Here is a 144,179-nt window from a genome sequence, read left to right as displayed (position 1 = left end):
AAATTCTGTTTCCTCTTCCTCCTCAGTTCTCACCGAGCCACATTTTGTCTCCAGGCAGCGAAAAACCTGAATAATTCCGTCTGCACCTCTTCTTTGGCCTCGACAGGCTGTGACATGGACCCTGCAGTCGCTCAGCCCTGTTGAGTCTGTGCCTCTGTGGTACACAACATGTCACTCTCCCAGCTGGGCTCGGCACTATTTGTCAGGTCCTCTGTGTTCACTTAACACCACCAGGCTACACTTGTTTTTTTTTTAGCTTGGCCAGTCGCCGCAGACGAGACGCCGTGTTGTGTGTGGGTTCTTTCTAACGCTCACTACAGGTGTATTGTGACTTAGCCAGACGCCGCTAACAGCCTCGGAGTCGTTCACCTTCATGTGCTTCTTCTCACGTCCCTTCACATTCACCCTCTAAGTGTTGTTCGGCCTTCAGGTGGCCGAGGGAAGGACGAGTGCAGAGGAGAAAACGGTTTGGCCTGAGGCATTGTCTCCAGCTCCCTCTGCCTGTTCCGACTTCACTCGGCACATCCCAATCGCAGACCCGGAAAACGGCACGAGTGCTCGCAGACCCGCGGCTTGTCCCCGCGGCGGAGGCATGAGCAGGAGAGAGAAAGAAATGCTGCAGATTTCAAGAGAGGAAACACAGAGAGAGATGTTGGTTTCTTCTTCTGGGATCTTAAAATACAATTCACAGACACACTGATAATGGCTCTTAGCAGAAAAGCTATTTCATTCATTGCAGAACAATCATTTCAAAAGTAAATTTTGTCTACATTACGAGCTCTTACATAGTAAAAAGTCAAGTTTTAGTGACATAAAACGACATTAGCATGAGGACGAGACGTTTAAACATAGAGGAAAGAGTTTGTTATGCAAAAAATCCACATTAGTGTGAACAGTGTGAGTTTAGTAAGAGATAATGTGGAGGAAATAAAGCAGAGAAACACCATAAATACTTATAATTTTCAGTACCTTATATAAACCTGTATTGTCTCAGGATTGGACGACCGGTGGCTGACGTCATTCAGATTTTCGAGTCTTTCCAGCGCTTGGTGCTGAGACTCACCCTCCGCAGGCTGGTGCCGCCAGGGAGCCCGTGGAGAACACGCTTCCCGACGACGTGTCCTGCCCCAGAGCGAGTGATGTCCTCCGCCCAACCGCATGACATCCACACCTGCAGAGCGCGAGCCGGAGATGTACTGCTCCGTGGACACGTGTGCTGAGGACAGAGTATCGTTCACGTGCCGCTGCCTGCGGTTTGAACGTACAAGCCGCCGACAAGGTGTCAAAGGCACCAAACCGGAAAATAATGGGACACAGAGGGAAAAGAGAGAGAATGGGACGGAACATGCAGACACACGACCGTGGGAGGCGAGATCAAGGATGGAGTGGTGAGAAAGAGGGATGAGAGAGAGGGGGGGGGGGGGGAGCAGAGAGGCAACCAACATGGAGTTAGGCCCCGACAGATAAAAAAGAGGCAGAGGAGTCTAAGGAGAGAGGAAGGATAGAAGATGAAGAGTAGGTTTAGACAGAGACCGGGACCGGGGGAGAAACATGATGAAGAAAAAGAGGAGCAGAGGAAAGAGGAGCAGAGGAAAGAGGAGCAGAGGAAAGAGGAGCAGAGGAAAGACAGGAGGGAAAGTGGCAGCAGAGTAATAACACAGAGTATAAAAACATGAAACACTGCAAAACCCACACACGCACTATTAAAGCCTGGACAGGTATACAGCGTTTGTTTAGTATCGAACCACATGCACATAAAACCCACGTCAGTGCATTTGATACAAGCATAAAATGAAAGGATTTCTATTCTGCAAGCGCACACAACAGTTTTCATACGAGCATTTCTTCTCCGAGTGCACGGCTGAGGCTCGGGAAAGAGACGAGCAGGAACTTTTACCTGTGAGCTCGCTACTGCTCAACGCCGGCCGGCAGTCAGTTGAATTTCTTCTTGGCATCAGAATCATCGAGAAAAAACGTAGGAACATGTCGGAGTTGCAGGAATAAAGAGGAACATTGAGCCAGTTCTTCTCTAATGCTCTCAACACAAGTAAATGATGTATAAACAACATGTAACAGTGGTAAACATGATGCACACAAAGTTTACAACTGCTCCAAAAACATGTAGAATAGAATCCCTTTTCATTGTCATGCACAGTGTACAACCAGATTTAGCAGCAATCCTCAAGGTGCAGAATATGAGTACAAACAGCATAAGGAGTAGAAAAAGGTGAAATATACATACATGTTTTGAAAGTGCACAGATTTCCAGATGGAATCAAAATAATAAGATGTTGGAAGATGATGCTGATGGAAACAAAACTGTAAAAGATTGAGTCAAATAAACCTGAACACCGGGCGGAGAGATGCTAAAAGTTGAGCTGTGAAATCAGGCGATGATCGTCTGTCGGTTTATCACCATCAGCGACACTTTGTGCATATTGAACATTAATATACCATCAAATATGAAGGTCTGTGTGTTGCAGTCACCATCAACAATATCAATAAGTTATATGACGTTAACAAGTAACATTTATTTATACAGCACTTTTAAAAACAACAGGATTTCAGCCAAAGAACTTTCACAGAAGGAAAAGGAAATAAAACACAGATAGAAGAATAAATAGAGAGAGACAATAAAACAAGAGTGGACTACATGAGGATAATGAAATCTCAAATGTGTGGGAGCAAGTCGCTGCAGCTGTTTCAGAGCCAACGCACACTCGGGTATAAAAATGATAATTATATCGTGTCACCTCTTGAAACTGTTCCCACAGTCGACTTCTTCAAAATCCAGGATCCATGTTAGAAAATCCTCAACATTTATCCCCTGTCACGCCTCCTGCTGCTCGAGAACAAGGTGCAAGACACTCACTACGTTTCCCTTCAGCAGGATTTACAACGTCAGATAGAGACGGATTCCGACTTCCAGACGTCCTAACTTTCTGAAGTCTTCTCTCTTTTAGCTCGTTGTGTTTTCAGTTGTTTCTCCATCGGAGGCTCAAACAGATTTGTTTTCCAGGAACCGGCCCTTTGCCTCCACGCAGACGTCTATTGATGAAACATGCTACAAACCACTGTAGCTCTAAAAGGTCACTGTGTTATAGAATCGGTTTGTTGCGTTAGTGCAAACTGGAGAAATATAAAATGGGACTCTTGTTTTCCAGCTGCCAATCGATGTGCTGCCACTTTACTGTGAAACACTTTCCTGCTTTAGTCCAGTGAGTTGGACAGAAAACACCAAACTGCTGGTGATATTCAAACTAAACATAAATAATGATTATGATTATATATTCTCATCCTGTAACTCAGTGATTGTCAGACTGAGGATCCCGACTCCCACAGGGGTCACAAGATCACATGAGGGTCACCGGATGGAGGTGAAGAAAATATAATATAATATTTATAATCAGAGTACAAGTACGTATTTAAGACTGGGAATTGTTTTTACATTAAATCGTCTGTACTATTAATAAGATCTCAGACAGAATTGAAGTCTGTAATATTTTGGTTATATTTTGTGAATCTGGCTCCACGCTCCACACAGAGCTTTCATATGTCCTTTTTCATACTTAATTTTTAAATCAGGTGTTGTTTGTGCACCGGCCTGGAAAAACTTGAAAACCACAGTTCTAACTGATTCGAAAATACCCAAAACATAATTTAAACTTAATGTTGCAAGAATATTTTCAGAGACAGACGACGCCTTCGAAGAAAAACTGCTGCTACACAGCCACATTATTATTATTATATATTCAGAGACATTACATATTAGTAGAATACTCTTAATACAGTATACATACATATACAGTAAAGTAAGTAATGAGTATTTTTGGTTTAAACTCGAAGGTTATTTGTCAAATCATTTGTTCTCGTTGTAATATTATGGTGTTGTAAGTATATGAATATAATAATTAGTACACACAATTTGCCTAAATGTGTAACATCCTCTATTACTGTTCACCGCCCTCCGTCTAAATGTTGCACCATCAGCTGTTCAAAGTTCCTGATTTTTCTTCTTCTTAGAAATAATTCAGGTTTTGCAGGTATTTGATTAATAAGCATATTTAGGTCTGAGTCTATTCAGAGCAGCGTGTGTCCTCAGCCTCTTCTCCAGGATGCACAGGAATCAGAGGAGGGATGAATAATGAACGTGAAAAGGAAAAGACAAAGAGGCTTTTAACAAAAGAGGATTAGAATAAAGCGGTGGGTGTTGGGGCGGGCAGCTGAAAAGCAAAACTAAGACGTGGAGCATACGGAGCGAGCGATAACGGGACGGAGAGGCAGAGGTACTCGCTCAAGCTCGATTTGGCTGTGCAGGGTCCCTTGATATGTAAATGTGTTCTGCAGTATGAATGTTTGATGGCTGCCGAGGCTCGACGTGCAGCGAGGGCCAACAAAGCATGAAATATACATTACAACTGGAGGCATTGTGTCAAGGAGGAAGGTGTGAGTCACACACACACACACACACACACACACACACACACTCACACAGTCAAGGACAACGTTTCAGCGGACGACTCGTTGTTGACGCGTTTGATCAAATGTCTTTGAGAGAACGTGACTGTGGGTTTTCAGGAGGCTGCGTTGTGTTGACAAGCTGAACGTGTGTAGTTTTCCGTTATGTCACACAATGTTCCTGACAAAGTCGATTGTGTGTGTACGTGTCAGTGTCTGTTTGTTTTTTGCCACGTCTCTGAATACAAATTAGTTTTCTTGAAACTTTAAATACGTGAACAGGGCTTCGTTTAATTATAAGCGGAGCACTTTCAACTTGTTTGTATTTTTAGGAAGAAAATATAATTGTGATGTTTCTACCTCCACTTAAAGAGACAATTTGCTCCACGTCCGTGGTGCTTTCTTCAGAATACACACAGTCTCTCTGACAGTCTTTTAAAATTGACGATAAGCTGAGTTCACACCAAACGTGATTTGAATTTCTGCGTCACATTCCTTGTGTGAGTTAAGCCAGAGGATCATCTGCTTGTACTCCAGTTAACTCTACCCAGGTCCTTGCATGAGCAGCGTGAGTAAACTCAACCTGTAAATATTAGCATTTTCCTGCAGAAAACAGGAGATGAGCTCAAATATTTCAACACGAGTGGGTGAAGTTATTAATGCTTCATTTGCACTATTTGCGTAATCTGACACGAGTGATGTGCTGTTCGCGTCTTTGCATTGACTGTGACTGTAATGAAATCGTGCACCATTAGATTATGTGATGCTGACGAGACGAAAGATAACGTATTTCATTACACTGTAAAACTTATACGACAGTGTAATTTAACAAGATGCTCCAGACTCCTCATTCTAACACAGCTTCTGAAATCCTTCCTGTAAAAGGACACATACCCTAAAACGATTATCCTCATAACATCATGACGTAGTGAGTGAACAAAATCATTTTCCAATTCCGTTTGAAACCTTTTTTATTTCAGCTGTGTGACCTTCCCTGTGAGAACCTGTTGGATTCCCTCTCTTCTCTGTTCCCACTAAGATGAAATCAAACACCTCGGCCGTCCACGTCGAGCCCAACAGCCGACTGCACCTGGGGACTCGGAGCTGCATCCCAACTTTGAGGAGCCGTGTAACTCTTAGCCTCGTGTCAAAACATTTAAATTATGACAGAATAGAAACTCGAGCATGTCAGGGGGGGGGGGGGGGTAGTGCTCCAGGCACACAGCAGCGGGTTTGACACATCTCAGTGTTATCTTCCCCCAGGGCGGATACTCTGGTGGATTTAGGAGGAAGCTTTACAAAGTTAAAGTTGAGTTCCCTGAAGACCAGGTGGGTTCATTTTGGTTCTCAAGGAAAAGATCTAGAAAGTAAATTCAACCACGTTGGCCTCCAATAATGAGTTAGCCTCCTGCAGATACAAGCGTATTGATAAAAAGTACTTTCTCACCTGAAAGCTCCGTTGTTCCCGCTGCGGTTTCTCGCTGTTGCTGCAGCTGCCGGTGGTTTTACATCACTTCATGAGCTTCACCTCCACCCTGATATCCACCTGTGAGCTGTGAACCCAAGTTCAACCCCTCAGGGAACTAATTACCACCACTCCGTATTCTCCCGAGCGCGGAGGTTGGCGTATGTTTCCAGTGAGAGAAGAGGTCAGAGCCCAGATGTCAAACAGTAACTCTGTGTATCTAAACTGTTTGATAATCATTTGAAACCTAGTTCTATACACCTAGTTGAATTGTATAAATGAGAAAAATGGAAGTCTGCTGAACGCTGAGATATACGGAAGAAACGGGAAACCATGGGGTGGGGGGGGGGGGGGGGGGGGGGGCAGTGCCAGAGCCACTAGTTCAAGTGATGCGACCACAGGACACGAGGAAGAAAGTTTGCTCGAGGTGGTAAGTTGCCTCTTTCTTAAAATGTACGTTATCACAACCTCCTCCAGCGTCGCGAAGTCTGCTGTTGAATTCACGTTGTTTGAAACTCGTCTGTTTTTGGTCGTAAAGGCAACGTTTTAAAAATAAACTTCTGCAGACCTAAGAGGATTTTAAAGTCAACAGAATATCTGCGTCACGAGGATAACGACCACTTTGCCCCTCTGAACTTTATCGTTTCCCCCCCTTTGCAACAACAAAACCGAGTTTGCTCCGTCTCCGTAGCATCATCCTTCATCCTCTCCTCTAGGTACCGAACCAGAGACCCTGTCTTCCCACCGGCTTGCCAAACATTTCACACCCTTCATCCTCTCCACTCCGCCGGTTGAGCTCACCGGCTGCGGGAACCGGCTGTTCTTAAAAATCTGACGTCTGAGCTCCGAGCCACAGGGATTACTCTGAAAGCCTTTTAGTCATTTCATCTCCACACAATAACTTCAGCTTTGTCGCGTGGTTATCGCACGACAGGTCGGGTTTTTGCCGCTGTGCATTTAGAGGCGCTCCCATTACAGTCACTTTGCTCCGACTGGAGGTCGTGTCTGTTGTGTTTGTGTTAATAGTTTTAACTCAGACCTGCAGGCCCCAAGAAGAGAGTTTAGAAGTGGGCTTGTTTTGCATAGTTTATTTTAGGTCACGATTTAGCTCTCGGCTTTTTTTTCCTAATTATTTTCCTTTCACTTGAATTCACTCTGGTTACTTCTTAGACTAATCCACAGTTTAGCATTTATAAAGCAATCAATTCTAAAGGAACAGAAGGAAAAAGCCAGCATGTACTTCGGTGTCTGGCCTCTGCTTGTGTGTCATCCTCTGAGCTCAAATAAATCTTCATCTCATCTTTCTGCAGATATTTTCTATTAATGTCCCCTTTGCCCAGCACATGCTTAAAGCTCAGAAGGGCAGTTTGTCTGCTGTCCAGATTTCTAGATGCAGAGCAGGGATGAACTCAACAGCAAGGAAGTTCTCATAAACCTTCTGGGTTAAGCCCGAGCTAGGAACAGATTGGAAGTAGCTCGTCAGTTATCTGGGCTTTTTAAAATCAAGCTCATTAGCTGAAATGTGGCACAGAACTTTTAAATCTGGCTTTTGCTGCAGTGCTGCCAGCTGTTTCCTTAAAGTACCGGAGGGGCACGATAAGAGAAGAATGGCTGCTTATATAACCGACTAAGAATATTCCCACTATCACACGAGGAGGGAAGGATTTGAGATAAAATTGTGACTCTATCTCAATGTTCCATTAACATTTCCAGGGCAGATAAGAAGATGTATTAATAGGGACTTCAAATTTAAATAAAATGCTTCACTGAAGTGCAGTGCCTTCATATGGTGTTTATGTCTGAGAGTCTTACTGCATCCAGCTCCTCTCTCTCCTTGTCTTCCTGTCTCTTCTCCTGTACTTGAACCTGAAGGTGCTCCGTAGGGCCTCGAACCAATTAACCCATCTGCACCGGGGCTCCGACTTGTGTGAGGAGCCGGGCGGTGCAGGATGGTCCTCGGCTCGGGGGTGCAGGCGGAGCTGAGGGAATCAAACTGTGCAGCTGGAGACGCAGAGGACAGATTGTTCCCCCTGCTGAGGGATGGGGACAACGTGAAACCTATATATATTTAGTGTCAATGCTTTTACATAAAACCAATTCCTAAATGAGTCTAGTTCCTAATTAAAGGCAGCCTAAACAAGGACAATACAACCATTCAGAAGATATACAAGTACTGTAAGGAATAGCTTTGCACCTTTAAAGGGAGATGAGTGTGCATTAGCTTTTTGTCAGGTTTTAGTCAAGTCGGTTTTCAGAGCACGACAATGAATAAGTCGTCGTTCAGCTGCAGGTGGCTCAGTCTAGGTTTATAGGGGGGGGGGAATATATAAGAAAAGGAGCATTTTGACCAGGCAGCAACAGCAAATCACTCCGTTCGGTTGTATGCAAGAAAGGCCGTGTTGAAGACGCTCAAAAGCCTAATCTGCATGTTCAGTTTCTCATTCATCCCCAAAAGCCTGCGAGACCTGTTGATTCAGCTCGATGCTCTGAAGAGCCACTGCTGTTCTCACACAGGCCTTTGTAATCCGTTTGAAGGGTGGCACTCTGTTTAAAGGTGAACAAATATTCAATGCTTGGCGCTTGGGTAAACATGTTAAGCTCTGGAAAACATTAGCGGCTTAGAACAGCGCATCCTTTCTGCTGAGAATAAAGATGAAAGTGGAACAAACTGCAGATTCACTTTAAAGAAAGACCTCCTGGGGACATAGGGCCTCTAAACACGAGGGGGGGGGGGGGGGGGGCTGTTAGCAAAGAAGAAACAAGAGTAAAAACAGGCCGAGATATAATTTGCAACCCTGTTCTGTCACTACCTGTCATTTACAATGATGATTAAAACACAGTATTTTCCTTTGCTTACACCAAAATACCTGTACGAGCTCTTAGCCCCTAAGCAGCACCGATAACAAGTCATATAATGCTACAGAGTTATTTTGTTGGTACTGTAATAAACAAAGTGATGGTTTTAATATCACATTTTCAACATTTCAAGGGTCATAAGGCCAAGGACCTTGTTTGGAATGTCTCCACGTCATGAAATCTATATTCACGGTAACACCCTCTTATCAAATGTGGACAATTATCAGCCTGAGAAATTGTGTTTATAGAAAAAAACTCTCATCTGGTCTCGTTCCAGAGGTCAAAGCTTTGTCTGTGTCACCTTCTTATAACACGAGTTCTCCGAGGGAGACAGAGACGATTCAAGTGTCCCCACGTTCGCCTGGTGAGGACATTATCCATCGGGACGACCCTGTGTCTTCGGTGGACATTTTATGTTCTAGATACAAATATATTCATGGTAATTACACAGCTTTACAGGTCAAACATTAGACTCCTCTTCTGCACATACACTCTTTAAATAAGCATTTTTCTAAATTCTGAAGAGGGAGGAGTTACACTTTAAATTATTGATGTTGGTTTCGTGTCGCGTGCTGTTTTCACTTTGCCTAAAACATGTTCTGCTAAACGTCGACGTCTGTCAGCTGAGTTGAGACTAATGTGAGGTTGACCTGCAAATGTGTTTTTCTATTCTGTCTAAGACATAAAAAGATTTATGTATTTGCAGTTCACAAAATCATCGGCTGCCAGGCTCCAAGTGTTCACAGCACAATGACCAGGAATCCATTATCTGCCGAGAGGAATCCACATGTCCTCGGTCAGATCCCAGCGCCTCACGTGGAGGAAGCACAAAGCTCCACTGACCCGTTTCTTATGAAATGTTTGAATGCGGCCGTCAGCGAGTGAGTGAATAGCGCATCGAGGGAGGCAGCTGAACCACAGTGATTAGAGCTCTTAAAGGTCCTTCAAAGAGATTCAGGGAAATTGAAGCAAATGAAAAGTAATCATCGTTTCTCTCGGAGAAGAACGTCGGGGAGTCCAGGGGAGGAAATCGACGAGGTGGGGGGGGGCCTGGAACGGGTGGAGGTGACGAAACGAAGAATCGCTCGGCAAAACGAGAGCGATGATTTATGAAGGTGGAAGAAATATGTCAGGAAGACGGATAAATGGCTTAAGTACACAGAATAATAATGTCATTGCAATGACCGCAGGGAGCATCAGCCTTCACAAGCTGCGAGCTTTTTACTCTTTATATCATCTTAAGGTAAAAGCATCTGTCTTTCCTAAGTGTCATCAGGAACTTTCCATTACTCTGTATTGATTTTCAAATAATACAAAAGAACATTGGCTTATTAATCTTTCTGACTTTCCTCTGGTTGCACAGCGTTTATCCACAAATACTTTATTCAGAAAGGTTTCGAGTCATTTTGTCTTCATCACGTCAGAAACTACATGTTGTACGTGACCAGTTGTGTAAGAGCGAAAGTAAAATCACACTCTGCCTCATTCCTGATAATCTAAGAACTCCATATTAATGTATTTGGGTTTTCTGCTCCGTCAGATCTATGATTAAACTAAAACTACTTGGTTTTGGTTTGAGAACAATCTCTGTCAAGGTTAAATTCAATTAATATTGACTTTAGAATTCCCTCTTACAAATTTACAGCTGAAGAAACCTTAAAGGGAAACTATGGTTCATTACACCGTAAAGTTTTATTTTCATAGTTCTGGCCGTTGGTTTTATGGTTTATAATTACACTGTACTACCCAAAGTAATTGCCGAGATGTCGGAGAGAGCTGTGACGCTGCTAAAAATAGGATTAATGTGACAGTGAATTAATGTGGTCACGTGATCAGACCGCTTGTGACCAAGCCAAAAGTGTAGGCTGATTATTTCAACACTTTATTTTGAGGTTAACGACCTCCTCCAATGAAAAACACGTTTTTAACCTTGGTAATATGCGCTAATAGGATTATTTTTTTAAACGATACAAGATATATGATGAGGAATTAACTGTCAGCGTCACGGGTGAGTGTTTCCACCTGGGAACTGCTGTGAACAGAGTTTCAACGGAAACAGATTCGGACAGACAAGTGTATGAATCCCATGTCTCAGCGAGGTGGAACGTTCCATGTTGTTTTTCTTTACAGCAGGTATCAGAGAAACCATATGTAGATTTATCTGTTTCTTAAAGTTAGCTAACGTAGCTAAATCAGAACTTGTTTTCAGGACCAAGGTTTATCAAATGTTAGCAAGACATTAGCGACGTCTCATTTCAGCGGGCGGATCGAACGGAAAGAGGCTGCATCCTCCAACGGCCGCGTACACCGCTGGCCGAACTGAAATGAGACGTTCTGGTTTTCCAAATGCGTCATCAGCTTCTCCCGACATTACAGCCGTCGCCTGGCAACAAAGCTACAGACAAAAATGTGCTTCGGTTGTTTAAAAATGTATTTAAAAGATGTTGTTGCAATTGTCGGAGCCTTCCAATTGGGAAAGTCTAGTCACGCAATCGCTCTACGAATGCAGCCGACGAAGGATGCGTCTCCTGAAATGAGACACAGCTACTTATAGATTTACAAGCTAAGTTAGCTAAGACAGAGCTTGTGATCAGGAGCGAAATGTTTTTTATAACAGGACGAAGATTTATCTAACGTTAACAACACCTTTTCCAAGTTAAGTCAGAGCTGGTCAACAGAATCGGGTCTTTTCATTTTTAGCATTACAAGCTAGGTGTGCTATGTCCGAGTGAACGAACTTTATTAGCTGTTTGATAACGTAAACAAGACGACGGCTCGTGTTTCTGTTACATTTCTAATTATGTCGTTTTTTTACCTTCTTCTACGATTTATTCATATCACCTGGTCCGTTTGCATGTTGCTGTTTACACTGATAACGAGGTCTCAGGTTCACTTGACGCACGTGTGGCGGCGTTTTCGCCCCGGATCCGTGATGTAAACAGGTCTGACACGTAACATCTCTCCAGCTCCGGCTCCATATTCGTCCATTCATTCCATCTGCTCCCCGCCTCCACTCCTCCAACGTCCCTTTTCATCTCCGAAGCCACGGTGCAATAAAGTCGAGACAGAGTAATTACAGCCTGCCGACAAATAACACAGAGCCGTCAGACAGAGTGCAACTCCATGTGCTTTTAAGCTGCTTAATTTCACCCTGCAGCAAATTAGACACTTTATGCTAAATCAAGCAGCCGCTCCCCGTCACGCTTTAATTGTGTAAACAGAAACCCACACAGGCTGTCACCTGTCTGAACGCCCGCTCACTGCTGGAACAGTATCTGATGCACATGTCCGTCCAGATGTGTCCTGCTGATTCTGACAGCCTCACTTCCTTTCATCTCGTCAGCTCAGCCCACTTACTGTTCTCGTCTCATACTTTTAAAGTTTAAATGTTTTTGTCTCTTTACAAATTTTAATCCCATTTTCCACAGTTTAAACATCGGGCTGTATTTACAGTTTACCACGTTTAGACTATTTCTTTTTAAATCTCTGCAAACAGTAAAGTTTGTTGAGTCCTTATTGTGTCATCATCCTGAAACAGAGCAGGTGTTTATCACGTGACAGGAACACAACACCAAACTTTATCTGTTCAAAAGTTCTGGAGAAAAACAAATAACTTTGAGTTTTGGGTTTTTTTGTCTGTTAACCACAATCATGTATATAATCTGTGGCAGGATGGAAACCCTGTTCTTCAGGAAGTGTCATGACCTCAACCATCTTTCCATCTTTCTGCACTGAGCACCGACATAGGCCGAAAAATAATGATGGAAATATGAAACATGGGCTATTTCCTTCAAGGTAGAGCAGTTTTTTTTTTTACATTTACAAAATTTAATAGGGCAGCAGACTGAAAACTTTGTGTTATAAAACTTTTAAACTGTTATTATTGTTTAGTCTCATGAAAACAACCAGTGTGAAATTTGGATTCCAGAACGTAACGTCTACTCATCATCTCTGACTGAGACATCTAAAACACTGACGCCTGACTGATGTCCAACAATGTCTTCTGGAGCCACGATGCAGCCAAAGCTCAGGAAGTAAGCAAAGCAGAGGAAACGGTGATTATAGCGGCTACATCTGTATGCGGCCATGTTTTGGGTTGAATCTATTCATCAGGCGCTGCTGTGAGGCCGAGGTTTAGTCGCTCGCAGTTCAAAAAAATCAAATGTAAGGAGGCAGAGGAATAGAAAAGGAGAGATGCCCTGTGGACAGCAAATGCCAATCTCTGGTCTTAACGAAGCCGGTTGTGTCTGATGTGTGGCAGGCTCCAGCTAATGATGAGGCTTAGTTAGGGGAGGGAGAAGACGGAGGGGGAGACGGAGGGGGAGACGGAGGTGGGGTGAGGTGACTTCACGTGGGAGGGGAGGCGCCAATCTGGATAAAAACCTGCGTTGTGATGTGAAGCTGGTCTCAGCTAATGGTTAGTTAGGTGATGGAAGGAGAGGTGGGAGGGAGGAAGGGAAGGATGGAAGGAAATGAGGTGGGGGGGGGGGGGGGGGTGTGAGGTGTTTGAGAAAGAGACTTACCTGTTTTCAAAAGGTTGCAAAGTAAAATTTACTTTATTATTATCACCTTTTGGGTTTTTCGCCCAATTTATTCATTGGATTTTCGTGACATAATTCTGCAGAAGTCTTGTGTCTGTTCGTTACCTCGTCGTCATCCTGTCTGTTTGTTGATTGGTTGGTTTGTTTTTCTGTTTGTCAGCAGGATTACACACAAAAAAAAAACTCCTAAACAAATTTACCAAAAGACTTTGTGGAAGAATTCAACATGTGCCAGGACAGACCTTTGTTTTTAGAGGGTATTCAGGCTTTTTATCTGTTTTATGGTTAAACATTTTTGCAGGAATCCGGATGAAGGAGCGAACCAGAATCTTTTTCATCACTTTCGTTAACTCTGCGAGAAACGTCCCTTATCGAAGGTAGCCCCTCTCCTGGGCACCACTCCATGGTTAAGCTCAACATACCTCTGTTAACTGTGGATCCATCTTGGCCTCACTTTGGTTTCCCCAGTTTCGTTGAGAAGGACTCGATTGGTCCGACGTCAACACACAAACACTCCATGTGTGTGTGTGTGTGTGTGTTTGTGCTAGACCCTGATGTCATGTTCAAATTCACATTAACACGACTTGATTAATTATCGTTGGGACGGATGCGGGCTGAGGGTTCGGCATCATTACCTCCACCCTTGATTTAAATGAAGGTGGAGGTAGCTCATTACCTTTTGTGTTTTCCTTTATGGGGCCGCGGGGTACGAGGTGCTGTTTACGAATGCATGCACGCCATCTGTACCCACTGCAGCGGAGGAAGAAGTCGTCATGGCTACTGCAGCACAATCCCACAACGCATATCACGATCACTCTTTTGGAAAAGCCTGTCATTACAAACTTCAACTCTGTATTTCTCACTGATAGTTGGACACGAGACGCTTCACAGAAATAAGTGCTTCTCCGGGTTTTTGTCTCCCGAAGACAAAGCGGCGGTTATTATCTTTTCTATTTAATCGGACATCATTTTTGGAGACTGCGACGTCCCCCCTGTCCCCCCCCCCCCCCCCGAAGAACACGGCCTCATTAGCATGCGTAACAGTACGAACAAATGTTGAAGCTTTGCGTTAATAAGGTCATTGTTAACATTGTCATTATAAACAGCATCATCATCATCACCATCTCATAACTGATCATTTATCACCTGTGAAGGGGCGACAGAGGGAGAGACGCCAGCAGAGAGAGAGAGGAGGTGAGTAAAGGCACATTATTATGTTTTAATAGCTTTCCCCCTGAGGGCTACAGGGACCATTTCCTGTTCAACCGAGGAAAAGAGGGGGAAGGAGCGCAGCGGAGAGATGAGAGAGGGTGAAGAAAACGAGGAAGGGGCGAGGATGAGAGGATGATGAGAGGAGACGTGGACAAATGGAAAGAGGAAGAGGTCCAGAGACGAACAAAGGACAAAGACAGGTCCTGCTTTCAACACGATTGTTAACTGGAGCTCGTCGGATCGACCTGCAGGTTTCGCTTTGCACAGGAAGAATAAAGTGCACGAGCAAAGTGATGATGTTTCCCCGGTGAGGGGACATTAGCACTCAGTGTTAAACTGATGCATTAATGGATAATCAGCTTGTAGGCGGGTGGGCACTGGGTTTTGAATTAATATTTATTTAGTCAAAAACATTGGTTTGTATATAATAAACTGCATAATTCAGATTCCCACCGGTAGCTGTACCTTGTGTTTAGTGGCAATTAGTGGATGTTAGCAATTCTAACAAAAGGCAAACATGATGTTTTGCAGAATGGCAGTAGAATATAGTATATATGTATATTTATATATATATATATACGTGGACAAACCACACAAGCTCTGCATCACAACATCGATTGGTTATTTAGTTGGATATTATTGGTATACGTTGTATAGCTCTATGGATTTTTCATTGGATATAAAACAAGCATTGTCCGTCGCTCTGACACCGTGTCATTGAGAAATGTCAAGAAATCAGAGTTAATGGTTTGGCGAGCAGCTGCGAGCACTTACCCATCTGTGTTCGACCCCGACCTTCACCTCTAGCTATTCAGGGGACGACGGATAATATCTCGATATCATGAACAAAAGGCTGAGTCATCCAGTCGTGAGGATTCATGGCTGCAAGACATTGACGAGATGGTCAGTGAAGACTTTGGGGTTTAAAGGAGGCGTCTGACCGAAAGCTTGTATCATAACATAGTGTCCTTCAATGGGCTGAAGCTCTAAAGGACCATGACCCCCATCTGGTCCTGGGACACCACAGTGGCTTGCACCTGTTTGTACTGTTGTGCAGTGTAACTGACCAATAGCTGCACTTTGTTTAATTTACTATGTTGTGTGAAAACCTTTAATTGAACTGGTTTTGAAAAGCTCTAGTATTCCTCCAGTCTTTACTACTCGGACAATGAAACACAATATTTTGGGATTTGGGTAAATTTTGGAGAGCATTTTTCTTGGGTTTGGTTTTGTTTAAGATTTTGCAGATGGAACCTGACAAATGACCGAGAGTTATCAATAATTAAATAAGACTGAAATATAACCAAACTTTGATTAACCTTTTCCTCACAATGTAAACCTTGAGCTGGGAGAAGAAATTACATTTATAAAAAAACTGAGGTATTTTTAAAATGAAACTCTACCACAATCCATATCTGCCACGTTGAGGAGCCTGAAGCCCCTGATTGCCTCCGCCTCCCTCGGGCCGAGAGGAGAACAGAGTGAATAGGGGAAGTAATCAATTGCCAAAGGTGCCGGTTTAGGTTTTATTATTTCTGAATGGGAAGAGGTTGAGGTGGTGGAAATATTTAAAAAGGCAACGGACACGAGGGGGCGAGATGTTCCCAGTAACTTTAACGGCAATAAATGTGACAGAAATTAAGTTCCTGTGTAATTACAGTTCCTGAAATCCTCTGGTCTTTACTGGTAAATATATGAATACGTCAGAGAAACAACTGTGATGTGACACCAGGTGACTGCAGTGAATAACACACTTGTAAACGTTTTAGCCTCTTTTAGAATATTAACGGCATCATTCAGCAGATGTATTAAATAAAAAAGCTCTGACAAGCCAACGATAAGCTGCCAGTCCAGCACCAAAGACTTAAAACACTTAAACCTAATTCATGCTCACCGGTGGATATGTATACAGATACAGACGGAGCCCACTGTCTGTATTCTGCATTCATCTGCTCTGTATTCATTTCCTCTGGAAGCTTATACCGATCTGTACGAAACGGACAAAATGGAGGACTTCTACCAAATATCGTGGGGGGGCAGTGTAGCGAGATGATCATTGGATCATTGTAGAAAAATTTCGATCTTTTGGGCTTTAGACTTTGCAAATTGATCGGTCAAGCTTTTGCCTCTGTTCTTAAGAGATGTATCATCGTTTCTATCTCCGTGGCAATATACAGGTCCATTAAATCACCTTAATATAAATAATATTAATTCTGGTGGAGCTTTAAACTTCCTGTAATCCCTTTTATTTATGAAATCAACATTTACCCCCCCCCCGGACATGTTTGTTTTCATGGCAACAGACACAATCGATTCTAAATCCACAGATACAATGAGACAAACCCGTGGAAGCTGATTGCTTCTCCTTGTGCTGCAGAAGGAATAATACGGACAATTATGTAAACGAGTCTCTGCGTGTCTCTGTGTCCTCACACAAGCAGCTTAATCACGCTGAACTATGGAGTCAATGCACGACTTTGGACCCTCACATAATAAATCAGGGGACAAGTGCAATATTATCACTGGGATTTAAGAGGCGGGAGGAAGAGGAGATTTATCATAAAGTGTGCGCCTGAACCTCTGTGTGATGCATAATCTCCTGTTCACATTTTCATGTCCCGAGGTGTTAAATAATGCACTAAAAGTATATGGAGAGAGGAAGAGAAAGAAATGAGACCGTACACTGCATATATGAGGGCGTGCGTGTACCTCTGTGCCCTGCGGCTGCTTTTTACTCTCTCGGCTCCAGAACAGTTTATTTTGTGTCTGAGGAAACTGTGAGTCTCAGATCACTTATTGTAATAAATGCCGTTCACCTTCTCCCAAATATTTAACGTCTGAGAAATGGCTGAAAGTTTAAAAGTTAGTATTCCGTCTATCATCGAGGTTTCTTTAAATCCCGCCTCCTCTGTGTTAGCAGATCAGACCTGGGCCAAACTAAAAAGTCAAATAAGGTTTTCTCTCAAAGATGGTTTCTGTCATTTTAGGTAGTTCAATCAGGAGAGACTTGATTCATAATTTAAGGATGTTTATTTGTCAAATGCACAGAAGCAAAGTGAATGTTTACAGTCTTTGGCATTTTAGACCCCTGTGAGATGTCATCAGGATTAGAAGGGGTGTAGCAGAGCATCGAACAGGAATACCCCCCGGGGTCTAGACACTGGTGGTGGTTCATCAGTCAATCGATTGTTTTAGATGGCCCATATTCGTGAGAATTGTCCTATTGGACTTCGCCTAATTGTGACATCCTCTGCCCTTAACCCTCAACAAGAGTAAGGAAAAAACTACAAAACCTTTTTGACAGGAAAAACGTAGAAACCTCAGGAAGAGCCGCATGCGAGGGATCCCTCTTCCAGGACGGACAGAAGTGCAATGGATGCCACGAGTAATAGGTATATTGTCAGGCAGTCTTGTTGATTTTTTAGTCCGCGATCAGCTGCCACCATGATCGGGTCCCGCCGTAATCCATGATCCCTTGTCATGATCCACTGATACTATTGGGATCCATCATCAAGGTCCATGATCGCTGCCACCACAATGTGGGATTATGCATACGATCAATTGAGGTCGGGATCCGGAAGAGGTGATGATATTCTGCTGGAGACTGGAGGAGATTGGGGTGGAGGAGGGGTTATGCGCGTCACTGAAAGACGGCTGACTGCGGAAGAGAGGAGAAGGGATTTTTAAAGTTTGACAGGTGCTGAATGATTGGCTGAAAGAGACCGCGGCAGACCTGATTGGACATTTAGGAACACCCACGATCAGCTGATCAGTATGCAGTTTAAGTCTTCCTGACTGAACTTACGCTTAAGCTTCATTTCTCATTACACTGATGTATTTTAAGTGTTGGTGTTTCAGATTTTGAATTAGTTATTTGATGTTATAACAACGCCATGATTGACAGGTGAGACCGACTAGAGATTAGTTGAGAGCTTGTATTCCTTTAAGGAATCTTCTTTTTATTATTTTTAAAGACATAAAGTGGGGAAATTAGCAATTTTCACATTCTGGGATAAAGTGTTCTCGGACGTTTGGACACTGATGTACATATATTTAACATTTAACATGTTAAAACCAACAATCCAAATCATAACACAAATTCCTGTAGCAAAGCATTATCGGACATTTGCACAGGAAAGAAAGTGAGATAATTAACTTTGCAGGACAGAAGCCCTCTTAGGATCATCTGTTTTAAAATGTCATAAACCAACGGATATAATGTCAAGTAATTCAAAAACAACAAACCCAGATCCAGCTTCAAAGATGTTAGAACCGTGATCCGTGTCCCCGTCTGAAGAACGATCCTCCGACAAGCTTAACAGGACAAAATGAACACAGCTAAAAAATGTGACTGTCTCAGCCATTTTCCTTCTGCAAGTTTCCATTTTAACGACGGTTGGCAAAGCTCTCACTCTGCATGCACTGATCAAATTTAACTGCTGCTCAGTGGAGCTCAGTCCTGTTCGGATAATCAAACCCCTGTTGTTTGCTTTCGAAATACAACTTCCCACTAACAGGAGAAAAAGGTCCGTGAATTATGCATGAGCTTAAAAAGTGAGATAAGGCTGCACGTTGAGAAAAGGGAAAGAGGAAGGGATGGAGTTGTAGGAGGGAGAGATATATATTCCACCCTCCAGAATTATTGGCACCCTCGGTGAAGATGAGCCAAAACGCTGTTAAAGTAATGAGCTAATCTTTACCAAGGCCACCAATAACTCTCGAGGGCCCAGTAAAACCACGGTAACACGCTGATCCGAGGCTCTGCTGTCATGGATATTATTCATTTGTTCCAGGAGTCGTTTCCAGCTCTGGTAGACTCGCTACAAGCGGACGTTCATTATTAACACAGTCTAAACCACTGTAGTTTGCCTCGGGAACACATCGAGTGTCGGGCCTGTAAAAGCTGCAGCATTGAAAGTATCGATAAACAGAATAAAAGAGGGGAGCGATCAAGCCGAGAGTGAAGAATAAAGGGCTGTTTAGCTGAGGGCAGCTCCAGCTGTTCCGAGCTTTGAGGAGTCGCAGCGCCTCGGGCAGCGATCACGCTGACGACCCGAGCGGCGAACACAGTTTTTCAAGGTCGTAAATCCTTTAGCAGTGATCCTCGTGCACTGGTGGTGCTTCGTGTGAGAGTCAAGATTGAACCTAATCAGATTTTTCATATAAAAGGTCCAAAGAAGGAGCTGTTACGGGAATATTTTTACCTTCTGTGAATTCACGTTCTGGAGGATTCTTTCAAATAAATAGACCTCAAAGTTTCCTGGTCTGTCCCCATGTGACCGCTGCCTTTGGGTGGTTGCTCTGTTGCCAACTGAAGCCATGATGCAACCGGCGGTTCAAACGCTGCGCTGCACTTCTGGTGCCGTTGCTCCGGTTGTGGTAGAAATTGTGTAAGACGAAGTTCATCCATCCAAACAATTCATACACGGCATTGACCGAGCTCGAGCTGCAAGATGTATGAAGGTGTATGTATGTTTGAATTACATGTTGCTGGAGCTGGTCTGAGTGCGTCCCTGCAGTGACCTGTCAAATAAAAGGTAAAATACAGCAAAAAATAACTTTAAAAAAGCCAAATATTGTCTCTGCTATAGTACCAACATCCGCAGTAAGACATTGTTGAGCCCATGAAGGGGCCTTAGAGAAGGGAGGACAGACTCAAGGAGTATTGACAGAAGGAAAAACCGTTGTGATGTAAAACAATCTATGATTTTGTGATCTTTCCAGATGAACAGATTCAGCCTCCAGTGTTCTGTCTGTTCTCCAGTTCTTTCAGTCTCTACATCGAAGCACACAGCAGATATGACAATATTTCCAATTTTGGAAGAGACAGTGGATTGTTGACTCTTCTAGACTCAAAAAAAGTCAGAAAAAAGTACAATTCTTCACAAAGTCAACAACCTTGAGCTGCACAAATTATCTATACTTGTACTTAGCCTTGTTTTTCTATGTGAGGAGATTGTAGCTAAGTGACAGAACAAGACAATTATATAGATAAAAAATAAAAAAGAGCACGGTCAGCACTTTTCAAAGGAGCTTTGTAATTGACCAACAAGGAGATTATCATGTCTCCTAAAGCTCCGTCCTCTGTGTCTCCATTATGAGAAAACAAGTAGACACGCAAAGTGTGTAAAATTAGGTAAGAGATCTCTCCCCGAGTCTCGTTTAGGAATGTGAGGAGAACAGCAGGAGTCCAGCTGAAGTGTCTTTAAGGAATCAGTGCGACCAGAAACCACCAGGAGGAAAGAAGCTGAGTTACATCCGGCTCCCTGTGGAGCAGTGAACATCACTTAGCTTCCACCAGGCACACGGAGAAGTGACGGGTTGTGCTCACAGACGTTTCAGTGAGGAGCAGTCAGGGAGAACTTTGATAACTCCTGGTGCCTGTGCAGCTTCACAGGAGCATTCACAGGAACATGTCACTGCACATGACCTGAAGACAATCCAGAGAGGAACAGGAAGCAGCCAGTTAACACAGGAAGCAGCCAAGGAAGCAGCCAGTTAACACAGGAAGCAGCCAGTTAACACAGGAAGCAGCCCTCAACTATATGGACGTTAATTAACACACTTGTGGATGGAGTGAAGAGTTGAATCTCAGTCAGATCTAAACCAGGACGCAGGAGACACATATTAGTTGTAAATGAAATCATCTGGATATATGAGGCTCATTTTAACGTCTGATATGAATTAAATAGTCCTTATTGTGTCTTGATCTTGTAAACGAAGTCTGTCTGTTGATTTCACACATTTCTTTCCTGAAGCCTGTTCCCCTGAGCCGTGCACAGCTGCAGTGACTCTGTATTCACAACGTGGACGACCTGCGACTGATTACAGTCCCTGAACTGCCCCCGTGCAGACACACACAGACACACACACACACAGACACACACACACACAGATCACTGAGCTGCTGCTGCTGCTCACGCTGCAGCTTCTTATTCACTTTGCTCAGGTTCTGTTTGCTGGACCTGCTCGAGCCTCTGGAGCGTGAAATTCACTCGTGAATCTATGTAAATGCCAAAATGCAAAACTGACAAGAAATGTACATTTAATAATACAGTGCGTGTACAGTTGGCATTGGATTAATTATTAGTTGTTTCACTGTAAAACTACATTATATGGGCCTGTCTGAATACGTGTCTGCACACACTCACACACACACACAGTCCTTATTTCTTATTCTATCCAGAGATTTCACATTAAAAGAATAATATAGATCTAAAATTCAATTCAATCCATTTCCTGGTTTTCAGCCAAGCTCCTTCTCACAGGACTTTTCCTCTGTGCGCTGCTGAGAGCTGCAGGTTTACACAAAGAAAATGTACTCTTCCATTTCATGCCTGATGGCTCTGTGAGGAGAATATCAATCCTGCAACAAAGTGCCCAGGCCTCTTTTCCACAGGTACACAGGCTTCTCGCGCCGTCCTTCTTCTGAGGCGCCACGCAGGAAACCGCACATTCAGTCATTTACTCCGACAAATGGCTCCACAATGCAGAAATGAGTTTCAGCGGCTCGAGCACAATGCAGAAATAATTACCTGCTATGTGAAAGGATGCAATTAGTGGAACTGAAGAGATTGAAATCTGCTTAAACTCTTAATCTGCCCGATTGGAACCATATAAATAGAAATGGCAGGAGTAATTGCATTGAGTCCATTAATTATTAATCAAGCTGTTGGCTGATGCAACTGAGACATTAAATAACAAAGCCAGCTGCTGCACGAATACAGTGGAGTGTGTGTTGATGAAACGCAGACTGATTATGGCCCAGATTGACTCTGACAGACTCACACACACACACACACACACACACACACACACACACACACACACACACACACACACATCCAGGCTCACACCTTTTCTCCTTATGGAGAATCTTTGAATGATTCATGTATTCAGTGTTTTCATGATATTTCTCTACCAGCTTCTCGAGGGGAGATCATTCGTTCACCTATAAGAAACATGCAAAGAAAAACAAACTGGGAATATATTCTGCATTGGTTCTTTCTGCTTAATGCTGCTTTTTTATTGAATCCAAAAATTATGGTTTTCATAAACTGCACTGGTACTTTTATTTGTTTTTTTGATTTTTTAAACCCTCCTTTCCAAACACTTCTTTGTTTATTGTCTCATGTTGTTTTTACAATATTTGAAGATGCCTTTTATACATTATGTAAAACACTTAAAGTCTTTTGTACGACTAGAATAACAAACAGTGACGAGGAAGGAGAGGACTTGGCAGAAAGTGAGCGAGGAAGTTGGACCACCAGCCAAGTTCTGAAAATCTGTTTCTTGACTCAAGTTATTCACACTTTACTATGAATTTAGCAAATATTCTCGGTTGTATTTACAAGTTATGCTACTAAACACAAATGATCCTGCAGCAAAGAGACAACAGAACTCCTCTCAACCTCAGAAAACACTAACATTTCTGAAATGTCCCTTCACTGGTCTGGACCTTCTGCATCGTTATGTCCAGCAATGAGTCTAAATTGATGATTCCCGTTATTGAGACGTTCCTCTGCATCTTCCCGGTGTGATAACACGACCGACTCCTGGTGGTGGTTCACTGACAGAGCTGCATCGTGCTGGCCAAGAGCAGCAGAGCACATCACTGCTAATAAACAGGGTTTCATCAGTTCTCCTATAAACACTGGGAGCACAAAGCTCCTGCAGCACAGGGAACACGGCCAGTACAGTTTCTTTCGGGGGGGGGTATAATCACATCCATGGTCTGGTGCTCCAGTGAAGACAGAGGCACAAAATCTTTCCACTCTGGGCTCTTTTCCATTCTCTTTGTATTCAACTCAGCACAAACACTCCAGCAGGGAACCAGAGGATGTGAAGAACCACACAAACTATGTTGTTTATCAACCTGATGCTCACAAGTAGCAGGAAACACATCTTACTGACGATTGGGGCTTGACGCTGTGACTTTTTTCTCATAATGTTTCACCCTCATAATGTTTGACCCCCTTCAGAAGATAAATCGATTGTGTAGCAGACGGACTGAATCCCCCAAAACCTCGTCAGCTCCAGTGACCAGAAATGATCAATTAGATCAATCTGTGCTAGAGTCGCTCAGCGCTGGAGGATTGATGGTCACTATTAATTGTCACATGCACGATAGAAACCCATGTATATAATGAGTATGTTATTATAAAGCTCCCTGTAGTGCAGCCTCTAAGGTAAAGGATATACGTGTGAACCAGACAACTCCTGGCAGATCTGGTGGAAGGACGACTGACAGGATTTGTCAGATCCATTGAACTGAGGAAAGTTGTTGGGAGGCCGGCTGTAATTAATGGTTTGTGTGTGAGCCACGGATCCCTCAGTGGATTGACTCACTGAGCTGCAGCGGCTGAATGGAGGCAGAGCGAGGGGGGGACAGGGACCAGGTGAGATGTTATTGGATTCTCTTTGTTCGGGGGGGGGAAGCCAGGGGAATTGTTTCCAGCCGGAAGTCTGTGTTCGAGGAGAGGAGAGTGACCTGGGAAGTCACGCCGAGGAATCAGAGCACGGTGGGTTAGTGCACAACAAGTCATCAGGTCCTGGTTGTATGAAGTGGAATCGCAATTACAATACAGATTAGTAGTGGATCTCTGTGAAAGACGAGGGTTTGATTTGTGCCATCAGGACGATTAGTGACCATAACCACAATATTATCAGGCTTGCACAAGCTTAATCAGTTATGTGTGAGTGAAACTGCTTTGTGTTACCATGAGTACCAGGAGTGTTTCAGGGGACTTTGAGGGCCCATGCTGAAGGGACCAGGGGGGAACCAACATCAGACCAAACCTAACCCACCCCCCACCAAAACAACTAAAAACACATGATACCAAACCACATCGATTGATTTACAGATATTCTTATATTTTCTGGGTATTCTTGCCATTACAGACAGTGCGAGGAAAGCAAAGGAGGAACCAAGTCTCCACATGCTGGGCAGCAGTACCTCCTGGTGAGCCAGCGGGCATCCCCCCCCCCTAATTGTTTCTTTAGTATTAAACTTATTAACAAAGGTCACGACTGTACAAACAGATAAATAATAGTAATATTAACAAATGTAAGTTTAAACCAAAGTCACAGACACGTCATTCACACATTTAGACATTTTAGTCTTCAACCAAACTTCTGGAGCCTCGTTAGTTTCCGGCTCTCGTCTCGTTTCAGTCTCCTGAACAATTTGAATTTAAGGGGGGGGGGGGGTTCTCAATATAATAAGCTGATCTCGGGGGGGCCCTCTCCGCTCAATGACCCGAGACATTGCCAGCTCTGCCTGCTCCCCTGGTGAGCACAACAGATATAAATCTTGAAAAGAGAAAGTTTAATCTGAAGGGATGTCCAGGTTAAATAGAGGTTGTAATAAAAACTGGGCTTTTCTTTTTCTTTTTTTTTTACAAACTTCTGGTTTTATATAATCTCATTCCAGGTTTCTGTGGGAGAGAGAGAGAATAGCAGCAGAGTAATAAGTGTGTGACGGGGTTTGGGAGTTCTGAGGCTCAGCTCAACTGGTCCCATCGCAGCTGGAGGCCAACGTGACAGATAAGCAGCTCTGTCATCACATGAGTTTCCTGCTGCTGTGAAGCGAGACGCGGTGGCAGAGCCGGGAAGTGTTGCTGTTTTAAAAAGTATTATAATGTCAAGAAGTTTACTGGATGGAAACAACAGCAGGTTTGTAGAATTTCTGCCTAAATAACAACTTCTGCCCAAACTCTCCTCAACAACATGACACAGTTCTGCAGAAACGGCTTCATTTTAATATTTGGACGTGTTGTCTGAATAAAATGTTGAAGTTATGCAAAATAAATAAAGACTCCTGCTCTTATTGATTATTTTTCAAAAACATTTATGCAAGATTTGATCCTATATTACTTACCGGTCTGTTAATTGAGTTCAGTTAAAAAATACTTATGTTAATGTCAGTTTTCATGTATTTAATAAAACATATTGTGAACTTGTGTAATTCATGTATAACCTCACTGAAGGTCTGCGCTATAGACTTCATATAAATATGCAACGACATGACAGCCGACAGAAAGTGAAGCCAAATCACCTTGATCGCCCCCTAGTGGCTGGCTGCAGGTTTGGTCTTAAACCTCCACCTCCTCCATGTTAGTAGATGGAACATGAACCAAACTAAAAAAGTGAAAGTACACGTTGAAAACATTTATAACAATGGACAGTTACAACAAAAGATGGTGTTTATCTTGTGCAGCTTTTACTTTGAAATGGTTTGCTGCACATCTGAAACATCTGTGCTGTCATAGCATGCAACAGACACACACACACAGACACAGACACAGACACACACACACACACACAGACACACACACACAGTGTCAATATGGCATTAAAAAGACTGAAGTGAGATCGCTGTGGTTCTTCAAAGCTCGTCTCTCTTTATTTCTGTCTCCGTCTGTCGCTCCCCATCTCCTCCAGAGTCTTGTTATCTCAGTCTTTGGTCAGTGGAGGATGTCAAAAGCCCAGTGTGAAGCCGAACAGATCGCCCATTAACCCCCGACTTCAAAACAAACTAACAAGCAACACAATCAGGACTCGGTAACATCTGAAAGGCCGTACTCACTGTGCAGGGAGGAAGAAGAAGAAGAAGAAGAAGAAGCAGAAAACACACACACAAGCGTACAGCAGCAGTCACGTAAGTCAGATATTTATGAGCCCGGGGGGGTTTGGAAACAGAATGTAGGCGCATGAATAAAGGAACTATTGATTTTAGTTTTGTGTTACAGAGAATTAAAGAGAGCAACAAGTGTTAACTAATAGTCAACAGGATTATATTGAACAGAGGGAATGGAGGCTGCTGCAGAGTCATAGATCAACAACGTGTTTCTGTGGTTTCTTCTCCAAAGTAAAATAAAATCCATTTCTAAACTCTTTTAAAACTGAGGTCAACTCTTTGCCGACACTATAGAACATTCACACCTTTGATCACAGGCTCGTTGATCATTGGCGTACGAGCTTAAGTGTTTTTATTGACATGTGAAGGGAAGCAAATACTGAGGATTCTCCTCAAAGCCTGAACCAGAATCACACACAGTGAAGCTTGTGTCTCCACAAAGGCCCAACAGACCCTTTAACTCAATAAAGCTGCACACACTCAGATACCAGTCTAATAAATATGCTCGATTGTTTGAAATCAAGATCCAAAATCACTGAAAATGTCACAAAACGCCTGAAGATGTTCTCACGATGTTTCTGGATCTGCACCGAAATGCAATGAGCTCCTTCTTGTCTCATCCTTCCAGTAACTTTAGTGGAAATATGCTCAGTAGTTTTTGCACAATCCACAAACAAACAAATGGACAAAGGGTGAGAACATACTTGGTGAAGGTAGAAAATGTAGGTGCAGAGTGTTTTTATTGAAAAAAAACTCTGTGTGTGTGTGTGTGTGTGCGTGCGTGTGTGTGCGTGTGTGTGTGTGTGTGTGTGTGTGTGTGCGCGCGTGTGTGCGGTCTTGACAAATGTGAATATAAGTGATGGTGTAAATGTGTGTAAAGTTAGAAAAGGCGACAACAGGAAGCAGACAGGGTGAAATTGGCGTCAGGCACCGAGCCGCTCGGCCTTTTGAGAGGCCATTAAAGTGACATGGAAGTAATTGCAGAGGCTCACTGGGATGAATCGGTGCTTTCAGACTTTAAATGCTGCAGGTGTGGTATTTTCTTCCTCCTCCGTCTCCAGTTTAAAGTTGATATCGAGCGCAGAGTAGCTGCTGTTGTTTATCCAGAGGGTGACTCACGGCTCCAAATGAGTCAAATAACAAGAAAACTTTGGGCCTCGCGCGAGAAAAACTTCTACCAATAAGTTACACTCAACTTGTTGGGATTATAATGCATCAATATGAATGTGATTTATCAAGGGGTTGAAAAGAAAAAGAAAATCTTCTGTTCATTGAGATGATCATCGTCTGCTCCTGCTCTCAGGGTCATAGATCGGAGCTTCTCAGGATTCTCCTGGTAAACTTTACTTCCATGTCATGCTGGGAGTTGGTCCTGCTCGTCCTCAGCCTGGTCCTGAGTCTGTCCCACCCCTGTTAGATGGAGGTGAACCTGGGGCCATGGGTCTGCTTCACCACAGGCTGGAGGCCCTACAGAGCCACGTCAGTACGTCACTTTGTACGTTTCTGATTTCCCACTTGTGCAAACCTCAAGCTCAACACCAGCAACGGTGGACAACAGTCTCTTTTCAGTTTTATTTAAAATATATTCTTCACGCGACACAAGCTGTGTTTTGTTATTTGTCCCTTGTTGGTCTCGTTGGCAGTGATATTTCCGCCTCCAGCCCCTGATAGAAACAGTTCTTTCTTCTAAACCAGAAAAGTGTTGGGTGTTTTCTGCCCGAGAGCCAGTTCTTTGGCTGCTTCCAACACAAATAAATCGTTCGATATCAGGCTCTGAACTGGTGCTTGAACTGTCCTGGATGAAATGTCTGTCCCACTGGTGGAAGCGATGGTTCCTCATGTTGGTACCAGCTCCCTCCTTTAGAGACCCCCGGGCAGGCGGCCCCTGTGCAGAACCTTCAGCAGGTCGGACCGTGGAGAACTGTCTGTATTTATGGCTCCTGGAGTCTCTGCTCCTCTCATCGTACAGCAGATAAGAGACAGATCTAGCAACCTGCAATTTCCTGCTTCTCTTCAGATGCCTCCACTCTGCTGCTTTATCTTTCGGATATCAAAGAACTCAAGCTCTTAGAATTTAAACGCTCGGTTTTGATGCAACGTCCCTGTGAAAAGGTCTAATCCAACTAAAGTGGAACACTTCAGTTCCACTCTATTTATCTGACCTTCATTTCTCTTTCTTTATCAACAGCGATGCGGCTGACAAAAAGACAAACGTGAAAGCGTTTGGCTGTCGTACGAAACCTTGTAAAATACCTTCGCTGCAGCAGTTGGCAGAAAGACAAAATGGAACATCTGGCAGCTGAAGAGCTCAACGGTTACGCGAGTGTGTCGCGGAAAACCAAACCTCTTAAAAATCCATTCAATTAATATTTGGAAATATTGTCAGAAGTATTTTAAAAAGCTCTTCAAGCTCCTTTGGCTCACTTAGGAGTTGTGAGCCCGTCTCTTCCTATTAGCAGATGTGCTTATCACCTCTGTTGCTTATATACGTCTTGATTAATACATGCCTGTTCTCCCTCTCACACACACACACACTCACACACACACACACACACACACACACACACACACACACACACACACACACACACACACACACACACAGTTACTCATATTGCAGTGATTTCCCTCCTAAATCAGCTCATTTGAATGCAAAGCCCGAGTTTTCTTTCCAATTACACACTTGCACTGGAGCAAAGTAAAGCTGCGGAGGGTTTTCGAAATTACAGTTATTAGATTATGACGAGCAAAGTTCAGCTGAAAGGCTTAAGCCTCGGCAGTTCACATGAGAGAAGGAGTGTGCTCCACGCTGCACTTCAGCCACGTCTCTCTCTTTTTTTTTATTAAATTCAGCTAAAATAAACTGACTCTACATCTCTTTTCTGCAGGAAAGAACATGGTAAAACTAAATGAACTGTTTGAAATACATTTATTTATAGAGCACTTTCTACACAATGTCTCAAAGTGATTAATGAGACTCTTAAAAAAACTGACGATGGCCACACACTGAAAGAGATAAAGCAGTAAAAATGTATAAAACTATATATAATATATAAATAAAGGCTAATCGAACATCTCCAAGAGCTTTTCAGGAGGACAAATGTTTGGAGCCGAGATTTGAACGACTTCAGAAAGGTTGTTTCTCTGAGTTCAGTGGACGGAGAGTTTCAAACTGTGCCGACTCTAAAGCTCGATGAACCCGTGTCACGCGTGTGACCTGAGACTGACCGGCGGGGATCTGCAGGGCTCAGCGGTGGAGACGTTCTTCAGCACTTCTGTCTTATCCACCACTCAAAGCACACACACATTCATACAAAGCTTCTCTGAGCAGAGGGTTTTCTAACACACAATACACACTGCAGCCATCAGGGGCAATCTGGGGTCCAGTGTCTTGGCCAAGGACTGAAGGGGATCAAACCAGCGATTAGTGCACAACCCACTCTGTACACGTATCAGGTATATGTATATATTCAGTATCCATTACTGCTCACAATGTGCTCCCTCCCTCCCTCTCCCTCTCTCCCTCCCTCTCCCTCGTGTTTCATTTAGCATTTTTTCCCTGCGCTCCCTGAGACGCTGCATTTAATAAAGACGACAAGGACGTTTTCAGTGTGTGGATGATTATTTTGTCCTCTGACTGACGTTTCCCCGGAACAAGGTGGGAGTCGTGCGTACGCCTCATCCCTGCATATCTCCATCGAGGCTCCACGGCCCTTTAAATGTGCTCTGGCTGTGCTGAAGCCTTGAGGGGCTCTTAACAGATAATGTGCCCCATGAAACAAAAGCTTTTATTACATCTGTGCTGAGGAATCTTTAATCCACATGCAGGGAAATGCACGTAGACACGGGGATGGGAATTAAGTAGGAAGTGCTCTCTAACTGGCCACGTCTCTCTTTCAACCAAACATTTTACATGTTGAAGAGCAGAACGCGGCGTTTTCTGCAAGAAACAGCGAAGGTTAATGCGTCGGACAGATTTGTGTTTTAGAGATGTGGTGTGAATGTGTTTTTCAGGTGAGAAGAAGAACTTTACTTTTTGTGAAGTTTATTTTGTGCCACAGGTTGTGTTCTTTCAACCTGGTGGGAGTTTTCTGCTCCGTCAAACTCAAACTGTGGCACAAAAATGGTAAAAGTTTGTTTTTGCCCTCTTTCCTGTCAACGGTAAAATCAGAGAGAATTATTAATCACATGCAGCTCCACTGTTTTTTCATATTGCTGCACATTAATCAGCTTGTGTTGCCTGGTAATGAAGATCCCCGAGTGATGTTTACACAAAAACATCAAGACCTGGAGTCAAAAGCAGCAAATACACAACTGGTTTCAGTGATATGTTTGTTTTTGCATATCCAGATGTACCTTTTCTTTTCTCTGGATCTTTAGCTGCGTTGCCTTTCCTGCTGTTTTACATGTTATTCAGGGGACAAGTGAATTCATGTAGAAGTTGTCGAGGCAGCTTTTCTTCACAGATATTTTACAGACTGAGCTCAACGTTTCCTGAGGCTTCGTTTTTATCAGAATTGTAAAACTTTATCTCCTCCGGCTTCTGTCCTTCGGGTTCAGGTCTCCTTCTGTTCTCATAAGACGGTGGTTGTTCACCGAAGGTCCCCTGAACCTTAATGGACTGATTCATAGGCTGAGCTGTAGAGAAGCTAAAAGTCAGCAGCTGTGGAGGGGATGAAGAAGAAGAGGGGGGGGTTGTTGTCGCAGAGCAGCACATTACACACACATATATTATAGAATCACATCACATCAAAGTTCCAATTACCACCTACTAGCTGGATATAGCACAGTATAGTACGTTTGTATTTAAAGATGGTGGTCCGCCCTTCAGCCGAGACTGACACATGATTGGTCAAGTGCATTGATTGGCAGGACCCGTGGCTCCACCCCCTGAGACGCTGCCGTCTTGCACATTTTGACGCGTCGTCCATCTTCATTAAAAAGTCTATAGATTTGACCTTGACTAGTTTGCATCTCCTCATCAGTGAAGTCCTTAAAAGCTTCACCAACCCCCCCCCCCCCCCCCCCCCCCCCCCAGCTGCCAGGCTATACCTCATCCTGCCTGCCACACAGGTAAACACCCTCCACGCTCTTTGCCCACCCACCCATCCATCCCCTGGTTTAATCTCTGTCCGCCCCACCACACATCCGTCCATCATTCAGCGCCCTATCTGTTCCCGTCTCTTTACTGTAGCCGGCCCGTGGAAAGCCTTTTCTCCCCAGGTTGACAGTCCCACAGACAAAGTGCTCTTGAGCCTGACAGCACGCCGGTCAGATAGGAGCAGGTAAGTGGCACCTTCTGTTCATCACTGCCAGTCGGGAGCGAGCGGCCCCTCGCTGCGCCTGTGATCCTCCGGCAGCATCGCTCCACGGCGGCAATCAGAGGCGTAGTGATTTCAGCCAGAGAGCTCCCCCGCTGCTCGCCAGGCTCCTAACCCCCCCCCTCTGGCTCCGACCCGGTCTCATTAAAGCCTGTTAAAATGAACACATGCTCCAACTGGTGGATAAGTCGCTTCCTGCACTTTAACTGTCACACTTGACAAGCAGGGGTCGTGTCACTTAAGGTTTTTTCTTTTTTTTTTTATTCCAACATGTTTGAGCAAAAAAGGCGAAGCTGCCAAGTTTCACACCGCGAGTTGAAAAGTGGCAGTTTTTCATGAATCCTGCAAACACGACGTCGCTGCCAGAAGTCGTCACGGATCATTTCTCATCAGCCGTGAAGAAGGAATCCTGAACCTTCCTCCGCTGCTGGCAATGGAACGTGAGTGGAGATGTGCTGGGAGGTGGGATCTTCTGATGATGCGTTTGGTGGTTTCACCAACAATGTACTTTCAGGACAACGCTGTTTTTTGTCTCATTTCTCCAGAGGACAGACACACAAAGTAAACACTGTGCTGTTGGTTTTAGTCTCTGGGGAGAAACCACTTTGTATGTGGGAGCTTCAACAGACAACAGACCTTTTTTCACAACATCGGTAAACACGTGTGTAACCATTGACTGGTTTTGCCAGGCCCTTCAGGGGACTTTCTGGACGACTAAACCGAAATGAGACATCTGGTCTACGAAGGATTTCTGTGATCGCTGTGATCGAGCAACAGAGCTGCAGTTGCTATCGACTAGTTTATCTTTTAACGCGTGTAACGTTCACTATTCAATTGAGTTGAAGCGTGACACTCAAGCAGCAAACGTCTCCTCAAATCGTTTATCATTGAAGCGCAATGAATCCTGGGAAAGGTTGGGCGGGGATGGATCCACCATTTTTCGAGCTTTTCGTTTCCCTGAGAGACGAAAGGACACTTTTGTCGGCCACTTCTGAACGAGTGTTTGGAAATGGGACAATCTAGTCCTGCCGCTGTGATCAGTCTTAAAATGCAGCCTCCAAAGGATGCATCCCCTGAGCTGAGACACAGACTCTTCATGAATGTCATTAGTAACAGGCGATATTCATCTAGATACGTAAAACAAACATGTAATTAAAACCAGTGTGTATTTGCTGTTTTTGTGTAAACATGACTCGGGGACCTTCATTACCAGGCAGCACAAGCTGCTTAATGTGCAGCAACAAGATAGAAAGATTAAAAAAACCAGTAGAGTTGCATGTGATTAATAATTCTCTCTGATCCCACTGAGATTTTAACGTTGACAGGAAGGAGAGCAAAAAACAAACTTTTACCATTTTCATGCCACGGTTTGAGTCGAGCACGACCTGCAGCAGAAGCTCGGCTACAGAGATTCATTTAAGTAATTAAACATTTCAGTATTATTCCTTCATAATGTTTGTGGTGTGGTCGCAACTAAACGCAGCATTTTTTAGATTCCTCGTTGCAGTTCATTAAAATCTGCTTGTTTTTAATGTAGAAGTTAGAAAAAAGTCAAACTTCCAGATGTTAAGGTTGATGTAGGTTTTAAAGTTTGTTCCTCTCGAAGTACACAAACCTTCCACGGGGGGGGGGGGATCATGTATCGAATGAAAATAATCCTTTTTGCAGCCATTTTATTGAAAACGAAATTCAGCAGAGGCAGAACTGTGTCAAGCCTGTAACTGGGAGCAGCTGCATGTGGAGCGGAGTCTGTGTGGGAGTAAAGCTTCAGGTGCTCTGACAGGAAGTCGAGTTTCATTCATCTGTGACTTTCAGGACTTATTAAGGAAACACCGCACATTGGTTTCTATTACTGAGAGAAGGGATGTCATTATTTTGTTTTCATTTCACCGTAGAGGTGGAAGGCGTCAATCATTTTTACAGAGTAATCTACCAGGAATTGGTGCTTTGCAGACTTGTGATTGATCCGTTCACCAGCGGATGAGACGGTGCTGTGTTGTGTGTCTGAGCCCTGACTTTGAAAACTCACTCCTGCTGCTACGCTCACACAAATCGCCTGAAACTGAGAAGTTTGGAAACTGTGCTGGCGCCGTTTGGTTAAATAGTTTGATCTGGTTAGTTTTGGTTTTACATTGTAATTTAGGGACTAAGGAATTTAGTCTGACATACGTACGTCCTGTCGTCAGGACGTCAGGGCGGAGTCTACCTATACTTGACTCTGATTGGTTTGTAGACGGCGATTCTCTGTCCTAATATACATTATCTTATGACACTTTACATAGAAGGTCGGTTGTATGGTTTTACTTCCAGTGTAATGAACGTCCTCGTGGTTCAAACATTAAATCGTCGGAGGTGAAGACTGCTGCAGCTTCTTCTTCTTCTTCTTCTTCTTCTAGTCTAAATATGATACAACTAAGTGTTACAAAATAGATTTCAAAATGAACATTAGTGTTTTAGGTCCAACACATTGTGTAACTCAAAGTCTCCTTAACGTGTATTTTTAGTCTTGTTTGGCTCGTGGGAAACTTCAGCCGTGGGAATCACTGCGTTTAATCTTTAGATACTTAGAGCTGGAACATCTCAGCCTGTTGGATGCCGTCAAATTTTGTGAATGGGGTTGAAAGTGGATAAAACATGTAGGAAAGACCCCCCCACACACACAAACACCCCCCCCCCCCCCCCCCCCCCCCCCCCCCCCACAGCCTGAGTTAAACTCCAACTTCACATCTCCCATGATCCTCTCTGTTTGTGCTGAGGCAGGGAATCTGAGTTTCCCCTCCGAGACTTTTCCTCTGGCTATCAAACTGTGTAAACATCCGTCTGAGGTGATTAATTATGCCGGGCAGGGAGAGAGCGAGGGAGAGAGAGAGAGAGAGAGAGAGAGAGAGAGAGAGAGAGAGACAGAGAGAGAGAGAGAGAGAGAGAGAGAGGGAGGAGAGAGAGAGGGAGAGAGAGGGAGAGAGGGAGAGGGAGCGAGAGGGAGAGAGGGAGAGGGAGAGAGAGAGAGAGAGAGACGGAGAGGGAGAGAGAGAGAGGGAGGAGAGAGAGACAGAGAGAGAGAGAGAGAGAGAGAGAGAGAGAGAGAGAGAGAGAGAGATCTTACAGATTAGACTCCGAAGTCTCCTTGACCTGAATCTCCTGTGGTACCTGCTCGTCTTTACAGTAGGAAAAGGTATAAATATTTCAAGTCAAATAGAAAGCGGCATAAACTGAGCTTTCATCTTTTATTCATCAAAGCCAAGGGATGTAGATCCTCCTCTCTTTATGCCTGTAGGGCCAAACCGACGGTATGTATGTTTGTGTGTGTGTGTGTGTGTGTGTGTGTGTGTGTGTGTGTGTGTGTGTGTGTGTGTGTGTGCGTGTGTGCGATCATACACACTGTATAAAAAGCCAGGTAAGATGATGTAAAGCCTCGTGTCCCCTCCTCCCTTTTCCCAGAGCCCTGGAATCTGTGTATCTGCAGTGGTGATGTAATGTCTGCTGCTGCGTGACGTCCTCCATCACAGCTTCGTAAAGCCGGAGGAGGCAACTTACCTCTGGTGGTATCGAGCAATAATCCCATAATAACCTTTGGTCATAATGTAAATCAAGTGATGTGGGAGAAAACTAGACTTCTGCACTTCCTCTCTTTTCAGCCTCTAGTCTGGGACAAGAGACTTTGACCAATCGCAGCGATGGTGAAAAGTAAGAGACGGGATTTCTGTTCTTGAAGCGAAGGTTGAACAGTTACCGTCAGCGAGTGTTAGCAACGCTTCGCCTTCACCTCTGACTCGTGTAACTGATAAGAACCAATCAGGTGAAGAACTTGAGCGACGACATCATCGTTAGACGTCCGTGGTATTAAATTAGAAGGTCAGTAATATATTTAAAAGTAAAGACAGGTAGCCAGTGCGATGAGTGGAGAAGTTAATACTTAACAGGATTAATAGAATCACTTCATTGTTGTCGTTTTGTCACATTCGTGCACAATAAGAAATATACAGAATAGTACCAGTCCCAGTGTTGTGCTTTACATTCCAGAGATTAATGACTTAATCACCGTACAACAGGGAACAGCACAATCTTTTTTCTGTGTGACCAAAAACCATTACCCCGCACTAATAGCTTTGTAGAGCAGACATCTTGTTTAATTTCATAAGGATAATGAGAGGGAAAAGCAATAGCTTAGCTATTAACTAAATAATGCCATAAATCCTACCTGGTAATTAAATGCAATCAATCAGGGCCGATGACTCTGAGGAGAAACACACGGGCACATATGACGAGAATCAGCCTGAAGCTGGAAACATGTGATAGATGGAGACAGGCGACACAGTTAAACCAGAACGTATCAGAACATACTCCACATATTAACTTATACTAAATGACACTGGTGAGAATTAAAACTCTGTGTTATAATGGTTTGGTAACAGAGGGCGGATGACCGACCAGAGCCTGTCAGGAGCCGGGCCAGTTTCGGACAAAGAATTTGGTTTTGGGCCGAGTTCTGTCAACTTGTCTGCACGTGTCTGTAATCGGGGGAAAACATCGAGCTCGGACACAAAACTATCTTGTGGGGTCAGAATCAAATAATATTCACCCGGGCTCAGTCAGAAAATGACGTCCTGTGCCGCTCTCTATTGTGCATCTACGTGCCGGTGCAGTAACCTGACCTGTCCAGGACACATTACTCTAAATGAGTGTGGCGACGTGGGATCGAGGATTCTCCGGCTTCCTCCCACAGACTCAAATTGACCGTAGGTGTGAACGGCTGTTTGTATAATTAATCATATTTATATACTTTCTACTGATTCGTCCCCTTTGCTGCTGTAAGTTTCCCAATAGCAGGTCTAAGAAATGAATATATCAACTCATCAATATCACATGAACGCTCTGTTACATTTACAAACTCTGCAGGACTTCCAGTGTGTCGCACTCATACAAACCAAACTTCTCCACATGCAGCACTCCAGCACATCCCCAGAGCCCGGCCTGCACTTTCCCTGCCACGCTCCCAACAGGCCAGCGGACAACAAGCAGTGTCCTGCTTCCTCTGCATTCAGCCGGCGCCGAGTAGAGTCCCAGGAGCCGCCGCGCCGCTTTAAACTGCCTCCTGACACGTGAACCTGGAGGAGGGGAGATGTGCATTAAACCAAGTCATGAATAAATCATTATTCAGGGTTTAGTGGAAGTTGAGAGAAATGGGCTTTTGTCTGGTTTTTACCTTTTAACAAGTAGAAGTCGTCTCGTGTTTCTAAAAGAGTAAAGTCTGAAGAAAGAGCCTGATTGTGTTTATTCTAAAGATTTGTGCTGATTTACACAATTTTCACATAGAAAAAAATGAATAATAAGGATTATAGCCTGTGGTGTGAAGCAGGGGCGGTTACCAGAAATAGCTGAGGAACCCTGTCACCTTCCCTTGAGCGGGAAAATTGGCTATTAATCTTCTTTTCTGTGACTGTGAAGCAGTGAAACTGAAACAAGCCGACCCGCTGCCAGAGTGTGATGTTACACTTATCACAGATGATCGAAGGTCTCGTCCAGGAGACTCAGGGGCAGGATTTGAAAAAGCAGCGGTCCGGGTAATAAGGTGACACGAGTATGAAGGAATAACCAAAGAATCAAATCAGCTCTGCCGTGGCGGGAGCAGGGTTAAAGACCATCTTCGTGTAGCAGGGAGCAGGATTGGATATTGATCCCGTGCGAGGTTACAACGAGAAACAGAAAACAGGATTACTGCTGTGAGGAGGAAGACGAGGATCAAGAGACGAAATGAACGAGAGGGAGTGAGAGAGACGAGAGTTTCATGGCAGCGGAACATCGACTCATCAATGCAGATAATGACTCAATGAACGGGATAAATACTTTTCTCCGTGTTCCCCCCGGAGACTGATTAAACAATAATGTGTAAACTGAAAGTGTTTGATCACAGATTGATGCCAGTTTGTCTCAAGCATTTTGTAAAGCATCATTTAAACCAGAGCGACGCTGATTCATCCACCGAGGCCCGACAGTCCCTTCAACCCTGCACCAGATCCGTCATGTTCGTTTGGACGTAATCATAAAACTATTAAAGATACATAAACCGTAATGAAGCGGCTGAAAATAACCTTCCCCCTCGTGAAAACACATTTTAAATCACTCCATCCAGGTTTTTATCTGGATCTGTACCAAGTCGGATTTTCTCAATATCCAAACAATATTTATTCCCTGGGAAAATTTGTGAAAATGTTGATTTTAAAAAGACTCAAAATCGTGACCTTAACAAAGAAAAACTTCAAACCTATGTGGGAATTCTGGAATCATATAATCTCCAGCATTGTAAAATGTGTCAGATTTATAATAGACTGAAACAGAAAGATGTGGTTCATCAGCTTCCGGTTATGAAACAATAATCCTGCAGTCGATCTGTTATCTGCTTTAGAGTTCATCTCTTCATTTATATTTCACACTGTGTTTTACTGTGTGTAGCATGAGATATTTATACAGTAAAAATAATAATCAACAGAGTTAATGGAGCTGGAAATGCTGCTTTTGATTCCCACACAGAAATCTGAACGCTATCTTTCATTTTTATTACAGACTTCTATCATGGATGCATTGTCGTGGTTGGTTTACAGGGTACAATGCATGATACACAGTAAATAATACTATTTAATAAAAGTAGCAGACAGATTGGAAATGAATTATGTCTCATCTCAGCTTCCACTTGGATTAGATTTGCTCACTTAAACATTTTTATCAGAGGAAGATCCGAGTGGACATTTGAAACTGAATAAAACAGTGAATATAAATGCTCAATAACAGAAAATGAGACACAGGTTCTTGTAAGAAGTTGTGTTTTGAGGTGGTTCTGAAAGACGTCACTGATTCTGAAACCCAGAAGCTGAGGGATTAGCTCCAGAGAGACGTTCAGTCCGTCCGAGCTCAATCAGTTCTGTGAGGAAGGATCCAAAATCTACATAATACAACTGAACACAGGCCTGATTTTGAACTCGCTTACTTCTACCACCAGAACTGTGAATGTCTGAGGTCATTAAAGACACAAATTATTCAGATTGTAAGTGTTTTATTAATGTAAACACATTCTTATTCATACTCAGATGAAGAGGTTTACATTTTACAACCTCGTACTGCAGAACACCAGTTTCCCTCTGAAGGGTTCACGCACTTTTTCTTGCCAATTTCTGTACAGTGTCTCCACCTCCAGCTCTCCGCCTCCGGGCGAGAAACCGCAAAACACAAAACAAACCCGGGTTTTAACCTTTCCCACAAACGCTGCGCGGCTCTGCCAGCGTTGCCAGGCGGAGGGTGAGCGCAGGGTTAATGCTGCACAAACGAAGCGAGGCTGTTGAATATGTATGGGCGCCGTGCGATTGTGCTGGCGCTGCAGCAGCGAGGCCTGTCAGCCAGTCTTCCTCATTAGCAGTGACGGAGAAACACACGTGCGAGCTGCAGAGCTGCAGCAGTCTTCCTCCGGCGCTGCAGGAGGCACTGCTCGGTGGATTGATGCCGTCGCTCTGACGCCACCTTTTTTTCCGCTTCCTTAAACTTTCAACTTTCTGACTGTTGTTCCGCTCTTGTTAGTGAAATCCCACGTTGAAAAAAACTTTCTCTCCTTTGGGAAAGTTTGTGCAGAAGTGAACGGTGTCATCTGAACTCGACTCTTCAACAGAGGCAGAGGAAACTTTGCAGTTCGGGCTGATGTGGGAGAAGTGCGGCGGCTCTTAGTCGCTCTCTGTCAGCAGTTTCTGCTGGAAACCGAGCAGCGTGCGTGGGTTCAATGAGTTTTCTACACACAGGAATATTGAATCTCAATGACACAAGTATCACAGCTTGCTACTGAGAGATTTCCACTGTGCAGAGGCAGGAAAGTTTATAAACCGCAGCTTTCAGGCTCCATCCTCTCACCACACTCGGCTCAGTGATTGGAGGGTTTTGGGATTCAAACACTTTGGCACATAAAGAGGTGACGTACTGGTCCAGCGACTCGTTAGATTTACTTGACGGTTTTTGCATCGCGTGTAATTTAGAAATAGAAAAAAGACAAATGTAGCATAGGAGGACATTTTCTGCCTCTTTCCACAAGAAAGCTTCTGTTCACTTCAGCACAACGACGAGTGTCACTAAGCAGATGTTGTTGGAGTTGGAGCTGATGGATGTTGAAGAGAGATTTCTGTTTCCTAAAGAACTGCAACGAAGAAAAGAAAAATCGTGGTCCGTGTTCATATGTTTTGATATAAAAAGGTAAAAAGAACCAATGCACAAGGCAAACAGGTCGTATATATATACATGGAATTATTCTACAATGAGCTAGAACACATGAGGTTAAGACCATAAATGTGAGGAATATAGAGGAAACCCTGTCGTGAACATTTGAGGCAAAAGTCCTTGAATATTAACAACATTAATTATGACCTATGACACAGAGGTTATGTCCCCCCCCCTGTCCCTTTGATTGTTGATTATATGTTTTTAAGCAAGATTTCACAAAAACAACTGAAGGGATTTCCATGAAACTTGGTGGAAGGAGCTGGTTTGAGTCTCATTACATTTTGGTGCAGATCTGGATCAGGGAGCTGGATCTGGAGCATTTTTCAACATTTACATTGTTTTTCCCAGATAATCATTTATGAATCTTGAAAAAAGAATCAGTCACATTTCAGGGAACTTGTTTCCGTGAGCCACTTGGTGTAGCTTCATTCATTTTAAGGGAACTGTGAATAAGCTATGAGTGTGATTGTAGTTTGTTTAGTTGACAAAAGATGGAATAAAAGATGTCTTGAAGATGTTCCTCTTCATCTTCCAGACGGAACAATAATAATCTGTCTATTCACTTTAAGTCAGTTCAACTGAACATCTGCACCAAGAGTCTTGGGAAATGAAGGGATTTGATCTTTTCAGGTTTCTGTTTGTGTTGATGAAAACCTTTTCATACTTTTCCTCAGTTTCCTCAGAATCCATCTCCTAACCTGCGCCCTGCGTCACTTTTTAATGCTTCCCCGCCTCAAACTTTAAAATGACGCTCTCACCAGAGAACTCCCCAGACGGCCATACCATTTTCTTGGGAAAGCAGAACGAGAGCGAAAAAGCAATTTCTGCGGCGGCTCTGCAGTATTTGTCTGAAGGAAGCGAATGTGAGAGCTCAAAATTAAAAACCGTCTCACTCAGCCTTGTCTTTCTGCAGAGACATTTGTCAGCGGCTCATGCTACAGCGACCGGGTAATTTGGTGCTCAATCAAAATTTGAGGCGAGATGTCAGCGGCTCCTGGGACGATGCAGTGGTGGCAACCCCCCCCCCCCCTCCTCCATGCATGTGCTGCATGTTGCTTTAATAATAAAGACAAATGGTTTCGCACTTCGAAGAGCAAACACTATATATACACGTTTTATTTTCTGTTAGGATTTCTTGGTTTTGCAAGTTTTAATTCTAAGCTTCAACATCTTTGAGAAGAAATAAACCACGTGTGTGTTTTTCACTGTTTAGCATTTTGAGAGTCTGCAACAACAGGTGCTGCTGCTGCACTTTGCCAGATGATTTGCAGCTTCCTACATTTGTACAATTAGCATATATATTTGGGTAATTGTCTTTTGCTCATTCTGCATACTTAGGCTCCTCGTTAATTTAATGCAAATCCCTGTTTTTGTTCCTCGAACATCTATCTCCATTACTTGTCATAATTACCTAACGAGGCCGCTAAACTTGTTAACTCGTGTTACGTCCTCACGCGGCTCGCAGGTGTTTATGATCGGAATCCGTTTCTCTGCCAGAACCTGTTACTCCTGAGTCTCTGTACGTTTCAGTGTCTGTGTGTTTCCGTCTTTACGTTGGAAACACATCGGAAAAAAGTTTTAATATCCTGACGTATTTTTAAAACGTATTGTTGTGGCAACAATCTCAGAAATTCACTTGGCTTGAAGAAGTTAACTCTGGAATTGTGGAGGTTGAACTGAGAAGATCTGGAGCAGCCAGTCGGACCCAGAAACTCCCCCCCCCCCGACTACCTGAGTGGAAAACTAACTACGAACAAAAACCGAAAGCGAACAAATAAATAGGAACAAGATGAGCTGTGGCACAGAGAACTGCTGCATCTCAGCAGAGAGCGTCTCCTCCATCCTCCCTTTAAATCAGCCTCTGTAACCACAGTCATCACGTTCACCTGAGGGAGGAAATGAGAGGAAAAGGAGGAGGAGAAAAACACGAGGCGGAGATAGAAACCGAGAAAGAAGAATGAGACGAGTCGACAAAACAAAAAGAGAATAAGAGAAACACGAGAGTGACATTTCAAAAGGTTCTTCCCTGACTCATACTGAAACCTTCCACCGAGTTGTTGCGATAATCCGTAGTTTTCTTTGTCATCTTGCTCAGTAACAAATGCAGCCAACAAATAAACGTACAGGGATGAAAACAAAACGTCCTCGACGGAGATAATAACGAACTGTAACTAATAAAAGCAATAATAAAAGGGTGACAGTAAATTTTCATTACGAAACCTTGTGTTTAGTGTTTTTATTTCACTCTTCCGTCACATAAATAGACAAATTAAAAGCCCAAATCAACGGTCTTCAAATGTGTAGCTGTCATTTCCCGTCTGGTGGAGAGCCGGGCTGCTGCCGGGCTGCTGCCGGGCCTCTCAGGGCTCGGTGGTGCAGCTCGGTGGTGCAGCTCGGTGGTGCAGCTCGTGGGCCGCGGCCGTCCTCCGGCTGTCGTCTCCAACGACGCCAATGTGAAATGATTCCTTGAGCACTGCTGACTGTTGCTCGGCGCTCATATCTTATCCATGCAAACAGATGCTCATTAGCCACGGGGGGGGGGGACTTGGTTCCGACAAAACAACACGAAACACGTGAGGCACGAGGTGTGAGCCAGAAGAATCTCACAGCCTTCAAACCACAGAGAAGAACTGGAGTGCTCCCAGTGTTCCCACAGACTGGACCCGTGTTTTCAACATGGGTCCAGTCTGTGGGCACAGAGGCTTTAACTCTCAAACACGAGGAGACGGCCTTTAGAAACGTCTGTGGAACACGCAGCACGCAGGACAGAGCAGGATGTTCACAGCACGTCATCGTGACGCTTCTCTCCAGCTCGGTGTAATATGGAGCTTTTCAGGTTTGTACTCAGACTGTGTCTCCGCAGAGAAGAATCCGTGATGTTTAATCCCTTCAGCGACGTGCACAGGTCAAATTAGACGGTTTCCTCTCGGCTCGTCACATCCTCCAAGGGAATTCCCACGAAATAGAAGTAAGAATGTTTTATATTTTTAACTGTGGAGCCTGTTTGTACATGTTCCACCCAGAGAAGACGTCTGGATCCTTTGCTGTAAAGCTGTTGTTCTAAAAAACAATAAAACACAACTCAGGACGTTAGTTTGAACGAATCTTTAGTGAGGAAAATAAAACAAATACTGTTTTTTACCCTGGAGTCTTGTAAAAGTTTCAGAAAATGAATGAATGAATCAGAAACATTGTGTAAATCTGAAGTTGTGTTGAACGGCTGAACGCACATGAGGCTTGATTGTTGTGTTCAGGAACAACTCGATGACACAACTTCATGTCAGGACGCCACACAACAAAGTCAAGCTGTCAGCAGGGGTTTGTGTGTCTGAGCTGCCACAGTCACACTCGTGTGTGTGTGTGTGTGTGTGTGTGTGTGTGTGTGTGTGTGTGTGTGTGTGTGTCTGTGTCTGGAGCAGATAATTCACCATCTGTTTATTGATCAGTGATCGGCAGCGTCCTCCCAGGCCTCAAGCGATCTGCACCAACAACAGAGATCTCATTAAAACTCAACCAGCACTGATTAAAGACACCACTTTGATTAGGTTCTTCATTAAAGATATAATCCTTAAGATTTTCATATCTAACGACACTGTTCAATTCAGCCAAACTCATTAGGAACCTCTGGACTTAGTGGTTAGTCTTATTCTATGATGGTACAAATAATGATCAACGCAAACTTCTCTCACAGTGAAGAAAATAAACCACTTGGATTCTCTTAAAGCTGCAGGAGGGAACATTTAGGACTTTTGTCACATTTCATCGTTTGACCAGAATTAGCAGGTGAACGCAGGTTATTTTAAACGTGGGTAAACCTGCAAAGGAAAAGCTGGTGGACTCATTTTCAAGGTTTTTATTTTTCCTGTTCAACTTCACGTACTCGCAGGAAACTGAGAAGCTCTCACACCTCCCTGTCAGAGTTGCATCTTGAAACAAGTCGAAGAAGAAAACATTGCTGTCGCACGTTGTTCCCGAGATGTTATAAAACAATGGCTGTTCACGCTCCGGTGCTCAGACGTTCGGTGCCCGTCATGTTGTCTGGAGCAGCATCAGCATGTAGATGGACAAAACGATGAAGAGATGAACATGTTCACCCGGGTGTTAAGTTTCCATCACTGCCGAGTGGAGCTGATAAAACCTGTGTCTGCTGCAGAGCCGACCTGGGACTGAATGGTGTGTTTTTTTAATATTTTCAATATTTAGAGACTCGGTAAAAAAAAAAAGCAGCAAAAAGCAACTTGTGTCTGTTTGAAAAGCAAAATGCTTCAGATGATGTTTTCTATTCAAAATGTATTTTTCACGCTCTGGATGAGAAACATGTTTCCATCAAATCACAGCCAACCTCCAGTGACTCACTTCTCTCCTCCAATCAGTGTTTATCTGGTAAACACACAGTGAGGCCGCGACCTGCCGGGGCCCCCCCACCCACCCCCACCACCTACCTCCCTCAGGCCGGAGGTGTAGGTGTCTGTTTGGAGGCCTGATCTCTGGCACGCTGGGATATGATGCCTCGTTTCACCGCGCGCCGCGTCTGACATCTCTGTAATAGCTGCAGCTTCTGGCCTGGAATGAAATTAGGTAAAAGCAGAGAGCTGCCGGCGGAGCGTCACCCCCCCGTGAGGGAGACGTGGGCTGCAGCTCGCTGTGTCTCTGACGGCACCGCACTTATTCCAAAGGTGTGAGACTGATTCTGATATAACCTCACAGGGAGCAGATGATTAATGCCATCACACACACGCGGTTCTTCCTCCAATTATCCTGGACTGTGTGATATATGAGAAGAAGTCAAAACCACAAGTTCCCAGAGTCTAAAAATCCCCACATTTTATTAATATAAAACAACAACAAAATCTAACTTAATCCTTATAGCACATTTTTATACAGGTTTGTGCTTTTTAATGTTCCTCACAGTGAGTTAATGACAAAACAAATAAAAATCAGAATAAAATACTGTAAAACTGATCATTTAAGCTTTGATTACAATTAAATTAAAATGTGATGAAAGAAAAAAAACTCAAGAATGAAGCTTATTAATAACTTGTTTGTTTTTTTCTGTTTGTTTCATATTTTATTGTCTGTGGTAGAAGATGTAAAAGTCGGTAAAAGTCTGTATGTACACGAACCCGGACTGAAATCTTAAAAACATTATCAATTCTTATTTTTTAAAGTTTTCTAATTGATGAAACAATTAAATTATTGATCAATCTTAACCACAAAAACCTGAGGACGCTACAGAAGATACTGGGGTTCATCCTCTGGGGATGTGAGTGGACCAACCGAATACAACCAACCACGAGGCCGAGTGAAACCATCAACTTCAAACTGCTCATGGAGGAAACACATCATTGTATCTGACTGACCCGGAAACAAGTGGAAACCTGAAGTCTGGAAAACATTTCTCCTCTTCAACTTTCCTGAAATTTAAATATTCTGCAGAGACGTTAAGTTCAGAGCACGTTCACGCTCAGCACAGGAAGTTTTTCTTTCCTCATTATGGAAACCTTGTCATAATCTCAGAGGACACGAGGGAAACTCTCCGAGCAGGTGTTCAAATCTGTTTTCCAGGGATTTCTTTGTGTTTTCTGGAGGTATCGGGAAAAACTACAAAGCATCAGAGAAAAAGAAGAAGAATTAAATCTGATCAGCTGGAGCCTGAAGCGGCGGTGGCGGCGGTGGCGGCGGTGGCGGCGGTGGCGGCGGCGGCAGCTGACGGTTCCCCTGCGGCGCGGCGGCCCTGTCCTATAAGTGGAATATTAAATTAAAGTCTCATCAAGTTGCACGGGGTCATCTTGTCTAGGTATGAGTGCGTTAGATGTTGGAGATGAGCAGGTTCGTTCGGAGCGAGCTCAGGTGGAGGAGCCTCTGGAGACGCTCACCGAGCCTTTGAAGATACTTCCGCTCGTTCACTCTGCATCACTTAGGGGAACGTGTCTGCGCTCGGTGTGCATGAATCAATACCCAACGAGACGATGCGTAAAAACCGATGTGCATGTTGATACAGCCGACGGTGAGGCCATTTTAAATGCAAATTCTGAGGATTGCTCTTTGTTGGCACTGGAAAGCTGTGGAATTAAAACTCCCCCCCCCCCCCCCCCACCTCCCGTCCAGTTCTCCAGGGATTCAGAACATTTGCATGATGAATGTTTACTTTGTCCGTGATCGTTTTTCTGAAGAAATAACGATTTTCACTGTTAAACTCCAATTTTCTTTAAGTGAGGATCCATTTAAAACTATTATCTACCTGAGTTTAAATCCTCCACACAATGAAATCTGCAGGAAACAAACTTCTTCTGTATCTGTTCCGCAGCTCGTTTTCTAGGACAATTCCAAGAACATTGTTGAATGACACAAGGCCGCTGCAGTAGTTTTAGAAAGGATTCAGACCTCCTTCACTTTGTGTGCACTTTATTTTGAAGCAGACCTAATTTAAAACAGATAAAAGTGGCATTTTTTGAGCACCAGTCTACATTTTCTGCCCGTTTGACCACCTGTACGTCAGATGGGGACTGTGCTCTGCTGACGTTAAGTGATGGAGCGTTAATTTCTCAGCACATTTTAAAAGTTTAAAATGTTAATTAGCCTTTATAATCTTGATTGCATATGAAGAGCAAATTGTAAAGTGTTTTGTCCTCAAGTCTCGACTCACAGGAGACACAGGCTGTTTCTTTCTTACACTTTGTTTTATAGGTTTATTTTGTGAACGTAGAAGTTTTTGCAAAGTTAAAGACACAAAATGTCTGTGTAATAAATAATTCCCCCCCCCCCCCCCACCCCAGGAAACACTGGAGCACCTGACACACCTCGTCTGGCCCGACCCCGAACAAAGAGAGGAGCATCTGGCCAATCACAGCAGAGCACAGAATTTTAACAGTAATACCACTGATTCAAACCATCAGCCTGAATCTGTTTCATTTCAGAGAAATCCATTTACCATTTTAATCATCTGAATATTTCTAATGCTGAACAATCGCTGTGTGTGTCGCTCGTTTGCTCACAAGTGATTGACAGCGGTGCTACGTTGCCTAGCAACAGCAGATGAACACATCTGTGCAATTGGGAGTTGAGCTACAGGGGAGGAAGTGAATCCTGTTTTTAGACGTCCTGTTCAAACAGTGTTTCTGCTGCAAATGCTATTTTTATAAAATTTTGATATCATTTTTATATTTATTATATTCTACATTCACATTTTTTTACAGTCTTGCTGAAATGATCAGAGCTCTGACAGCGTCTCTGTTTGACGCACAGGAGACTAACAAGCTCTGAGACACAGATCCATGGTTTTAAAGATAATTCAAAACAAGTTTCCAGCCTCTTCAAGTTATATCGATGGAATTAATGAATTAATGTAAAGATGAGACGTGTTAGAGGAAATAACTCAAATATATGTAAAACAAAGATTCCTCTGTGTTCCCTGTTTTCCTGTTCCTCCGCTCGGCTCTGACACGAAGCCTCGAAGCATCTCCACTCCGAGCCTCACTTGTTTCTCTGTGGTTAAATCCGCAGGGTTAATAAGCCTCACGCAGCCGGGAGAGGAATCAATAACCTGATAGAAGCCGGGTCGAGACAAAACGAGGTGTCTTCCATGTGCTCTGCAGCTCAGCTGATTGAATCCGGGGGGTTTTATTAGAAGTCCTGGCATGCTGCTGGAGTAGTTTACCACCAATTAGGGCCCCTGCACCACTTCCCTTTCTAACGTCTAGATGAGCACGATGCATCTCTACAAGCCGATTGGACAGTGTGACCTGCATGTGAGAGCCGGTCCCTGCAGGCCTCAGGCTCCACTCATCACTACCTTGTTATCTTCTGTCTCTGTCTCCAACACTGTCTCTAAAGCTGTTTTTAGATTTTCTTTTTTCTATCACGCATGTTAAGTTACACAACGTTCCGTGCCCACTAGTGCTCATAAATGCTTTGTTCCGAAAATGCTTTAATCGCCACCATCTGCAGGACGACATCAATTATCAGTGTTAAAAACAAACTTCACGCTATAAGAAAAGTTAGTAAGTAAAGTCGGCAGCTTTTTGGCAACAAACTGTGGAGATAACGACGCAGATTGACTTTTACAGGCCACAGTTAAAGAAGCAAACTTTTTCTTGAAGTTTTTCGCTAAATAAAATCTTCACTGCCTGAAAAAAAAACGATTGATCCTCAGTTGATGTTTCTGTCTTGTTCTTTGTCATCTAATCTATAAATCACTGCTGCTAATTTGATTCTTCCTCGTCTCCGTCCTGACGGACAGATGGACGCACAGATTCCCACGATCAGAGCCAGACCGTGTGTGTGTGTGTGTGTGTGTGTGTGTGTGTGTGTGTGTGTGTGTGTGTGTGTGTGTGTGTGTGTGTGAGAGATTGAACACTGAGCCGTGCAGATGACAAACTGGGACTGAAGCAGATATCGTCAGCTGATGATGATGATGATGATGATCTTCCCATCAGCTCCGTCCACGTTCACAGATCTTTGCTCGGCCGTGTGTCTGCTCATTTCCTTCAGCCTCGTCGAAGGAGTTGCTTCAGAGCTGGAGTCAGAAAGAAATCACCCACTGGAACAAAGAAAGAACAAACAAAGACAGGACGTGCTGTCTGTTCACAAACTACAGTAACTGTAGCACAAGGATAAAAACATCCGTAAAGAGATCCAGCCCTGCACACAGCTGCTGTGTTTGAACCACTACACACACTCGCTGTATTAATAAAATAAAGACCTTCTTCTTTTGGCTTGTTAGGAAGGTTTAGTCATCTTAAATAAATAAATAAATAAAAGGTAAATAAATTGCTACAAGCTACACCGCGGGGATCGGACCCTTTTCTTCCTCGACAGGAGGAAGTGTTGGCAAAAGCTCTGAAGGAAGAGGAAGTAACTCAGAGCCGAGCTGCATTTCCTCCACAGTGACGTCAAGTAAATACAGCGCTAGCGACTCCTCGTCAGTTTGTCGTCCACTTTCTTTGGGCCGCGTTATCGGACGTGAGCTTTTTTAATATTTGAAAACATAGAAACTTTATCACTGATGAAATAAAGAGAGACTGAGACACTTTGTTTCAGGCCTAGTTAGATTCTGACCATAAATAAAGATGGATGACGTGTTTCCATTCCACCCTTTGTACTAAAAGGCCAGAATAAAACATCTACTTTTGATCATGTCCCATCTGCTAACATGGAGGAGGTGGGGTTTCATATTTAATAGTGCAGCCAGCCGTCAGGAGGCTTTCCAGGTGATTTGGCTTCACGTTTATGGAGATCTAATGTCGTCCATCCTCAAAATCTATATGTAGTTAAGATTGAAAGAATGAAATTGAGGAAACCAACATGTTCGCCTCTGCTGGGATTCTGCTGTATGACCGGTTCCATATAATGAAATAGGAATAGATGAATCTAAAGCATTATTGAATTGTCCAGACCCTCTTTAAAACGTCTTTATGAAGGCACTTGCTGAACGAGGAGGACGTCTGTGGGGGGACGAGCGGCGCTGAGGGCGGAGACCCCCGTCTCATTATGGTCCTGCTGTTGATTAATGTGCCTCGTCTCTTCAGAACGGTTATTCTCCCAGAATTCTGACGAGATAATCAGATTTCCACTGTGACGTTGTTCCTCCGGCACAACAAGTGACTGCTCTATGGGTCCTGTTGTTTTAATGATGGATTGCTCGCTGCATTCGGGAGAAAACTGAATACATTAGGGATCAAGATTTGCAAGCTCTGCTCTTCTGCAGATATATAACATTGATTTATTTTTTTATTTTACTGAATGAAATTAGACCCAAATTATGGAATAATTTAAAAAATAACACTGGATCTGTGCTTATTTTTTGTGGCTGAGAGTCACAGGTGAGAAAACGATGTTACTCAGGAGCTGGTGGAGACCAAAGCAGGAGAGAAAATGGCAAATGGAACTCTAATGAAATGATAACGTCACCGTCTGTCTCCTGAGTTAAATCTCCTCATCAATTTAAAAACCAACGCTGAGCAGAAATAGTTTTGAGTTTCTTTCTGCCAGTTTGTTGTCAGGTCACTGAGTTTATTATAATAACAAACTACTGTTGAAACTGCTGAGTTTCTATTTAGATTTTAAGTTCTTGACCTTATTATGTTATGTATTTGGTGCTTAAAACTGAACTGAATACCTTTCGTAACAATATTTTAGTTCATTCATTTTTTGCCATGGATTTTGTGACGCACTTTGTAACCTTGTTTAAATAAGTGCTATACAAATCAAGTTATTATTATTATATTACACTGGTGCAGCCAGAGGATTAGGCAGCAGTTTCAAAGTAGACGGATTAAATTAAATTAAATCAGCAGACGAGATTATGTCTCAATGAACCGACAGTTTCAGTAGAAGTTGATTCCAGCTGCTTCATGACTGATGCATCTTCTTCTGCTTATGTATCTGGTGCATTTAGAACATCCTCATTTAATAAGCAGTATGAGGATTATTACTTTGTGTTTGTGCGTATGTACAATTTCATTTTTCCATTTTTCCATTTGAATCTTTTTTCATTAAAAGTTATTTGATCCAAATGTAATATATCTTAAGGCACCCGGAGCAGTGGTGAGGACCTGGTTGTGTTTGAATCAGAGCAAACAGATGCTGAGCAGTTCGGTTTCCAGTCGACTCCATCAACATGTGAAATGAGGCAGGTTAGTGGAGCAGATGGAATTCAATGTTCATGTTCTCTGTAATTTCACTGGACTCATCCAGAAAGTTTTTAATTGAAATAAGAAGAAATACACAGTTTGGATGATTTTAAATTACACGTGGAAATAATTTATATGAATTGTTTTCTACTCACACACGTCACATTTATCCTCGCGTGACATCCCTGAGTTATTAGTGCAGAAGGTGACAAGCCGTCATTCTGTCGCACCTGCCCGTGTGAACTCTGTCACCATCACAGCAGGAGGAGTGAACCCCCCCCCCCCCGTCACACCCCCGCTGCTCGGTGACCTCGCGTCGGGTCCCTCTCAGTCGTCCTGCTCTAATGGAGTCGAAGCTGAGCGCATCTGTCAGGCGGCCTGTGAGCTGTGAGGCTGTGAGGCTGAGAGGTGGTGGGGGGGGGGGGGGGGGGGGGGGGGTGTAATGAGCCAGAAAAGCAGTGACAGAGGAGAAGTCGTGTGGAGGAATCTTGAATTCATCTCCGTCTGCAGCCGGTCAGCTGTGTGACCTTTCCTGGATCGAACTCTGACATCACAAGACTTTCCAGAACAAAACGATCTTCAGTGTAAATCGGGCGTAAAGGGGAGAGTGGGACGGGAAAACACATTTTGGACCATCTTTGAATTGTTCCTTGGTTTTCCTTCATCCTGGTCAACTCCTGGATTTTAGATCCTGTATCAATAATTCTTCCAAGCAGGCAAACATTAATTTTGAGTTATGATTGGGTTGTTGGTGACGTCTATACGTTTCTTTAGGCATATCCGATGTGGAGAGCGATGGGAAATCTAAATTTTCCGCAGGTTATATGATGATAAATTCAGACTAATGCACAGTGAATGTGCTGCAGAGATGGTTTCATGTCAACTGAAGTAAAGGAGAATTCATAGTTTCCACAAACTACTGGAAGAGTATGGAAGGTGGGATCAGGTCTGCAAGCGTCCTAATTTTGGTATGAATGGAACAGCGGTTGTGTACGTGTGATCGGAACAAGTACACAACTCTCAGTGGACACACAACATGGAGAATATGGTTCATCCCTTAAGTCAGTGAAGCTTAATGCTGATTGTGTCAGGTTCGGTGAAGCAGATGGACCCAGGATGCAGAGTTTAAACAAACAGTGCCCTTTCAATGGCCAACAGAAAAAACAACAAGCAAAGGAGAATCTCAAAAAGTCAAAAACTGAAAAAAACAAAAAGCACACAGGGGAAAACACTGGAAGCTTACGAGAAGACGAGAAGAAGCAGGGGACGCGAGCACAGGAGAAGAAGCAAAACGACAGGGACTGCGACAGAGATCACGACAAACATTACGACATTTAGACAACGAAGCACAGAGGCTTATACACACACAGGGAAGGGCGGGGCAATTGAACACAGGTGGAACACATGAGGACACTGAGGACAATCACAAAGACAGGAAGTGAAGAAAAGAAAACACACTAGGAGCGGGGCCTACAAAATAAAGCAGGAAACAGAACACAGGGAGTGGGGAAAACCAGAGACACAGAAACCACAACACATACAAACATAAACACAAGGATATACATGAAACACGAGGATATACTAATAAACTGAAAACACGCGGAAACTAAACACTCAAGACAAAACCATGACAGATTGGACAACAGGTTTTGACGGTCTGATATGTCTGATATATGTCAACATGTATTTTGGTCGTAGTATTTAACTCAGTGTTTTCTCGTTAATAAATTAGAAGTATTGTTCCATTTGAGATCAGGGGATGTGAGTTTGAGTGACAGGTGCTTCAGCCTATCACACTCGGTCCTGTCTCTCTCCAGTTGTGTGAGTGATGCCTCCGGCTCGACGTCAACATCCCTCCATCATCTCGGTTCTGTACAAATCATCAGCTGTGGGTTAAAAATCATAAAATCCTATGTGTTGCTTATTGTCTCCATGGTAACAAAACATCATTGTTATAACTTCTCTGGGGATAGGTGGCATTTCCACAACAAAGGATGATTGACAGCTCTGTTGGAGGTTGATGAGTTGCCTCCTCGTCCTCGTTCAGACTAATCACGGCTCTTCACTCTGCTCAGTTCGTTCACTTCGCACCAGGTGAATGTTCAGAGTCCATCAGCTGTGCAAGCTGCAGTTCGTATTGGGAATGAACTGTCGTGGTGAAGTTACCAGTCGAGGAAGTGAACGATGTGAAATTACCAAATATAAATGATTTTATATAAGACGGAAGGTTATTGCAGATGTTTCCCTGCGTGTTGTCTACCTGTGTGAGATCAGACTCCAGATGTCTGGCTCCAGGATTGTGAAGCTTCCATAAAACCCAAGCTGAAAAACAAGAAGCTGCTCCTCATTTATTATTTATTCATTCTCTCCTCACACGCGGCTTCTTTTCAAGTTCAGCAAAACTGGCAGCCTGTGTTTATGTTGAGCTCCAGTCTCTTATTTATTCAGGATATGCATCGCTGTGAGTGGGCGGGTGGTGTCAACACAATACAGTGTGCATTTACTGTATCGTGTGTGTGTGTGTGTGTGTGTGTGTGTGTGTGTGTGTGTGCGTGTGTGTGTGTGTGAATGCTTTTGTGTTTGGTTGAGATCTGTAAACACACGTCAACTTTGGCTTATGTGCGGTGTTTTGTGTGTGAGGGGGCTTATCCCCAGTGGGGACTTCAACCTGAACACACACCTACCCAATGTGGACGTGTGTCACTGTGGGGACACAACGTGACGGCCCTGTGGGACTCATTTTTATGGGTTAAGTTGTTTATGATGGATAAGGTTATGGTAAGAGACAAGGGAATTCATTATAACGATATTATTATATATTATTATGATAATGTCCAAAGCCCTCTGATCAATTTGCTTTAAGTTCGTCCGAGAGGGGCGTCAGAAGTGTCAGAGGAAAAGCCTGAGGGTGTTGGAAGACTGAAGTTCTGAAGGTGTGTGTTCAATCATTGGTGGAAAGTCACACACACACACACACACACACACACACACACACACACACACACACACACACACACACACACACACACACACACACACACACACACACACACACACACACACACACGAAAAACCTAAGGACTCTTAGAAAAGGACCTCAAGTGTCTCTCGGCCAAATAATTCAGTACGTGAGGAGGAGAACTGCTCAGAGGTTCTGAGGATGTGAAGTCCGGGAATTACGAAGTCAGACGCCCAAAGTGAAGCCTCAAACGAGACGCTTCCAGTGCACCTGGTGGCGTGGAACGTTAGTTTGGGATCCAACAGACTCCGAGAGGATGGGAAAGAACCTGCGTGGCTACAAGATCGCAAACAGTCACATAGTGAGAGCTTGAAACGAGAAAGACACAACAAATACAAACAGGAAGTCGGTTTCTTGTCATCTTCTATCGGCCTAAAAAGCTAAACAACTGACTTAAAAGACGAATTCCTTTTCCAACACACAGGTCACACATGGAGGGCAATTGAAATGTCACCAGAGTGGAAGATTGGTGAGTCTAGTGTCAGAGTTGTGGTGCAGGTGGTCGACTGGGAGCAGATATAAAGTGTGACAGCAGCAGGAGGGAGCCACCTGCGATACCTCTCCGTCAGACGCTCTGGGTGAAATCAGTCTGTCACTGAAGGAGCTGCCCTCTCAGGTGATGGTGTCCTGCAGGAGGTGGGACTGGTTGTACATCAGAGAGGAGAGGTCAGCCATCATCCTCCTCCTCTCTCTCACCACCTCCACTGGGTCGGGGGGGCATCCTGAGACCGAACTGGTCTTTCTAATGAGCGAAGATAGAGATGCTGCTTCCAGGGTTGAGTCAGTATCGTCCTCTACCTCCACTTGTCGTCCACTGGAGTCACGGAGGAACATTCATTGATCCACTGAACTAGACTGGAGCTCAGAGACGGGTTGCAAACAGTTTTCACTCGGTTTAATAGAATCAATAAAATAATAAACGTTCCTCAAGGACACATCAAGATATAATTTATTAGCTTGTGCAAAAACCCATTTTCCTGCTTCAGACGCGGCACCTCAGCCGAGGTTCAGGGAACAACCTCCCTCCGGATCATTCCAGGCCACTTGACCTTAAAAAGCCCAAAGCAGCAACCTGCACTTTATAATTACACTCTGCACGGTCTGCAGATTCATAAAGGCCGTCGACAAGTAACTTTATGTTAGTGTATTTAAACAACGCCACAATTATTTCAGCAAGAAACCATCCATCAGGTGCAGTTCCAGCTCCTAGTTTTCTCCCCACGCTGACTAATGAATTAGTGTTGAGCTCAGCCATTTGGTCGACTGCATTTGTCAACACCAGTTAGACGTTAAGCAAATGAAGGTGTTTCCAGTTTACATGCACACATTCATCTTTCTGACCCGTCCTCGCTGCAACATGTGGCTACTTGCTCTGGTGGGGTTTGGAAAAATCATCACGACAAACAGGGATTTCACGTTCACGAGCATCTGAGTTAATAACATCGTCTGATACTGTGACACACAAGGACACAGCTTATCGTCCTTCATCAGAGTCGTCCTTCATTAAGACCAATAGATTTCTTCATTAGTGTCATCAGAATAAAAATAAAAACACATTTGTACCCTTCAACCACAGATCTATGATGTGTGATCAAATGTTGAGGAAAACTACTCTTAGACAGATTTAAATTCAAATGTCCATGTCACTTCTTCTCTGAGGAGAGTTTGTGTAACACGACACTTCATCAATACTCGGCCACGAATATAATTTTGCTGAAATGTTTTGACACAAACACATTTTCCAGGAGACGCTGTTGGACGTGTGACAAAGTGTCTGAGTCTTTGAGAGAAGCATTGAAGAAACTCCCTGTTTTAATATCATCACGGGGCTGGTGCCTTGCTCAAGTGCGCTTGAACAGAACACACGCATCGACGGAATCAGGTTACAGTAATGATCCCTCGCTGGGCCGCGGAGGCCCGTCCTCCCTGCACACGCTGACAGCTTCTGCAGAAGCAAGGCTCTTGTAAGAATCCATCTTAAATTCATGAGGACTACTGCTAATATTTAATATTTCAGGGAGTAAAAACAGAACACAGCTTGTGCTGCGAGCTGTTTGTGTATTTGTAAACAGAGAAAAACCTCGACGTGACAGATTATTAAAAAGATGTCGGGCTGTCATGAGATGCATCTATTTCCACTTGGGTGTGCATTTTCACCCTGAGGACGACTAAACCACTCTGAGACGCACGACTGTCTGCACAACAATGCATCAGATGCATCCTGAAACAGGTCCCTTTCACAGGTTGTCCTGTTTTCTCCGGGGAAATTTATCTTCCCTCAGTCGCAGTTTATCTCCGTCCTCAATCTGATGTCAGACCTTCACTGGGGCGGCTGGAACAGGGGGAATTGCACCAAGTATTTCCTCTCACAAAGTCATTTGGTGTAAATGCAGTAGCTGACATCATGGACCCCCCCCCCCCCCTAGCGTGCTGTCAAGTGTCCGTCAGCCAATTTGAGCTGACGCCAGTGCGCGTGGAGACAAATGCTCAGAAACCATTTCTAGCCTCGGTGACGTCGCATTAATGAACCCAACCAATTCCCACCAAATTAAAATGAATTTGCACGAGGCTTAAGTGCATGTGGCGGATACATTCCCACAAACCAGACGGGGCTTAGGGGCAGCACTCCAGGCGTTACTATGCTTGTAATAACTGAATTAAAGTTTTATTAGAAGCAGCTAATTTCAAGTGAAGAAAATTACTCTGACAAGTTAAGATGGTTTCCGGGACACTAAACGGAGGCAAGGGAGGCGTATTAGAGAAGCTGCTCACTCCTCACGCTTCCTCGTGTGACAGAGTCATGCTGCTGCACACGGGGAGAAGCTTCCTGAAGGTTGCACTCCCCCTCCCTCTGTGTGTGTGTGTGTGTGTGTGTGTGTGTGTGTGTGTGTGTTTTTTACGGTTTGATTTAATGTCTGCTATGAAATTCCTCCATGAAGGATTAATGAATTTTATGGGCCGGATGAAGCTGAACTAAGTAGGTCATGTTTACAGTATAAAGTCTAAGAGGACTCAAACACACCGCCAGCATTTCCAAGTGGGATCCACATGTGTTGGTAATGACTTTGGCTCAGCTTGGGCAACTTTAAAGAACTATGACCTACTTCTCCCAGTTCAAAGAGTTTTAGTCTCTTTCAGCTCCTAGTTTTACATTTATATACATTTCCAGTATAGATGAGTCGCATCAGCCTCAGAGAGGTTTCACACCTAAAAGGTCTGAACCAAGCTTCAGTTCCATCTGATCTGGTCGGTTCTGGTTTCACTTTGTAATTTGGGGACTAAAGGATTTTGTCTGACAGACGTACGTCCTGTTGCATCACCTACGTGGGCGGAGTCCACCTATACTTGACTCTGATTGGTTTGTAGACAGACGTGCGTCCAACGTCAGCAGTTTTGTCAGTGAGGCCGGTAGAAGTCAGTGAATGGAGAAAATTAATGAACCAGTTTATTTTATTACCATTGCAACATCGTTATGGTTTTACTGTCAACACCATGCTGTACTCCAGACTCGTCCAAAAACTATTCTGAGTTTCAGTTTTGTCCATTGGTCCGAGGAACCTCTCACATCTGGTGTGTTGGTTCAGACTAAACCCGAAAGTACGAGGGTCCGATCCAAACAAACAAAATACAGTGGATGTGAAAGTGTCCTAAATTGGCTAATGAGGAAAGTGGGTTGGAGACCAAAGCAGAGCTAAAAAAAATGGGAGTTAACACAGATTCATCAGCTCGTTACACGACTACAAATGAATGATGAAGCTTCTCGGTGTCAAATCACGCAGCTTTAATTTTGAACAGCTCCAGCAGAACAGAGAGGAGAGAATCCACTGAAGCCCTCGGCTGTCCAAGAACACACCAAGCCAGGGAGCAACACTTTGGATGTTCAGAGAATCCTGCGTGCAGGCTCGTGTCAGGGGCAACCTGTCATTTAAAACCCAACCAAACATTTAATTAGAGCCATTTTCAATTATTAATTATAATGTTTTTGAGTGAAAAGGAGATAATGAGGATTTAGAGTAAAATATCCGACCGTTCTCTGTAACTGAGACACAATATTTACCACAAGGAAATCATCTTCAGTCCAATTATCGATCATCGTTTACTAAATTAAAATGATATGTTGTCTCTCTCTCTGCATGAGATGCATCCAGGGACGTGTCCAGAGGGAGGGTGTGTGTCGGAGAGAAGCTTTTTATTTACACACTGGTTTTCCCTCGTGGAGATTTCCCTTGGATACGCGCCCAGACGATGAGTTCTTCTGAAAGCCCTCGGCTCACAGGCGTCTGCTGTGAATAGGTTTGTGCATAAACTAGTAAATGTGTTTTTTTATTCCTGCGGCTGCGTTTAGTTTAAGGAGAAAACAATAAAGCAAAGCCGTTACGCCAGATGAAATGGTCACTTCATCCTTGCCAGAACTCATTTGAAAACGCAGGCTGTGATTGTTTCCCCTCACGATTCCTCTTGTTCAGCAGGAAGCTTTTCTATATGTGGCTTTTATATACAATATCGCTTTTTCAATCTGATGCTGTTATCTGAGTGTTTTTTATATATATATATATATATATATATAAATAGATATCTGTGGTGTCATGAAGATGAACCTGGTGAATCCATGACCTTGCAACAAAAGTGACTATTGACCAACACTTTGGTTCATGACGAGGTTTTAGTAAAAGACAGATTTATAAACAGGTTTCTATAGAGACTAGTAGGATGATGCAAAAACTACTGGACAGACGGTCATGAAACTTGATGCGTCTCTGGTGGTGGATCCAGGAAATAGTTTTCACTATCTTTAACATTGTGAGACGTCAAGTTCAGCTATACGAGGACATCAATGGGGGGGAAGGAAGCAAACAACACAGAAACATGGGGTTAATACACACAGGGAAACTCCACATGAGGACAGACAAACTGCAGAGGACAAAGAGAAACTTATAAACACGAGGAGGAGGATTCAACACAGGTGAAACACATGAGGAACAGGTGGAGACAGGAAGAGACACACGAGGAGAGAAGTTTCAAAATAAAACAAGAAACAAAGAACTCAGAGTGCAGACAAACAGCCGAGTAAAGAAATGATTTTGAAGGACAAAAAAAAGGAAAGTGAACAATGAGCTGCCATTTTGCACAGCCGTAATAAATCAACTGCTTAAAAAGCGCAGACATCAACTTTCCACCCACGGTCGTGGAAAAGAAAGAGCATTCATATTTAGCCTCGTTCTATCAGCACTGATTTATTTAGCGACATGTTGCTAACAGCATTAACACGCCAAGTGAATGGAGATCATTGAAAGGCACTGTGGGACATGTAGGAAATTACCAGCTGAAGTAGAAGCAGATGAGTAAATTACACCACTCCATCACAAAAATACCTCCTGGAGCGCGGTGAGCGTCGCCGGGTGATGATACACAACAACGTGAAGATGGTGGATTCTCTAGTTGCCATCATCCTATCACAGAAACCCCCGAGAGCGTCCTCGATAAATGACTCGAGTTTAGGATCGAGCACGCCGCCGCCTTTAAACGAGATGAAATGGAATTAAAGTGATCGGCCATCTCGGGGGTGCGGAGAGAAAAGTGTTTCCTTTTCAGCTCTCTGGCTTTCGAGTGAGCATTTGTGTGTGATCTCAGAAACCCGGCATCCGTCTCAGCTCCGCCCCTTCTTATTCAAACCTGTCACTTAGTGGAAGAATGGGCGGCTTCTCTCTAAAGAGTGGAACTGAAATGAGCAGATATCACTTCACTGGAGAGTCAGACTCTCAATTTCCTCTTCGGGAAAATCATTTAGTCAAGTCAAATGTATTTAGGGGAATAAATCAATTTGTTTGAATTTGTCCAAAAGGTAAAAAACTTGTATAAATTATTGTAAATAAAGTTGGAGAACACATCTGCACCTTCTCCCATTGTAGAAAAGTGATGCCAGAATATTCTGGATAGGAGCTCTGCCATCTTTGGGTCAAAAAACTAAGTTAAAACCAAACTTATTTGTTGTTCGTTGACTTTTAAGTTTGGTCCATGTCCTAGTTGCTAACATGGAGGAGGCAGGGTTTATGACCAACACTGGAAAAAGCCACTCGGGGGCTATTACGGTGATTTGGCTTCACTTTTGGGGAACGGTCCTGTCGTCCATGTTCAGGTACATCGTATATTTGGATTCAAAATAAATAAATGTGAATAAATGTCACTGTTTTCATGAAGCTTAAGCGTAAGTTCAGTCAGGAAGACTTAAACTGCATGCTGATCAGCGGATTGTGGGCTTAACCTGCATACTGATCAGCTGATCGTGGGTGTTCCTAAATGTCCAATCAGGTCTGCCGCGGTCTCTTTCAGCCAATCATTCAGCACCTGTCAAACTTTAAAAATCCCTTCTCCTCTCTTCCGCAGTCAGCCGTCTTTCAGTGACGCGCATAACCCCTCCTCCACCCCAATCTCCTCCAGTCTCCAGCAGAATATCATCACCTCTTCCGGATCCCGACCTCAATTGATCGTATGCATAATCCCACATTGTGGTGGCAGCGATCATGGACCTTGATGATGGATCCCAATAGTATCAGTGGATCATGACAAGGGATCATGGATTACGGCGGCACCCGATCATGGTGGCAGCTGATCGCGGACTAAAAAATCAACAAAACTGCCTGACAATATACCTATTACTCGTGGCATCCATTGCACTTCTGTCCGTCCTGGAAGAGGGATCCCTCGCATGCGGCTCTTCCTGAGGTTTCTACGTTTTTCCTGTCAAAAAGGTTTTGTAGTTTTTTCCTTACTCTTGTTGAGGGTTAAGGGCAGAGGATGTCACAATTAGGCGAAGTCCAATAGGACAATTCTCACGAATATGGGCCATCTAAAACAATCGATTGACTGATGAACCACCACCAGTGTCTAGACCCCGGGGGGTATTCCTGTTTGATGCTCTGCTACACCCCTTCTAATCCTGATGACATCTCACAGGGGTCTAAAATGCCAAAGACTGTAAACATTCACTTTGCTTCTGTGCATTTGTCAAATAAACATCCTTAAATTATGAATCAAGTCTCTCCTGATTGAACTGTAGTTGTGTTACTGTGGAGATCTTTATGGAGACACAACAACAACACAACTGTTTTCATCGCCTGGCTGACAGGTAACGAGGAAGTTAAATGACACCTGATCTCCCTGAAGAATCCGCTCGTGGGCCCCAGCTCCTGTTTCACTGCAGGTTGATTTCCACACCGCAGTGAAAGATGTAGAAGAAGAAGCCCGGAGGCTGCAGTACACAAACCTAGATTACAGCAATAAAAATGCTGAAGCACCAGTTTGCTCCTCGTTATGAAACACAGACTGTAATTTCTGTTTTTGTGGCTTTCAGGAGAAGCTTGGCTCCGGTGGACGAGCAGCTGCTGGACACGTGCCGAGCAGAAGGAACAGAATCTACTGTACGAGTCCGTCCATAGACACAAGTGACAGCAGCACGTGTGTGTGTGTGTCGCCAGGAAACGAGGGAGAAAGCGACTCTGTTGTTTTCCTGCAGCTCCAGTTTGGATTCACTCAGGCTGAGTGGGTTTATGTAAATATGACATCAGGTAGAACTACGTGACAGAGCCTCACACAAAGTAAATAAATGATGAAGTCACATCCACAGGCAGACGGACGATGATAACAAATATGCAGAGTGAAGTGATGAAGCAGAGAAAACAACAGGAACGAGGTGATTTATTTAGTTTTACAGAAAAGCAATGACATCTTGACTGGAATTGGAAAAGTGTATTTAAAAATAGTCTCGTACAAACCGTATCAGGGACGTAATACGTCTTTATGTCCCAGATACAATGAGTACGAACAGCTGGAGTTTGGTGGCTACGACTAATGACATTAATTCCTTCCTTTTGGTTTGATAGTTTCTTTCTTTACGAGCAGCTTGAGGAAGGTAAGCGACAAACGCTCTGATATGGACGGACGAAAAAAAATAGCTGAGCAGCTCCGACAGCAACTCGTGTTAAAGGATTTGACCCGAATACGTCCACCCGGGTCCCCCGTGACCCGAGCCCGCCGTGGTGACACTGCTGCCGCCGCGGTTCTTTCCATCAGAGTGTGACAGCAGCGCCGTTTGGAGCAGCAAAGCCCTGTGGAGAAGAAGGTTAGCTGTAATTATTCAGCTGATGGGTTATGAGCGGAGCAGGACTGTCACACCTCTCCTGGCGCCCTGGTCTGAGCCAATCAGGAGCCTCGAGGAGGGGCCGGGTATCAGTCACGCTGTGTCCCCCCAGAAGAGAGAAACTTTCATTTTCATTCGAGGACTCTTATCTCTAACTAATACTTTCATTAACTTGCTTAGCGCTCATGCTAATAAGCTGCTTTTAATTCTGAGCTATTTCTGAAAACATGTTTTGCAGAAATGAAGGAATAATGGTTTAATTTTTTTAGTCGGGGCTGGATTCAATTAGCATTTATTCTTTGTTTCAGGTTTTTGTTCTTTCTGATCTTCATGTCACACATCTTCAAAACCACTGAGAGCGATTTGCAAGGTCAGAACATGACGGAAAAGTGAAGCCGGATGTTTTAACAATGGAATTGAAATGACATCGCTCCTCCTCAAGTGGTCGAAGTTTCAAATGTCTCTCACCGTGAAGAAGAGTGAAAATACCCAGATATCAAATATTCAGTCACTTTTCAAACCAGTTGTCACGTCTACGGTTTTTCTTTTCAAAACTTGAATTAGTTTCGTTGTCGTCGTTCAGAGATCATTAAAGCACACGCAGCTTTTCAGATTTATAAAGAAATTCAAGGACGCCTCCCATTGATGTTTATCCTCAGTCTTTTATAAAGTGAGTCCCTGATATTTCTTCACTTTTATATCTGCTAAACAAAAGTAGAAGCCATGATGAGATTTCAATCCCAGTCCAGGCTGGAGGCAGAATGAAAATACACGCGGTGTCTTTAGTGTTCAAAGACGTGATTTTCCATCAAAGCAAAGCAATACAGCAAACTGCAGAAAGAGCAGCAGGAAGATTTATTAAAAAGTAAATACAGTTTGTGGTGAATTCACCTGTTTGTGAGCTGCTGTTGAAGCTTTGAGTTCTTCATTTTGTTTCTGTCAAGTTTGGTTCGTCTCGGTTCGGCCATGAAAACAGTTTGTTGCTTTAGGTTTTTTAAAAACACATCTGGTGAAGGAGGTTTAATTCGCTTCATGTTGGGTTGAGTAAAAAACACAATGGAGAGAAAACTAGATAAACTCCGATGATTCTCTGACTACAGATAGTTTCACTCGAACCTTGACATTTCCTCACAGAGGTGGACTTCACCATTTAGGGCTAAACTAGAGCTAAACTACAGATACACACTATGATCACTCACGAGTCAAACAAACAAAATGAATTATCTTGTTGCAACATATCCAGATCTTTGATATTTTCGACAGGAGGGAAAGCGAGTCAGTATTCAACGTGTTGGATGCTGCAGAAATGGGCGGCTGTAAAAATACAAACCACATTGACCTGAGGGCCTAATCGTTCGTAGTCGGGGTAACTTCGAAACAACGAGGCTCCTGGGGACCAACTACGATCCTGCATCGGGGGATATGCTAAAACTTTATGGTCTGCAAAAAAAGAACGATATATCATGTACCTATTGGCTGGGGGGTGTATTTCTGATATGCTTCACCGAGGATGTTATTTATGCTGCTGTGTTCAGTTCTGGGTCTTCAAGCTCATTTTTCATCTTTGAGAATTCACACTTATATGAAGGGCAGTGACTGGATCTCAGTTTTATCATACGTCAATACTCCTCCACCCCGACTGCGTGTGGAAAGGTGAGGGCAAGTTATGCAGTGTTTTGTTTGTTTGACCTTGGCGGCTTTGGACGGCCGATACGATCCCCAGCCTGACTCTGGGGTATTGGATTTGACTCTGGGTTTGATGACTCACTCCGTCAATAAAAAAAGTGGAAGAGGGAAATGAACTCCGGGCCCCGGCAGCTGCCGTCCCTTTGTGAGGAAGCGTTAGCTTGCTGTGCAGGTTTCGTCTGCAGCCTGAGCCGAGATGATGAGTTTGGGTGACCTCGGTTTTATCACTTTTCCAATAAGATGTCTGAGCTCATATATAGATGGTGAGTCAAGGACCCGAGCGGTCAGACACTGCCGGAGTGGGCTCAGTGTGGCCGAGGCAGAGACTGGATGATGATTAATACAAAACCTCAAGGTTGGTTTCATTATCATGTAAATCGAGTGTTGACATCCACCTTCAACTCTGCTGACGCTGTTCTGATCTTTTGCAAATGTTCATAATCAGTTATTTGATGTTGTTTTTCCTCCCATTATAGGTGCAGTTCCTAAACCGAATTATATAATTTATTTTTGTGACTGAACTGTGTCCGGTTCCTTCTTTTGGGGGATTTTTTATCTTTTCGTCTTTTGGAGCAGATTCCAGCAGACCCAGGATTGTTTTCTGGCATTTTTAAAAAATGTCTCAAGAAATATTGCAGCGATCTTATCATGTATATGTAGAATATCGATGAGTATGAAAATTTGGTGCTGATCTGGACAATAATCTGCATTTTCTTAATCAAAATAAGTATTTTTTAGGGAGTTGATTCTGTTCGGCAACTAATGTTCCTTTCAACTGTATCAGATATTGGATATTCTGCTTTTAATGTGAGCAGTTTGTAGAAAATATGAATGTAGATTGTATATGTATCTGATCTTAATACAATTATATGCATTATGGTGATGATGTGTTCAATCAGCCCTGGAGGAGGTGTTTTCTCTCCAAGTGCCCTTGTTGTTTATTTAATGTAAGTTATGAATATGGACCTCAGGCCTCTAAGGAATCTACATCATTAACCTAAAAGAAACACAAAGAAGAAAACATCATCGGCACTTAAGTCATTTTGTTGCTTTATTAGACAGTAGAAAAATACTTTCACTTTCAAAACGAGTCTGTACAAGATTGTTCCTCTGTAATAAAAGACAAACTTCACAGGAATATGTATTCATCCTCCTCAGTTTCCACAGAGTCACGTCTTTCCAGAAGTCTTCTGAAGCCACGAGTGAAAACAAGGTGCAGGGATATCCCCCCGTTTGAATGTTTAAGGCAACAATAGAAAAAAAGGCAAAAGACGATATCATCCATTTAATCCAGCAGAGTCTGTGTCCGGCAGATTCAAACCAGCGATGAAAGAAAGGAGCGTCTCTGCAGAGGTTTGTAAATTCCACAGTGTTTCCACCGGACGCTCAGGATCCACTGGTTCTCCCGTCCTGCGGAACAACACAACAGTTACTTCTACAGGAACACGAACTTCAGATGGTAACACATCGAGTGTCGGTGCCGTCTGTGCTCAGCCAAGTGTTTCTTGCTCTTACCTCCTTCCCCCCCCACCCACCAGCTCCCGCTGTATTATTGGATTCTGGATGTGTGTGGTCCGAGCGGCTGTCTGAGCTCCGAGCCGGTGTCTGGATCACTGCTCCACCACAGGGAATGTTTCTAAAGCCGCATCTTTTCATTTCGTAGCTTCGTTTCTCGTCTGGACAACAGGGAACAAGGAGGAGTTGTTAGTTCAGACCGTGTGTTCTCAGGACATTTATACTTCTATGTGTATAAAAGGCCTTTTCTCTCTCAACTGGTTGATGAATATGTTCCCATAATGAACTAATCTGACTGTGTCCATTGGTTCCTACTGAAGAAGTAAACCTCAAAAATATGTGCAATAATAAATACTGGAGAAATTTAGTTGACGATAACAAAATATAAATTATTATCTTATCCTGAAGAACACAACATCCAGTAATTATCTAGGATCTATTATCTTCAGGCCGGGAATTACCACCAGGACCATCTACTCAGCTTTCGCCATCTGACCTGCCACCATTTTCATAATGAATCGGAAATATTTCTCCACGTCTGCAGAGCGATGCCAGGTGAGAACTGCACTACGTTGTGTCACCTGGTCAAAGCAGCCCTTTGCTCCATGATCCTTTTCTCTGGAAGAGGCTTCATCTCACTGCCCGGTTCCCTCAGTTGGCGTCCTGGTTGAAATGCTCCAGCACGGTGGCGTTGGTTCTCTCGAACAGCCACTGCTGGCTCGGCGAGGACGAGTCGCACGAGCTCATGAAGACGCGCCGCTCGTTGGGGCTGCTGTCGATGCAGCTGTTACTGACGGGGTGATACAGACTCTTGTCCTGGGGGAACGACAGAGATACAGAAAAACATCTTGAGTTCCGTGAAGTAAAAGTTTGATTTGAGATTCATTTCCTTCCCAACTTGATTTGAGACAATATTTATGTAACTGCTTCGAGCGTTTGCTCGGATTAAACTCGTATTTTTGTTCTGTTTTGTTGAATTCTGAATAATTTCTAATTAAAATCAGGTTTATTGATTCACTTCGTCTTCGTCCATGAACAATCTTTTGTCTCACTTCATTGTTCGCTGCATTTTTTTGTCTCAGTGTGATTTTGTTAGCTCAGTGTGGGACATCAGGACATCGGCTGGAAACCAGTTTCTAAAGTCCTTTTTCACTGAAACTCAAAATTCTAATTAAATATGTGTCATGAGTTGTGCTGAGGTATAAAATTGTGCTGAGGTATAAAATTATAAATGAAGGGATTAGGTTTCTGTTTCCCAGCCTTGACCTTTAGAAGTTTTTTTCACACTATATATAATTGTACAAAGGGCAAATTTGAAAATGTCTTTAAATCACAAAAAAAAGCCCAACTTCATAGTTCGACCTTAAAGAACGACATAAAATCTGACAGCGGGTCACTTCCCCCGTGTCGTACCTTCCTGTAGCGCCACAGCTGGTTGCCCTTCATGCCGTGGCAGTCGTACAGGGTGACGGGGCTGTTGTGGGAGACGGCGTCGAAGCAGACCTTCCTGGTGTGAATGGGGTCGCCCACCCGGATGTCCTCCCTCCAGCCAAAGGTCAACACCTGGAGGGGAGATGTCGGTTTCCCACGCAATCAGCCGCAATCAGTGGGATTTGAAATGCAATTCGAACATTTAGCTCATGAGCATGCAAACGTTTTGCATTTGAATGCTGATGCTAGCTTGTTAGCTTAGCATGCTTAGCATCAAGCTTCAATCTGCTCATGTCCACGAGGGTGAGACGGTGAAACCTCGACTGTCTGGAAACAAGACGTGTTTCAAGCTTTGGATTAAAAACTGTCTTTTCACATGTGAGAGTTTTGGCTCAAAAACATCTCCGTTCACATCACTTCAGATTTCCAAGTACTTCTGAAGCTATTGGGGGGGGATTTTCAATATTGGTTTTAGAAATTAAACTGAAGGGAAAACCGCCAAAAGTGAGAGCATCATTAAAAGAATTTAACTGGATTCATCATCTCGGGGTCATAAATATCTTTTTCACATTTTTGGGCGATAAAAGTAATATTTATTGAAATAAACACGCTGAGCCAAAAGTGGTGGATCAACTGTTGCCAGTCGAGTGAAACTACCGAACAAGCTGAACCACTTTGGCTCCCGATGATCGGACCATTAAAATAATTGCTCCGCAGCCGAACCAATAAGCATCAATCCTTTAAAATCCTCATGTCACGTTCAGTATTTGCAGTGTGGAGCTGCTCAACGTGAGCAGGAAGCTGTGTCCCCGTGGAGACGCTCTGAACTCTGACCTGTCCGTGACTCCAGCCCACCTCTCCACGACTCTTCACGCAGCTCTCCAGGCGGATCGGGCTCCCCGACACAAAGTGCTTGATCTCCATGCACATGTCGCTGCCCATGTTTCGGATCTGGAGAAAGACACACGTGGAAACACATGGAGTCAAGAGGACAGATCCACATCTGGTCAATCAATGCATAGATAACAGGATCTACGGAATTCAAATTAACTTTATAAAAGTCCTTCTTTCTGTGCACTTTCCGTTACGACCTCCAGCCGTGTGTGGTCATAGTCTGGTGCTCACAGGAGGAGCCGGAGAAATTGTGTCTGACTGCAGAAATATTTCATCTTGTCTGTCGGTGCCGCTGAGAGTTTCTCTTATCACGATCTCCAGCTGGATGCACAGGCCTCTGCTCTCAGGGAAGGAGCCGCGAGGCAACAAGTCCCAAAACCCCCCAATATGTATGTTGGCACTTCTGGTTCTCTCATCCCAAAGTCAAAGGTTGTTGGTTAGATACTCGCGGAAACGACTATGGTTAACACGAGCTCAACACATTTTCATATTTCTTAAATTGGTAAAATTACATAAAATAGATCTGTAAATATGCCACTAGTGATTTATTAAGCTTCTATTTGTCTTTAAAAAAGAGATTATATCAAGTGGCTAAATGAGACTTTCAATGTCATCACGCTGAATATTAATTATTTACTATTCTGCCTTTGCAGCCTTGTGACTTTATACTCGTCCTTTCAAACTATTACTAACTTTCTGAGTGGAAAAGGTTTTGTAGGAGCAGTAACTTTTCAAATCAAAAGCTTTTCTTTATATTAATTTTTCCTCTTAACTTTTCGGTCTAATGTTTTTCTTTCTACCTTAAATACAGAGAAAGTAGAGGATCCAGATTAGTCATGAAGAAAACTTAATAATTGTTTTAGTGGTTTTCCCATTAACCAATCAGAATTCTAAGATGTGCTCTCACCTCCCCCCAGGCAGCAGCAGGGGGCTCCACCGGTGGGTAGTGCTTGGGCAGGTCCCACGCCACCTCGCTCATGAACCACTTGAAGCTCTTGCAGTTCAGCCGGTTCCTCAGCTCCTTCTGTGCCGTCATGTCTCCCGCCGACAGGTGGCGGTACTCGGGCCGGCGCTGATAGACGTATTCTGCGTATTCGTCCATCCACACCTCGGCCACGCGCTTCAGGTTCTGCAGTCAAAACAAAAACCGTCATGTGGATCGATTACTTTGCAAGAACCACGTTGTTTACGTAGACTTATGGTTCTACGGTAGATTGGCCTCGGAGTCGGTGGCATTTAGTTCTTGACTCTGACTCAGAATGAAACAACATGAGAGCAAAGTTCTGGAAAATGCTCAAAACTGACAAAGAGAAACTTTGGAAAGTGATAGAAAGAAAAGTGGTAAAACCCTGGATGGTGAAATCTGTGCAAAGACGTAAGAGTTCACTTCCAGTAAATATTTGTCTGCATGTGCAGCGTTGGGCTGAACCAGTGTGATCAGCATTCCTCTGAAGTCCAGTTTAAATATTGTTGGTGGGAATAAAAAAAGCAGAACAAAGGCCAGAGCCTTTCAGTTGCATACTGAGTCAAACCGAGCCAAGTTCCAGGCTGCGGCACCGGAGAGGCATACATAATAAATGGTGCTCGGCTACACCCCAGATGATTTCGCACTTTTACACAATTTCCCTTTTCTGTGCAGGTACTTTGAAGAATACAAGGAACAAAGAAACTTAAGGTCAATCTGCTCAGTAGCTCCTGTAAAAGCTGTAACTCTGCAGACGGCTGCCGGCCTTTTGTTGGCAGACGCTGAGCAGACTGTGAAGTGCTCTTCGACGTGGAGGAGGAGGTGGAGAACAAACCCACTGCTGCATTATGTCAGTGACTGGCTCCCACTGTAGGCTGATGTGCATGTATGTGCACGGTACATGTTTGTGAATCTGAGCTTCATCTGAAGATTCATTAATCCCATTTTACACCGATTTGAATTCTGTTTGGTGAAGTTCAGGGACAGATGTTGTTTTGACAGGTTGAGTGTGTGTGTGTGTGTGTGTGTGTGTGTGTGTGTGTGTGTGTGTGTGTGTGTGTGTGTGTGTGTGTGTGTGTGTGTGTGTGTGTGTGTGTGCGTGTTTGCATGGAAAATCATCTCCTGAGCTGAAATATATTTGGTTTCACATATTTCAGTCCTGCTGAAAGTTAATTTTCTGTTGTTTTTAAACAAAAGTTAATTCAAAAGCTGAAAAGAACAACGTTGATGAGCTGTCACTATAAGAGTAAAATCGGATTCAGCTTAATTTCTTCTTTGTTTGATCATAACAATTAATGAGTTGGTTTTTTTGAAGAAATGAGAACAAAACAAAGAGATGCATTAAATGTGAGACTAAAAAAATCTTTCAAATCTTCAAAACACCAGACATGATGGATTTAATAATATCAACATGAACCAGTCGCACAGTTTAAATGAACAGTTTGTTACATAAATATAAAGTAAAAACAAACTTGTAATCTGTCCCTCATGAGGTGTTTTTACAACTTGGTGGTTTTTAAACCAGATGAAGGATTTTAGTCGATGGATCTGAAGTTATCGGAGAAACAATCTGAGAAAACGTTGGCGGCAGCTCGGCCCCTCGGAGACGTCCTGTGTCAACCACATTGGAGAAACACTGATCTTTAACATGAAGCTGCTTTATTCAGGGTTTAATCATGTTAGTTTTGGAGAGGAGGAGAATTCAGCTCCTACTAAAAACCTCCTGGACCATCAAGACTGACGGAATCATAACCAGGAGATGCTGAGAAAACTCCCATAATCTTCTCTAGTGGTTTCGATGGAGAACCCCTGATGGCAGGAAACTACAAATCGTGCAGTTAAGTAATTTAACATCATCTAATGCTGACTTTCTTCTGCAAGTGATATTCACATAATCCATCTGCAGTGTGTACCCTCATTGGAAAATCTGTCAGTGTTCTGCCGTATTGTATTTTATCAGGACAGGATTACCTTTGCCAGGCTGATCCCTCCAGGGACCTTGTAGGGGACGTACTTCCTATAGATGTGTCCCACCCTGGAGCAGGGGATGTCCTCCATCCGACCACCACACATCCACACCTGCAGGGACAGAGAGGGAGAGAGAGAGAGAGAGAGAGAGAGAGAGAGAGAGAGAGAGAGAGAGAGAGAGAGAGAGAGAAACCACTTTCATCAGCTGGATCATCTGTCTTTTCCACCGTGAGACCCAGAGACACAGAGCTGCTGAGAGGTGAAGGAAGAGGATGATGAGGGAGATGAGCAGGAGACAGACGGCTCAAGAGGAAGAGACATGAAGTGCAGCGGCTCTAACAGGCTTATAAATCCCATGAGACTCAGAGGAGAGAGGAGTGAAGGCAGAGGAAGAGGAAATAAAGATGAGATGTGCAGGGTGGTGCAGGAGGAAGAGGAGGAAGAGGAGGAGGAGGAGGAGGAGGGGATGCCAGAGCCAGATTATGATATGATGGTGACCTGACTTCCCCTGAGGGTCAAATAAGAGAAAGAACGAGTCGCTGGGTTAAGTCACTGCTGCAGTTTTGCAAAAGCTTTTCAGGAAAACACGCCACACAGTCTGAATTTCCTCTTTTAATTCCACAATGAGGTTTCAATAGGTTCTAAGCGTCCTAATGTTCTCGTCTCAAGTTAAAACAAACCTTCCTTTTCAGCAATTCTGCCCATTTCCTCTGCCTCCGCTCGTCTATCTCACACAACACAGACATCCAGCCGAAGCTCCTCATTTTAATCCCCCGACTATAATGAATACAAGAGTGATGATTCTTTTGCTCGGCTGGCAATGTTGAAAATAAACCTTGAGACAGAGAGGGGAGACAATGAGGAGGAGGAAGAAGAAAGAGCGACTTAGAGACGGAGGGCGAAAAACTGAAAGACGGGGGTTTTGTTTTGGAGACAATAGCAAAATGAAAGTGGGGGAAATGAAAAGCTGGATTTAGACATGACAACAAACGAGGAAGGTACAGACAGGGAGACGGTGCAGCCAATTTGCTGCTGCGGACCAGAGGCCTTGAATATGCAGATAGGATTTACTGGATGCTGTTTGAAGGTTGGAGGCAAGTCGACGCTGAGGGGAGTTTGAGCTCGCGGGCAGAAATATAATGGATCGTGAAATATGCACGTTCTACATATGACCTCATTGAGTTTGACACAGAGTTCAAGGGTGTAAAGGCAGCGGTCGACCGCTTGTCCAGTGATGCAATTACAGAAAATGTAAAATGTCCCGGGAAGGAAATCCAGAAGATACAGCGGCATCAAGTCCATCATAACGTTTGGTTCAAGTACCTTTCTTAGGGTCAGGGTCCTTTCAAATATAGTGTCATTCTGTAGGGTTTTTAAGCAATTGATTAAAGTTGCAAATTAATTTACATAACTTACAATCACATTCATTTCTCTAAAGGGTCCCAACTCAAAAAAAGACGATTTAACAAGAAAAGGTTCTTCAAAGCAGAATAAGTTGGGTTTTGAACTTTTCTTTTGAAATCAGTTCCCCAAAGAACCATAAACTACGGTTAACTTCACAAAGCATTGAACTACAGCAGGTGCATCCCTTTTTTGGTCAACTGCATATTATATTATTCTAACTTTTGGTGACAAACAGAATTACCTGTAAGAGGAGCTACAGTAAATTGTTTGGACGAACTATTTACCTTCAGTAAAAACACTTTAAATCAGCTATAAACACTTCAAATTAAAATACCAGAGCTACTGATCCAACCTTTGTTTCTCATTTCACTTGTATTTAAAACTTTCTCTCTCGCTCCGGTGGACTTGGTTCACTGCTCCAGAGAAACTGGCTTTGTGGGAGTAATTTCAAGCACCAGCTCACACGGAGCTTTTCCACCGTGACGAGCAGCGAGTCGTCACGACCGCGTGTTGACCACCATCGTCCCGGCAGCTCAGCCACGGTCTCTCAGGTCTGTTTCACCTTCTACCACCAACACACCGACGAGGAGGAGGAGGCGACACGGCTCATAGGGAGAAACTTCACAACACCACAGTTCACTCCGGCTGACGGATAAATAAAACATATCGCTGCCAGACAAAATCCAGAATTGAATAAAGTGCAACAAAAACTTGAGAATAAATAAAACATTAACACACACACACACACGGGTCAGGATTTCAGTGCTGTGGTCATGTGTTTGTTCCAGCTACATGAATAATAATGACTATTTGCAAAGGCTGCCAACAACAACATGTCGAGTACATGACTTTAATACTGAAAGGGTGACTTCTTAATACTGAACCGACCCTGCGCTCTTCTAAACAACCGATGGTTTGCTTGTGTTGATGCTTCGTGATTTGACTCCTGGATTTGACGACAACGCAGAAAGTTGGCAAGAAAGAAATTCTGCATCTTTAACCATGAAGTTTGTTTTCTGAGGCAGGGAGAGACGGTTTGATGGGGTTGTCATGGAAACAAGAAGCAGAGGGAGCCAGGGCAACATGATTGTGGAAACTGTAGTAGGTGGTGACGACACAACGGCCCCATCAGGGAAACCAAATCACCCATCTGTAAACCATCCATCCGTCCTTTTCTTTAATGTATGCATTCAGAAAAGGTTCCTTCTCCCAACTCCTTCCCAGTTAGCTCCCACTCTGAATAACTTATTTTTGGCTGCATCCAGAGGTTTCATTATTTCTGCAGAGCGGCTCTGTCTCCGAGAGAACGAGTGACGCTCCAACCGAGAAGCCACGGTCGGTTTGATGGCGTCATCTGTGCGTAAAGGTCATATTTCCCCCCCCCCGCGCTCCGCGAGGCTGTAGGTTGTGACATTATCTCTCTGTGTGAGCTGCAAACGCTCAGTGTTCCCACAGCCGCGTCACCAGGACGGAGCTTTAGATTAACTGTGCGGCTGAAAGAAGTGATTGTGTTTCACATGCGAGCAGGGCCTGGCTGTCTGTGGGAGCAGCAGTTTGGTTGTAAGGATTAGTATGAGAGCCTGTTAATCTTCTCACCTCAGGAGACTGGCTGTCTGCGCTGTATCAGCTAATGGGGATCTTAATAAAAAAGGAACCAAATTGAATATGTGAGGGCATAAAGCAGACTTATGGAGGCACAGCTAGACATGCGCTGATGGCAAAGTTTAATAGTATGATAATCTTGGCCAAAATAATAACCTCGGTTTGGGGATATTATCTCAGTCGGTACTTAAATAAAATGAAAAGCTTCAAAACAGCATTAAAACATAAGAGCTTTTCGCAGCAGGCTCGACCCAGAGGTCACGACTGGTGTCAAGGTTCCATCCGTCATTTCACACTGACAGCTTTAAATGTGAGAAATGCTCGCCTCTTTCACACGGATTCAAATAACACTCAGGTGCATATTCACCCTTTAAGTTCCAGGGTTAAGGATGAGGTGAACTTCTGCATCACAGAATACAGTCGTGCAGCGATAGATGCTTCTGATGCATGAATTATGTTACCAGATTGCATGTGGAACCAAATCAAATCAAATGAAATGGATGAACTGGACAAAATAAAGAGAAATCAAAGATTTGTACCTTGAAGGAGATCTCGTACTGTTCTCCTCCCCAGATCTCCAGACCCGTATCGTATCCTCCGAGCTCCCAGAACCACTTCCTGTCCACAGAGAAGAGTCCGCCGGCCATCACTGGAGACCTGCAGGACGCACATGGTCACAGTTCATACAGCAGCGGTTCTCCAAACCTCCACATCTACATACGAACAATTATTATTCCACTTTTCTTCCATTCAACACGCGAAGAAAAAAGATGAAAGACTTTTTCACGTTCTCTCTTCAAAAATAACGGCAGCAAACTAAGTAAAAATCTTTCATCTCATCACTTTATGAGACTGAAAAGAAATAAAGAGATCAGAAGATTCATTATCAAGTGAAACGTCTGCAGCAGCTTCTTTTTATTAGAGACGGAGACAATTGCCGACATCAAGGATATTGACCGGTGAAGCATTTAGAAACTTTATCCTTTAAACTTTCTTCACATAATGTTTGTGTGCAAGAGAACAAGTGTCATAAGATTAAATATGATGTGTGCAAATTGGATTTAGTGAACTAAAGCTTCAAAAAATCTTTCAAATGAATTGTGTGTTCTTAAAGTAACAATCTGTAGTTTCCATAACGTGTCGTATACTGAAGATTAAATATTCAGGTATCGTACAATTCTAAGAAGCTATTGATTAAATATTTATTGCTGTGTTTGCTCATAGTAAAACAATTAAAAACAAAACTGGTTAATCCTTAAAACATATTTTGCAAGAGGAGGAATACAAATTGTTTCTTTTACATACATTGAAATAACAAATTATTATGTTATTTTACTTTCATGAGAAGAGAGAGAGGATTAACGCTGAGGCTTTTTTCATCGTATCTTTAACAACTAAAGGAAACAGGAAAGGATTATGTGACTGAGAATTATCTTTGCTTTGAAGGAGTCACAGTAAAACAGAATTAAAATGTCGTAAATAATGTTCAATATGTGCATCACAAAGCTAAAAGCATCTTTAGGAGAAAAGAAACAAAACTGGAAACTAGAGAGCTTTTACTTTCGTAGCCGACAGGAAAAACTCCAAAACCTCTGACTCAGACGTTTGCATCCTCGCGTACAGTCGCCCTGAGTAACGTCAGCAGATTCCCCAGAGTTCAGTGCTGAAAGCTGCTGATAACATGCAAACCTCCACCCGAAGCCCTCAAATTCAAATCAATCTTCCCCTGATTGCACACACTCGTGAATATCAGTCCACGAAAAAATGCCACTGAATCTGCACCTTCGTCCAGATCCGTGTTGGAATCTGTACAGGGGTGAAAACCTAACAAGCAGAGTTGACCTGAGAGGCGATGGTGTGAGAGGTGTCTGTGTTCCTGTCTTCTTCTCTGTCTCTACTCGCAGCTGTCGTCCTCTGAGCAGGACAACGCAGCACCAATCAGCCTCCACAGATCTCTGTCTGCTGCGACCGGCTCGCTCGAAGGAGGAGCAGCTCGTGCAAACTTCATCAACTGGATCCCATCTTCATCACGGACTCTCTACACCACAGGACCTTTAAGACTTTAACCCAGTTAACGTAACGCTGATCTGCACAGTCAATCAGAAACTCAACAAACGGTTCTTTTGAAGGACTCTTTGTTTTCGAACGATAGTTGTATTCGACTGATTGAGAGCCCCCCCCCCCCCCACACACACACACACACACACACACACACACACCTCAGGCCAAAGACAGCAAACACAGCAACAACAATCCAGAACAACAGAGGATGATGCATCTCTCCGAGAGGCACCGAGCTCCCTTCAAAGAGACACCACTCCCATTAGAACCTGTAAGAACTGTGGCCCTCTTCATCGCAGACATCTCTCATCCACGCACTCGCAGGTACACCAGGTTGTCATAGTTACAGGCTTTTCATCAGGTAGGAGTCGACGGCAGGCAGCCAGCAGGTAGTCTGCCCTCGCCACAGTCGTCCATGAGGAGGATCAATTACAGGGAAACAGGGCAGCGACTGTTGTGTCAGCAGTGAGAAACACTCGGGGGCTTCACAGCCTCGTGAGCACTGAGCACAGAGTCCAGTGGAGATAAGAGTTACTGCAGCTTTAGTCTCCGCCGAGGGGGGAGAGGATGAAATGAAATGAGCAGAGATAATGAAAAAAGACTCGGTTCCTCGCTCCATTTTTTTGTTTTTAATTTATTTCAACAAATCTCTATCGCTTTGTTTGTAATGATCATGAATGTACAGGATTTTTAATAAAATAAAAACACGGGCAGTAATCTCCCTCAGGCTTCTCGGATGTCGGGGACTAAACCTGATGTTTAATTCCCAAAGCTGCTGGACACGGGTTGAATTGATGTTTTTTACGGACCTGGATTTGTGCAGGTTGCACAAGTCTCCTCCAACATTTGCCCCCAAAGAATAAGGACAATGGTGTCTCTGCACGTCCTTCTGTCCATTTAGTGACACGTTATTATTCCCTCCTGACTGGAACCCAGATGTTTGCCTGTTTCCTGCTGTGTTTGTTTTCCCTGCACAGGAACAGCAGCTGCAGTCTCACGTCCCTGTTTACACCAGTAGTCCAACACACAGTCAGTTACTGTGACGCACAAGGAAATAAAACCTTCTGTTTAGTCAACTGCTCGATACCCACACGCTGAGAGGCTTTTACCGTGAAGTGTTTGACTTTGCTTTGAGTAAAAAACCTTTACTCTAAAAACACCTGATTGATTGCGGAGACATAAACGTCATTACCGCCGAGACGCAGCGAGGCAAAGATGGAGCTGTATGAATTTCGGTTTGTGTTTGTGTTGCAGTAACACAACTCTGTGTGCAGCCTTAATTACCTTCAGAAATTATATTGCTGTCTGTTGAGCAGGGAGGAAATCACATTTTAACTGGATTTTTAACACAGATGTGTCTTCCTCACCTCAGCTGGAAGTAACAGCCGACTCGTCATCATCAAACGCTCTGACTGACGAAGCACAGATCAACACACCAGGCGGCCTGGGATCAGAGGCTACGGTTTAACATGGATTCATACAACTCGTGTCCGTCCTGATGCCGTCAAGCTCAGACAGAAGTCGTCCAGCTCGTCCAAGTGACAAAGTTCCTGCTCTTCAACATAACAGCCAACAAAACCCTCTGTCTTCAACTCACGACACAAGTTTGCCTACGTGTTCAATGGAAGCTGAGGGCATCAATTCCTCATTCAGCGACACTACGTGATGCCGCCTGTGCGATGAATTAGCCTCACGAAGTAGCATCAGATCACGAAGTAGCATCACCTCAGTCAAAAAGTCATCCTGACCTGACGTGTGTTGCCTTTCCAGACAGAATCTACTGGGCTGAGGGGGAGATGATGCTAAATCAAACCCTGCTGGAGAACTATGAAACTACAGACACATCATTAAACCCAACGTCACTTTGACAAGTGTCGTTCGCTTCCATCCCAAACCAGAGAAGTTGATAAGTGATGATGAGTCGTTCAGTCAGTTTGTGTGAAGCCTCAGAAAAGCTCAGCGGTGATTCATGGAAAACTGTCGACTGTACAAAGTGCTGCCTCCGTGTCGCTACTCACTCGAAGGGCTCACTGGGCTCGTCCCTCTGCAGCTCCGGGGGGATGGGGATCCGTTTGTAGTACATCTCCCAGTCGAAGGCTCCTCGCATGGCGTCGCCCGCCTGCGTGTCGTAGCCGAAGTTGTCGTGGTCGATCACGTCGATCATCGGACACACGATGGTCTTCCTGTTCTGGGCGATTCGGTCTGAGAGACGGAGAGGAAGGAAAACATGGTTGGTGTTTCATCCGGTACAGAAAAAGTAGAATCAAGGCAAAATATTGTATCAACATATCTGAACAACATACCATTTGCAGCAGTAAAGAATCAGGACGACAGAATGTGTGAGTTTGTGTGTGTGTGTTTGTGTGCGTTGCCCTTTTCCCACTGAGCCCTCAGTGCGTGTCAGAAACACATCGAGCACTGCACAGAAAAGGTTGACGTGGGTCACTCAGCGAAAAAAAGGGGTTTTCACGAGGAAAGTCACGACTCCAGCTGTCATCTCCGCTGCTCGGCATCGGAAAGTGTTCAGGTCTTTTCCTCTCTCAGCATCTATAGGAACCGTTTCTCTGCTGTTTGACTCGACGGCCCAGTGAAGCCCAGTGAAGCACAGACAACAGGACGACGGACTGAGACAGCAACATCAAGCAAAACTGTCACAGGTCCAGTGAGTCGGGTTCAGGTGGAAAGGATCTAACGGCAGAAACTGAATATAAAATCATCCTAGAGATGTTTTTACTACTGTGTTTCATCTAAATTGTACAGATTGTTGTTTTCTTTACTCCAGAATGGGCCTTTGTGTTTAAATACTTTATATTTAAATACTTTATATTTACATCGGGAGCTGGACCTCTCTACGGAGGCTTTTATGACAACTGAAGCTACCACAGGTTCTCTCTCATGTTTGGAAGGGGAGGGTGAACTGAGGGGTGTTCAGCTGCAACATGACACTTCACCACTAGATGTCACTAAATCCTACACACTGAACCTTTAAAAGTTATATCGAGTTTATTCCCGATATTCATCAGGAAACTTTTAAAATATGAAGAATTCTAAACAGAGTTCGGTGGATTTGTTCCAGCAGCAGCTCTTCTGGTTCAGGAAGCAGAGGATTATGGGTAATATCCACCATTTAGTTGTGTTTCAGTTCAGTGGGACGACGCAGTCAGAGCCCCACTCAACACAGCGATAGACTTTAAGAACAAGAGAATAAATCCCTTTGTGGGTGCAGGACAAAGTGCAGGGCGGAACTGTTGCTCAGTAAAAGTTACGTACTGTTGCTTTAATGTCAATTTGTTTCTTAAAGCAAGTTAGTACATTTGTTTACAAGGTAACATCCAGATTTACGTGTCTTTGACAGATAGAATTCAGAATATCTACTGGAGGTCATTTAAGTGCGTGAGTGTTTTCTCCTCTTCACTTTTAAATTGGAAATTATAGTTTATTATAAACACGAGTGCCGCACATCAAACACGATGGTAAAAAACAAGTCGTAACTTCACTCATCATTCCATCACTCCATATCGTCTCCATTATGAATATTATGGTGCAGCAGCAGCAGCAGGAGGGCACAGTGACACGTGTTCATATACAGACGTGTTCTGTGTAAACAGCTTGACATTAAGGTAATATGGGTCATAAGGTTTGTTGAGTAATGCGTCCGTGCAGGATGGAGTCGTGCTGAGAAACAGCTCGACACGAGGCCTTAATGGAAAAATGGTAAATGGGAACGTGGGACTGGTGGTGAGCAGGTCCAGCTATAAAAGAAGCACTCAGACTCCCAGCAGGGGGGTGTGTGTGTCTGTTTGTGTGTGTGTGTGTGTGTGTGTGTGTATGTGTGTGTGTGCGTGTCTCACCCAGCAGCGGCGGCAGCCAGTTGACATTAGCTTCGCAGTGAGAGTCCAGGAAGGTGATGACTTCTCCTCGAGCAGCCGCGGCCCCCAACAGGCGAGTCCTGATCAGCCCCTCCCTCTTCTTCGTCCGCAGGATTTGAACCTTGGGCACCCGGGACATGTACTCCTCCAGCGGAGCCTTCAGGTGCTCTGCTCAGAGGAACAAGGGAAGATGGAGGCAGACGATGACATCATGGCTGCTGTCAAATTATTTTGGGAAATGGTTTCATTTTTCCTCCAGCTGCTGTTTTGGTTTTCTCACATCATGACACGTGTGTTTATTCACATAATATCTTCTTCCTCTTGTATTTGCACATAGAAGTTGTGTTTATTTTGTATAGTATATGTATTTTTTGTAGTATTTACTGTATGTTCATTTGTACACAATTAACACCAGAGTCACATTCCTAGTATGTGAACACACACTTGAGAAATAATCCTGATTCTGATTCTGATTCTGATTCTAAGTCTGATTCTGGGACTGTTGACCACATAACAAGAAACTGTCTATGTTGCTTTTTTCTTAGTACAAATAGCCACACTGGTTTCTCTGCCTCCTACACTCAGAATTCAGTTTGTGGGTTTGTTGAGTTTAGGATGTGTTGTGAATATTTAAAAACTAAATCTGTAAAAGTAGTTTGCTTCACCTTTGTACAAACATGAAGCTTTTCCAGCGAATGCAATTCGTTGCAGCATCGACAGACGAACAGTTAAAGATATATTTTCTTGACTCTGTCCAGTTGCATTCACAGTGTAGAGTTTACGCTGCAGTGCTCTGGGATCGACTGGTGAACTGCAGACTACCCAGTGATTCTTGCTTCTTGTCCAGTTGCATGCTGGGAGCTGGGACCGACTCCAGCTGCCTGCAACCTGACACATGCTCAGCAGTTTTGAAAATTGCTTCGGATGTTTGCAGCAGGAGAAGTGAAGGGCATTTTTATAAAAAGCTGCGAAGTTCTCTCAGCCTCTGAATCAGAAACCTTTGTAACAAATAACTTTCCTTCTGATTTCAATGAATTACACAGACAAATGTCCTCAAATGAAAGAATTCATTCAAACAGTTTTACTGAGGTGGACGATGAGCAGGAGCTGAAAACATGAGTCTCACACCAGCTGATTACAGATGTTCTTATGATGTACATGCACTTTATTAGTTTGTTGGTCCTTGGAACAAAACCTTGGCCTCGCAGTGTAATTGTGATAACAACGATCTCATCCTGCTGCAGGACGAGTAAACAAAAGCTCGACAGCACATTTGAACCCGAAGCTTTGTTGGACCTATCGTCAGGCGGATGGATTTCACTCTGTCAGACCACTATGGGCCCTGTGCCTGTGAAACTCCATCCATCACTGATATGTGTGTGCGGAGTTCAGAGACCATTTGTTACAGAAGCAGGTCGGTTCAACGTCGCCCTGAACAGATGAGGCCTCTGTCTGTTTGATTGTTGGTTTGTTTGTTTGTCTGCAGGATGGAAGGATGGGACACGGGGCAGGAAAGGAAAGGAAGCATGTGTGCACTGATTACATCACTTTAACGTAGGTGAAGACAGTTAATGACCAAAACAGGAGATGTGCAACAAGTCTCTCTCTCAGCCTCAGTTTGAAATCTGTGTCCACGAGCAGCTGAACTCTGAGACAAGGCCGTTAATACAGCGATCAGTTCTGCAAGTAGCAAAACTCTCCTCAACCTAATCCCTCAAGCTGCGTGTTTGTGATGCAGTTTACAGCCGTCGCTCTCTTTTATTTTATCTCTGGCCGTCTCACTTCATCAAATACTAATCGCTCCGTCGCTGCCTTCATAGCGAGCGCGCAGGTTTTGTCTCTTGAATCTTGAAGGTCAGCCATATCTACGTTCTGCTGTGGTGTTTATTGTGTTTGGCGGCGGCCGACCTACACGCTGTAAAGCGTGACATTGCAACAAGGGCGGGGGGGCTCTGCGAGGTCAGCATCAAACTGTGAGGGAACGGCGAGCTGTCCTTCCTGTCGGCCTCCGTGATAAATCAACCCATTAAAGTCTGAGCGTTACGAGGCTCATTCTACACAAAGCAAATCTCACATCATCCTGCTAATGACGGGCAGCGAGGCGAAATGAATCAACGAGCATTTGCCCCCGTGCGTGGAGAGAACCTGTGTGGGGGGGAGGTAAGGGAGAGGAAGATCAGAGTGTTTCATTATGATTGGTTCATTTTACGCTGAATAAATTGGAATACAGCTCACACTGTTTACCAGAAAGCAAGGAGGCAATTAATCATGCTAATGAGCGCGGGCTGATGTCGGCAAACACATTAGTCTTTATTAGAATGTGAAGCCGAGGAGATCGGGGGTGCTGCGGTGTCGTGGATGTCGGGGTCGTTTCGCAGCGTGGAGCCGAGGAATGAATTAGTCAGACACCGGGCTGGTGATAGAAATCCAGGCCACTTATCCACCGAAGACTCCACCTGGTCCCGGCTGCACCGAGCATCCCTCTCTGCTCGTCGGCCTGCTCGCCGCCTGTCGCTCTCGGGCTCTCCGGTGGACTGAGGGCGGCCGGCGCCTCTTTCATGTGCTCACAGGGGGCCGCACTCAAACACGAATTAGCGGTTAGCAGATGAAAGGCTCGGCGGTCGGCCTCAGGCTCCTGTCAAAGTGTCTGTGCACATTTAATATGTCATTGATGAAAATGTACGTGTGTTACGCTCGTCTCACTTCGGCGAGTTGAACCTGCACCTGAGTGTGTGAAAGAAGCTGTTTCTCACTTCAGCTCTTTCACTACGTCTCAATCAGGCAAACTGCAACCCCCCCCCCCCCCCCCCCCCCCCCGCATTAACACACGATTAATATTAACGATTGAGCTCAATGAAGATGTCTCTGAAAGGAATCCAGGTGTGTGTCTGTAGAATTAATTCTCCTACTAAATTACAAACCCTTAATAACTTCCAAATGGAACCAGAGTGAAAAAGGATCATGTTTTTTAGGTTCAGGTTGATCTCTATAAACAGATTCTACATGTGAATATGACAGTAGAAGTATTTGGTTATAATCCTGGATGGTTCATCTTTGTGGTTATAAAAAAACAAGCAACAGATTTTCTTTGGAGCAGAGTCTTAATATTTATATATTAAATGTGTTAAAGCCAAAATGTGTGAAATAAATCAATCGAAAAATGATGAGTTTTTACAAAACTAAAAATGGATGCAGCCCAATATTGGATTCTTCTGTCGTATCCCCCCATGAAATATCATGGAAATCAGTTCAGTAGTTTTATCATGATTCTGCAATAACTATATCAGACAGAGAGGAAAAGTCAATAAAACCACAGCCTCCTCAGTGGAGCTATAATTCAAACTCAAAAATACATTTTCACATTCAAAAGGTCGAAAGCTCCAAAAGCAAATTAAAGTTTGTTGTAATTGGATCATCGGGGGCAAATTATGTTTTTCCAAAGATTGAGTCCTTGATGTCATTCGGACTTTTAGACACTGGAGTCAAACCTGCCTTCATTATTTTAACTATGATTCGACACAAAATTCATATTCCAATCCATTATCAGCTTTTTTGTACATAAATACATTTGAAATTCATGGAGAAAAACTTGATTTAAAAAAAGTGAAATCTGCATCATTCAATGCTTCAATCGATGTCAATTAGAAAAGAGCTCCTGGTGAAAGTGTGGTTCCTGCATGAGATGAACACAAATACACAATAAACTCTTCTCCCCAAATACCAGCAGCGAATCGGCCCTGGGTCATTTCTTAAAATTCAATTAGCTGTGAGACAGAGTGGATCCAACATGGCGACTCACTTTCCCTCTGCAAACACACCCCAGTGCCCTCGTGAACTCTATTACACTCTGTCAATTTCCTTTTTCCATGTGCCGGCCTGATTTCTTCTGCCACCGTCATTTAAATAAAATAAACCTGTTTATGGAGGAATTGACTGAGTGTGTTGTGGGACAGGAAGTAGAAGGAATTTTAAGGAGACGCAGGAAAAAGCGATGATGCCACAATTCAGCAAACCTGCTTATTAACAGCCCAGAAACTTTGCATCCGTCTCACTGGCAGTTCCTTCCTCCATCTTTACTTTATCTGCGTGTGAGAGTTCGGCTCTTAACTCTTTACATCAAGTATAAATCTCCTCCTCTTACACCCCCCCCGGTGTGTGCTGGAGATCGCCCTCCCTTAAAAGAAACGACCCCGCGGGGCAAGAAGGTTATTACAAGCCACAGTTAGGTTTATATTTGTCGGCGATCTCTAGTGGTCGTAGTAATTATGACGGGAGTTGGGTCGTGAAGGTGAGGGGTCGACGTAACTCAGGATTTTAAAGACTGCGGAGACCGCTGCTCAAATCTGCACCTTTAAAAACATATGTATTATGTATCAGAGAATAAAAATGTATCAGACTGGAAACCCTGAAGTTACTGTCCCTGAAGTTCTACTCTATTTTAGCTCTATACTTTCAGGTCTTGCACTACATCAGTTCCACATGGGGATTTTAAAAATCAAATTCTGCAAATCAACAAATTCCTGTTTTTCCATTCAACTTGTAGAAAGTTCTTCGAGTTTAGACACTGTAGGTTTAACTTTTAAATTAATGATCATTTATGCATAATGCTTTTCTTCGAGAACACCAGCATCTGTTCTTCAATCTTCATCTTAACACATTTTTCCTGATGTATTTTTGCTCCATTCATCCGATCCACTGCACCAGAACTGATGTAAAGTGATGAATAAAATCCTGACTCACAAAACCCCACAGAAGCACAGGAGGAAATACAGTTTGAATTATCTGTAGCTCTTTTATTAAATATCCGTTCATGAACATTTATCTTTGAATATGTTTTCTGCTTCAAATTCACTGAAATTTAAAAGATGTTTTACTGAAGAGCTTTTTTTTGGTTCAGGAGAATAAAGTGATTAAAAGGACCAAACAGCTGAGGAATGTCGGTCTGAAGGGAATTTGCTGCTTCTCGAGTCTCGTGAACCCATTTTTCAAGGTTATGACTCAACGCTGAGGCCAAATCTACATCCCCGGACCAGAGCAGCGGCCCAGTGGACGTGACTCATCTGATCGTCTCCTCTCAGGGACACGTGGGAATCGATCAGTTCCCACTGATGACTCCACGTCTCTAAATGGCAACACTCAATTAGCTCCTTTTGTCCTCTGTCGCCTGTCTCCCTCTCAACCTCCCTCTTCATATCACTCTCTCCCTCGTCTCTGTCACACTTCACTGAGCGCCATTACCCCATTATCCCCCCCCCCCCCCCCCCCACACACACACACACACACACACACACACGCTGGCATGAATGAATAAACATGCTGAACTTTGATCAGTCGTTCTGCATTGCTTCCTCTCTCTCTCTCTCTCTCTCTCTCTCTCTCTCTCTCTCTCTCTCTCTCTCGCCTCCTATCTCCTCATCGCCGCCGCTCCCTCTCCTCTCCTCACCTCACCTCTCCATCACGCAGATGGCGAAGCTGCCGGCGTTGATAAGAGCGTTCAAAGTAGCGGCGCTCTGCTGACAGCTGCTTTCTCAGGCGGCCAAAGCAACTCAATAATTAATAAAACCGTCCAGAAATGTAATCAGTTCATTAAGTGCCCGGGCCGACGTCAAGCCAAAATTTCAGAATCTATTAGACGGAGTGCCGTGTAATTAACTGAGCACGTTTATGCTCCCCAGAGGACGAACCCTCGATTTGCAGATTCCCTCCAGTGCACGAAAGGGCCTTTCCATGAACATCACAAGTCTGATCGTTTGGGGCGAAACTCGGGCAACACCAACTTCTTCCAGACGCATTTCAGCTCTGTATCAGTGATAATCCCTGTCCACACTGGAAACACATCACGTGACCATGCGCCCCGGTCACGTGTGTGCCGGTGTAAACAGGAAGTCTAATCTGCAGCTGGTTGCTTAGTAACAGAAAATAGCAACAGCATCGGTGAAAAGAAAAACACTTTTTGAAACTTCCTCAAAACTCAAGGAAAAATTCATCCGAGGCTACAAAGAAATAAACTGGAAGTCGTGAGTCATAAGAACTGATCAGGAAGAGAATGTCAACGACTTCGTTTCCGGCCCCGGAGTTTTCAAACTAAAATGATGCAACAACATTTCCAAACTTCTCCCTTTCAGGTTTTCAAAACCTCCAGACGTCAGAAGTGAAGGTAGCAACAGTTAAGTGTTAACAATGTTAATGCGTGGATGTAGCCTCGGTGCAGAAATGTCCGTGCCTTCATTTCACAGGCAGCTGTTGTCGGCAGCTCCGTGCTCCCACACTTCCAAAGGTTACAGCTGTTTTCTTTACGAACACAAAGAGAGAAAATGTTTTCCACCGAATCTGGAGATGTATTTCTTCACAGTTAGCAGCCGTCAGGTCTCTGGGGGCTGCAGGTCGGAGGCTGTGCTGACGCCGGCCGTCTGACCACCAACTGGAACTGCATCAACAGACACTCTGCATAGGAGCAGGCCACTCCTCACAAGAAATGAAGCATTGCAGCCATTTGCTCAACTGATCCCATGGGGGAGCAGAGGGGGAGTGTGGGGGGGGGGGGGGGGGGGGTTGGGGGGTTGGGTAATTGAATGATCAATCTGCCAGTGGCAGGTTTCCATCACAGAGGAGCTGATGGTGCAGTGTGGCACCGCCGCAGGCCCACGGAATAAATACAAGCTCTGCTGCCGGCTGTGATTACGTGACACGAGTTTCATTCTAAATGAAAATGAATGTGTTGTGTTCGAGAGCAGAACAAAACAACAGGACTCCGTTTTACAGGCTGCACCGGAATCTAACGGCCGGCGCCGAGCGCTTGGCACAGAGCTGCTCTCTGATCGCAGCTCTGTATATCACCGTAGCAGTAATAAAGAAGGAGAAGATGAGCTTCTCTCAGCATCTTCTGACTCGTTGAAAAAGTAAATATAGGTTCACTGCCAATGTGTCGGGAACATGGCCAGAAACTCCCCCATTAGTTTTCACTAAACTAAGAGGAAAAAAACTCTAAATGCTTAAATGAATCATGTTTATATTTGAAGGAGCTACAGTGTGAGATATTTGAAACTAGGATTCCTTTATATCACAGGTTGACCTTTTCCAAGTCAGTGCGGACTAGCAGCAGAGGTGAGGTTTGACCATATGAGACCTTTTCTTATTGGAATCCCAAGTAATCCTGATTTGTTGGAACATGTAAGACTCCAGCAGGTTACATTCAGCAACGCAGACACTCTTATGTTCATGGTTCCCTCTCCTCTCCTCCTAATAACACACTTTCCTCCTCCCTGACGGCGAGGAGAGCGAGGAGGCAGCTTTTTCTGCTCTTTTCAGTTTCTGCAAGTGACAAGTCACAGCTACTTTCTCGGCGCCGTCTGGCCATAAATCCGTGAAATGACTCGGGCTCCACCGGCAGAATTCATCGCTCACGCTCAGCTACAAATGCTAAAGCTGCCAGACACACATGCGACCATTTACCCTGCAGAGAGGGAGCGGGGGGGGGAATCACACTCGTGTTAGAATCACTGCAGCCGAGTTACACAGAGGTAGAATCGGGTCAAAATAATATAAACTTAATGCAGCACCTGTGCTGTTGAACCTCTATTGATAAAGTCATGATGTCACTTGTGACTTTGCAGAATAGTTAATCCATTCACCATTTCCCCACAAAGACGAGCACAGTGAGATTTATACATAAAACCATATTAGTGGTTTTCTTTATGTCATGATATTAAATCTGAGAATATTGTATTTTACATATAGGTGTTTAATATAAGATATTGTGTCGTTTCTCCTGCTGAGCGGTGAAGAAACGAGAGATATGGAGGTGCCACCGTCGGCTCTGACAGAAACACTTGCTCACTCTGTGTCACGCTCGGTCGCTGGCTGTAAATCAGAGCTGCCTGCTGGTCGGACGAGGAGGAGGAGCGAGGGCGAGAGATAAACTGAGAGGGAGAGAGGCCAAACGGTGGGCGTGTCTCTCTTTGATCAGTCGTTCTGCATTGCTTCCTCTCTCTCTCTATCTCTCTCTCTCTCTCTCTCTCTCTCTCTGTCTCTCTCTCTCTCTCTCTCTCTGCGTCTCTCTCTCTCTCTCTCTCTCTCTCTCTCTCTCTCTCTCTCTCTCTCTCTCTCTCTCTCTCTCTCTCTCTCTCTCTCCCCTGTAATTAAACAAGATATGAACTGTTCTTACATCTCCAACTATTAACTATTAACTACGTATATTGTATGTCACACTTACAGCTGTTCTATTCTAACTATTACATTTCTTCCACATTGCGACACGTCTGAAGTTTAGATATTTTAAATCCTGACGACACACGTGGATGTGTATTAACTCAGCGGGTTGATAAGAGAGAGAGGCTGACGTGTGAAATGAGGCTGATTTCCTCCCACACTGGAGCGATCCTTTAACGGCCGCATTAATAAACCTGCAGGTCATTCTTTTAATTACAACATGTGTAATCTGACGCCCCTCACAGGCGGACTTCACTTCTCTGGGAGGAGAAACTGTCTCGTCGTGATTCATTGTGCTTCGGGAAAACTGTTCCGGGTTCTGGTGAATAATGAAGTGTTATAAATATAACAGTAAAAAGACTTCAGGCTCCACGGCTGCTGTTTAACGGAGAGCAGGTAAGTCAGCGTCAGCAGAAGTGACTGGGAGGGTTTCCCACCACCTGTGTGTGTGTGTGTGTGTGTGTGTGTGTGTGTGTGTGTGTGTGTGTGTGCGTGTGTGTGTGTGTGTGTGTGTGTGTGTGAGCTTGGCTGCCACCTAGTTTTGATCGATGCATTTTAATTACATTCTTCAAAAAACTGCGAACTGGATGTAAAGTATTTAAACTGTATTCACTCCACTTTCCCCACATGGGGTAAAATATACGAGATATTCTGGTTTTGGTGGATTTTTCTGACATTACTGTTTTATTGTTCAAGTTTTTTTCTTGTCTGTTCTTGCTTTATTTGACTTTCCATCATAATATTATTGTTATCATTAAAAATGTGGTTATTATCATATATTCTTTATTATTCTAGTAAAACTACAATCTGTAAAAGAGGAAAAAGAGTCAGAAGTTCTTCTGGAAGTTCACATGTGAATCGTTAGCCTCTCCCCATCACAGACAATTAAACAGCGTCTTGGTGAATTAGTGTGTGAACCACAAATGAGGAACCTCAGTGTAGAACACACTTTATGATTAATCACTTTTCTCTCTCCTGTATCACACACTCCCCCACTGATCCATTATGCAGGGGTTCAAAGCCCAGCATTGATTTGTGGTACATTCTGTGGAGGGATTATTTTCCCCAGCATTGTTCCAGCAGCTCCTCGAACCACAGAGCAGAACCGATTGAAGTTCACTTTGTCCTTGTGTCTCTTAAGCCTTAATTACAGCCCGACTCATTTCTTATCAAAGGCCGGTGATGGTGAGAGGGAACGTGAGAGCGCACGGCCTGCAGATGTCAGACCTCCTCCCTGCAGCTCCTGCTCCTCCATCCGTCCTGACCACAGAGGGACCAGGACCAAACAGGTTCCGGGTTCAGGGACTAGATCTGTGCATCCTGTCCACAGGGATCTGGTGGGGGGGGGGGGGGTGATGCCGCAGGAGAAGAAGGTTTAAAATCCTCTTTGTGTGAATCTTTATGTGAAATTATAATTATTATGGTTTGACATGAATAACCTCTGCCTCCACGTGTGTGCTCAACATTTAAATATGATAAGATGATGATGATGTCACTGGTTATGTACACTGTAATGTGTGCACGGCTTCTAAGTTCAGGTAGAGATTGTAGTAGATCCAGAAATAATGAAAAGTCAACGCCGAGTCGAGAAATGGGATTTATATCTGTTTGCATCATCCCTGGAAAGACCAGACTTTTGGACCAATCACAGGAAGTAGAGACAGCATTAAACGAAAGATGAAGAAGAAGAGGAAGAGGAAGAGGAAGCAGCTGCAGTCTTCACCTCTTCACCAAATTCTTCAGTCCCTAAATTACAACGTGAAACCAAAACTAACAGATCAAATGAAACTATGGAACAAACACGTGAAGCTTCAGACTCTCAGGTCAGAGCTTCTGGGTTCTGCCTCCGAGCTTTGATCGGTGTGAAGCTCTGAGTCTCAGGCAGAGAAAAGTCTCATTACCGTGGAGACGAGAGGTAAACACACCCGTCAACGAGGGACTGTGACAAAGAGCACTAATTAACAAGGAACTAAACACTGTCTTCTTAACGTAGCTGCTGACGGAAGAGAGCGGAAACAACGCACACACGTACACAACCACACAACAATGCCAGAGACATGTTGGTGGCTGAGGAGCGACGGCAGAGACACACAAACAAATCCACACAAACGCTGCAGCAGAGACACTTTGTTTTCAGATGTTATTACACTGTCATCATTCTCGTGGAAAGAGGGCGGACATCTTCAAACGACCAATTACTGACGCCCCCAGTTACAAAGAGACACACGCTGCTGAACCACCGAGACGCTGAAGCTGCTGCTTGCTGCTGATTGTTGTTCACTTTGCAGGGTTTAGTTTTCTGTCTCTGTCCAAACTGGGAGAACTGAAAACCAATTTAAACTACACAATATAAACGTTAGATATTGGTTGAATATAGAATCAAGCCCCTCTCTGCAAACACAAATGTACATTCTGCTTCATTTTCTGCATTTCTTTCAGGAGAGGTCTTCAGTGAAGATCATTATTTTGATAACTCTGGTTTTAATGAGTTATTTGATGATATGAGAACTTCATGATTGACAGCTGAGACTGACTCGTGATTGGTCGAGCATGTGCATCAGCAGGACCTCGATACCGCGGCTCCATTACACGACCAACACTGTGCAGCCTCTGGCGCCATGTGACGTCAGGATATTAGCAAACATTAAAGCTTCATTTTCAGACGAGTGGAAGAAGTGGAGACGTTTGGAAAAATTACCAAACACGAGTAAAATTACCCAATTAAAGAAATTGGGTTTCGAGCTAAACGGACAAATACATTCACAAAAATCAGTCACACACACCAAACACTGCTTTCTCCTCTGAGGAGGTGTGTGTTTCTCATCAGTGTGTGTTTTCTCATCAGTGTGTGTGTGTGTGTGTGTGTGTGTGTCTGTACCTTTGTCGCTGAAGTCGTCGACCAGGATGACCTCGGCGATGAGCTGTGGAGGCGAGCGGTTCAGGATGCTGTGAACGGTCCTCAGCAGCGACGACCAGCCCTCGTTATGGAACGGGATGATGATGCTGGTGTTGGGCAGCTTCTCCGCATACAGCTTCTGTTTGCAGCTACACAGACAAACACACACACACACAATGAATACACGGATGTAGTAGTTGGATGTTGTCATTTTACAATCCTGTCATTGCTTTTGGGATGAGAGAGAACATCTCATCCACGTCCCCTGATCCAGCAGCTGTTCTCCTGCTCACACACTCGCCTCCTCAGCGGATCTCCGGTCGCCGAGGTGACAGATGGATTCACTGCACTAATGGATGTGTTTGAGCCGGGCGGCGGACAGACGCTCAGATCCAGGTGCAATCTTCTTCCAAACCACTTTTCAATCCATTTTCTATCATTTGTCGTTTCAGTGGAAATTGCATTTGTTCACGTCTCGGAGAGAGAATATGGAAAAGCAATTTCTACGGGACTCCTTTTGATACACACATGGGTTTAGTGTGGACTGTTTCCTGCCACGTTGGTCAATTAGAAAAAACAGATGATCCTGAGGAAACAACAAGAAGTTTCCAGTAAAATCATGTTGAATGTGTCAGATTTGATCATTTGACCGAAGCTAGTAGCTCGACATCAACATGACGACAGCCTGCTCCCCGTTGTCGAGGACGTCTTCGTCACCACCTCCTCTTCTCTTACGTCTGCAGGTTCAAGCAATGAACTGGACACAGATTGGACTCAAGACAAGGTCCAAAGCTGGAAGTGCTTTTTTATACGACACAAGAATAAACTTTGATCATTTATGACCATATATAATAATGACAAAAACAAGACAGTGACATTAAAACTGGAAAAAAAACTATTTTTCGGGTTCTTTATGCATTAAAAGTGTTGAATTTGTCTGTGAAATAAACAGGAATCTGATAAAACCCCTGAACTGAGTGTAAGACCACCACAGTTTGACCTTTAGCGATGTAAAGTCCTTCAGACAGGCGGCTGATTGCAGCTCAGTGCAGCTCTGACACGTTCCCCCTGCATCTGAAACAGCTCTAATTTTATTATGTGCAGCACATGCAGCTGTTATCAGCCGCTCACACGCGCTCGGGGGACGAGCTACAGCGATCGTGTCGCTCGCTCTCATCGCAGCGAGCGGGGGGGCCCCTGCAGAGGAGCTAATCAGGGGAAGAGAGTTCTGTTCCCTCGCTGATGGAGAGAGAGAGAAAGTGTGTAGTGAACTGTGTCAGTCGATCAATGTCCGTGTTGAACATCAGCCTGCGTGTTATTCATTCAAATATGAACGCAGGCCGACAGGCCGGCCCGGTGATTGACAGGCGGCCGACCGGTGAATCTTAACAAACCCCCGTCCGAGTCCCTCCGGGGACGGAGGTGAGTGTGTGTGCGCTTCAATTAAATTTCACCAGCGTGCAGAAATCGAATGTGTCAGTTGCTGGTCTGGGAACCGGCTGCCTCCGAGGCACGGACAACACGCCAATCACCAGGAGCCAGACGCTGCCGGGGGGGCAGACGGCCGGCGGGGGGGACGAGGTGGGGGGGCAGCGACCGGGTCACCATGAGGGAGCGACGAGTGTCTGACGGGGACGTACAGTCCCTCTGTCTGCGAGGTCGTCTCCAGTTCTCCAGGAACTTCTGACCTGCTCAAATCCTCCATATCAGGCCTTGGTATTAAAAGGACTTGGTCTCAAAACATTCAAATACAGTCGGTGTTTTGTTCAGATCAGTGTTTAGAGACCTGGCAGAAGCTTAACTTGACTTCTGGTAATGAAAACTTCAGACTTTTTACATCGGGGCCTAACGAGACACGTTCTGATACCGATCCCAGCCCTGGACATGCCTGAGATACTTCAAATAATGCCGGGTCGGGAATCAGCAAGTTTGCAAATCTATGATACTGATCTGATAAAACAGCTATTTCCTTTTCCTTCTTTATCAGCAGCTGCATTAACACTAACACGTACTGTTTTAAAGCAGCATGTTTCAGTGCTTGACATGTGCACAAGCCCCAGCTACCTTCTTAGCACAAATGTCCAAAAACCAGGATTCATATCTTCATGTATTTGTAAGAGTCGTGTTTAGAGGTAAATTGCAGGTCTGCACAAGAAGCTCGTGTATCAGTGGTGTAGAGATGCTGTGTTTATTCTGAGAACACAGACGTGTGAAGAGAAGCACGAGGAGGACGAGGAGGACGAGGAGCACGAGGAGCACGAGGAGGACGAGCAGGTCCTGCTTTCATTAAACAACAGTCCTCCTGAGGGAGCTGGGAGAGAAGAATCGTTCAAAGCTTTTTTCCACTATGAAAGATGAGGGAGGGTCAAGTTGTTGTGAGGCAAAAAGAAAAGCTGTGATTAAAGACCTTTCACTGTGGCATTCTGGGAAAGAGACGGAGCGCACAGGTCGATGTCTGCACAGGTTCTGGATTCTGTAAGTTTCGACATATTACGTTTTATTACCTGATGCAGCTGAGGCCTCTGAACCAACCATGTTGTTTAGACATTTCTATACAGCTAAACTTTAACAGCACACACACACACACACACACACACGCACACACACACACACACACACACAGGACTCACTTTGAGGAGCGGATGTCTGGCAGCGAGCGGTTGAGGGAGATCCGGTCGCTGACGTAGATGTTGAAGCCGTTCTCTCTGTACGCCTGGTCGACCTGGTCGGTTTCTGACAGAGGGAACGGTTTCCCCTGTTCACCGTTACCTGCAGCGCACACACACACACACACACACACACACACACACACACACACACACACACACACACACACACAGGGAATTAATATAAATTCCTACATCGATTTGTACATCAACACCTTGGTTGTCGTATTTCCTACTTTTCCGTTTATTCCCTAATTCATTCGTATTTTATACTTTACATATCCAGTAGATTCACTTTCTCTTCTGTTCCTCTCTCTGTTGAGTTTCTACTGTTTATAGACGACACTGATTTATTACAAGTGGATTTTAAGTGAAAAATTCATCACAAAACGAGGAAACTCTGAAAATAATCCCTTTTAAGAAGCTGCTGGGAGGGAGGAGTCAGAAACAATCAATCCCTTCCATTCAAAATATAATTTCCTGATGATTAATTGGTTGATTCATTGATTGAAGTCTCATATACGGCTTCACAAGAGGAGCACGAACCTCATCACTCCCTGACAACCGGTTCCCAAACAGTGACTTTATGAAATCTGAGCTCATTTCAGGAGTGCATCAAATTACACCGAGCTGCATGTTTCATTAGCCGCTCATCAATGCTCTCCACACAGACACACACACACACACACACACACACACACACACACACACACACACACACACACGTGCACGGAGGCTGATCTGGAGTCAGAGCGGGGCGTCAAATTAACGCCAGCACTCCTTGTTCCATTAGGCAGAGACGATCTGTCGCTACTCCTGAAGGTAACGAGTGTGGAAAATAACTCCTCAGGTTAACGCCTCATTTCAGAGATAAACTCTCCGACTCCTCAATGTGCTCTTTTCTGTTTTTAATAAACTCCCTCGATCACTTCGTCTTCCAGGCAAACGTCTGAGAATCATTTCGATAAAATTCACTTTCAGATAATTTTCCCCTCTCAGTCAAGTTTAATTCCGGGTGAATCACTTTTGTTATCTTTCATTTTCAACGTTATTTTGCTGTCAGACTGAACCACGACTCACTGACAGCTCCTGCAAGTGATCTGTCACTTCTCTGAAAAAACACAAGAGACGCTTTAATCTGGTGCTTTCACAAATATCCACTCCAACTTTTGATGGTTTACTTAATTAGAGTTTTTTTATCGGTGAGATCTTTTAAGTTGAAGCACGTCTGCGAGTTTTGTGCTTTTTTTAAAGTTTTTGCAAAGAAAATCAGTTCGGTGACATCAGCCACTCTCTCTAAACTTTTTTATTTTTATTTTGAAGGCAGTAAGAACGGTTTGCCAGCTTCTCTCTGTGAGTAAATATCATCTCAAATCCCTCGTTAGCATCAGGCAGACGTGACAGAGCCTGAAAGTATAAAACTAACATCCTCCGGATCTCGTTCATCCCGACGTCTGTCACTCAACAAGGACACGTGTTGATTCCGTCATGTAACTCCATAACCTTTGGTTTTTAAGTTTTAACGCCAGGTTCTGTTTTTCATTTTGTTTATCTTCTTACATCCTTTTACTGTTTTATCATTTGAAGTGTTTTTAGGGCAGGTGCAATATTCAACTCACTTTTATTCTGCTTTATTAATCTGGGTCTTGCTTGATATGTCCTACTATAGTGTTGTTGTTGTTGTTGTTGTTGTTGTTGTTGTTGTTGTTTGTTGTGTGTTGTACAATGTACAGCTGCTGTAGCACTTTGGCCCAAGACAAAGTATATTTGATTTGAAAAACATAATGAGGCCCTGTATCTATATATCTAAATTCATCATGAATGTTAAAAACACACAAATATATGTCTGAGTGGGAGGATGATATGACATGTAGTATGACATGTAGTATGACATGTAGTATGACATGTAGTATGACATGTAGTATAACATGTAGTATGACATGTAGTATGACATGTAGTATAACATGTAGTATGACATGTAGTATAACATGTGTGGGAAATGGAGGCGGTCCCCATGACCCTATAGGATGTATGTGCAATCAGCTTAATACATCCCATAGTTACATGTTAGAGCTCAACAACCTCCAGGACGGTCGGGTTCCTTCTCTTTTCAAACCGATCATGACCATGATAGTTTCTTTTATTCATAACCGTCTCACCACTGGGGCTTTATTATTGTAGCCATGACAACCCCCTTTATTTGCTTGACCAGAGCTGAATCTGATCCTTTTCATATTCTCCCACTGTTACCGGCACATTTATGTATATTTTCATTTTGTGTATATTATTTTATTTTCTATTATTCTAAGCCTGTTTATCCCAAATGCACCTTGGGAGTCGTAGTTTATTTAATGAAGCAGATATCTTCTAACTCGGTTGTTTTCGTCTCTTGTACCAATAATTCATCAGAAAAGTTTCCAAACTGTGGAAGTGAACGTCACCTAACATCACTTTTCATACTCACAAGGCTAAATCAGAAACTTCTGACCCATCATGAGTGGAAACAAGTGAATTATGGGACATTTCTTCATCATTCATTGTTTTTTTTGTCTCAAATAACTTCACACCCTCTCACAGATTCAGCTGATACGATATAAAAGTCAGTTAATTCTGTTAGGTTTGTAATAAAGAGACAAAGCTACGTTTCGCTCTGTCGGCCGGAGGCTGGATCGATGCATATTGTTGAAGATTAACTGTGTTTAATAATGAACTGTACAGATTCTACTGAGGGAGAGAAATCCACTCGGAGGGAATTAAGAGACGGAGAAAAGGAGACAAGAGTTCAACTGTGGAGCTGCTGTGTGTGTTTGTGTGTTTGTGTGTGTGTCTGTGTGTGGTCTTATGCTATAACTGAGCAGATGTTCTCAGTAAAATCAACCGAACACGTTGGACGTACCGACGCGTACGAAACAAGACCAGAAACACATGTCAGTATTCAAACTACACACTCTGACGCTAACAGGAGTCAGAGTTAGTTCACAATAAATCAACACACGTTTTATACCAGCAGGTCATTATTATCGGCTGTGTATGAGGATGACAGCTCCAACAAAGTAAAGGCAAAAGGCAAAACTGAACCTTCTCTACATTTACCACACTCAAAAGTCAAAGTACACGGTGAGCAGATGTTGTCATTTTAGCTTCTTATCACAATGACGAAGACGGAGCAGATGTTCTGAGTAGAGTCGTTGGACCTACCGACGCGGGCGGCGTCTCTCCTGATCCCCTCGTAGTCGTGCCAGTCTGTCCGCCGCACGCCATCGAGTCCCACCTGAGCCACCTTCCTCCTCTGGTTCACCTCCTGCAGGAGCACAAAGAAAAGCACATCAATGCTTCCGTCTTTTCAGGTTTAACAGTTGATGAAAATACATCAGGTACAAAATACCACAATCTCCAGGTTGAGTTTATTCCGAAGGAGCATCTCTGAAAAGGTGACGACCTTGAGTGTGAGTGTCGAGCAAATAAAGGAAATGATGCTTTCACGTCTTTTTAGAGTAATGAGATTTTTCCTCAGAAACAGAAATGATACTTGGAAACACTGAGGAGGACGAGGACGAGGATGAGGAGGAAGAGGAAGAGGAGGACGAGGAAGAGGAGGAGGAGGAAGAGGAAGAGGAGGACGAGGAAGAGGAGGAGAACGTGAGAGACTAAATAATATTGATCCGTAATCGACTACATGGTTCCATTCGCAGATGGAACTGGTGCTGGAAAATGACAACAGACACACACATTTGTGGAAGGAAATTTTATATCCACTTCAATCTTCCTCGTGGCAGTCGGCCAAAACCTGAGTTTTCTTTTTTCACTTTCCTGAAATGTGCTGCTGACAGCTGGCTTCGGAAAAAAATATGAATTATTCCGAAAGGATCCTGAAAATCTACATTCAATTTCACACACACACACACGCACACACGCACGCACACGCGCACACGCACACGCACACGCGCACACACACTCATCACCATGAGCTATTATTCTCTCCACAGCTTAAAAATGCAAAAGCAGCCGTTTATGAAATTCTCGCTGCTTCAGAAATTACTTTTAGTGACTCAAGATATTATAGGATCACAGCACAACGGTAAATTAATTAGTTCCATGGGAGGATGCAATTAGTGAAATGTTGTTAACACAAGCGACACGTCTGACTGCAAGGAATACTATTAACCAGGCTGTTAGCTGATACCACAGCGCAGTTAAACAAACCGCTGTGGCGAGCAGTGTGTGTCTGTGTGTGTCTGTGTGTGTGCGTGTGTCTGCGAGTGTGTGTTCATGTGTAAAGTGCCTGCAGCAGCTGTTCTGTTTGCTCTCAGTCTGCTTGACATTTCGGAGACGGCCGAGCCGATCGGGCGACGAACAAAAACAAGAGCAGGAACACTGTGTCGATATCAAACTGCACTTTCACCGCGTGCTGCACACTGATGCTAACGGGAGGCAGAGTTAGTGCACGATAAATCCACACACGTTTCATACCAGCAGGTCATTATGATGTAGGCTGCGGATAAAGATGGAGAACATGACGGCTCCAAAAAGGTAAAACATCTGGATCGCCCCCTACTGGCTGGCTGCAGTATACAGGCCAAAACACCCACCTTCTCCACATTTACCAAGTAAAGGTAAAAAGTGAGAAGATGTTTTGGTCGTTTAAGCGTCTTATTATGAGTTTGAGTCCACAGAACACTTTTGCAGTTTCAGGCGTAAACAGTGCTGCAGCCGATTCAACTGAAGATATTAGTGACTTAGCTTCAGACGTAATAAAACAACAGAAGAAACATCGGCAGAGTGGTGAGTAGGTAATGGGTGAACTTTCATTTCTGGGTGAACTATTCCTTTAATCCAATGGAAATTTAATTACACGCAAAAAACTGTGTGTGCCTGTGTGTCTTTGGAAACAACACAGCACACTTCAACACCCGTTCATCTGTCATTGATCGTCTCGATTGTTCAGCACCAATTCTCTCGGTAATAATCAGCTTCTAATTACTCAGATTGACGGTGTCGGTGACGAGGTCAATTCTGACTGATTAGCATGACGAGGCCACTGAAGGGAAACAGCCACTGATTCGATGCTGCACAGCTCAGATGAACGAGGAGGAGGCTGAGGTCGCGTCAGCTAACTTTACTTTTACTTTCTAACAAGATGCAGTTTGAGATTGAACCGTTTTCTCTTTTACGTTATCTTTATTTTATTCCAGTAAAACTCCAGTCTCCTCTTTTACAGATTCCCATTTCCTCTCAGTGCGTCGTGGTCGTACCTGACCGATTCCCTCAGTGTCTCGGAATAAAGGAGGCGACACTGTGCCGCACCATTTCGTTTGATTACATTTTCAGCGCACATCACCATGATACTCCACCAGGGCTGCTGCTCTAACAAGACCTGGAAGAGCAAGACAAGGAGAAAGAGAAACTTTTACATCACGAGCCGCTGCGAGTATTTCACTGGGACTTTGCCAAGATGTTATTTTTGTATATGGTATTATTTTGTTTGTGTGTATGTGTGTGTGTGTGTGTGTGTGTGTGTGTGTGTGTGTGTGTGTGTGTGTGTGTGTGTGTGTGTGTGTGTGTGTGTGTGTGTGTGTGTGTGTGTGTGGATGACAGAGAAGTATAAATGATCAAAATGGAAAAAGAAGTGGGTGAGAAACGTTGAGATGAAGCAGAATGAGGAGGAGACGAAAACTGAAAATATTTCTCCTCTGTTTCCAACCCCCTCCCACATGCACACACACACACACACATGCACACACACACACACACATGCACACACACACACACACACACACACACACACGGGAATTAACTCCCAGAAAAGCTTCCGTAATCAATTCTAGTGGAACTTTCCGTAGATGCACGTTCATTCTCATCCAGATCGTTTGAGTTCAACTCAATTCACTTTTCGATTTGCTGTCGTTCTGCATCACAGCTGAGGACCAAGTGTCCATAAAGTCTGTCAAACCCAAGACGAGGTTTGGACGACACACGTTCCAGGACTCGTCTGGTTTATAACATCCCAACTGGAAGCGTACAAACCCAATCGTGTTACTGCACTTGGATGGAAACTGTGCAGACCCGCACCAGAAGAGAAGCTCATGGGGGAAAATCTATTGTTTCTGGGAACAACATCAACGACAGTGTCCAACACGTAGATCATTTCTTAATTATTAAAGTCGGTACAGATTAATAAAACAATACCAATAATTATCGCTACATCATTTTCATCAAAAGTCTGATATTCATCGGATACAAACAAACAAAACAAATATCTCAGGATGGAAAAGCTGAGACACAGACGAGGATTTCAAGAGTTTGATGATAAGAGCTGCGTCGATGTCACGTTAATATTCAGGATATTTGATCTCACTATTAGTGGAGAATTCATTTAGACACTTTCATTCCAAACACACAGTCAAGCTTCACCTGCGGCTGCCTGGATGAACACAGACCCTGAGGGGAACCGACCCCGTCTCCTCCTGCTGCACCTGGAAAAAGATCCAATTCCACTGCCAGGCAGGAGGTGCAGGGTTTCAGATGAAGGGGTGAATCTGCACAGCTGTGGACCTGCAGCGTCCCATCTCAGGAAAAGCTCATGTAAGTGGTGATCTCGTTTTACAAAAGGAAAAATAAAACCAGTCATTTTCATTCCGCTGGTTGTGGTAGTTTCTCTGCCCCCCCCGCTGCGGGCTCCTTCCTAATGGCCATCATAACAGAGACGAGGCTTCACGCTGCCACAAATAAATGTCTGCCCCGGGCCCTTCTGGACTGAATCAATATTCAAGGTGCAGCACAGACGAGCAGGAGCATCACGGGAGCTGCACCAGCAGCCGTGCAGCTCCCGCTGTATCTCCATCAACTGTGCAATCATTAATTACAGAGCTCCGCGTCTGACGAGTGACAAATATGGAAATTCATACTTCGTGGAGCAAACTGAGCGAGAGACAGAGGACGAGTAAATGAATCACTAATCAACTTTCATGCTTCCTTCTAATGGTCTGTTCATCTAATGTTTGCTAAAGGGTCTGTGTCGCTGGGCGGGGATAAACATACGAGTTCTGTGCTGTGTGGGTGTGGACTTCCTCTTCTTCACTGGACAAAGTCCTACGATCACTTCTGTCACTCTGGAAGTCAGGAGGGGAGGGGGGGGGCAGCCTTTGACTCTTTCCTCTCAGTGTCGGACTCCAAAGTTCAACGAGTTGTTCGGTGTTAACCTCTAAATGTCTGAATGTTTCATTTAACCTCCATTAACTTCCAAAGGTCGTCCCAACTTCTGCTTTGGACAAAACCCTGAAGACAGAGTCGAGGAAAAAACAGTATTTTAGAAGCTGCTTGAAGTTCTGTGCTTCAGTTTTTATGAGGCTGAGGGATTTTTGAAGTCCGACTCAAAGTACCGCTCAGAGGAGTCCGACCAAATCTTTCAGGAAGTTTCTCTGAAGTTCTGAGTTTGTCGGTTTAGTCTTTGGTGAATTTTGACCTGATGAAAGACGTGAGGACGGAGACATGAAGCTCCGGCGTCTCCGGCCAAGTAACCAGGTGTTTCATGGAGGATGTGGGTTCGATCCTCATGTGGCTCAGTGAATTTAGTTCCAACAGCAGAAGTGAAGACTGAGCAGCTCTGAATGCAAAGAGAACCACGGTGAGTTCACTTCAGACTCTAATGCTGCAGCTGCTGGTTCAAATCCTGCAGCGCAAACAATGTTCAATCACATCTGACAACAACCAGTTTCATGTCCTGGAAACCAGTGAAAGAGAAGCTGCAGCTCCCAGTTCTCACTCATTTAGACAGACGCCTAAAAGCCAGACTTAGCCAACATAGCTAATCTTAGCTTAGCAACTGTAGCTTTACATGGGAGGCTTTAGAGCTTGGGACTGCTCATTTCTGTGGGTCATACCATTTTGTTAAAATTATATTTAAAAAGGGGAAATTACAAGAATAATAGTGAAAGAGATGTATTTATACCTGTGTTTCTTATTTGATGGGAACTTCAAACTCCAACTAGTTGTGATAATGTAGTAACTGATTCCAAAGCCGAGGAGCAGCTCGTTAGCTAACTCCATCATCACGTGGAGTCTCAGGTTAAAGAGCTTCACTCCTCCACTGAGATGCAAGAACAACGCAGACTTTATTTCTGTCCTCGACCACAAACCTCTAATTGTTGAGGACTGTTGCTTTTTTCCTGACACCTCAGTCTTTCCACCATCACGTGCGCAGCCATCGGTTAAATGGCTTAATTGGCTTCATTTGTTTAATTAGCTGTGGCCAGCGACTGCTGGTAACATCAGGCGACAACGGTTTCAGCTTTTTCAGCAGAAAAACTGACGGCAGAGAAAAGAAAAAAGCTGCTTTTCATTCACTCTGATAAAAGACCCATTGTGGAACATTACAAAGAAGAGCGATGAGCAGATGTGTTCTGTTATCAGTGGAGAAGGAAAATAGAAAATCCACCCTCCTCCTTACAGCTTTGTCCTTTTTATTCTTTAAATATCTACAAACCATTTGGCTCCATCTCACACGAGTTCCTGAAACACACGAGTTCCAACATGTCGCAGCTTGAAAAGGTCGTCGACGCCAAAAAACACCCAACAATGACATAAAGAGCGCAGTGGGTGAAAATGTCATGCTAACCTCTGAGGCATCACCTTTTCAGCAAAGCGTTCCCTCATCATGTTGTGTGGCAGTGGCTCTATTCTTCCTTGAATTGCATTGTGGGACGGGAGGAAACGTTTCTCCTGAGAACGACAGCGAACCCAGAACAAAGCAGCCGCGACCTCCCAGGTCTCACCTGCTGCTCCTGAACTTTCCATTAAAGAGCAATGAAAAACTTTGCAGACGAGTTAGACCCAAGAGTTTAGAAAGTCACGTTTCTCCTCCGAATGCTTCTTGTTGCACGTCGTCACTGAATAAATATCACTGCATCGTTTTATCATCCTCAGTTTATTATTTATCATATTTCTATGTATTACAGCGACATGAGAAGAGAATAACCAAACTGCCAAGTCGATGATTTACTGTAAAAGCTTATCAGGTGTTTCTTGGCTAAATTAAATAAAACCATGCAACACTGCACATTGTTTGTATTCAGTTGTTTTACTTCCAGACTAATGCAAAGTTATTATTTCATATAATCAGGTTGAGTAATTGGATGAATTCACGTCACATTTGGTCGATATTCATTATCGACACGTGATGAAATATGATGACATTGGTGATACTCTGAGATTAGATTCAAACGTCTAACTTGGAAATCTCTCTTTGGGGGAATTAGCTCGACGTGACCTTGAAATGTGAAGAAGGAACTGTTATCGATCTGATTGATTAAAGATCAGAGACAGTAAGTCTGACAATAATGTTGATTATCTCAGCTCCACAGACGACACTAAGATTTACTCTTTCTCCAAATCGCTACCGTCTCACAGAGTGAAATCTATCTGTGCTGAGAACAAGTTAAAAGCTAGAGGCAATAAAATCTCCTTCATTCAAGTAAATACAAACAAATCAATCATCGTATTTGGCAACAGATCACGTTCAGCTTAATGTCAGAGCTATAAAGACAACGGAAGGTGGAAATCTGTCTTAATCGCCTCAGTTGTGAGTTTCAGCAGCAAAGAGCAAGAATTAGAGGTTTCATGTCCACACAAGGTTCAGAGGAACCCACTCACCAGCTGATCTCCAGCTGGGTGAACTGGTTTCCTGGTTTAAAGCTCACTCAGGAATATGAGGCCAAAACACTTCTGATCACCTTGAAGATTAAAATCCAGTTCGACTTTCAGATCTTCAGGAGTTAATTTGGTTGTTTTCAACATCAGCAGTGAGACTTGTTGAACTCGTGCACTGTCACTCGACATTCTCACTTTATTCTTTCTAACACTTTGGTCATTTCCAGCTGCTCTCAGATCTGTTGTGCAGAACAAAGAGGAGCACAGAGAACAGCTGGTATCAGCGATGAGAACACAGCTCCCCATTCATTCTCTGAGGAGGATGAATCAGACCAATACTTCCCTTTTCTGTTTCCTCTCCTCCTGCTGAGAGGCGACAGGAGCTGGGAGTGAGGAGAGGAAGCTTTTCTCCTCTTTCTTCTTTTCTTCCCCTTCCTGTTCTCTCAGATCACAGAGAGATCCACCTCCGAACCCCTGAGACACAATTACCTTTCCTGTTCTACCTCAGCCTCTGCTCCTCCTCCTCCATCTCCAGCCACTTCACACACGAGTCAATCTGTACCGGAGGCTCACCAACCTCCTGCTCCCGCTTCCAACAGCACTAAGCTTTCCTGAGCACTGCCTGACTCCTGCTGCAGAGGTCGAGAAAGACGAGCGCAGACGGAGGCTGTTCTCAGTCTGTTTGCGTGTGTTAACGCTCGGTGCACCTTTCTATTGAAGCTGTAAAAGTGACCTGCAGTGATTGACTCGCGGTGACTAAAGACACAACACGTCTTCAGAGGTCTGTTTATCAATCGACACATTCTCAGGTTTACAACTTTTCAAAATGAAAGCTCTGTAACTCAGCTTAAAATATAAGACATCACAGCAACTAGCCCAATGTTGTGCTTTTACTTTGTAGGCAAATTGCGAAAGAGGAAGTGATTCTATGAATGTTGTTCCCATGACAGAGATCCAACATGTCCAATATGGGGAAATTAAAATGTATCAAATTGTCGCCCAGTTGCTGATCACAGAAGTTGTTTTAAGCCTGTTTATTCAAATTGTATTAACATTGAACGTACCAAATGTCCAAATCACACAGAATTTAACTCTGCACTTCCTCTGGTCGTTAAGAATAAACACAACAAGTATGAAGCTGATAACATTGAACGGTTCACGAGATATCTGTCCCTGAGACATTTCTGTAATTAGAAGATTGATAAATCCTTTGTTGTCCGTTCCGACACGACTGTTATCAGGTTGATAGTTTTGTAGAAAGTCCCGACACATCCACCTTTAAAGCTGTGGCAGCAGATTATTCACCTGTAACCAGCCAGCAGACACAGATCAGCTCATCGCTCTGAAGTCATGAGAAGTGTCTGTTTCCGGGTCGAGGAAGCTGCTCCTCAGCATGTGCAGCATGTGCTGAGCTGCTCTGTTGTGATATTCATGTTAATCCCCCCCCCCCAAGCCAGACACGAGCTGGAGGAGCAGGACCTCCAGACGAAGGCCCCAGCAGAGAGGAGCAGAGAGAGGAGCAGAGAGGCACTCTAAACCCCAGGAGCCGAGCGAGGCCACGGCACAGACCATTATCTCCCAAAAGGAGTCATTATCCAGAGTCCTGCTGAGAGGGAGAGTGCAGAGAGAGGAGCAGAGCGAGGAGCAGAGAGAGGAGCAGAGCGAGGAGCAGAGAGAGGAGCAGAGCGAGGAGCAGAGAGAGGAGCAGAGAGAGGAGCAGAGAGGCACTCTAAACCCCAGGAGCCGAGCGAGGCCACGGCACAGACCATTATCTCCCAAAAGGAGTCATTATCCAGAGTCCTGCTGAGAGGGAGAGTGCAGAGAGAGGAGCAGAGCGAGGAGCAGAGAGAGGAGCAGAGCGAGGAGCAGAGAGAGGAGCAGAGAGAGGAGCAGAGCGAGGAGCAGAGCGAGGAGCAGAGAGAGGAGCAGAGCGAGGAGCAGAGCGAGGAGCAGAGCGAGGAGCAGAGAGAGGAGCAGACAGAGGACTCGTGGAGTCTTCTGCCTCCTGCAGGATCCGACTTACTGCCCCCGATATCGATGGCTTTTGATGTGACTGCTTGGAGGAAGTGGAGACCACCTGCTGTTTTCAAGAAACAGACAGAGAACATGAATCCAGACTCTCGCACCTTTTTGATTTGAACTGTTGAATCAAAAGATGGAGGAGGACAGACACAGGAAAACATTATGGGATGGATTCTGATTGAATGTGTTTTTAGATTGTTCTCTCCTCTAACTGCGCTGAGAGACATGAGAAGTCACGAGAGGCTCAAAGTGCAGCTGCTGCTTTTGAAGCTGCTGAATCCAGCTCCACCTTTTCTCATCGCGTCATTTATAAATCATTTGTCTCTTCAGCAAGTGAGAGGAACATTGTTCCGACATTTACTTTCAACACACTGACCTTATTCACTTTCTAGTTATTGTTTAGTTTGTGGGAAAACTGTCAAATATCTACACAGACAAGAAGGTGAAAAAAATGCTGTGTTGAAGAATTTTACATATAAATTTATGTGATGAGTAAATGGCTCAGTAAATATGATCGTAAGGGCTTTAACTGTTTAATTAATGATTTCATTATTGTAAATAAAGCTTAATAAAATAGGGCAAGGTTCTGTTTCCAGGTGGAATTTGTGGATTAATAAAACACACAAAAACAAGGGACACACACAAATAAATAATATAACATAATGTGTTGTGAGATACAAAATGTTTTAGTCGGAGAATAAAGTGCTGTTTTAGAATTTAGAACTATGTGGTAAAACTTTGGTGGAATATTCGTTCAACATGAAAATGTCCCAATGCACAAAACCAGGTCCATAAAAAAGTAGAGAGCGTTATCCACAGACCAGAAGGTCGCTGGTTCAAGCCCTGAATCCTCCAGTGTCTTTGAGCAAGATGCTGAACTCCACATTTCCCCTGACGGGTAGAAGAGCTGCATGAGTGGGTGCATGAGTGGGTGAATGCAACTTGTACTGTAAAGAACTTGGAGTGGTCAATAAGAATCCATATAAATACAGTTCATGACCATTTGCCTCAAGTAATGACATTGTTTTCAAAGTTTGGTTTGGAAGAAGTTGCTTCCCGGAGCCCTGACCTCAAACCTCTGGGACGAGCTGGACCGCTGACTGGGAGCCAGGCCTCCTCTGCCTGCATCCTTCACCGACCTCACTGGTTCTCCAGTGGCTCAAAGAGAAGAAGAAGCTCTGCTGCCAGCTTCCAGAGTCGAGTGCAAACCCTGCAGCCGGAGGACTGGAGGCTGATGCGGCAGCTGACGAGTGAAAATGTGTTTGAGCGATATGTTCAGGTGTAGTTCGAGTGTGTCAGCTTATTTTCAAGCTCTCTGCAGCACTTTACGTCTCTTTTGTAGCTTCCAGGGTTTGTGTACGTTCACACACTGTAAACAAACTAACACTAAGAGGAACACACCGGCAGGACAGATGCACTCACGCCTGTGTGTGTGTGTACACAAATAAAAAGAAAAGACCTTCACTAACACACAGGGAGGAGGGCAAACAGCACAGCGGTACACAAACACACCTCCAGCTAAAAGCAATCCTGCTATCAGCCGCTTGCAGCCGACTACAGAGACTCCCCAGCAGCCGAGGGATAGAAATTGATGGATACAGCAGGAAACATGCAGATATGGCTTTTAAACCCATATTACCGATGCTCAACACTTTGATACACATGCAAACACAACCGCTGAGCAGAGTTTTGTTTTTAAAAGCTGGTTCAGTAAATAAATCGATATTTACACCTGATTTATGGCTCCCACCGTAATCACCATGAAGCACAGGGATCAGACTCGATGCTGCTTTGCTCAAATGTCAAAGTTTCAGGTGCAGATACAGGAAATGTCAGTTCTCTTTGATGAGAGGACGGAGCCGAGATGCAAACGTGCAAATTAACCGACATGAATCGATCCTGACGAGACGTGATGGAGCAAAGAAACTCCCACGTCCTGATTCTGGCATCGTCCTGCTTTTGTGGAAATAGCTATCATGTTTACTATAATAAGAAATATTCCCTTTATGAAAACTCCTGGGACTTATTAACATTCAGTTGTATTACCCAGAGGAACCAGGATGTTGTTTTGGAGAAAAAACACACAGAGATTTTAAGATGCAATGTAATCAGCCTTACAATAAATTCACCTCCATTGAATTGAGGTTATTCTATATCTGTATCCACCCTGCACCTTATCGAGAAACATCTCAAAGCCCAGAACAAGAAGAGAATATCCAGATGCAAACTGGGGTAAATAAGAAAATAGATATTTGTAATTTGGGTGAATGAACCTTTAAGGAATCTTGCACATGCAGAATCTAATGTCCCACTTGCCAACAGGAAGTGGGACATAGTGAGACATAGTGAGACATAGTGGGACATCACCCTGGTGTGGTGGACCTGCTGCACGTTTCTGTGGGAATTTATAGTTGTGTTGAAACTGCTGGAATCGCAGCCTCCGCTGGCTCCGGTTCAACCCCCCCCCCCCCCTGAGCTGTTCAAATAAGCTTCTTATTATCATCACGTCTGGAGGAGAGGACACACCGCGGTGAAGGAAGGCTGCTCCGTGGACATTAAGTGCTGAGTTGTAGCTTCCTGTCCCGTCCCAGCTGAAGGCAGAGCCGAGCAGACAGGCGTCTCTGAGACATACTGAGGTGGAGACACGCTGAGGTGGAGACAAGTCGAAGACGTCCAGATCAGAACAGGTTCTCGCTTCGCTCTACATTGTGCCACATTGTGCATCTTCAACTGTGTTCAGATGAAGTTCGGTCCCACTGTTCCTGAGACGATGCTAAAAATACTTTAAGACAATAAAAAACTCTGAGACGAGGCTGCTGCCAGTTCCCACTGCACGGGGAAAACTTTGCATTTTGTATAATATTGATTATTACAATAGATCTATTTTCAGAAGCATGGAGTACGATCCTGCGTGTGTTTAACCTTGACTTTAGGTTGAGCTGAACAAAATCCCGTCTCTTGTTCAGGAGTTTTCAGCCGTAACACCTGAGCTTCATCAGCAGAAGGATTCCTCTGAGTGTTACAAGGTGTTGATGTGTCTCTGCTTTGTCCCGGTTTCCTCTCTCCTGGTTCTGCTGCAGCTCGGCTCTGATCCAGACCTTCAGACCTTCCATGAGATTCACCTGAGCTGAGAATCCTTAGAAATCTCCTGTGCCAGGATCAGAGGGAGAAGTTTCCAGTTTGGTGTCTGCTGGTTTTATTGTGTCTCAGCCTGGGATTTTAACTTTGACTTTATTTTGTCTTGTTGTTTGAAAGGTTCTCTGTGGTTGATTCTGGTTCTGACCTATAATCATCATTATATGTGAACATGTAGATCAGCTGCTGTTTGCTGGCACCTCACCTGCTTCATTATCTTCTGTGGTTCATGTGTTTCTCTGCTTCACCCGGACGTTAAACGCTTGGCGGCGTCGACCTCACAGAAGTGCGACTGTTCAAAGTTAATGTTTTCTGATCTGCTCCGGTGAAAAAAGGCTGATTAGCCAAATAGGCTGTTTTTTATTTAAGGACAATCATTTGTAAATCACTGTGTAACTTCTATTAGTTTATTTTTTATGACCGAAGGATCAGTCTCAGTAGGTCGACTGTGGAGAACACAAAATAAAAGCTTTGCCATGAGGTGCGAACGATGATTTTCACTTCGGAGACGTTTCAGACATCAAACGACCCGTTAAACAGATATTTACTAAAAGACTGAGACCTTGAGTCATCGCTTGTAATTACTGCAGGATCTTCATTACAGATTATTGAGAATATTCATTTTCCTCATTAATTGAAGCTAATTTAGTTTCACTCTTGCGACCTATGACGGTTAATTAGATGAAACTCATTGTCACAGAGAGACCAGAAAATCAACAGTGTTTAAAAACTCATGTTCACTTTTTCCTGAAAGGTTTCCTCCTGCAATTTGTGCGTTTAATTTCCGTCCAGTGTGAACAGCAGAGGTTGTAAAGAAACAGAAAGGAAGTCAGGATACTGGTTGAGTCAAAGCCGATGACTCAGATAATGTCTCCTGGTTTCTTATAACCATGACAACAATGTTTTTATAACCTTAACCATGGATCCTATTCGTCTAAAATTAAATGAAGGAGGCGGAAGTTCAGAAAACGCTCCTTGGAGAAAACTACCCGGGTGATTGATTTCACATCGTTTGGTCCTGAAGCACTTTCTTTTGTGAAGATCTTAAAAATAAACATCCATCCATTACCTCTCACAGGGGAGCATGAGCCAGTCAGAGCGAGAGCGAGGCCCGATATGAAATCCTGTCGCCAGTGAAACGCAGGGACAGAGACTCAGAGACGCAGAACACACTGGGAACCTTCTAGCTGTGGGCAGACAGCGCTGACCGCTGTACCACTGTGCCACCCTTAGAATAAAGTGGATTATTCTATTGGAAACATGGACACTCCGGACAGACAGAGTCACATCTGTAAAAACACAGATCCTGTCGTTGTGACCACAAACTGTATCTGTGTGTTTGTTTCAGAGCTACAGATGAAGCTCTTGATCACATGACCGGCAGCCCTGTGGTCCTCTCTCTCTCTCTGTTTGAGTCTCTCTCTCTCTGTTTGAGTCTCTCTCTCTCTGTTTGAGTCTCTCTCTCCCTCCGTGTGAGTCTCTCTCTCCCCCTCTGTGTGAGTCTCTCTCTCCCCCTCTGTGTGAGTCTCTCTCTCCCCCTCTGTGTGAGTCTCTCTCTCCCTCCATGTGAGTCTCTCTCTCCCTCCGTGTGAGTCTCTCTCTCCCTCCGTGTGAGTCTCTCTCTCCCTCCGTGTGTCTCTCTCTCCCTCCGTGTGTGTCTCTCTCCCTCCGTGTGAGTCTCTCTCTCTCCGTTTGAGTCTCTCTCTCCCTCCGTGTGAGTCTCTCTCTCCCTCCGTGTGTCTCTCTCTCCCTCCGTGTGTCTCTCTCTCCCTCCGTGTGAGTCTCTCTCTCCCTCCGTGTGTCTCTCTCTCCCTCCGTGTGTGTCTCTCTCCCTCCGTGTGAGTCTCTCTCTCCCTCCGTGTGAATCTCTCTCTCCCTCCGTGTGAGTCTCTCTCTCCCTCCGTGTGAATCTCTCTCTCCCTCCGTGTGAGTCTGAAAAGCAGAAGCTGCAGACGAGGGACTTGAACCTGGTTCCGTTCGACGCGGAACGGAACGTGGCTTTCACCGCCTCCTCCTCCTCCCAGCTTCCCTCCATTACTGTCCATGTGCCCGTCGATAACCAGACCCCCGACGTGCAGTGTGAGACAGGTGGCTCCTTCCCTCCACCAGCGATCAATTCTCAATATGGTTAAGAGGAGCAGATCGATTGATTTAACACAAAGAACTGTCAGTGTGAAAGGCGTTTAGCCACACTGCTGCACACACACTGCTGCACACACACACACACTGCTGCACACACACTGCTGCACACACACACACACTGCTGCACACACACTGCTGCACACACACACTGCTGAACACACACTGCTGCACACACACACACACACACTGCTGCACACACACTGCTGCACACACACACTGCTGCACACACACACTGCTGCACACACACTGCACACACACACACACACACACACACACACACACACACTGCTGCACACACACTTCTGCACACACACTGCCAGGGGGGACATAAAGACTATTTTATTTTTAAATAAAGAGGAGCAGCATTTTGCTTCTTCACTTTTTCGTCCTGCAAAGTTTGGAAATATGAAACATTTATGCTCTAATAGTGAAATGGAGACTCAGCCCCGAGTCGCTCAGGAAACACAAAGTGCAGCTGCTCATCTCTGTCGGTCCCCAAACCATGAAAATTTAAATTGCGGCCACAGACATTCAAAGACACCTGGTCTCACATTAGTGACCGAGGCGTGAGATTTCCAAGTTCACCGGGATCAAACATGTGGTGCTTTTCATTCATCTAATTATTCGTCCCCCCCCCACCCATCTTTGTCCTCAGAGGATCCATTCTTCCGATGAACCTCATCCTTTCAACATGTTGTTTATCGATCGGTGTGATCTGACGAGACGGTAAAACCAATACTGCCGACTGTTCTAAAGCAGTGAACGGATCTACAACCAGTCCTCAGAAGAAAGAGCTGCTAACCGCTGCTCCAAAGAGCAAAGATCTACAGAAATCTGCAAAGAAACGAGTGTAAACACGGAAGCTGCTTGAGAAAAGTCTCCTCCTCCTCCCGGGGTAAATAAATAAATCCCCAAAACAATATGTTATTCACTCAAATTCTATTTTATCTAAAACATCAGTTGGAGAGATTGTGTATAAATGAGACTGCAGCTCGTCCTGTTGGTATTTAATCCGCTCTGATCTTATTCTGACGGTTTAAGCACTGTGTCTTCTACAAGTGGAAAAGACAGGAACCAACAAGGGGCAGAAAATATCTGCTACAAATGTCTGAACAAGACGTATGTGGGAAAAGGCTGAATAGGATTAGGGTATTGATTTTGATCTACTTCAGAGAAGCTATTACAGCCCACAGAGAGCACTCAAACACAGAGTCACAAATATTGTTGCTTTCTTGTTCCTCCGTCGTCTTTGCTCCGTTTGTCTTTGCTCCGTTTGTCTTTGCTCCGTTTGTCTTTCGCTAATAAAAGTTTACGAGAAAGAAGAAGAACCGAAGACGAACGCTCACAGATTCCAGCAGCGTAGAGAAACCTGTCCTGTGTTTTATTAGACGTCTGACGACCCGTCGGAGGCGTCTCACCCGGAGAGACCCTTCAGGACCCAGTTTCAACTTTACAACATCGTTCCAGTGTTCAGGTGATTCTAAAACGTTCCATATATAAAACACAACCCAACATAGACGTGTAATTCTCAGACGAAACCTGCTGTTAAATGTAATTCAATGCTTAAAATGATCAAGTACAATATCTTTTTCACACAACCAACCTTAAATCATGCATCTATAGGTCACCACTACCTTTAACTGCACATGCTGGGATGAAAACAAGAGACGACTCCATTCAGTGTTTACACATCAACACACGCCCACTCTGCAGTGATGTCGATTTAATTCTTCACTCCACCGTTGATTTTTGGACGTTTTGTAGAAACGACCGCTGTGATCACTCCTCTCAGAAAGACGGCTTCAAATCATCCCTCAATGAAAATACAACTGTCACAATAAAATGCCACCTGGGTGTAATTATCAGTGTCCAGGCCATGAAACCGTCTGTGTCAGTGATCACAGCAGGCGTCTGTACTGCAGAAGCTACAAATCAGGTGTCACAGCTACGGCTGAGCTCCGGTTAACCTGAAATGCAGGGTGAGGTTAAAGGTCACGGTTTCAGCTGAATAAGCTTTGACATTTTGTCGACTGCTCCGTCTGCGTCGGCCTCTTCCATCTGTGGACTTTCTACATCTGCACATAACCTTTGTCAGACCGACCCTGATCCATCATCTGTATAAACCTATCGTCAACAATCATCACTTCAGGAATCACTTGAAACCACAATTTAAACTGAATGAATCCGACCTCACTCAGAAACCTGAGCATGAAAACTCTGCTCCAAACCCACTCTGTACTGAAGATACATTATGCAATCAGCCATTATGTTGTTGTTAATATTTTCAAGGCAACATATGCAAAATATTCTCTCAGGATATTATCAAATGAAATTTGCTCTGCGTCGAAGTCCAACTGCAAGTCACTACAGCAGCGATTTATTCTGATTTTCTAGAAAAAACAACAATCAATACCACAAAGGGATCTTTGGGCGACAGAGATGAATCGTACGTTTTACTGATTTTCAGAGAAGCACAAAGAACAATGTTCCTCTCGACAAACAAACAGAAATAGGTGAATCCAACAGAGTCGATGTTTCCATCTAAAAACTCAGATTTTCTGGTTTTAGAAGTTGTTGCATCAGAATTGATCAACAATTTCCGATGCAGTTAATCCGAGAAGAATAAATACTGGTCAGAAAAACCCTTTGCACCATTTGGTAAAGTTAGATTCAGTCAGTCAGAGGAAAATCATGACAGGAAAGATTTGACCTATTTGTGCCGGTGGATGAGGATTTGAACAACAACAACGCATATTCATGAATTTGTGCTAAATCACCTTCCTTTGAAATATTGGTATTTTGACCTCAGGCAGCTGAATCTGTATTTAATCCCTCAGACTAATTGAAACCTTTATCATTTGTCGTCGCTCATTTAAAGTGGAAAAGTGGCTGTTTCACGCTCCGGTGGCGAATCAGATTTGCAGTTCAGTGGTGTTTAGTCTCACAGGTACAGTATGAACAGACATCACTCCTCCTGTGGATGTGACTTGTGTTCAAAGCAAATGATTAACACCAGCGGTTACTGCTGGAGACTTCAAGTGTGAATATCTGGGACAAGGACACAAGTCGTCATTACTATTTCATGCAGACTGACTATTTGTAAAAGCCATTTTTCTTTATGTGGCATCGCCGTAAGGTCACTTATGGTCAGTTAATTAACATACAATATAATAAATGAATTATAGGAACAAGATATTTGCTGATAGAAGCTGCTTCAGTGTGAAAATTGGCTCCGTTTGTCAAACAAAATAAGTTTAACATCACTTTCTTTCTTCCACGATAACCTGCAGTCGCTGTTTCTCATTATTCTTGACCTTTCATACATACACATGATGAATTTATCCACATTTACCAGTAATGCAAAAAGAACAGTGGCAGCCTCAGTTGTTCCCCATGGCAACAGCCTCAAATCAGGGCTGTAACATCAATTAAACCAGGGCCACTAAATGAGAGCGTCTGCGTTTTCTTATAAAGAAGAATCTACAAATACACAACACCCAAGAAAAATCAATGTATACAATCTATCTATATATCTATCTATCTATCCATCTATCTATCCATCTATCTATATATCTAGCTCTATATCTATATCTATATATCTATATCTATCTATCTCTATATCTGTATCTATATCTATATCTATATCTATATCTATCTCTATATCTATATCTATATCTATATCTATATCTATATCTATCTTTATATCTCTATCTCTATATCTATATCTATATCTATATCTATATCTATATCTATCTATATCTATCTATCTCTATATCTCTATATCAATATAAATATCAATATCAATATCTCTATCTCTATCTCTATCTCTATCTATATCTATATCTGTCTAACTATCTATCTATCTATCTATATTTATATTTATATCTATATCTATATCTATATCTATATCTATATCTATATATCTACATCTGTATCTATATCTATATCTATCTATATATCTATATCTATATCTATATCTATATCTATATCTATCTATATATCTATATCTATATTTCTTCACTTCTTCCTGCAGGTTTGTAAAAGCAGCGCTGTCGCTCTCCATGGTGCTGAACCCGAGCAGCGGACAGAGGAGCTCTCCGTGGTGCTGAACTGTACAGTACATACAGTGGGTGTGTGGAGGAATCAAACTCACACACCCGCTCTGCCACTGTCTCCTCGTGTGAACACTGACCCAGGAGCAGTCACATCCATGAGCTCCTTGTTCCATGTGATGGAGAATTAAGCAGAAATCGACTAATGAGCCAATGAGGAAGAAACCTGGAGAATCTGCGTTTCTCTCCAGACCCGCTGAAGGTCACAGGAAACCGGATCAGAACCGAGCTCCTCTCACCTGCACGGGGGGGAATCCGCCCGGAGCGTCCACCGTGTCCGGGGAGTTGTCCGACACCCGGTCCCGGTACAGAGACCACAGCCCCACGTTCGGGAGGAAGAGCAGAGCCGCCAGCAGCAGCCCGGCGAACTGCAGCAGCCGCTTCTCCTTCCGCCTCATGTCCAAGGGAGGGAGCAGCGACAGGAGCAGCAGCAGCAGCGGAGGAGACTGACGAGTCCGAGTCCAGACAACTTCCACTTGTAGACATGGAGGAGGAGGAGGAGGAGGAGGAGGAGGAGGAGGCTGCGTTCAAGCTGCAGGAAACATACAATCATACACGACGTCCGGGCAGGACTTTCAAAATAAGACTACATGGACTCACAGGGTAGTTTGGAGAGGAAGAGAGAGAGAATAATTCAATTCAATTTTATTTGTATAGCGCCAGATCTTTATATATATTATATTAAGGCTCTTTACATATAAGGTAAAAACCTAAAACATTAGAGAGAAACCAACAGTTCCCTAAATGAGAAGAAACCTCTAGAACCAGATTCAACGTGGACGACGTCTGACTCGACCGGTTGGTGAGCAGAGAGAGATGGGGAAGAGAGAAGAGAGAGAGAGGAGAGAGGGAGGAGAGGAGAGAGAGAAGAGAGAGGGAGGAGTGGAGAGAGAGAGAGAGAGAGAGAGAGAGAGAGAGAGAGAGAGAGAGAGAGAGAGAGAGAGAGGAGAGGAGAGGAGAGAGAGAGGAGAGAGAGACCAGGAACAGTTGTGCACCATCAGGTTAAAATAATAATAATAAACTTTATTTGTATGGAACCTTTCATAGAAGAAATGCAGCTCAAGGTGCTTCACACACGATAAAGATAAAAATGTTATTCAGATAAGAAGAGTCCACATTTTAAAAAACATAAGAACATGTTAAAATAACATTTAAAAGAAAAGGAAATAAAAAATAAATTAAATTACATTTATATTACTGCATAAAAACAGAGAAGTAAGAAAGTGGTAAGAAATATCTGAGCGCAGGAGTCAGTGTACGATCTGGTGACTGAAGCTGAAGCAAAGAGAAATGTTTAGTTTCAAAGATATTCACTGAACTTTCTTCTCTGATATCTAACAACACTTTGTTTCACATGTTTGGAGCGAAATTTACAAAAGCTGCATCTCCCTTTTCTTCCAGCTGTTGTTGGGAAGATCTAACAGACTTGCTGCAGAAGATCTCAGTGTTCGAGAGGGGACATACATCTTCTTAAATCTTTAAAAGTAAAATATAATTTCATATTTAGTGAATTATGAATGAGAACTTATCATTAAAAATGCCTCATACTGTGTACCTGTGCTGAATTACACTGTAGGAAGTCACCAACAGGATTTCACACTGTGTCAGACTCTGCAAAGCTCATATTTAATTTTTTTTTCATTATGATATTTGTTAATCGTGTTCTTCTGTTGTCGTCTTTCTGTTTGTGCACGTTTCATCACGTTGGCCATAAGAGACTCTGACACCTGGAAATCTCTTGAACTGTTTCACAGTTTTAACTCTTCAGTCAACAATGTTCTTCTTGTGCAGCTCCTGCCCCCTCTCCTCTCCATCTCTCCATGCTTTTGTTTTGAAGGGTAAAGCACTGACACTACTATTGTTTTCTGATTTCCTCGACAGCAGCTTGATGCAGTTTTTCATTTTAAACTGAGACCTGGCGGGATAATAGAGAGGATCTGGTCTCAATGTTTATATGAAATGAAACTTCGTGAGTCAATATTCAGACTCTAAAATAGATGATGTGAAATGATATGTGATGGCCACGCGATATCTGAGCTTCTGTTCTTTGTCCATCAGCTCCAGAAATGATCAGACTGAGATGCTTCAAGCTCTGATTCTTCTGGTTAAGTAGTCAAGTAGAACTTTCTGCTGAGACACTTGTATTTCTGATGATCTCAGGACTTTTATTATTAATGACCTCAAACTGTCTTTGTCCTATTTCTGAACCGTCCATTAATGTCCAAGAGGTGTGCAAATCAAAATGAAGAGGCCTTAAATTAGATTTAAAGAAGGACATCGTGATTTTTTACATTATTGTGCAGCAGTTGAGACAAATGAACCCAATCAGCACTTTTACAGCTTTGACCTTTGCAGTTAAAATGTTGCTTTTCATCTTTGCGGGTTTAGTTCACGTCGTTGTGTCTTTCTCTGTTCACGTTACTTTTCAGTCTGCGTCACGTCCTCGTCTCACTCGCTGCCTCCCGTCCTCGTTGTCTCACTTCTGCAGCTTTTCCTCGAGGCTACACTGGCAAACAGAGGAAATACATATAATGACTTGATTATACAGCGTATTGTCACCGTGCTCTTCTCTTCTCACTTAATTAACACTGGTGCTTGACTGGAGAATCTGGATGTTAAATATTATTACAGCCGAGAACTGGATGGTTTCTGCTAAATAAAGAAAGTATTCTTTCCCCCGAATGATCTCGCTTTAAATCTGGTGTCTCTCAGTTCATCCTTTCTTCTGTATAAATAACAGAATTCATAGACGTTATGAGAGTCGTTAAAAAAGATTAAAACTCTATAATTTGTTTCACTCTATGTGTTTTAATCTGCACAACTTGGCATCTCAGCATTGGAACTTTTTTCTCAGTAGACCATAGTTTTATCCAACTCTTCTGGAGCATAACACACCAGTTTAACCAGTAGACTGGAGCAGTAACATCCACAGTGGTTTCTTTCATTTAACTTATGTTTTGCTTCTTTAGTGCTGATACTGATAGTTTCCATGGCTCCACATTGCAGAAAGACAAATCATCTGTTTTTTGCGAATGACAAAATTATTGCAAAGTTCACCACTATCTATATTTAGATATTGAATTATATATGTCTTAATTAGTACTATACATCATTTGAGACATAGTTTAAAGCTAAGGTTGGTAATCTGTATCGGAGCTGGAGGCGAGAGGCAAGGTGCATCCTGGGTGTTCGGCCGGATCTCAGGACAGATACAGTTAATAAGAGAGATTAACCTCAGTCTGTCTGTAACTGAGGTAGGATCCAGAATATGTAGAGAAAACAGATAATTCAAACTCCACACAGAAAGGCCACTGCACCACTGCACCCCCCCCCCCCCCCCCATAGTTAAACTTTACTGCTGTGCATTAAGATGTTCTCTGCAAACTTTGCTCTCGCATGTATTTCTCCCGTGTTTGCTTCGCCAGCTAAAGAGTCTTTGGTGACATCTTCCTGTTTATTTGACCTGGAGGAGCAGATTTTCCAGCTCGGTTCACTGAGACAGAATGACGCTCCAGTAATTGCTTATTGGGGGGGGGGGGGGGGGGGGGGGGGGGGGGGGGGGGTGTCAGGGCCTGGCCCTCTCTGAATGAGCTCTGCTAATGGCTTTCAGCACAGAAGAGTCCATCGGCGCGGCTGCCATCAGATGATAATAATACTGGCATTTCATCTGCTTTATGCTCCGTGAATTACCTTGATTTCTCTTTTCATTCCAGCCTCTGTCACGTCCACAGTGAGGAGTTATAAAGTGTAAATCCCCAACACAATCAGAAGTTGCAGGGTTTATCCATAATTCATGCAGGGAGACGCAGAACAGATTGAATTGTCACAACTCGGGCTGGTGCAGATGGAGGGAGCTGCTCTCTCTCTCTCTCTCTCTCTCAGGATTAGCAGCGAGTCGGAGAGTGCGACACAACCCGGGTTCAAGTCCACTCTGTTGAACAATGCAGCTAATCTTCAGTTAACCCACAATCATTATTCCTGCTCTGTATATGCATGCCTGTCAAAGTCCAGCATTCGCAGAGATTAGTCTGATGCTTGACTGGTTTAGAAATCAGGATTTGTTCGTTGTGCGAGTCAGAGGTCGCAGGAAAGAGGTCGAATCAGCCGGCGCCTGAAACAGTAATGAATCACGGAGCCGTCTGAGGTCGAGACGAGGGGGTCAGCGGTCCCTTCTCTGTAAGTGACAGTCAGACTTTGGGAAAATTACTTTCACAAAGTTTGATTTATCTGAAATGAAAAGGAAAAACTAATACATGAACTGTCACCCCCGAGCTGAGCGAGTGAAACCGAGCGAGGCTCCGCTCACATGACCTCAGAGTAAAGTACGAAGAACAACCTAATGTTCCTTCTGTGTCCGAGACAGAAGAAACAGACAGATGAACTAAATAATGACTTATGTTATGTTTGGATATTCATGATAATATTTTCTAATGTTGTGAAACGTGTTCCTCTGTAGCAGGTTCAGGTTCAGATGTGACTCGGCCCTTTGCTCAACTCTGCCGATGAATACATATAGTTTGAAATCCTTTCATTTCCAGCTTCTACCTCAAGAGACATTAAATATTTCATATTGTATTAATATGTATTGTTAGATGTTTCTATAGAAGTCTCTAGAAAGTGACTTCTCACTTTATAACGTCAGTAAACATTCAGGAGTTTCTGTCTCAGTCTCTAGTTTCAAGTCTTCTTCAAACAGCTGATGTTCATTTAGTGAATTATGATCATTTAGAGTCAAACAGACCATAAATCTAACACTTCATCAAACACAGAGGAGGAAAAAGGCTTTAAATCAGTAACAGAACAGACATTTTAGAAAACCAGGATCCTCACGTAGTGAAACTCACTCGCTGCCCTTTCTTACTGTCTTTACAGTGGCCGGAGGAACAGTCCGTCCACACCATCGATGTGTGAAAGCTCCTGTTCTTCATGTCCCCAAAGGTCAAGAGGTTACACTTCACCAGAGAAACGATCGTTTCCCCGACTACAGACTGAGCGGATTCATCTCAGGCAGGTTTTCTGAGAGGAAAGTGGAAGTGAAGCTGGGTCGTCTAACTTTCTATCGGCTGTAATTGTTCAGCTTCAGCTCAGCGAGCTCGCGAGTAAACACAGGAGGACAAACTGGTTTTCTCTTCATATCTATTCTGGAGCTGCTGCTGGAAAAGAAGTCTGGAATCCGTGCGACAGGGGAGAATCCTCTCAGAGTGAAGTGTGTGATTGACGTATTGGAAGCGACAGACGGAGCCGAGTGGTGAGATTGTTTGATTTGTTTGTTGAGGGTCACGACGGAGCCGCAGCTTCAGCGACGCCGCCGCTGGTCTGACGGACACCCGCCGAACGCTGATGGATTCTAAAGCTCTGACTTCTCCTCACGTCACAGGAGGCCTTTTCATTTTAGAGACTTGTTTTGACAAGAGTTGAATGGAAGTGAGGACGTTTTAAACATTTATAGAACTTACAGGAGGAACTTTAATGTTTTTCTTATGTGTGTGTGCGTGTGTGTGTGGGGGGGGGGGGGGTCATAATCCCCTTCTCCTCCATGTTAGCAGATGGGACATGGACCAAACTAAAATCTAAAAGTATCTGTTAAGTAAATGTTTGTCAAAGATGTTTTCTGTCATTTCAGGAAGTTCTTATCTCACTGATGTTTGTTCAAATGTTCATGTTTCTGATCAGTTTGGGTTTAATTGGTTATTTGATGATATGAAAACAGGCTGAGACGCCAAAAGCACAAGATGGCTTCACCTGTTCGCCTTCATTATTACAGGAAGTGGAGAAGAGTCGTCCATCTTTATTTTCAGACTCTGGTTCACACAGTCACGTTTTGGGGACTTTCTCTTCATCTCCTTAAGGACGTCAAGTCCCCAAAGTGTAAATCATGAACTTTTAAGTTGGGGGGTTGTTTTAAAGCTTTAGGATTCACACAGGAAATGAATGTAAGTCAATGTAAAGTGCTCCGAAGTGACGGAGACACAACTGTGTGTGTTTGTGTGTTTGTGGTCATTGTCCATCGGCACATGACAAATTCTGCATGATGCAAATTGTGTTTGGGTAATATATATATGGGCAGTAGAAAGAACATTTTGATTGATTGATTGTTTGATTGATTGATACATTATTTTATCTTATTGTAGCCGGGACTCCTTGGAAGTCAATTATTCATCCATGCTAATCACTGTAGTTCAGTCATTTTTTGGCTCTTTTCTTATTTGTTTCATTTTATTTGATGTATTTATAATTCTCTTTGTTGTTGTGGTAAATGAATGAACATATTTGGACAGAACCGGTTGTTGTCCGTTGCCAGATTCAACCCTGGAAAGCTCTGAAAGCCACAGACTGGAATCAGATTTGTCACTTGAATTCATTCATTTATTCATTTAATGAACCGAACTCTTCCAGCTGGACTTTGTAATGAACACACGTGTGTTTGGTGCCGTGTTCCGGCCAAATCAAACATTTCTCCGTGCAGGGATCCTTCTGTGTTGACTATAATGGAGCCCGCTGTCTTTGTGTATGAATTAATTATGCACCATCAGTATTCCCTCAGACTCGTGGTGTAACTGGCCGAGAAGGACGGATTAGCCTGTTACGTTCCCAGAGCTGTTCCTGGACCAGTGCCCTCTGTAAATCTTCTCCTCTGCATTTTATTCACTCCTTCTTCTCTCTGTATTTGCACTGAACGCTGTGGCTGCAGCTCTGCTCCGTTCCTGAGGTGCAGGACCACCTGGCAGTGTCTGTGATACCTCTACTTTTCTCTGGGTGACGTCTGTTGCTGCCCTGAAGCCCGACTGGGCCCAAATCCCACCTGCGGGACAGTCGATAGGCCCCATCATCCCAGTTTAAAGTCTGCTGTGCCCATTTTCAGCCTTCCTCCGACCTCCTGTTGGCTTCTGTCGCTCTCTGAAGTCAGTTCGGACCCTCGAGCAGTTGGTGCTGTGCTCGTCTCTGCAGTGATGTCACCGTTTCCTCTGTTTTATGTTTCCTTTAGTTTGTGCATCAAAGGCTCAGCCGGTGGCTTTAAATTCACGTTCTCTCCCAAACGATGCACCAACAGAATGGAAACAGATTTTCAGTTTTGTCCTGTATTTCACTGTGCACTGCTTCTCCAGAGTTTAGTGATTAACCAATCCAGACCCATCGGCTGTGGTCTGATGAATTACTCCATATTTTGGGTGTAGACAGACGACATCTGGGCCACGACTCCATCTTACGTTCTGCCTCGAGCCGGCTTCAGCCTTTTTACACACAGAGTCGAAAGTCTCTCCACAAAAAACACAAACAAGAGTCAGTGCGGACGGTCGGTTGTCGGCGACCGGCGACTCCTGGGACCTCTGTGACGCTCCAACAAGGAAATACCGGATCCTTCAGAGATCTGTCGTCCAGGGACCGACACCAGAGACGGGACCAGAGTAGTTATAACTGGATTGTGGGTGTTACCTGTGGATGTGAGATGATAACTACTGATCGTCACATTATGATCAGTCAGAATTGGACTCACGACCCCTGACAGTGAAGGTTTGAAGGTCGGCAGATTAACGAGGACTGAAACCTTAAACATGCAACAGCAGACTTTATGGCGACTTGGTTACAAGACAGAAAAACAACAATTAAATATTCTCGCCTTCTATGTTGATTTGTAAACTTTAAAGAAAACAGTCTTCACACATCATGAAAACACGGAGCAACATTATCATTCTTGTTTGTGGCTGCATGATCCAAACTGGGTGAAGTCCATTATTCTCCTTTTATCGCTTCGAGCCAGTTAGACACTCACACGCTTGTGTTGTGTTCAAGATGTTTATACGGCACAAGGCATAAATATGTAAATACTACATAATACTGGCCTGTACTGTTCAGTAAGTAGAATTCAGTATGCATCGCTTACTCCCAGTGATTAGACTTTCATGACTGTGCAGAGGAGATCACTCAAAACAAGTCTGACTCACCAGCTCGGATTCATACACCAACGTTCCCCGAAAACCCAGAACTAGAAACATCAGTGACAAACTGGTTCTGTTTGCTTGTCAAGGTGAACTGGTGTAAAGTGTCACTTCTTCACAGAGACAGAGATGAAGAAACACTGATGATATCGAGACAGAAACTTCAGGTGCAGGAGAGACGATCTCGTACTTTCCAACAAAACACCTGAACTGTTCGACAGAAACTTACATCGGCACCAAACGTTCGTCGGGTCGTCTCACACAATGTTTTTGTGGAGCTGCATTTAATTGATCCTCAGGAAAATATACAGCGACTTCAAGTTAAGAACTTTACAAGAAGACGAAGATCCATGTGGTGCTCGAGATCAGACGCAGGTCGGACACGATGGCATTGTCCTCTGAGGGGTGAAGACGACTAAGTAAGTACATTTTTAGTTTTTATAACATAAACAGTATCTTGTTCCCTCAGGATTTCAGCGACCTTCTCCCCACACCAAGACAATAAACGTCATCACACTGCAGTTGTGATATTAATATTGCATGTTAGTGTGTTTTCTTCACCTTGAAGAAACCAACCTCGACACATCCTAACAATAAAATATTGTTGGAATCATTTTTCAGGGATAGGAAGCATTTAAATGAGCGGTCTCACCGTCACGATGCTACATGTCGCAGCTACCTGCTGGTGTTGCTGCTCTGACCACTGTCTCCATCCCTCACAGTGATGTGAGACATACGAGCATCGGTACACATGTGCTCCTCTCCCAGTGTCGTGTTGTAGCTCTGCACTTAAACAACAGCTTCTCCTGCTTTCAGCTCAGTGGTACCGGCCCTGACGAGACTCCGAGTGTCACCTCCCACGCTGACCGACCTTGAGCTGCATGTGAACGTCTTCATCCGTCTCCATTAGGAACGACAGAGAGTGTCTCTGCCTCACTTCCAGCTCTGGTTCTCTCTGCTGTCTGTTCTCTGAAAGTTGATCCACACCCAGCCGTCCATCTCCATTTTCAGAGTTATGACCACACACATAAAAACATCAGTGTTTTCCACCCTGAGACTTTGATCCTGCTCTGTTTGTCGGCCTCTCGCTCACACTCTGCCACTGTTTGTCCGTCTGTCTCGTTCTGATGCTTCTTCAACCACTGGTGTGCAGATTTCCTATCGGACAAATATACTCAGCTCCTTCCTCAAGCTTTGCTCTCTGTCCAATAAACACAGCCAGCCTGTCCACTCCGCTCATTTCCTCCTTTAATACCGTCGCCAGCCTCCCAGCAAACAGCAGCCTTGATGTGCTGGTACTTTGGGGACCGTGAATTCCTCCTAAGATGAAGGGTAATAATCATTTCTAGCGAGTTGACCTTTAAGGACAATAAACGCTGCAGATAAAGGACCAAGCAGATGGATTCCAACATTTTTATCCCATGGAAATGAAAGTTTGCCAAATATGTTCCGTCGTAAAAGCAGCATCCAGAGATAAAGCTGCTCAGTTTTCTCTTGGTATGTGTTAAAATAAAATTTACATTTTAGTGTTACTCTATAAACTACTACTAAACATTTCTCCCAAATCGAAAAATTCAACAAACACTGGAATGAAAGAGAAATCCGGAGTCGTCTCGTCACATTCTCCCGACCTGTTTCAGTAATAATGCAAAAATATTCTTAAACCTGATTATTTTTCTGAGACACATCCATGTGTTTCTTCTTTTAAAATATGAAAACAGCCGCGTGAGAGCTGAAGGCGAAGAGGAACAGGGAGGAAACGTCTCATTATAAAGTCTGAATTTAAAAGAGCAGAGCAGAATGTCGGTATAAAAAGAAAAGATCACACAGCTCCGCTCCAGTGACTCTTTCTGCTCCAGACCTCCTACGACAGCCTCGTCTTTGTAATCAACTTGACACACCAGATATTTCAAGTCAAAGAGCGAGCGGAGTGTTTTACAGATTGGAATCTATTATCCATAAAACTCAAATAATGCAGGATCTCATCCAATACTCATGACGCCCTCGGGGCCAAACGCCAGGAACGCAGCTACATTTCCATCCAGCTGTCAAGTTGATTCCCAACCAATTTTAGAAATGTTGTAAAACATAAATCAAACGTGAGCGTTAATGAGACGTGTTTATCTGAAATAAATAAAGATACAGAAGCTCCCTGACATGTTATTTTTGTTCTTTATTGTCTGAGTCATGAAGCATGAATATAATCATGATATTAAAAAAGCCAAATAAAAACAGGAGGCTGGTCTGAGTCTGTTTCTCACATGAATCTGCTTTGTCATCGTCATTCTGCCACTTCAACCCTCCCTCTCTTTCTTTGTCTTTCCTCAGACTCAAAGTTCAGCCGCACTTCGTTTCCCCTCCACTGCACCGTGGACGGCACCAGCTTTGGAAAATATCCATCATCCAACTTTTTACTTTGAATCTCAGGGTTGTGCATCCATCCATCCATCCATCCATCCATCCATCCATCCATCCATCCATCCATCCATCCATCCAGCATCCATCCATCCACCATCTAATAATGCAGCAGACCTGCACTGATCTCCTCCTCCTCAGGAACTTCCTCACTTCTTCACCCTCTCATCTAGACTTCAGTCCAGCTCTGGTTGGTGCAGGTGCCTGGTGTGCGGCGGCTGTGTTTGCTCGGCCGCTGTCGCCCTTGTTGACTAAATGATTTGGACGGCGGCGCTCGTACATGACAGGCAGCTGTGTACATGATGTGAACCCTCCCCCCGGGCGGATGGAGCCGACGAGCTCGGAGAAAGACAAACAGATTAAATGACGCGTTTGGAATAATAATAAACACGAGATTCAGCCGCAGCTTCGGGTCCAGATCTTTTGAATTCACGCCAATGTGTTTAACTTCCTCTGTATAGTGTTGAAATATGACGATTTTAAAGTCAAAAGTTAGAAGTTAAATCTAAAAATCATCGTCTTAATTTCACAAATGTGTCAGTTTGCTTTGGTGAAGATTTCACATCATTGCTTCACCTGCAGATTCCCCTCCGTCCCCCCCCCCCCCCCCCCCCCCCCCCCCCCCCCCCCGTCCCCCGCCCCCCCCCCCCACTGATTGATGCTGGGAGCGACTCCCACAGTATCTGTCGTTGCGAAGCTTCTTTGGGATTTAACAGCTTCCAATCCTCGCCTGCGTGAAACCACATTAAGCGGCGATATGAACGACTCAGACGCAGGGAGAGAGATGGTCAAAACGAATTCATGAATGAGGGATTTTCCTCTTTTTGCCTTTATTTCCCCTGCGATTTCCTTTTCTCCATGAAAAGCGGAGCAAAGCGATCGTTTCCATTTTGATTGACAGAGAAAGATTTACTGCTTTACATACTTATTCCACTGAAAGAGGCTGAGATGAGTGAAGACGTTAATGTAATTCATCCTGTGCACGCCAGCATCTTTACAGTTTCAGCAGATAACGTTAGTGGAGGCATTTGCACGATGCCACAATTTACATTTACCTCTGTAATGTAAATTTAAATGCATATCTTTGTGCACAATACTTACATTCTTCTTACATATGTGTCCCCATATACATATATGTTGCAGCACGGTGGGAGGCCCTCTTGAAATGGTAAGGATTATTCTTATTATAGTGACCCAGATGAATTGGCTTTTTGAGGCTTCAACATGCTCAACTTCTTACCAACCTTTGCAGAAAATAAGAAATTGGTGAAAATTTACGTATTCTGGAGTAATTTGAAATGGGCGTGGCAAAATGGCTCAACAGCACCCCCTGGAACGCAGCCCCTAGGTTTCCCTTTGACCGATCTTCACAAAAATCATAGTCCAGGTGTATCTTTGACCAGACAAACAAAAAAGTCTCAAGGGGCATTATGAAAAACGCAACAGGAAGCCCGCCATTTTGCATTTAGTGGCCATTTTGGCCATATTCCACATTTTTACTTTGACGAACTTGTCCCAGGGCTTTCATCTGATCAACTTCATATTGAGATGAGTGTCATCACAACAACATGACCAAACAGGAAGCCCACCATTTTGGCTTTAGTGGTATATTTTTTTCTATATATGTTTTTTTTCATTTTTTTTTTTTTTCTAGGAACAGTACAACAACAGAACGGCTTTTTTGTGACAAAAAAGGCGTTATGGCGGAGCGTTATGGAAAAACGCAACAGGAAGTCGCCTATTTTTGACGTTACACGTTCGATCATATCAACTTTAAATGACGTCATCTCAACAACATGGAGATTTTTAGTTTTTGCCCTGAACAGATCAGTCTGTGCGTAGTGATACTGACAGCGCTGCACGTGATGGCGTGGAATGTAGTGCGTGATTAGTGGCCGTGGTTCGGAGCCGTTTCTCCCGGTCCCCCCCCCCCCCCCTCCGCGGCCTAATCAGTACAACAACAGTACAACACTACCATCTGGTGGACAAATGCGGAAACTGTAGAAACAGTCTGTCTCTAACAATTACTATAATAACAATGATTTATAACAATAATATCTAAATTCTTACAACATAGTTTAAGCCCCTGTTATTTCATCATTTTGTTTTGGGCGCGTCACACAGGCAACGTAGTCAATGTTCTGCCATAATTAAGGTTTGATTCCCAACCTTTTCAGCTCCTGACCCTCAAAATATTGTGCCAAAGACGTTTAATCTCCATTATCCACTGAGGTGGTTGAAGCAAACAAAGGAAATCGACTGGAGCTAAGACTAAATACGTGCACATCTTTTGGAGTTTGTGTTTCACATATGAAGAACTTTAGGAACCTCTCCATTAGAGGAGAAACCTTCGGCTGCATTGACAGATTTGTCTCCGACCGGCCACCAATCCACGTATTGATAACGCAGTAGATTATTGGACTTGATTAATGAGCCGACCTTACACCCTGTGTCTTCTGCCCTAAGTGACCACACACTGTACATTACATAGATCAGTGATGCCGGGTTGGCCTCTATAGCTGGGCTGTATCGACGGCCTGAACAATGGAGCTTTCACCGTCAACCCACAATCCATCAGTTCATCTGGCCGAGAGCGAGCAGGAGTCAAGTAATTGATAATACATTAGAGAGCTGGACGGTGCGGATCCTGACCGATCCACTCCGAGCAGCCGGGGAGACAGAACCACACCAGGACAACACAACATCATCACATCAGAGGAAATGTTCCTGTCAGAGGAAATGTTCATGTCAGGTTCTCAGGTGAATACAAAGAAGGTAAAGGAAGTTATTTTTATTCTGCTCATATAAAGTGTCTCAACACGGGTGATAAGCAAATCAGGTTCTTCAAATAAAACGGACTTGGAAGCTTCAACGTTGCTTAAACACAATATTACAAAGTCTTATTATCTCATATGTGCTTATAAATATTTTATAGTGCTAAATTAATATCTATATCTTAACAATTCATAGTGGAAGCGACATTTAAAGCAACACAACCTCGTAGTTGCACCTGGACACAGTTGTTTTATCCTCACGTGCTGAATTCTTCTCTGTCACATCTTTCCAGTCAACAACACACATCATTAACTCATAGTTCACAACATCAGTGTTTTCATCCTGGGGAAGATGTCACCATGACGACAGGTTTGGATGTTCTTGAAAGCTGCGTGGATCTGACAGAGGAAGTGACTTCTAACCCGACACATGAAGAGCACTGTGTCACTTTGAATGTGGAGCTTCACAAAGTGACAGAGGCAGCAGCCACACAAGGTTCCTCACTTCTCACATCCTCTTCAATGGAACCTGGAAATACACAAGGCTTTGATAGCACAGGACAGAGATGCAGAAAAATATGTGAAGGTAGATTTTGAAATGCATGAAATGAGGATTTTGTGCTCAACATGTTCGGCTCTGTCTCTGTTTCTCCCCCCCCCCCCCCCCCCGTTCTGACTTATCTTGTTTGTTTTGCCTGCACAGATTCTGACATGAACCTCAGTCTATTATCTAATTCCTATTGGTCTGTGTTGTGCTCCAGTATCTCTTCAACTGGTGTTTGGGCCAAACTGTGAGCTCACATACTCGTGTGTGTGCATGTTCATCTCCATGTACATTTTCAAACCGCATGTGTGAGTGTGTCGCGCAGTGTGAGATCTGGCCTGGGCCTGCAGTGCTGCTGCTGTGTGTACATCTGTGCGCCTGCTGCTGCATGTGTGTGTTGTTCCTGGAGTGTTGGTGTGTAACCTGGCCACGTTCTGCGCTGCGATAAAGCGCCAGCCGCCGCCTCAGCCCTCTGCCAATATGGATCCAGACCAAGGCTGCTCCTGCTCCTGGATGGAGAGATTAGAGAATAAATGACTGATAACTGGAAGCCGGAGCGGCTCCGAGGGCACAGAGACGAATCTCAACCTCCAGCCGCCGACGAGAGGAGTGCGAGTGGAGAGGTAATCAGCCGACAGCGATTGGGTTTGTGTTGCGTCAGAAAACCTGCATTGAGAGGATGTAATTTCGCATTGATATAGAGACGGTAAATAACAAGCTTCTCCCCAGAGTCCTGGATTCATGCAAATGTTCATTTGACACGTTTACGTCTGCAACATGTAGAACGCAATGTTGTCTAATTGCTGGTGATAGCACGGCAAGCAATCATGAGACATGCACCAGATCGTCAGGGAAGGATTGATTCTCTGTCTCCAGACTGTGCACGGTGAACATCCGACATTTCTTTTTCTCCCTGAGAGGAAACAGTTTGAAGCTGTTTTAAAATGGCTGAGGTAAGGACAAGTGCGACTGTAACCATCTACAGTAAAAGCACAAAACGAAAGCTTTGATGTACGAGAGAGGGAAACTGATGCAACGTCTGCCGCTCATTGGCTCCGGTGCCGTTGTGGCTCCACACTGACACACTCAAACAGAAAGGTCTTTACAGCGTGTGCATGAAAGGACTGAAGCACCACAGAGGGGAAGACTCGTACAAGCCCCAGATCCAAAGAGAAAAGTCAAGAAAGTTGCAGACGTGATACAAGAAGTTGAGAACACTTTGCTGCAGATTCTTTTAGAGTCAAACCGACGGTTTCTGAGGCTGATTCCTCCTCAGCTGTCGTGTGAGGCTCGTTTCAAAAATAACCTGTTGAACCTCTCAACATGAAATCTCTCTACTCGGGTCGAGGTCAAACACAACTTGACTTCTCTGCCTGGGAACAAAATATAAAACCGGTGTGTGAAACCAGAAAACCTCAGAAAGAGTGAATTTCACGACTTAGAACAATTATTCAGACATTTATATGATATGTGAAAAGAAATGATTCAGCTTACCAGAACATTTTTACAACTTCAGTTCAAAGACAGAAAAGGAAAAATAACCAATAACTAAACTGGAGTGAGTCCATGGAGATTATTTGTCCCCAATAATCCTGATGTTGCAAGAGCAGCGACACAGTGACCTGGTGTTAACATGTTGTTTATTCCACCCACACGTTAATGGGCATTTGTAAAAGCTCTTTATCTACTTGACATGTTTCATTGATGATATGACGTCACAAATATCACTTGAAAGCAGCTTAAGTCCTGTTTTTCTTTTCGTCTAAAATAATAACGTCACTCTCATAGCAAATCTAAATAACACCGGAGGGACTGGTTTGACCAATCGCGTTTGAGCAGCTCAGAGTAAAAGAGGAAAACGATTGATTATCTGCTTTTTAATTTGTGTCATCTGGACCTAAAAGTATCACCGCTTGTGTTTTGTGTTGACAAACGTTCGACTCGCGTGTTAAAAAAAACCAGTCAGAAACCAGTCAGAAACCAGTCGCACCGTAAACACTTTACTGAAGACCAGTCCTGGCTCAGATCTCCATGGTTCCATGGTGTTGCTCCCAGAGGCTAATTAAGACAATAGCCAATTGGCTCAGATTGATTAGTCTGTAATACATGTAATGATCCTTTGGTCCAGGAATAAAATTACAAAGTCATTTTCCTATTTTCACTTTGACTATTAGAGGACGATCATGAATTAGTATCAGTTTAAAATGTTAATATTGTCTTTCTACATAGTATTGTATAGTTTTACATGTACAGTATAGAATGCTGCAGCTGCCCTGTTGACGGGGGCTGCTGATAATGATGATGCTTGTTGCTATGGACACTGTTTACCAGGTCTCTGCAGTATCTCTTTATTCTGACTCTATAGTAGAAATGATCACATTACTCTTTGTGCTGTAGCTCTGCACCGGCCACTTGAAAAGCTTCCATACCCCTTGACCACTGAGTCAGGAGGCGGAGGAACGAGGATGATGCACAGATCAGATCCATGTGCACTGCGCCTTTTTGTTCTATCCGTCTTTTTTTATTCTCAATAATTTACCTCGTATTCGCCGTTTTTTTACGACCGTTTTTTACGACCGTCAAAGTCGGTCTTCTCTGTTGGAGCCTGCAAATATAAGAGGAGGCGCTGGACATAATGAGGCAGAGGAGTAAAATGAAATGAGTAGAGCAGAATAAGAGAAAAGACTGAGCCAGTATTACTTTTTATTTCCCATATCTACGAGGGTAAAAGTCTGTTGGCGTTAACGGTGCAAATTGAAAGCAGCTCAAAAGAAATACTTCTGTTTCAGGAACAGATTCACAATATTAAAAAAAGGGGAAATGTCTACAGACTACAATTAAATGGTGCCATAAAACTAAGTACGCTATAAAAGAGTACAAATGTTTCCCAGCTCAGTTGTTATCTAATCAACGTCATGGCATCTGAGACCCATCTCGATTTCCAGCCTCACATCTGAGGGTTGACACAAAGTTCAGCCGCAGCTCTGCAAGCTTGCAGTAAAACGGCTTCATCTGTCCAAGAATTTATGATTCATTTCATCTTTCTCTCCTTCCGAGTGAGGGCAGTGGCCTGTAAACGTTACAAAGCCGCTGGGTTCCGCTTTTCAAGCTTTATTTTTACCACGAGCTGCAGATCCCCTGGCAGTCAACAAGTATTTGGCTGAGCCGCGGCAGTGTTGGGGCCAAGAAAAAGATTTGTTTGCGTTTGACAAAAAGCATTATTCTTGTTTTATTGTTTCATTTTGCAATATAGCAAGAGCAGCACATTACGGCAGAAAGCATTACTTTAATTGGACCATCATGGAGAGATGTATGAGGGGGCGTCTGTGTCTGTTGGTTTCTGCTGCAATGAAATGGACGAATCACTTCACAGTCACCAGTTTGCAGTTTTTAAGTGGCAGAGTCTTTCTGAATGATGTTTGCTGCCATTCGAGGAGCTTCACTTCACTGATGGACACAGAAACGAGGTCGCGCCGAGGATGAGGTCGTTTATTTTCTCCAATCTGCTGCTAATGAAGGGTTAATTTACACAGAGCTGGTTTCAGATGAAACTCTACTTCTGATTTAGCCTTTGTTTCATCTGATGGAGTCTGTGTACTTTCTGATTCCTGCTTCTCCCGCTAACACTCTATACCAAACATTTTGCCAACTTTCTGAGTTGTTATCCCAACTTGAATTTTCCCAGTCAGCAACAAATGTTTCTCATTAATCCGACAACACATGAACACACAATTAGTCTAGATATCATTTGTCGTATGTACTTGTGTAATTAAAACCAAACTTAAGAAGGTCTATGTCCCATCTGCTAACATGGAGGAGGCCGGGTTTATGACGTATTGCAGCTTCACTCTTGGGACCATTGAGAATAATTCAGTTTGTTATATTTACACTATATGAATAAACATATTGTTTGTGTTTCTCTTGCCTGTTGTTCTGCACTTTGACTCCAACAGTTCCTTAAAACATAATACAAATAGTTGTGTTGTGATTATGAGGCTGAAGAGCTGATGAATTTTTACTGTTTTATCTCTAAAAATAAAAATAAAGCATTTCCTCTTAAATAAGTAAATAAAGTTTGTGTGCAGACGTTTTCTTCTTCTTCTTCTGATCCAGAAATATAAAGAAATATACAAACTGCTTGGGCCCAACAACAAGACATTAGCACTTCAATATATATTTAGACAGTAAAACATTTCAACAGACATTTTCAATTAAATGGATTCAATTCAGCCGGCAGATAGATTCAGGTGCTCGGGAAGCGTATTACATTTATTCTAGCATTACATTATAATGGACCCACGGGGGGAAACCTTAATTCCACAGTCATTCCCATTTGCAATTCAGAGATAAAACCCTGCGCCTTGTCACAGAGAAGATTCCGAATGACCTTCATTACTCAGCAAAGCTATTTAGAAACCAGAAAATAACCTTCCCTCTGCACCAAAGCCCATCAGAGCTCAATTCTTTTTAAAACAGCGCGACGCTCGGCTGTGGGGCGACGGGACGACCTTCACTCCGCGTCCAAACTCTGCAGAGAGAGATCCACTACTTCTGAAAGGGGAACAACAATCCAATCAGAGCAGCACAGGATGAAAGTCGTTCCCTCGTGGGGTGTAACCTCGCTCCAAAATGTCGTGCATGCATCTTTCATGCCGTGTTACACCCGACACTATGAGGCAGAGATTAGGTCCATTGCTTCTGTGCGAGGACTGCAGGTGGTAAATATGTATGAGTGTGCATGTAAACACAGTGTGTGTGTGTCAGAGTTAGTTTAACTTTTCAACAGGACGTCGTTGCCTTTGTTCGCGCTGAATAATTTAATTGAACTTTTCTCGATGTGAAAATATAATTGCGTCACAAAGAAGTGAAATCCATCCTCGATCCACTTTCTGAATGACCTGGAGTGTTTCTCCACACAGACCCGAGCTGAACCGGCACCAGAAACATCACCTTATCAAAAGAGAATGTATGATGACATCATTCTGACGTCACTATGATGTCATAATGATGTCATACATTGTATTAATGTGATATTTCACGCCCCAAAAACATTCAGAATCAGTCAGGGAACAACTTATTTAGATAAACCTATTGCTCATCATATATTATAAATGAAGTCATGATGACATAATTATTAAATGACATTATTATAATATAGAATAAATGAGCTTTGCTTCACTGGGGTGTGTTCAGCTTCGTGCTCAAGTATCGACCCTGTGATGTTTTTCATTTAGTTGCTTCTTGAACTTCACGATCTTCCTGTTTTAAAGTTTGTTTCGACGGCAGAAGCTCTGATCTTTTGTTGGCAGTGGTTTCACAGATACTTTGAGTTATGATGTTTCGTGTCATGTTCTTTTCTCTGTGTCCAGTTATCTTTAATTCGTGGCGTCATGTGGCGGGTGAGGAGCTTTTCAAAAAGAGACAAGGAACCGTTTTACAACAGCAACAACAAATGTGGTTTTGCTTTTAAAGTGCCCCTCCTGGTACCGCATGAGGTCACTACCACTGAAATACATTATCTTAAGTATAAGCTTTTTAAAAATGAGATGGAATAAAAGAAAAGTGAAAACCAGAGAAAAGGAGATACTCGATTCAATTCAATTTTTCTTGGCTTGATTCCGATAGGAAGGTGAAGACGGGGTCACTTTGGTAAGCCAGGTCTATTTTGGGTTATTGGAAATGGTGATAACAGTGTTTCTCCAATTTTTCATCTGACTAACAGATGGAGAGAGGGAACGTGGGGGCAGACAGAGAGACAGAGAGAGAGAGAGAGACAGAGAGAGAGAGAGAGAGAGAGAGAGAGAGAGACAGAGAGAGAGAGAGAGAGAGAGAGAGAGAGAGAGAGAGAGAGAGGAGGTTTGGGGGTGGAAGGAAGAGGAATAGAGGCTCTGGAGCTCATCCAGCATGCATCACAGAAAGAGCAGCTTACAGAGTGGGAGGGAAGGCAGCTCTGGGTTCACCTACACGAGCGGATCTACCCGCTGCAGCTTGCTCGTGCATTAGTGACAGGAAAATGCAATCGGCAGAGTTGACAGGCGGAAGAGACAGTTTGAGGAAAACCCTCGACGTGTCCCCGCCTCCGTCAGACTTCTCTTTTAAAGAGACGAGAGAGAGTCGTCTGTAGAGGGAAGTTTTCTGTCACCTTCCAAATACGTGCATGTAGAAATAACAGACATATCGTTTGATGCAGTGGTTACAACTGTCACCAGGGCAGGGAAAGGTCTTGTTCGCATGTTCTCCTCGTGTCTGTGTGGATTTCCCACAGTCTGAAGACAGGCTGACTGTTGATGGTTGTTGATTGGAGACTCTAAATTTGACCGTAAATGTGATTGTGAGTTATGTTCTCTGTATGTTGGCCCTGTGATGAACTGGTGACCGGTCCAGCGTGTGCTGACATGCAGCTAAAACTCTTGTGTGGACGGAGATGATCTTAGTTTTAAGATGGAAACTAATAAGTGTGGATGAAGACAAACAACCATGTGCAGACTCACAGCTAAAGGCAATGGGAGGAAGCTGGAGAACCTTATGAAAACCCAGAGATGGGAAGAACACGCAAGGAACAAGGATCGCAAGGTACAAATCAAAAACCCTCTTTCTGTGAGGAGACGCCCATACAAATATATTTCATTTGAAAAAACCTTGTTGAAAAGTCAGGAGGAGTCGTTTTCGTGGGGACAATAGATGAAACGTAGTGAATGTCCTATAAGACAGGAAAGCAGGAATGAGAGCGAGATAGAACAAGGTGGAAAAGTGAAAGATGGTGGAAAGTGTCGGAATAGAAGAGAAGCAACAGGAACTTTGAAAAGAGAAGAGGAAGAGAGGATTTCTAAAAGTGAAAAGGGAGAAACATCTGCTCACCTTTCATCTTGATCATTCAGATTCCTGTTTACTCCGGAGTGAGGGTTTCATCTTGTCTCACTTCATCCACACGTGTGTCAATCATGTTCCATTTTTAGCTCTGACGCAGACTTTCCTCCTCTTGTCTTTCCTCACAGTTTGAAAGAGAATCAGAGGATAATGAAAAGCTTTTGGTTTTGTGTTTGCCGGCAGTATTTTCTTTTTCCCCCCCCCCGGATGAATGTCGGATCTCGTTACAGATGTAATCTGTCAATTTATTTCTGTTCAGTTAAGCAGCAGCGGGCTCAACAGGTTTGGAGCCAATGTTCTGTACAGTTGTGATTGTATCTCTGCCTGCAGATCTGATCCTGACTGTCTGCGCTGGAGCTAAACTTTAACACCGACCGGGTTTTCACTTCAGTTCCACGTCACAGTTACTCACTGTATCAGCAACTCTATGTTATAATAATGTAATACAAGATTATTACGGGGTTTTTACACTGAATATGCAGAATTATTCAGGTTAACAACACAAATAACTGAACAAAATATAATCGTTGTCACTGTTTCCCAAATGGCGAGAGACACAAACTCCATTTAATCTTTTTCCTGATATTAATCTTAACATAAAGGAAATTAATTTGTGTACTAATACAAACTTTTACTATATCAAACTTATCAGAAACACTTCAACATACATCTGTGTGGTAAGAACTACCTAAAATGAAGGGAACCATCTTAGACGAACTTTAATTTGGTCCATGTCCCATCTGTTAACATGGAGGAGATTTAAGGTTTAAAAACACATCGCACACGTTTAACAAAGAAAGAAAACTGTTTCAAATTTAAGTTTTACAAAAATCCTGATTTCTTGTGACGTCTTCGACATGTTTCATTCTAGTAATGGAGGAATGTCACTGAATGAATCCATGAGAAATATATTGTGATACATAATGTTTTAGTTATGAACTGATGAATTGAGTCGAATGCTGTGATACTGATTCTGGTTCCAGAGATGGATGATTCCAATATTCAGTTTCAATTGTCCATTCTCACGACAACATAACTATCAACTGATTACTTTCAGTCAGCGGGCGTCTGATAAACAAGCCTCTGACCTTTTCAACAATTCTCTGTGAGCGTCGCCAGCAGCTGAGTTTCAGCTGCTTTACCTGCCGGCTTCCTGCTTTCTCCGAAATGACTTTCTGCTTCACGTGGGAACAATCAGCGAGAAACACCAGAAGTGTCAGCACAGCAGTCGTGCTTTTACAGTCGCCTGCAGCTGATGTCCTTTAAAATAACGTTTCACGAACCTCACATCCCAAAATCCCACCTGACAACAGGAAGGATACATTTTCTTTTGATCAATGTCTGAATGATGAGGACGTTTATAAAAGCAGCACTAAATTAAATCAAGTTTATGAACTAGTAAATAAAGATGGACGACATTACAGCCCCCAAAAGTGAAGCCAAAGCATATTGATTGCCCCCTGGTGGCTGGCTGCAGTACAGGTCATAAACCCCGCCTCCTCCATGTTAATTATGGGACAAGGACCAAACTTTAAAAAATCAAAGTTTGTTCATTTGTTCATGTTTCTGATATATTTGGTTTTAATTACCTCCCACGAGGAGATTATTTGTTTTGGAATGTGTTTGTTTAGTTTGCAGGATTATGCAAAAACTTCTAAATCGCTTTCCATGAGATTTTGTGAAGGGCTGAGGGGGACGTCATCCCCTAAAGCTGCACTAAGAAGAACATCTTTGAGTTGTGTTATTAATGAAAGTCTACAAAGAGTCGTACAAACACACATAGATGAGAAATCATTGGTTTAAGGAGCTGTTGGACCTTGACTGAGGTAAAAGCTCTTTCGAATGCATTTCTAATTTGTTATTTGATGCCATAAAAATACATGATCACGGATCGACGGCACCTTGACACTGCGGCTCCGCCCCTCCGGCTCCAAATGACGTTGGTGCAAGATGGCGGCGCCCAGCGTCCATTTCTGGATAGTGACCTGAAGTGGAGACGTGGCATCTGTCTTTATTTACAGTCTTTGAGACGGCCGCTGTTGTCAAAAGGTTGAAGATCTTCAATTTTTATGAAAAATGAATTTGTGGATAAGCAAGAATTGAGAGTTTCCTGGAGGCTCTTTGTCTGCGTGTCCAAGGACAGAGCAACATCTCATATTCAGGATTTAGCTTCGTCTTTCCACCGTCTGAAATTTGAACCTCGATATCGAGCGAATAAACACAGACACTGTCAAAATGAATCCAACCCTTTTGTTGGAAATTTCTTTCATTAATAATGTTTCTTTGCCATTTGAAACCTCCACGAGCACAGAGCCCTTGAACGGCAACACATAAAGCAGCAGGTGAAACTCTTTGCGTGGCCTCACAAACTGAAGACGTCTACTGATGGCGCATTGATTTTTATTCCCCACAAGTATTTGACGAAACAGTTTGCAACAATAACTCCTGTGTTTGAAAGATCTTGAGATTTCTGTTCCCGTCTGAAAGGAGCATTGAAAGAAACATGAGATCGTGAAAAAACTGCAGGTTTCACACTCGAGTCGCGTCTGACTCAACAACAACACTTTTAATTGAGAAGAAAAACCTTCTCTTTGCACCTGAAAGCTTCTATTTTGCTCCACAGGCTTCGTGCCGATTAATGGCTGAAGTCCCCCCCCCCCCCTGATTCCTCCTCTCGCTTCTAGGAAGTTATGAGTTTTCTTGAATTGAGCTCAAGCAAGTTTGATGAAAAGATCTTCTGCATAATGACGAACCGGAGACAGCCCTGGACTCTCTGGGGTTTAGGTCTGGCGCAGAGATGGTAATTGGTCCCTGTCGGCCTCTCGCTCAGTTAATGTGTGTGTGTGTGTGTGGGATGATAAAGTGCTCCACCGCCGCGGATCTGGAGGAAGCCGGATGATGACGCCACTTTCAGGGAGACGGGCCGACGGATTTATTCATGTGGGGGAGGAAAGAGGTGAAAATTGGCGGCGATGTGAGCGGTGATTGTTGCAGAGTGTTCAGAACAGAGTGCAGGTCTTCATGTGCGCTTTTCTTAGGTGAGTGAAGATGTTTCTGAAGCAGCAGAAGCAGCAGCAACTCTGAGAGCTTCAGTGTGTTCTGCAAGTGACTTCTGCAACAATACCGTTAGAACACAGCGCTGCATAATCTGCGGGAAGAACTTCTGTCTGCAGGAGTGTGTGTGTGTGTGTGTGTGTGTGTGTCTGTTGCTCAAACTGTCACATTAATTTAGTTATTAATCGATGATGTCGGATCACGACTCCGGATCGTTCCGGTCACTTTATCCCTGATGTCCTGAGTGTGCGCGTCACGTCTCGCGTTGTGTCGAGGTGACGTCGTCATCCGTCTCTCTGTACGTTTTACTCTATTTAAAGGTTCAGGATGTAAGATTTAGTGACCTCTAGAGGTGAAGTGTCATGTTGCAGCTCACCTCACCCTCACCTCCCAAACATGGAAGAGAACCTGTGGAAGCTTCAGCTGTTGTACAAACTCAAAAGGTTTAGTTTGTCCAGTCTGGGCTACTGAAAAAAACATGGCTGCCTCCATAGAGAGGAGCCGCTCCCGATGTACATAAAGTATTTAAATATAAAGTATTTATATATCAAGGGCCCATTCTAGAGTAAAGAAAACAACAATTTGTATAATTTAGATAAAACACACTAGTAAAAACATTACTAGGATGATTTCTTATTCATTTTTTTCCAGTAAATCTCTTTCACCTGAATCTTAGACACTGGACCTTTAACCCGAACCTCCAATCAGCCTGATCTTCTCTGCTTGTCTCTGAATTTCCAGACGCGACCTGTTGATTTACCTTTCTTTCATTTTTACATATCGCTGTCGTGCTGTTGATTCTGTACAAATGAAACCAGGCGCTGTTTGTCGTCGAGAGGATTTAATCTCACAATATATATTATTGAATATTGAATGTATCACATGTTTTGGCCCTTAACAACACAAGTGTGTGCGTCTTCAGGGACATTTGTACATGTCAGACTCCTCCGTGCTTTACTTTTTATCTAACCTGAAGACAACATTATGTTTAAAGTTTAAACAGTAATTACTGTACAAGTTCCTGTGACGTTAATAACTATATATTAATGATATCAATGAAGAACCTGTTAATTATGTCATTAATGTTCATTCTGTGAACCAGGAACTACTTCATCTCCTGTTACTGTTCATCAGCTTTACTGGAGGAGATTCATCTTTTCAACAATTGTCTCGTTTATTCTTTATTCCAACGATCGGCTCATTAGAAATAACACAGACCTGTTGTTGTTACGTTTCTGAGTCACCTGCCTCCATCTGGGCCTGGAGGCTTCTCAGCAGTGATCTACAGACTGAAGTTTAAATTTAAATAACGAGGCTTTGAGGAGGAGCACGAGACGATTCATTGAGTTTCACGTTAATGATGCTTCCTCTTCTCTTCTCTCTGATTTAATAACGAATTCCTCAAACTGTAGTTTAATGTCTCTCGTGTGACTTTCAGATATTTTGTGAGATGCAGGTGCTCATCAGTGTTGATGATAAATTACAATGTCACTCACTTAATATGCTGATATGTTCCCACAATGCCTCTGGGATAATGGATTGAGCCCTTATGTGTTCTCGCCAAAGATCGCTTGAAAAGTCACATTAATTAACGGCAATAAAGTCTGCTCATAACTTTGGTAATGACCTTGCTCCCCGCCTGTGTCTTGCAAGGATCAGTGATCTCAGTCTGTTTGATAATGTTGTACCAGCTCAGGTGTTACCGGCTCAGCATAATGCTAATCATGACATTAATGCCAGACTTATATGGCGGAGAACACCAGATGTATTCAGTCACAGGAGGCGACAGCCTGAGGAGCCGAAGTGAGACGTGTGACATACGTTTTATGACGGATACAAAATACAGCTTTGAATAACAGGGCGGTCGCCTCTGAGGAGGAGGAGGTTGTGTTTTCATCTGTCTGCGGGATTAAAAACTACAAAAACGATTTCCATGAAGAATCCATTCATTTTGTATCGGATCAGGATAAAGGTGAAGATCCTGGATTTATGGTTTTCACTTCAACATGCTGAGATAAAGCATCAGCCGTGGCGGAGGTGTGCTCTATATGAGAGATGATCTAGTTTCTGAATTCTGTTGCTGTAGTTTTATTTGTATTTCCAGTGTTGTGCAGAAAATCTAAATGTGCGTAAGAAGAAAGTGCATGAAGATTAACTCAATACCTGGAAACGTTCAGGACGAATCCAGTGGGAAGGAATTAACCGAACACAAAAGCAACACACAAAACCCTCTGACATCTGGATTTTGTCAACATTCACTCCCGGGTGAAAGGTTTTTATCGGCTAATTATCGAGTGAACACGCACATTTCTTCTTCCTCCTTTTCTTCTTTATTTTGGAAGTCTACCTTTTCCTGCTCCACGTCATGACACACATTGAACTTCCAGGCGATGACGCTGCACATTTAGCCGTGAACGTTTCTTCTTTTATTGTTTTTCACATCTTGGGGAAATCGTGCAACAGCGACTTTTTTCTCCATGTTGTGCGAGATGCAACACTGACAAGACTTTCAGAGTTTGAAAGAGGGACTGAAGAAAAAATTTAAATCTTTAACCACCGTAACAGTGTCACTGGTCTCCAGGAGGAAAATATCATCTCGCCCAAATTTAAAAAACCTGCGAATACCCATTAATTTTGGTGAGAAAGAGTTACAACTAAATAATAACACCTCAAATTTAGACCTTTTCTTACAACTGCTTCCTCACTGCTGCAGAATCACTTTCTGGACATAATGAACACAGCGTTTCTGATAAACTATGTTTGAGCCTCAACAAGTTGTTGTACCGTGACGTTCTGAATGACTTTAACTACTTCAAATGAGATGAGATGCAGGTGCATATTTTCTGCACAGGAGGAGATTTAATACCTGGAAACGTTCAGAAAAATCCAAACAAACTGCCAACACGAAAAGATTGTGCACATTTTGTATCTTTACACCTGCACAACAGTTTCCTATTGAGACGTTACTTGGTCCTCGGCTGCTGAGCCCAGCAGTTAATTCAGAGTCTGTCTCCTTCACCGCCAGATGCTCAAGTTTCATCAGAATGTCTCCTGCAGGGATTCCAACCATGTGAGCGGAACACAGAGAAAATAGGACACGTCCGTTTGTCCCCGGTGCTCGAAGGAATGATGTGTTTTGATACAAACACTAATGTTGACAGTGCCTGCAACACAATGATGGTTCAACTACAAATCACTCGACTGTGACCGCGGCAACAGAGGATTTATGTCATCGTCCCCTCGGGGCTCTGTGCTTCATCCTGCATCTCATTTATATCCGAGCAGATTACAGGAATCTCCTTCAAGCGTGCAGCCGTTTAACCCACAAATACCTCGCACCGAGAGGTACTTCAACAAATATATTCCATGTGACAGCCAGCCATGACGGTCCAGATAAAATGTAATGTTGCGTAACACACGACGGCAGGAAATCACAAAGTGATGAGGCCCGGCCGACGCCAAGAAGAACAAGACACGTGTTGGGGGAAATGTTTAAAAACATGACAGCACGAATTCCTGCGTGAAATCGTGATGAACATGACGTTCGGTGTTTTGTCTGGTGATGGAAGAACCAGCAGAATACAGGTGTTGTGTTGTTTGCAGAATTAGCTGATTGCCAACAGCCTCCACGCGGGAGCATTACGTCACAGCAGCCATTCATCCCTAATGCATCGCTGAGCTGGTTGAGATACGCAGAATCAATCATCTAAATGGCAGCGTGAAGGCAGAGGGTGTCACTGAATGAGTTGTATCAGCAGTTGGGCTCGCTGCTCACCTCACAGTGCGATCAGCTCCGTCTCTGTTCTCGAGCAGAGCGGAGGAGGAACCTTTTATTTCATTAACAAGCACTACAACAGTTCAGTCAAAGTAACAACACACGTCACTTTCTGGATCACGTACTCACACGTATTTGAGATAAATTATAAATATGCATGTTCCCAGGCTGATAAAAAAAATGCAAATGTAATGTCTTTACACTGCAAACACACAAACTGTATATACATGTGGATAATTCAAGTCTGGAGAGAAGTGTGTGAGGCTGTAAACTGTGTTGGAGTAATTATTTCCTTTCTTTCATCTTTTCTCCTACTGTTTCTAAAAGGCTCTCGATTCACACAAACACACTTTCCGTAGGTTTTGTTTTTTTTTATTCCTCTTCTGCACAATTAAAATGAGATGTCACCGGTCTCACCGGAGAGGTGGAAGGGAGGGACGGCCACGTTTCAAAGCAATCACGGTGAAACCACACCAAACAGTTTGCTTGGCAGCGGTCGAAAGATATCCAGCTGCAAAAGAGCCGTTAGCTTCAAATGAGCGTGTTGGCCCATTAGCTTCTGTTGCTCTTTGTTAATCTTGGTTATAATCATGTTAATTTCTCTTTATTAATACGTTTGCAGCCTGACTCATTTGGACGTGTGCGACCTCGTGAAGATCCTGCTGAGCTCAGCTCAAATCCACGTCTCTGACTCCAGTTTTCAGAACTCCTGACTCCAATTAGCTTTTGCTGATGAGGTTCTCATACTTTTTCCAACCTATAGCTTCTTGTGTTTCGAAAAAGTGTTGGACAAGATCAATGCAATGATTTGTGTGTTTTTTGTTTGTAATTGTGTCTCCAAAGGTTTCACTGCATCTTTCTCTCCACTGTATGTTATAGTCAGTGTATGCTGTTGTAAGCATCCCATCTCTTTTTCCAGGATAAAGGCTTCAGTAGCAACCTCCAGCAATTAGACAGAAAGGTTTTCAAGGTCTCTGAGAGCAGGACGCAGTCGTTCCTCTAACGGTCCCTGTGGAGCTGCACCATCTTTCTGACTCTTTCTTTCACTCTGCTTTCATCCGAGCTTTCCAGACACAGACCTTCTGTTAGAAAACACCACTCTTCTCTGCAGGCATTAATGCATTGATGTAGAGAAAATGTGATTTTTTTTTTTTTTTTTGCTACAGTGCAGCAAGGGTCCAGGATAAAAGCAGCAGTGCCCAGGCAATAGTTGTAAAAGTGTAACAAATGTGTGCTCACACCATGTAAGCATCTTGGGTAATGGCTGGTGCTGCTCTGATTGATCACTGGCATTGTGAGAGAGGGTTTGATTGCATTCACATCGAGGCCTGCAGCCGCACGCACTCTTTGATTCCTTTAGTGGAATAAAAGCTCAAAGGAAATTATTGAATTTCTCAAGATGGCTCCTTCCTGGCTGAGGGAAGCAGGTTGATGCATCTTGAGCTGTGGACTTTCTCCCACCAGCCCCCCCCCCCCGAGTAAAACCTCTGGGTAAAGTCCGAATGAGCCCGTGTGAGAGTACAGCAGGAGATTCTCCGGAGGGTTCACCTCGAGCCCGCTGACGACATTAATAATAAGCAACAGACGTAAAACTGAAATATCCGAATGTATGAAAAAGAAAAGCTGTGCACGTGGAAGACGCAGATGAAGATGACAACTTGGAAAGATGATGAGATTCCAGAGCTTTTGGGGAAAACGCTGGTGTCGATGTGCTGTAAACAAAAACTCCTGATCTCCGCAGTGGAATACGTTACCTCCAGCTTGCTGCGCCACCCTTTCCCTGAACACCCCGCTGACACGGAGCCCATTGTGCGAACATTCCCCCGAGTTCCTGAAAACAGCTTGATTTAGTTTGTTTTATAGTTTACAGGAATAAAATAGATAAATCCAGCGTATACACTGATTTCCCTTGTTCCTCAGCTCTATAGGGGATGAATGGTTTCGTGTGTTTCTCCGTCATGTGCCATCTGTTTCTCAGGCGTCATCGAACCAACTGAGTTTCTCTCTTTATATTCTTACAGCTGCTTCGTTCCCTCCCTGCCGTGACATCATGGAACCGTGGCACATCACAAACTCTGGCATCTGTCATGAGGCATCTTCCAACATTTTTCCTTTCTGACGTTCAGGTGCCGCGGCGGTTAATGTTTAATTAATGACGAAAGCCATCTCGGTGAAAGGCAGGGGCTGTCTGTCACGCAGCATCTGGTGCAAAACAAACTCTGAGCAGGGAAGACAAACATGCAGCCTCGTCATCTCCATCTCTGGAGCCTCTCCGCCTCCGTCACGTGCTCCGCTCGCTGCCATCCATCACTGCTCCCACCACCGTGTGCTCATCGGATTTCCTTTCCTGCTGATTTGGGGCGTAAACGATGGTGAGAACGTAACCGTCTCCCTTTGCTTTTTCAAATGCCATGAAGCGTGTGACCTGATGCATGTGATTGTGTTTAGAGGCAGAAGTATTTGCTCGTGTGTTTGTGCGCCGGGGAAAAGTGACTGTGCATCCACACGTCATCAGCATATGTGTGTGAATATGAGTGCTGAGAGCTGCACGCACCGCTCGGCACATATGGCGCTGAAGTAAACAAACGCTAGCAGGCGGCCGTGTGTCTTCCTGCAGGTGCCGTTCGGTGACATTTCACTTCCACTCATTTATTTCAGCGTTGCACTCTCTGCAAGTTTATGTCTGGGAGACAAAGAGTGAGCACCTAAGATAAGGGACTTTGGTTTAAGGCCAAATCACACACCTGTACTTTAAAAGAGAGATATTCCTGCCTTGATGTCGGGCTCTGGTTTTCTACCAGTCTCAACATATGTCTCTGCTCAACCACTTGTTTGTCTTAGTACAATTCAAGAATGAAATCATCTCAGATTGAGAGCAACCAGTCGGAGTCATGGGTAAGTTGCAGATCAAATGTTCTAGAGTGGGCCGCTGATTCAGTTTGACTCAGGAGGGTCATTCAGTGGCGCCCGCCAGCTCACCGGCACACCAGAGGTTCGGTTCTGACCTGTCAACATGTCAATAAAAATGAAATGCCCAGGAAAACGTCTATAAGACAAGTCCT

The 144,179-nt window shown here is 43.8% G+C and overlaps 1 protein-coding gene across 2 annotated transcripts; it reads right to left on the bottom strand.

The window, feature by feature from the left end:
• Window positions 1–64,255: 64,255 nt before the first annotated feature.
• On the bottom strand, window positions 64,256–114,149 carry LOC117774527 (polypeptide N-acetylgalactosaminyltransferase 10-like). 2 transcript variants are annotated; one of them, XM_034607019.1, is made up of 14 exons: window positions 113,991–114,149; window positions 95,894–95,996; window positions 92,660–92,798; window positions 90,012–90,178; window positions 78,908–79,093; window positions 77,075–77,258; window positions 73,535–73,652; window positions 69,993–70,100; window positions 67,965–68,186; window positions 66,998–67,114; window positions 66,146–66,295; window positions 65,314–65,548; window positions 64,733–64,893; window positions 64,256–64,627 (listed from the first exon to the last, which is right to left on the bottom strand). In XM_034607019.1, exons 1-12 carry the CDS (start codon window positions 114,147–114,149, stop codon window positions 65,384–65,386), a joined length of 1,818 nt encoding a protein of 605 aa, XP_034462910.1. In that variant the 3' UTR covers window positions 64,256–64,627; window positions 64,733–64,893; window positions 65,314–65,383. The 2 variants fall into 2 exon arrangements, with proteins under 2 accessions (XP_034462910.1, XP_034462911.1); XM_034607020.1 differs by having other exon boundaries at window positions 64,733–64,878.
• Window positions 114,150–144,179: the final 30,030 nt, after the last annotated feature.

The sequence above is a fragment of the Hippoglossus hippoglossus genome, chromosome 14, assembly GCF_009819705.1.
Source record: "Hippoglossus hippoglossus isolate fHipHip1 chromosome 14, fHipHip1.pri, whole genome shotgun sequence".
Lineage (NCBI taxonomy): Eukaryota > Metazoa > Chordata > Actinopteri > Pleuronectiformes > Pleuronectidae > Hippoglossus > Hippoglossus hippoglossus.
The sequence above is the reverse complement of the archived record's forward strand: the minus strand, read 5'-3'. Positions and strand labels throughout refer to the sequence as shown.

Coding starts and splice junctions, on each gene's coding strand:
- LOC117774527 (XM_034607019.1), bottom strand. CDS start 114,149: ATGAGGCGGAAGGAGAAGCGGCTGCTGCAGTTCGCCGGGCTGCTGCTG. Junction 90,179..92,659: donor CCAGACATCCGCTCCTCAAA/GTGAGTCCTGTG, acceptor TTGTCTGTGTAG/CTGCAAACAGAAGCTGTATG. Junction 70,101..73,534: donor AGTACGAGATCTCCTTCAAG/GTACAAATCTTT, acceptor CTGTCCCTGCAG/GTGTGGATGTGTGGTGGTCG.